The sequence below is a fragment of the Ipomoea nil genome, unplaced genomic scaffold, assembly GCF_001879475.1.
Source record: "Ipomoea nil cultivar Tokyo-kokei standard unplaced genomic scaffold, Asagao_1.1 scaffold2845, whole genome shotgun sequence".
NCBI classification, from domain to species: Eukaryota; Viridiplantae; Streptophyta; class Magnoliopsida; order Solanales; family Convolvulaceae; genus Ipomoea; species Ipomoea nil.
Window position 1 is genome coordinate 8,345,523 of NW_017619273.1, and position 144,179 is coordinate 8,489,701.

At 36.8% G+C, this 144,179-nt stretch overlaps 10 protein-coding genes and 1 long non-coding RNA gene across 19 annotated transcripts; 3 read left to right on the top strand and 8 right to left on the bottom strand.

The window, feature by feature from the left end:
* Positions 1–16,444: 16,444 nt before the first annotated feature.
* On the bottom strand, positions 16,445–17,335 carry LOC109159980 (zinc finger BED domain-containing protein RICESLEEPER 2-like). Its single transcript, XM_019308100.1, has 2 exons — positions 16,740–17,335; positions 16,445–16,615 (listed from the first exon to the last, which is right to left on the bottom strand). The coding sequence occupies exons 1-2, from the start codon at positions 17,328–17,330 to the stop codon at positions 16,577–16,579; spliced, it is 630 nt and encodes a 209-aa protein (XP_019163645.1). The 5' UTR covers positions 17,331–17,335; the 3' UTR covers positions 16,445–16,576.
* Positions 17,330–18,364, bottom strand: LOC109159931 (zinc finger BED domain-containing protein RICESLEEPER 2-like). The gene has a single exon (XM_019308044.1). The coding sequence runs from the start codon at positions 18,362–18,364 to the stop codon at positions 17,330–17,332; it is 1,035 nt and encodes a 344-aa protein (XP_019163589.1).
* A 20,520-nt stretch (positions 18,365–38,884) lies between these two features.
* Positions 38,885–39,364, bottom strand: LOC109159932. Its single transcript, XM_019308045.1, has one exon. The coding sequence runs from the start codon at positions 39,362–39,364 to the stop codon at positions 38,885–38,887; it is 480 nt and encodes a 159-aa protein (XP_019163590.1).
* Positions 39,365–47,652: 8,288 nt separating this feature from the next.
* LOC109160242 (NDR1/HIN1-like protein 12) lies at positions 47,653–48,407 on the bottom strand. Its single transcript, XM_019308504.1, has one exon. It carries the CDS (start codon positions 48,313–48,315, stop codon positions 47,689–47,691), a length of 627 nt encoding a protein of 208 aa, XP_019164049.1. The 5' UTR covers positions 48,316–48,407; the 3' UTR covers positions 47,653–47,688.
* A 4,183-nt stretch (positions 48,408–52,590) lies between these two features.
* Positions 52,591–56,344, bottom strand: LOC109160240 (protein YLS9-like). Of its 4 annotated transcripts, none has more exons than XR_002050719.1 (3): positions 55,421–56,344; positions 54,616–54,759; positions 52,631–52,884 (listed from the first exon to the last, which is right to left on the bottom strand). XR_002050719.1 is itself a non-coding variant. In XM_019308502.1 (2 exons), the coding sequence occupies exon 1, from the start codon at positions 56,196–56,198 to the stop codon at positions 55,443–55,445; it is 756 nt and encodes a 251-aa protein (XP_019164047.1). In that variant the 5' UTR covers positions 56,199–56,344; the 3' UTR covers positions 52,591–52,884; positions 55,421–55,442. The 4 variants fall into 4 exon arrangements, 2 of the variants coding, with proteins under 2 accessions (XP_019164047.1, XP_019164048.1); XR_002050718.1 differs by having other exon boundaries at positions 54,616–54,849; XM_019308502.1 differs by lacking the exon at positions 54,616–54,759 and having other exon boundaries at positions 52,591–52,884.
* A 4,310-nt stretch (positions 56,345–60,654) lies between these two features.
* On the top strand, positions 60,655–61,281 carry LOC109159933. Its single transcript, XM_019308046.1, has 3 exons — positions 60,655–60,877; positions 60,943–60,983; positions 61,087–61,281. The coding sequence occupies exons 1-3, from the start codon at positions 60,700–60,702 to the stop codon at positions 61,279–61,281; spliced, it is 414 nt and encodes a 137-aa protein (XP_019163591.1). The 5' UTR covers positions 60,655–60,699.
* A 1,771-nt stretch (positions 61,282–63,052) lies between these two features.
* LOC109160239 (pentatricopeptide repeat-containing protein At1g05750, chloroplastic) lies at positions 63,053–64,760 on the bottom strand. The gene has a single exon (XM_019308501.1). The coding sequence runs from the start codon at positions 64,688–64,690 to the stop codon at positions 63,185–63,187; it is 1,506 nt and encodes a 501-aa protein (XP_019164046.1). The 5' UTR covers positions 64,691–64,760; the 3' UTR covers positions 63,053–63,184.
* A 5,306-nt stretch (positions 64,761–70,066) lies between these two features.
* On the bottom strand, positions 70,067–70,948 carry LOC109159934 (uncharacterized mitochondrial protein AtMg00310-like). The gene is made up of 2 exons (XM_019308047.1): positions 70,585–70,948; positions 70,067–70,470 (listed from the first exon to the last, which is right to left on the bottom strand). Exons 1-2 carry the CDS (start codon positions 70,946–70,948, stop codon positions 70,067–70,069), a joined length of 768 nt encoding a protein of 255 aa, XP_019163592.1.
* A 24,307-nt stretch (positions 70,949–95,255) lies between these two features.
* Positions 95,256–105,805, top strand: LOC109160355. The gene is made up of 3 exons (XR_002050736.1): positions 95,256–95,284; positions 105,672–105,674; positions 105,711–105,805. It is a non-coding gene; the product is annotated as an uncharacterized LOC109160355 (long non-coding RNA).
* Positions 103,429–108,621, bottom strand: LOC109160354 (transcription factor LHW-like). Of its 2 annotated transcripts, none has more exons than XM_019308688.1 (10): positions 107,779–108,621; positions 106,830–107,021; positions 106,647–106,728; positions 106,513–106,554; positions 106,367–106,426; positions 104,881–106,293; positions 104,695–104,796; positions 104,456–104,596; positions 104,248–104,373; positions 103,429–103,942 (listed from the first exon to the last, which is right to left on the bottom strand). In XM_019308688.1, the coding sequence occupies exons 1-10, from the start codon at positions 107,871–107,873 to the stop codon at positions 103,760–103,762; spliced, it is 2,436 nt and encodes an 811-aa protein (XP_019164233.1). In that variant the 5' UTR covers positions 107,874–108,621; the 3' UTR covers positions 103,429–103,759. The 2 variants fall into 2 exon arrangements, with proteins under 2 accessions (XP_019164233.1, XP_019164234.1); XM_019308689.1 differs by having other exon boundaries at positions 106,830–107,551; positions 107,779–107,862.
* A 31,031-nt stretch (positions 108,622–139,652) lies between these two features.
* On the top strand, positions 139,653–142,961 carry LOC109159774. Of its 5 annotated transcripts, XR_002050652.1 has the most exons (8): positions 139,657–140,156; positions 140,291–140,346; positions 140,470–140,569; positions 140,933–141,218; positions 141,448–141,752; positions 141,956–142,073; positions 142,261–142,335; positions 142,771–142,961. XR_002050652.1 is itself a non-coding variant. In XM_019307887.1 (7 exons), the coding sequence occupies exons 1-4, from the start codon at positions 139,876–139,878 to the stop codon at positions 140,957–140,959; spliced, it is 456 nt and encodes a 151-aa protein (XP_019163432.1). In that variant the 5' UTR covers positions 139,653–139,875; the 3' UTR covers positions 140,960–141,218; positions 141,448–142,073; positions 142,261–142,335; positions 142,771–142,961. The 5 variants fall into 5 exon arrangements, 1 of the variants encoding a protein (XP_019163432.1); XM_019307887.1 differs by having other exon boundaries at positions 139,653–140,156; positions 140,291–140,329; positions 140,924–141,218; positions 141,448–142,073; XR_002050649.1 differs by having other exon boundaries at positions 139,658–140,156; positions 141,448–142,073.
* The last annotated feature ends 1,218 nt before the right edge of the window (positions 142,962–144,179 follow it).

Sequence of the window (144,179 nt, forward strand, 5' to 3'; positions counted from 1 at the left end):
TAACGGAAAAGTTAACGGATAATCATATTCATTAAGGATAAATTAGGAAATCTCAAGGAAAAATTAAAATCTGATCAATCTGAGCCATTTATTTGATTAAAAATTTTGACCGTCATTTATATATATATATATATATATATATATATATATATATATATATATATATATATAGGGAAGGGTTCAGGTGCGTGTATAGCTTCCCGTGCGGTTGTGCGGTTAGATCTGAGCTGTTGATCAAATTTTGATCAACGGCTCAAATCAATGAAAATTTAAAAAAAAAACGCGTGTCTGGAAGAAATGTCTGGAAGAAAGAAGCATAAGCTAAAAATGACGCACCTTAAGTGATAGAAACATGCACCTTAAGTGTTAGATCTTAAGCACAAACTCATGCACATTAAGTACAAAACTCACACACATTAAGCACAACCTCACGCACATTAAGCACAAAACACACGCACTTTAAATATTAACTCACAGACTTTAAGTTTCAACAACTATTGACATTAAGCACAAACTCACGCACATTAAGTACAAAACTCACGCACATTAAGCACAACCTCACGCACATTAAGCACAAAACTCACGCACTTTAATTATTAACTCACAGACTTAAAGTTTTAACAAATACTCACATCAAGCACAACCCCACGCACATTAAGCACAAGCCTCATGCACCTTACGCACAAACCTCACGCACCTTACGCACAAACCTCACACATATTAATCACAGATCCGCTCACCTTAATTTTGACCTAGATGCAAAAATTACAAAATTGCCACCGCGTTTTTTTAAAAAATTTTGGTAATCCTGGACGTTGATTTAAGCGAGATGAATGGCCTAGATTAAACCGCACAACCGCACCTGGGCACCTTAACCGCACCAGAACCTAATTATATATATATATATATATATATATATATATATATATATATATATATATATATATATATATATATATATATAGTAGTAGTAGTAGATATATATGCATAACTACGATTGCCTTAAAGTATACAGCCATGTTTGCAACCTTTGCATTTTTTTTGTAATTATTAATGCTTTAATCATCGGCATCCTTCAATATATTTGAAATCATATCGAAAATAACAAAGAGAATGTTTGAGCAAAAATACCAGGAAGAAGAAAGTAAAATGTAAAATACAAGAGTTTTACTACATGGACTCTCAACCATATTCTATCATATTCATTCTCTAATATGTCAAGCAATAATAAGTTATCTCCATTATCCTGTGGTTCCTAAAAAAATTATCTACATTTAAGGTGTTGGAAAAAAATGTTTGTATTCTGTAATACATTTGAAATACAACAAAAATACAGAATAGATCAGGGAACATAAACCAGATCATTTGATATCTTCAAGCGTGTAATTACTTTCCTATAAGCTTTAAATCTCCCTCTATACAAGCAACAAGGTTCAAGATTTAATCTTATGAGATACAAGAAGATGAATGAAATTCTCAAGTTGCTTTGTTTGAGAATTTCCTGTAGAATTATAAGCCTATAAAATATCTTGTTGTCCTACAGGTTGATTGCATGTGTCAGTTGCATGCCTCTCTTTTTCCAGTACTTTCATATGCCTCTCCAAAATATTTATAGATGCAAATATGGCTGTTGGAGAAGTTACATGGATGTTTCTGCAGTTTTAAAACTCAACTTCCATAAAATATATCTTAAATGATATATTTATCATAGGAGAAAATAAATTATGTAAATCATGTTCAACATGAATATATACGTAATTATGAACATTTGTAAGGCTATGAACCGCATGCAAATAACTGTGCAAGAATAATATATTTATATATACTATAATTGCTAGCACAATTTTGCATGTAAGTTTCGGAAGTTTGAAAGCTCACGAGCAGTATATTCAATCTCCAACTGAAACAATTTCCAATATTGGTGAATGGACAAAGCTCCAACTAAAACATTTTCCAATATTGGAAAATGAACAAAGATCCAACTGAAACATTTTCCAATATTGGAGAATGAAAAAAGCCTTCCGTCAAAGCCCAACAACCTGCATCATTTGATTATATTGGAACATAATCAGGGAACATAAATTGTAATAACTATATTTAATTAAATGTTATGATTAAAAAAAACTTCTATAACGACTTTGTGATGGCAACGTGGGATCCGGGGGCCATTTTATTGAAAAAATCTTGGCCCAAGGGGGTGATATAGAAGAATGGTGGGCCAAGAAGTTGAAAGTGGTGTGAAATGAAGGAAAATATTAACAAAAGTTAATATAACAAGCAAGGTTCAAACCCATAACCTCGAGCATAACAACACAAAACACTTAAGATATCATGTACAAGAAGGTATAATGCTCTATTTATCTGTGTGAATATTGTTGGCATCTAGGTAGTGGGGGAGTGGGGACGTGTGTGGTCAAGAATGAAGACTAGCCGATGCCGGATATTTGTCAACCATTCGAAAGGCCCCTACACTATAAATAGGCACCCGTATTCCCTCCTTAAGACATCATTCCATAGATCATTATAGCACTCCTAGTTTGGTTGCTTGTGATCCTAACCTTTAACTCATACACTAGGGTTTGATTCCCCGTGAATACAATATTATTAATCTTAGTCCTCTACTTGGGCTATAGTTTGTATTATTTGGGCCACTATCTTGGGCTTTGTACGTAATCCCTTGGACCTAGTGCCCTGCTAATAATACTACTATTTTCCTACCTCCCATTCTGAACGTGTCACTTTGTGGTTAATCGTCAGTGTATAGATATTGTACAATGGTGCATTAAATATTAATTCAAAGTATATTGGTTGATTCATCACAAGCTAATTAGATAAATATTGTTATAAAGAAAAGTTTTATGCATTAATCAAATGCAGTTAAAAGAAGAAGAAGAAAAATAAAATGCATGTTAAGTACTTTAAATAAAATTAAACAGTAATAATTTTTTTAAATAATTAAAGTGAAATGTTATCTAAAAACATAATAAATCCCCATGCAAGTTATATTCTTGATTTACACCTGTTTTTTTATATACTCCCTCTGTCCCGAATTGATTGTCTCATTTACTTTTTGCACGCTCTTTAAGGAATTAAAGTAAATGCTATGTATTTTTCAATTATGCACCTCACTTTTTCACTTTTGAAAATAAAAGCAATAAAGAAAGTAAAAGACATAAGAGTAATTTGGAAAAAGTAGAATGATGGTAATGTTCAATTTTGGAAAGAGGACAACATTTTGGGACAAACTAAAAAGGAAAGTTAGAAAAGTAAAATTGGACAGAGGGATATTATTCTATAAGAGTTGTGCTATACATTTTTTTGGACAAAAATATCCTTACCATTATAACTTCTCTTATCCTTTCAATCTCATTATTATTACCATGCACATACATACACAATATTTTTTCTAATATTTTTCAATGGTAATAATGTATGTCGACATTATATATTCGAGTAATATAAGAAATAACTTTAATTTTATTTAGATTTTAATTAAATGTTACTATAATTATATTTAGTAATTTATCATATCTAAAATTCATTCTTTAAAAAAATTAATCATACCATAATTATTACTCAAATAATCTACAATATTTTTTGATGGGGATATGGGACCCTAGGATTAGGAAGACAAGCATGCACGGTTACTCAAAAGACACAAAAGGAGAGAGATAAGAGGTTACCTCAACGGTTGGACATGGCCGCTGCTGGTGGATTTCAAACCCACACCTTCTTACATGACAATGCGCATCCAAAACCATCAAAACACATCATCTCATGTTTACCAAAGCGCGGCCGGCCATTGGCGAAATTCACTAGCAGGCCACGACCGGCCATTGGCGCGGCCGGGCAGGGTGGTGCGCCCTCGGGCTCCTCAGCGGCGCCCCCTGTTCTCACGGGGGTGCGAGGCGGTGCATTGTGGTGTTTGGAATGGTGCGGTATGGTGTGGAGGGGTAAGGTATGACAAGGGGTTGGCAATCGACCCTTCAGGCTAACGCATGGCTAGTAATGTGAGCCCATCGAACTTCCGATGGCATGACGTGACTAGCGGGGACCATGCACCCTCGGCTCACCATCGGCGCCCCTATTGGTTGGGGGTAGTGAGAGGTTGGGAGGGGTGGTAGAGAAGGTGGGAGAGGGGGTGGAGACATAGGTGAAGACATGAGGCATGCATGGGACACGTGGAGGATAGATGCGGAAGGCTAGTTAATGTCGTACACTTGTCAGCAATCCAGAAGGCCCTTCACACTATATAAGGCATCCTTCCCTCCCTTCGATGGGGCCGATCTAAGCACGACAGACATATTGGTCTAGTGGTCTCTGGTCTATACTCTCAACCCAGCCACTTAGACTCGATTCCTACCAGTAGCATAGTTAGTTATAGCCCATTCCCTGGGTCGTCATTTTGGGTTTAGCGCCCTGAGTAATAAACCTATTGTTTTCCTACCCCCATTTTGTATCTCTATACTAAGTTTATGGTAGATCCGGTCCCAATAAAACCATCATTGGCGCCGTGTGTGGGGATCTCTACGATTAGCACGTGTTTGTAATCTCTATTTGCTTTTATGAGAGCATCGAGGTACGCCGAAATGGCCGGCTCACGAGAAGAGCACTTACCCTTTCAACTGCGGAGCGAGGTTGGACGAAACACCAAACATGATATGGAGGAAACACCAGCCTCAATTCATGCGGAAGGAGGGAGGGCGAATGTTATCCACGCCGGTGGTCAGTTCCTCCAACACTCAGGCGCGAGGCCTGACCGCCTTGGAAACGGGAGGAAGGAACTCGTGGTACAGCGGGACCATGGGCCTCCGAGGAGGAATGCCCGCGAAGCAAGTCTAGAGGAAGCCGAAAGAGAGAGTGCATATCGCCCGTTGGAGAGAAGCGCGCATGCCCGGCAAGTCAACCCTCCGATGGACTGGCTCGAGAGGGTGAACGCCAAGATCGAGGAGTTGGTACGGTGGAAGGAGCATCGCGCCCACCCCGTGGTACCCAGGATAGCTGTCACCCCGCCTTTCACCCCCGAGATCATGAATGAGCCCCTCCCTCCTAACTTTAAGGCCCCTAACATCAGGCGGTATGACAGGGCGGGGGACCGCGAAGAGCATGTGCTGACCTATCAGGCCGCCATGATGTTAATGGGGTCATCAGACGCCTTGGTTTGTCGCGCATTTTTCTACACGCTGTCGGGAGATGTGCAGCGATGGTTCACGAACTTTATGGGCGGCTCCATAAGCTCATTCCAAGATCTGGCCACCAGGTTTATTACCCATTTCATGAGAGGGAGGAGGAGAAAGAAGCATTTCACGCACCTTGCTAGTATCAAGCAAGGGAAGGACGAGAGCCTCACCAAATTCCTTGCGCGATAGAGATTAGAAGAGGCTGAGGTAGAGGATATGGATGACCGGTCAGCGACCGTCATGTTCATCGCAGCGCTTCGCGCCGGAGACTTATACAAGAGCATGTGGCGGAAAACCCCGGGGTCGTACGCAGCCTTGATGAAGAAGGCAAATTGATACGCGGATGCTGAAGAAACAAATCACCCGAAATGCTTGGAGGAGGATGGGAGTAAGAGGCAACGGATGGAAGAGCCATCTAAGTCTAAGCAGGGGCGGTTTATCCCTCTGGAAGGAGCGCAGAAGGACCAATTCCCCGTACACACTGTGGAAAAGGATCAGGGGAAGTATGCGACATATGATAAGTAAGAGCCACCAACACGATAAGTTGGAGCTACCCTACGAGGTAACACATTTAGTGCACTGAGACGCTACCCTCATGCGTACATTTTAACACTTAGTTCAATAAAGATTAAGTTTATTTTCCCAAACTATGTGCTATGCTTGCTTGGCCTATTGCCACCTCAACTATGTGCTCTTATGTGCTATGCATGCTGGCCTTACGACCATTCAAGCGGTTGGTACCGGACTTGTAGGGTAGGATAGGCAGTCCGTGTACAATTGGCGGTTGGGGCATGTGAGTTAGCATGGAGACATCCCACATGCGCGTGCCGGACCTGCCAAGCGGGATAGGCAGTCTGCACGCTGTGACAACCCAAAAATATTTTTTTTCTAAATTCTATTTTAATAAATTCCAAAATATTTATTTTCACACTTTCAACTTTTTTTTTCTAAAAATGGTGTATGAATTAAATATTTTAAATCGAGATTTTTAAATCAATTCAACACCAAGAAGTAGCCTATTTTGAAAATCCTAAGTTTCGGGTATATTTATGTACCAAGTTTTGACCCAAAAAATCAATATGAGTGAAACCTGAACCCAATGTTTCAATTAGAGGCTATCTTTTAGAAAATCTATTTTGACCCCAAAGTTGTACACAATTATTTTTAAAGCCTTGGTCCGTGTTATAGAATGGACCCTGATAATTTCTATAAACCAAGGAAGTTGTCTGATTTTTGTGAGCAAGCTAAATTACACTTTTATCCTCATCAACCAATCACTTTCTACCTAGGGTTTTGGACCCCTATATAAACATCACTATTTCGTTCATTCTCCTGATCCTCTCTTTTGCCTCTCCATTCCCAAACTCTAGACTGTGTAGAAGAAGAAGAAGCACAGTAAGTATTTGCTTTCATCTCATCCATCCATTTCATCTCATCTCTTAAGATCACCCACTCTTGTCTCCCAAATCTCTGAGTTCTTCCTTAAGCTTTGTGTGGGTTTGTTTGTTTGAGGAGAATAGGTGGTGAAGGAGGTAGTATCTGAGAAGGAGAGGAAGGGGGATCCACAGAAGAGAAGGCAAAGCACAAGGTATAAACCATGGACTCCCAAACTAAGATTTTACTCTGTTAAATGCTAGAAGCTTGAGTTAGATGTTTAGAAATGCTAGAAAATACTTGTTGATGAGTTATTTGTGTGTTGTTGATGTTCTATGATTGATTTATTGAGGTTTGGAGGTGTATTTTGATGCTTTGTGTTGATTTTTGGTGAATAAGAAGGCTCTGGTGCACACTGTCTGGTGCACTAAATGACCTCACGATCCTAGCCAACAGATCTAGGCAAGGTCCGCTGGCTAGCCCCGTGAAGGAGCGGACCATGGGAATGGATCCCAGCTGGATCCGTTGCCCAGGGCCGCCGCTTGGCGGGGTTTCACAAGCCCCGTCACCAAGCTCCGCCAAGCCAAAAGTTGAACAGGTCGGGCCCTCTATGGCTCAGCCATGTGTTGTTCGGATCAGGACTCGTGGGCCTTTGAGGCTCGGACACTTGAGCTCATTACGACGCGCTAGTAGAAGTTGATTTCGTTTGATTTTGAGTTGGAAAGCATGTTTAGTAGATAGAAGAATTGAAAGATGAATGCTCTCTGTGTTGGGTGTGAACATGGCTCTATGAAGGAAATTTTAGCATTTGAGTATATATAAATGTTGAGTAGCATGTTTAATACTTTGTTGGCTATTGTTGAGAAGATTTGCTAAGTTGTTGAGATTATTAGCATGAAACAGTGTATTTTTCCACCTTCACAGTGATTGAGCATTTTAGCATATTTTAATATTTAAGTGCATTGAAGGCTCTATGTAAAGCCTAAGTTCTATTTCAAAACCTATATCTATTTTGGAAAATCTATATCCTTTGCATGGAGAAGATTGCATGATAATTTGATTTCCAAAATGTGAGAAAGAGAAGTTGTTTGAGATTTATGTGCATTGCAAAGCTTGCATATTAAAGAGTTTATTGCATGAGAAAAGAAGTTGCATGAGATATATGTGTTGTCTATATTGTGAGGAAAACATTGTTTTGGAGGCCCCGTTAGGACTAGGTCCTTTCGGAAGAAAAGAGAAAGAAAGAAGTTTGAGAAAGGAAAGAAACGGTCACATGGGACCGACAGATATTTATGAAGTAACTTGGTCGATATTCCCGAGTTGCTAGGTTGGATACTATCCGCCGGTCTTGGAATCCTAGTTAGGGGGTGTTGATGGACAATTTTAAATGTCCTCGCAAGTGCACGAATAAGTTGTAGTGATAGTGTGCAAAGGCAAGGGTCGAACGCACATGGAATTGATACTAAGCAATATAATAATTTGAAAATAATTGACTTAATAATTTAAAGTGCTCAGAAACAATTGTCAATAATAAGAATGCAAAATAGTTAAAATTGATACTAATACTTCCAATCATTAAAATATCAACCCTTAAAAGTAAATAAAATAAAGCTTAAATATAACATATCAATTAATATAAAGCTTAGCAGATTAAAAGCAAATATAACAAATTAACTAACATAAAGCTAAAATTCTCTCCCTGTCACCTAGGGTTTTCTCCGTCTCCCCCTGCGTTCTAGGGTTTCCCCATACGTGCATGCGACGTTTTCAGCCATTGGAGTTGCTAGTCAAGCTTCGATGGACGTCTAGGAAATAATCACACACACTGCCGACATCTCGCTAGACGAAGAAGAGCAAGGCGTCCGGTTCGAGGATGAGGAGCTCGGCGTCCAGAACCTGCCGGCGTCGAGGCAGACGTGGACCGTGGTTGGCTGGTTTTTGACAGATAGAATTCTCAAGACCGAGGTGATGAAGCGTGTTATGGCTTCGGCTTGGAAGCCTCTCATGGGTATTGAGATAACAGATATGCAGCCTAATTTGTTTTTGTTCACCTTCTTTGATGAGCCGGACATGAGGCGGGTTATGGAGGAGGGACCTTGGGCGTTTGAGAATGCGACGCTGCTATGCCAAGTCTTGAACGATGGTGATGATCCGCTACAGGTAAGTCTGAATTCTGTGGATTTATGGATACAAGTTTCGGACATCCCCCAGGGATACCGCACGGTGAAAGTTTTGGAGAGAATTGGGGACTATGTTGGGGTTTTCTTGCGTTATGATGAACGAAATTTTGAGCGGCAATGGACTTCCTTCTATAGAGTTAGAATCACCCATGATGTTTCAAAACCCTTAAAACGGAGGATGAAGATGATTCTGAGGGATGGATCGTCGACATGGATTAATTTTAAATATGAACGCCTCCACATGTTTTGCTTGCAAGCTCGCCGGTCGTTGTTGAAACCGGAACAGTATCCGTTTGGTGTGTCGATGAAGGCGGGGGGTTCGAGTCCGGCAAAGGAGTTGGGAGAAAAATGGTTTCGACTGGGCCAGGAAAGGAGACGTGAAATTGGCTATGGGGGTGAGGGTGGGAGATTGGCAGTGGGTGTTGGGGTTGGAGGGGATGGGCAGTCTCGGGTGGAGGTTGGCATGGCTACGAGTGAGGTGGTTTCGGGAGGTAGGAGTGTGGATGGGATGGGCGGTGAGGGTGTTGGTGGTGAGGGGGTGGGTGTGCGTGTGGATCCGAAAAGACGGAGGATGGAGGGTGGAGTGGTGAGTGCTTTGAATGGGGATATGGTTGTTGATTCTGATTCTTTATTTATGGCGGAACCTGTGGATCAGGTCCGCCGGTCCCAATGAGTACCTTAAGTTGGAACTGTCGTGGCTTGGGTAATCCACAGACAGTTCGCGAGATTGAGGACATGGTGTCCTCTAAGAAACCCGATTTTGTATTTCTCATAGAAACCAAGGTTGACCGGGGTCATGCGGAGCGGCTTCGGGTTAAACTTGGTTTTGATGGACTCTTTTGTATTGACAGTTCTGGTTTGAGTGGTGGATTGGCCCTGTTGTGGAGGGCGAATAATAAAGCGAGATTGATAAGTTACTCCACAAACTATGTGGATGTTGAAGTGACTATACCGGGCTTTGAAAAGTGGAGAATGACTGGTTTTTATGGCTTTTCACAGAGGGGTCAAAGGAGAGACTCGTGGGACCTTATTCGATCTTTAGCTGGCAGGTCAGATCTACCGTGGGTGATGATTGGAGACTTTAATGATTTACTATTTCAATCTGAGAAGCGAGGTGGAAACCCTCACCCTGAGAGATTGTTGCATGGGTTTGGTGAGACTATAGAGGAGTGTGGCCTAGCGCAGATGCCCATGATGGGATATCCGTTTACTTGGGAAAAAGGAAAACGCACACCAAATTGGATAGAGGAAAGATTAGACAAAGTTTTGGCTAGCCAGAGTTGGCGGGAGAACGTGCCGGATGCTAGTGTGCAGAATATTCTAACCCGAAAGTCCGATCATTCTGCTCTTTTCCTTGGGATTCTGAATCTTCGGGAAAGAACGGGTGGTTTGAGGAGAGGGTTTCGTTATGAGATGGCATGGCTCCACGATGAAGGATGTAGAGGTGTGGTGGAGAAGGCATGGAGTGATGGTGCAGGAAGGGGGTTGCAGGAGTGTATCTCTCTCTGTGGAAATCGTTTGACGCGTTGGGGAGGTGAACGGTTTCATAAGTTTGGTGAGCGGATTAGGAGCCTACGGAAGGAGCAACTTCATCTGAGGGGGTGTAATGATCCGGCCTCATTAGCTGAGTTCCAACGGTTGGAGGAACGCCTATGTCGTATTGAAGCCCAGGAAGATACATACTGGAGGCAGAGGGCCAAACAGCATTGGCTTAAGAACGCGGATGCAAACACGAAGTATTACCACAGGTATGCATCTCATCGCAAGAAAAAGAATTCTATTTTGAAAATTCTGAATGATAGTGGGGATTGGGTGGAGGGTGAGGCCATGAGGAATGTTGTCTACAACTACTATAAGACTATCTTTACCTCCGGCTCTCCAAGTGATAATGGGGAATTCTTTGGAAGTATAGCCTCTCGTGTAACGCACGTGCAGAATGTGTCGCTTCTGCGGCCTTTTGATGTTAGTGAGGTTAGGAGTGCACTGTTTTCTATGTTTCCTGACAAGGCACCAGGACCGGATGGAATGAATCCGGGGTTCTACCAGCATTTTTGGGATGTAGTGGGTGGTGATGTATCGGCCCATATTGTGAATTGTCTTAATACCCGCTCATTCCCTGCTCGTTTGAATGATACAAATATAATATTAATCCCCAAGAAGAAGTCCCCTGAGTTGGTCTCGGATTATAGACCAATAGCGCTGAGTAATGTGGTATACAGGATTATGGCTAAGGTTATAGCTGCCAGGATGAAACCACTTATGGGGGAAATTATATCTGACACCCAGAGTGCTTTTATATCTGACAGGTTAATAACAGATAATATTTTGATTGCTGCTGAAGTTGGGCATTATCTGAACAGAAAGCAATGTGGAATCACAGGATGGGGGGCTTTGAAACTGGATATGGCGAAAGCCTATGATCGGGTGGAGTGGCCCTTCTTGCGTAGTATGATGATAACATAGGGCTTTGATGAGAGATGGGTGGAATTGATAATGCTATGTGTAACCTCAGTTTCGTATAGTATACAGGTTGGTGGAACGCAAAGTGAGCGGATCACGCCGACTCGTGGATTGAGACAGGGTGATCCACTGTCACCTTATCTCTTTATTATTTGTGCTGAGGGTCTTTCATTGCTATTACTGATTGCTGTAATTTGGGGCAAACAAATAATACCCGGAGTATTCGGGTTGTCGAACCACAGAGAGGTGGTGTACTAATCACTAGCTACTAGGTTACTCATATGAAACTAGTCCGAACAAAACTTGAAGGTTGATTGATTGCATAAAATAACAAGCAGAATAAAATAAGTAGCAAGGTTTTGTAGACAATAGAGCAAAATAGGATTCTTGGGATCACAATGTTTAATCACCTAGTGCCAATTAACGTTTGTAATATTTGGTTTGGAATTAAGATTTGTATGGGAATGCAAAGTGGAATCGAATTACTCCCGTAATCTCTATTCCTAGTGAATTTCCACTCCCATGGCTTAAACACCCAATAAGATCAAAGATCAGCATTCAATTATTCCTAATTACTACCATCTCCCGATGAGCAGTAATCTAGAATAAACTTCCCCTAATAAGTTCCCCTTTCCCAAGGACCAACCATTAGGTGCAATCGTGTGTGCCCTAATTTATGCCCCAACTCCCATTGGTGACACAAACATGACTGTGAAGCTAGTAATTTAGGCCTTTAACTACCAACAACAACAGATTAAAACAAGATTGCAACACAAATCATAAAACCAAACATAAATATATTAAGAAATTAACGAACTAGGCACATAGGTTCATAAACAAATTCACCCAAAAATTCCTAAGGAATTTAGCCGAGCATGGCTAAATTATACATAGCAAATATGAATAAAGGATTACAAATCATCAGAAGAGTACAAGAATTAACCAAGCGATTCTCCCAAATCTCCCTGGCTTCCTCCTTGCTTCCAAAGACGACTTGAGCCTCTTGATTTCTCTCTTTCTTGTCTACCAAGAACTCTAAAAATCTCTCGGTCTCCCTTTTTAGGGTTGAGGAAGGAGGGACTTTATAGTAGGTACAAAGTTGAGACGAAATAGGAATCTGGTACAAAATTGGACTCAAATTGGACTCAAATATCTCGCGACTTCGTGCTGCGCCCGACGCGTCGAGCCAATTCTCCACGCGACGAGACCTGCTGGTCTCGATCATAAACCTTTCTGGAAATTCTCGACGCGTCGAGCCTTTGGCTCGACGCGTCGAGTCCTCTGGGTCCCGAACTTGTCCAAAATTGCTCCAAACTCATCCTTGAACTTCCCTTGCTCATAGAATTGACCTACAATGTTTCAAAAACACTAACAAACACCGTAAAACATTCAAAACAAGTGCAAACCATAATTAAATGATAATAGCAAGGAAAACATGTATTAAATAAGCAAAATGAAAGAGCTTAATTACTGTGATGATTCAAAATAACCATAAAAACAAGAACAGATGTGCTAACATCAATTACAACAGGCGCAGTTGAGGGGAGATCTACATGGGTGCAGAGTAGCTAGGGGAGCCCCCCCTATATCCCATTTATTTTTTGCAGATGACAGTTTACTCTTTTTCAGAGCAACTGCGCAGGAGGCCTGGGTGGTTAAACAATGTTTGTCGCTGTATGAGGAAATGTCCGGACAAGTAGTGAATTACTATAAGTCAAGTATTTGCTATAGTAAGAACACGCGGGATGAACACAGAGAGGAGATTGCCAGTATCTTGGGAGTGGTGCAGGCTCCGAATTTTGGGAAGTATTTGGGACTTCCATCGTTTGTGGGCAGGAATAGGAGAGCAGTTTTCTCATATATTGATGATAAGATCAGGCAGCGTATTGGGTCATGGAATAAGAAGTTACTTTCACAGGCAGGTAAGGAGGTCTTGTTGAAAAGTGTGGCATAATCTATGCCCACCTTTTCTATGAGCGTTTTTTTACTACCTATGAATATCTGCACAGCTATTGAGAGATCTATGAGTCGATACTGGTGGAGATCTAAAGATGACCAGGGCATCCATTGGAAGGCATGGGATAAATTATGTATCCCTAAGAAGTATGGGGGATTGGGCTTTAAAGAGTTGCATGCCTTTAATTTAGCTATGTTGGGAAAACAGGCCTGGCGATTGCTCACCAAACCTGAATCGTTGGTTTCCAGAATATTTAAAGCCAGATACTATCCTAAGGGGACATTCTTTGATGCTTGTATAGGGAATAACCCAAGTTTTTGCTGGCGTAGTATTATGGCTGCCCAGGAGTTAATTCGTGGAGGAGTTAGACGCAGGATTGGGGATGGCAGGACGACTTTAATATGGGATCATCCATGGCTACAGGATGAAAATGGCGCGAAAGTAATGACTGAGAAACCACCATACTTGGCTCAGGCAACTGTTATGGGATTAATAGATCAGGAAACGGCGACATGGGATCATGATATTTTAACAGATATTTTCATTCCGGAGGATGTGGCACGAATATTGAAAATACCTGTGGCACCGGATTATGAGGATTTGTGGTATTGGTATGGGGATATAACGGGGGAGTACTCGGTTAAAAGTGGATATAGACAAATAGTGGGAAATTATGTTCAAACGACAGGGATGTTTGATAAATGGCCCAAATTGTGGAAGCTCAAAGTACCCCCGAGATGGAAAACGTTCTTATGGAGAGCCTTGAATGATATTCTTCCCACAACAAGGAACCTCATTATAAAGAGAGTGGAGATTAGCCCAACATGTGCTATGTGTGGGGTTATGCATGAGGATGTTATGCACTCTTTGGTTAGATGTGATTATACAAGGAGCATTTGGGCACAATCTCACCTTCCAATTCCCAATACTATCACAGATATTTTCCATGTTTGGTTTAATGAGATATTAAATATTCTAGATGATGATGGAACTATTTTTGCAGTGGGCCTGTTATATTATATATGGCGGGCGAGAAATGGAGCAGTGTGGGATGCATGCTTGCCCAGACCACGGAAGATAATTGCAGCTGTAATCGCAGCGACCCGGGCATGGCAAGTTGCACACCCGGACCGCATACGACTCCAACAAACTCTGCATGGACCGCCCACACCCGTACAGCGCCAAGGGCCGGTAAGGCAGCCTGCTGCCGTGACTGCCGCAGCACATATGGGCACCTCCCCACGGGTAACTCATGGAGCTATACGGAAGAAGTGTTTTTTTGATGCGGCATATTTCCATACCACAAATAAGGCTGTTGTTGGGGCAATACTCCTAGACGAACAGGGATCGTATATCTCAGCTTTTCAGGCGCCGTTAATAGACTGTTTATCCCCGCTTATGGCAGAAATGATTGCGTGTAAGGAAGTGCTATCTTGGTTATGGGATCGTGGAGAGAGATCGGTAGGCATCCTGACGGATTGTCTGACATTACAACAATATTTATCACTTACCAAGGAATCACCTCGTTCGTACCTCGGCTATGCCATTGATACTTGCAGAAACCGAATGGTTTCCTTTAATTATGTTTCAGTCAGTTTTGTTCCTAGATCGGATAATTATTTAGCACATGTTTTAGCCACTTCGGCCGTTAATTATTCAGCACCTATGTATTCGGACTCTGGTCCGCCAGACTCTATTTCAACGTATTTCCAATAAAATGCCGCGCAGGCTCCTTTCAAAAAAAAACTAACATAAAGCTTAGCATTTGACGGAACTAAAAGGTGAAAAAATAACACAATATTCAAAGGCTTTAAAATCACCAAATTAAACATCATAAAACCCATTCTCCAGGTAGCAAGAAAAATACAGTGCAAACAAGTGAAATAAATAAATAAAGACCAGTGAAGAAACCAGAAATTGATGGAGTTTTATGCTTAGGAATTTGTTGTTGCCACCGTCCTCAAAGAGTTCTGCTGGAGCGAAGAAAAGCTGCTTCGCCAGGAAGAGTCCGGAGCCATCGCTGCTGTTCACGGACTGTCACTGCCGAACAGAACTGCTGTCCGCCAAAGGTCCGTCGCCTCCGAAATTGCTCCGATTTGAACTGATAATCCATTCATCGAATTCATTATCTATTTATAATACTCATTCTTCGATCACTCGACCAATTCCGTCGAAGGAATAGCTGCAAAAAAACTTGAGCCAAGGACAACCACAGAGACCATTTCTTCCGTCAAAAGCCCTCCCCTACACAATCGATCACCAAAATCGCTGAGGCTGCTGGTTCGCTTGTTCGTAGTCGACTGTGCCTCTTCTTTCGTTGATCGGCACAGAGTTGCAAAAGAAAATTATTAAATGAGTTGAAAATGTTAGGCTTAAGATATTGACCTGACCAAAATAATACTATTAAATTGGGGAAAGACCCAAAATATTAAAGATACAAAAAGCTCATTGTTTTAATTATTTAAGAAAAACTAAAAACAATAATTAATAATTAAAATATATACATATTAATTATAAAAAGTTAAACCAAATTAATAACAAAAATAATACTTATCAGGTGTGCACACTGACAAGTACGATTCCTGATTCCATAGAGATTATATAAGAACCAAGAGTAACGGTTCTGTGGGCGAGATGAGTATTAGGCCGGCTAGATGTCGAGCCCGGATAGGTTCATTCCCGATTCGTGAAGTTCCTACCTCGCCCACGAGTACAGAAAGAAAGCAAGAAAGAAGAAAGAAGAGAAAAGTGAGTCAAGAGACTCAACAGAAAACCTCCACAGAAATTGTTCTTTTATATAAAGAGCGAGAGTATATCTAGGGGTGGAAATAGGCCAGGCCGAGCCAGGCTTTTTAAAATTAGGCCTGGGCCTGTTAGGAAAACTTAAAGCCTGGGCCTGGGCCTAGGCCTGTATGTAGGCTTTTTTTTAGGCTCAAGCCTGAGCCTACAGTAGGCCTGGCCTGGCCTGAAGCCTTTTTAAAAGCCTATTTAGTAAAAAGGCTTTTAAAAAGGCTTCAAAATAGGTTCTAAATAGGCTTTTAGTCTATTTAAATAGGATCAAAGCCTATTTAAAGCCTACATTTTAAAGCCTTTTAAATATTATATATATATGAATATACCTATAAAAAATAATTATATTATTAAGTTACAATCAAGTGAATCAACCAATATTCATAAATGACAAAACTAAGTTCATATTTTATAATAAAATGTCAAACAACACCTACAAGTTTAATAAGTACGAGTTCATAATACAAAAACCATACAAGTTTGATAACATCAAGTCTACATGTCCATAATACAAAAGTCCATCACAAATTCACAACTCACAAGTTTAACAACAACAGAAATCATAAGTTCACAATACAAACATGAAACATTAAACATAATAACAACAATAGCATTCAAACATAAAATGAAACAAGTCATGGCTTCAACATAATCTCCTGTTGTCCAGAATCTCCCTACACAATGAAAAAAATTGAGAATAAATAATGAAGTCAATTACAAGTTCAAGTTCTCATAATTAAAGTAACAAGCAGTAATATAAAATAATATAAAATATTAAAGTAACAAGTACATTCTTACCTTTTGTTTTTTCTTCAGCCCGTACTTGTTACGAAGCCAATCCCCACCACAAATAAGAGCTTCAATAGATTCCTCATTTAAGCTAGCACGATATTCATCAATGACTCTTCCCCCGGCACTAAATGTGGATTCAGATGCCACACTTGAAATAGGAACAGCTAGTATATCAGAAGCCATCTTTGATAAAACTTTAAACTTTGGACTATTATTTTTCCACCACGCCAAGGCACAAAAGGATGAAGTAGAAGAAGGAATAAAAAGATTTTTCTCAAGATAAGTCTCCAACTCTGATTTCGTAAGAGGAATTGATTGACTTTGGTAGACCATACTCAATAATTCTTGCATCCCTTTATCCATTTGTTGTCCACCATCAACCAGAGTGCTGCTTTCAACATTGACTTCACTATGTCCACTAGTAGAAGAAGCATCTTGACTATACAAGTTCACATAATCAAGATATAAATCTTCTAATGCCCTTTTCACCTTCTCCACATTCTTTTCAACATCACTTGGTGTTTTATACAATAAGGGAAAAGTTATCTTAATACCATTTAATTTCATCCTTGGATCTAAAACACATGCAATAGACATTAACAAATTACACTCCCCCAATATTTGTCAAATTTTGCTTTCATAGGTTTTGCCATCTCACGCATGAACATGTCAAAACACTCAGCTGCATTATCAATAACCTTTTTCACCCTTTGAATTTCAGCAAGATACAAGTTAGAAGTAGGGTAATCACTACCTGAGATGACATGAGTTGCATCATTAAAAACCTCCAAAAGTTTACAAACCTTCTCAATCTTGTCCCAATCCTCAAATGATGGTGCATACTTATAATGGGGCTCTTTTTCATTGTAATCTGAAAATGCATGCTTAAATTTACTTGCAGTACACAACATCAAGAATGTGGAGTTCCATCTTGTTGGACAATCAAGAATAAGTTTCCTTTCTTTCAATCCTTTTAATTCAACAACTTCATGGAATGACTTTAGCCTTGCATCTGAAGAATTTATAAATTTCACACTTTCACGAACATTATGAATGACATCTTTAATAGTGTTAAGGCCATCTTGCACCAACAAATTCAGAATGTGAGCACAACATCTAACATGAAAAAGTTGACCATCAAGTACTAACTTACTGCTCAATGACATGTTTTCTTTCAAACTTCTAACACAAGAGTCATTGTAAGATGCATTGTCAACAGTTACTGAGAATATTTTATTCTCAATGCCCCATCCTCTCAAACACTTGAAAATAGCATTTGCTATATCTGTTCCTCGTCGAGGAGGAGGCACTTTGACAAAATTCAAAACTCTCTTCTGAAGGTTCCAACTTGCATCAACAAAATAACCTGTCACAACCATGTACTCAACTACTTGGTGACTTGACTTCCACATGTCTGTTGTAATGCTAACCTTACTCACATTATTCAAAATCCTTTTCAAAGTATTCTTTTCAGCTTCATACAATTGCAAACAATCACTTCTTGTTGTTTTACGACTGACTCTTCTAAAATTTGGATTTGCATATTCAAAAGCCCACATGAACATGTCATCCTCTACGATGCTAAATGGTCGCTCATGCACCATAATTCCACTAGCAATAATCTCTCTCATCTTTTCATTGGAGTATTTAGCATTAGGAACAATAAAGGGATTACCACCACATTCACTAGGCGGCCGAAATTGTATCGTTGTTTGTTTATTTTCTCGAGAGATATGCAACTTCCGTTGCAGGCAAATCTCTGAGTGCCTCTTAAGATGGCTAGTGCTTGCACCCTTTCCACCAGTAGAGTATTTTTCCTTACAATACAAACACACTGCTTTCTTTGTACCATTAGCAAGTTCAATTTCTTCAAAATCATTCCATACCGGAGATGTTTTTTTTCCGCTTTTTTGTTAAGATTGAATCATTATCAACCCTATTGACTTCTTCAGAATTGTTACTTTCAATTGGTTGACTTGAAGAAATTGATGGAGTTGTAGTTGTAACTTGCACATTCACTTCTTCAGGAATAGATTCATTTGTATTGTTACTTGTCATCCTATATAATTTTATAATTATTCAGCCATTAAAACACATAAACAAAGTAACATCTAAGTATCTAATATTAATTATTATAAACAACTAAACTATAAACTTTATAGTAATAAACTAATTATAGTAAAAAAAAAAACTAATTATGTTTAGTTGTTTATAATAATTAATATTATAACTAATCAATTTATTAGTCTGCTTAACTAATCAATAAACTGAGTAATAATTGTTTATAGTAATAAACTAATTAAATTGCTCATTGCAGACTTGCAGTTCCTTATTAGTGTATAACTAATCAATTTATTAGTGCATAAGTGCATAACATTATTTATTTAGTTATTTATTTATTTAGTTATTTGAACTAAATAATAACTACTGTCAATTACTTTGTTGACCATATACAATCACTGTGTCCTTTAATTAGCAGATTCATTACTTGATCTTTGCTTTCAATAGGTTTATTACGTGTATGGGTTCATGCTATTGGTTTTTATTATTCTGATAATTGTCAGAGTGTGTGTGATAAATTGATAATCGTGGCCACATATTTCTGCTTAAACAACACTCAGGCCTGTGTATATTAAATAACAGTCAAGGCAGTATGCATATTACTTCAATAAACAGGTGATGAAACGCAGGTCTGAGTGTCTACTTCAATAAACAATTAAACAAACAAACGTATATTAATAAAACTAACCTCCGATCGCCGGTCGCCGGTCGCCACCAAGCAGATAGCAGAAAAGCAGTCTGAGTCGTCCAACTGCGGCGCCGCTTGTCCAACTCCGGTCGCCACCTCGCCACGCCGCCTCACCGCCCGCAGCCTCGCCGAAGTCGCGTTAGTCGATTCGAAGATTTCGATTTTTGGGGAAGAAACGAGTACAGGACAGTTTGTGTCCACAAAGCCACAAACGCAGACAGTCCTAGGGTTATCAGATATTGACTTTATACTTATATATATATATACTGGGTTATATTGTAATTATTACAAAATATTAGTTATAAAATATAATATAAAATAATTAATATTAAATATATATTTTATATATATTATATACATAAACAGGCCAGGCCTGCAGGCTCGTAGGCCAGGCTTTCACATATAAGCCTAAGCCTATTTAACTAAATAGGCTATTAACTAGGCCTAAGCCTGGCCTTTTAACTAAACAGGCCAGGCCAGGCCAGGCCCTAAACAGGCCAGGCCATAGGCCCCTGGTAGGGGCCTGGCCTATTCCCACCCCTAAGTATATCTATATTTAAAGCATCATGTCATATCTTGTTGCATGACTTAGCATGAGTTGCATTTAGAGTATTTTGAGAAGTAAAGTCTTACCGTTGTTAAAGAGTTAGCATGATAGCATCATCTTGCTTGTTGAGTTTCAGTTATCTCTTTATATATCAGTATGAGTATGAGTAATGCATATTATACTATGTTTGGAGATATCTGTTGATAGCATGAGAATGTGTTAAAGTATGAGATATATGTAAAGTATATTTATATGAAGTTTAGGTTGCAAGCATATAGAAGTGTTTATGAGTATTTATTGCGATTGTTGACTAAGTGTAGTAATTGGTTATATTCATACTTGAGATTGCGTGTGAATGCCAAATGTTTTTCAATCTATATCCATAGTACTTTACAGGGTTGAGTGGTTTTATACTTAACATTAATTTTCTAACGAGTTTATTTTTCCTACTTGTTTTATAACCCCTTTCAGGTGGGCCTAGTGATTGAGAGCGCACGTGATAGTTAGTGCGTAGATTTGAGGTGGTAGTTACTAGATTAGTTTTCTACCTAAGTTGTATTGTTGACAGATGTTATTAAACTATCGTTTTGATGGTGCGTCGACACGGGGTTTGTTCCCCACGTTTATGATGTTTGAAGAGCTTGACTCTAGTTTAGTTAACTGTTTTTGTAGCCTGTGCAGTCACCATGAGTGCTGGCTGTGGCGGTGACACCCTTAGTTGATCGTTTGGTTTTGGTTAGCTAAACCTTGCTTATTTACCTTGTTTAAGCTTGATCAATTGGGATTAGATTTTAGAAAAAGGGGGTGTTACACACACGGCGATAGGAATATTAAGGTGTGCAACGCAACCTTCCATATCCATGTGCTGTGAACCTGCGTGGCGGAGCAGGCAGTCTACACGCACCTGGCAGTTGGGGTATGCGGGTTGGCGGCGTACAACCCACATGCGCGTGGTGACCCGGTCTACACGCGACGTTAAGTGCCCGGGGCGTGCATCGAGAAAATCCCCTGGCACCCTATTTCTCTCCAAAAAGAACATATGGCGCTTAGCCAAACAACGAAAAAAATGTATTCCCTCCAAAACACATAGGTGTAGTGCGTAGAGATTAACGAAAAACAAAATATCAAAGCGCTATGTTATGGTAACGATGAAGTCTAGTACAAGAAGTATCCAAGAAGCGTTAATGTAGAAGCTACCGAAGCTAAGTACCGATCTATTGACAAGAAGAAAGCTAAGGGATGGGAGTGGCAGAAGCTGCTGCAAAGGCTGAAAAACCAGATCCTGAAGGCGAGGTGATGAAGCAGGTAATGAGTCGATGGTCGTTAAGGTAAGTTGACAGGTTTTGGCATGATAGCTAGTGACCAGTTCAGATACTAAAGGAAGTGGGGTTGGTTGGAGGTCATGCGACGTACGGTGTGTGCGTCAGCGGCGCGCGGTAATGGCATGACGCGTTGCAATCGCGGGCATGGTAGGTGGAATGGGAATTTGAGTTTGGAAAAGGGAGGAGGTGGTGGTATTAAATCATACTCTCTTATTGGGGGGGGGGGGGGAGGGGGGTGAAGGAAGAGAGAAAAGAGGTTACCGGGGCAGAACCGCCGACGCGGGGGGGTTGAGTCTAAGAGTAAAAGGCAATAATAAAAGAAAGCGCTACCGATGGGCATCAAACCCACACCTTTTCACATAACAACACACATCTAAGACCATCAAACCACATCACCTCATGTTTACCATAGCGCTACAGCTAATATTTATGCCCTACATCCTGGGCGGGCAGATTCACTAGCAGGCCACTACCGACAGGGTGTCTCGCCGGACACCTCAGGCTGTGGCGCGGCCGGGCAGGGTGGTGCGCCCTTGGGCACCTCAGGGGCGCCCCCTGTTCCCGCGGGGGTACGAGGCGGTTCGTTGTGGTGTTCGGAATGGTGCGGTATGGATTGGAGGGGTAAGGTACGATAGGGGGTTGGCAATCGACCCTTCAGGCTAGCGCATGGTTAGTAATGTGGGCCACCGGACATCCCATGACATGACGTGACTAGCGGGGATCATGCACCCTCGGCTCACCATCAGTGCCCCTACTGGCTTGGGAGGGGGGGGGGGGGTAGTGAGAGGTGGGGAGGGGTGGTAGAGAAGGTGGGAGAGAGGGTGGATATGTGGGTGAAGACATGAGGCATGCATGGGACACGTGGAGGATAGATACAGAAGGCTAGTTGATGTCGTACACTTGTCAGCAATCCAGAAGGCCTTTCACACTAATCTAAGCACAACAGGCATACTAGTCTAGTGGTCTCTGGTTGATACTTTCAACCTAGCCACCTGGGTGCTATAGCCCATTCCCTGGGCCGTCCCCCGTTGGTTTATTGTTTTCCTATCACTTTTAATCAGGGGCGGAGCCAGGATTTGAGGGTGCGGGGGGCCAATCACAATTTGAAGAGAGAATAATAAAACATATTAATATTTATTTAACATCTTTCAAAATACATCATTATATTATAAATCTACTAAAATTTGAGATGTCTTTCAGAATTCAATGGCTCAATACTTGTAAATGAATTTACTTGAGATGTTGAATTTCAGAATTCTTTCTTTTAAAGAAACGATCAATTCTTTGTGTCTTTTTCATTTCAACTCAAACTTCCGATGTTCACAGTGTTACTTTTTTTTTTTATGACAAATCAATTGAATTAACTAAAACTGAAAAAAAATAATAAATAGACAAAGATTAAAGTAGTAGAAATTTAAAGATTTTGGTAACAAAATGACAATTTATTATTATTAATATTATAATAAACACAATTACACTGTATTTCATTTGGAAATTTAAAAAAAAAAAAAAAAAAAAAAAAAAAAAAAAAAAAAAAAAAGACAAAGGTTAAAGTAGTAGAAATTTAAAGATTTTGGTAGTAAAATGACAATTTATTATTATAATAAACACAATAGATCAATTATTTGTGGCTTTTTCATTTCAACTCAAACTTCTGATGTTCATAGTGTTAATTTTTTTTTTTTTATGACAAATCAATTGAATTAACTAAAATTGAAAAAAATAAATAAATAAATAGACAAAGATTAAAGTAGTAGAAATTTAAAGATTTTGGTAGAAAAATGACAATTTATTATTATAATAAACACAATTACAATGTATTTCATTTGCAAATTAAAAAAAAAAAAAAAAAAAAAAAAAAAAAAAAAAAAAAAAAAAAAGGAAAAAGAAAAAAAGACAAAGGTTAAAGTAGTAGAAATTTAAAGATTTTGGTAGTAAAATGACAATTTATTATTATAATAAACACAATTGATCAATATTTGTGTCTTTTTCATTTCAACTCAAACTTCCGATGTTCATAGTGTTACTTTTTTTTTTTTTTGACAAATCAATTGAATTAACTAAAACTAAAAAAAAAAAAAAAAAAAAAAAAAAAAAGAATAAATAGACAAAGATTAAAGTAGTAGAAATTTTAAGATTTTGGTAGCAAAATGATAATTTATTATTATAATAAACACAATTGCAATGTATTTCATTTGCAAATTAAAAAAAAAAAAAAAAAAAAAAAAAAAAGGTTAAAGTAGTAGAAATTTAAAGATTTTGGTAGTAAAATGACAATTTATTCTTATAATAAACACAATTGCAATGTATTTTATTTGCAAATTAAAAAGACAGAGATTAAAGTAGCAGAAATTTAAAGATTTTGGTAGCAAAATGACAATTTATTATTATAATAAACACAACTACAATGTATTTCATTTACAAATTACAAAACTAACTTGATAGCAAATTAGCAATCCACAAAGTTATCCTAGAAGCTTGCTTGGAGGGGGACAAAATAACAAATATTTAGTGAGGGGGGCAAAAAAAAAATACAATACTAATTATATTTTTAAAAAAATGGTTGAGGGGGGGAGGGGGCAAGGCCCCCTGCAAGTTTAATGTGGCTACGCCACTGCTTTTAATATAATATGAATTCTACAACTCTGAATTTAATACACACACGCGCGTGTGCGCACACACACACAGATATATATGTTGGTGATAATGAATCAAAATCGATTTAATATCGTAAAATAATATTTATATATACACACACAAGTATATAAAATATTATTTGATATTTATCCGAAATATATATACACACAAATATATATATATATATATATATATATATATATATATATATATATATATATATATATATATATATATATATATATATATATATATATATATATATATATATATATATATATATATATATAACGGATCCAACAGTTATATATATATGTATATCTACGAAAAAGATATACCAATATATATCAACCAAAAATTGGAACGAATAATCTACAGATTGTGAGTCCAATCCAACGGCAAAACAAATATGGAGAACGAATTTTGCTTAGAAGCATAATCCAAAACCAAAAGGAGGAAAGATTGGCTCGTGTTTGGGTATAGGGTTTTTAGCGTGAGTCAAGAGACCACTCTTTCCTTAAAATCTTATTTGCCACCTCCCACAAGTGCTAGGAACGTCGTGGCCTAGGTTTCCCAGGATAAAATGCGCTACTGTTCGACGTTTGAGCACCCAAACGAACGGACCCGGCGAACTAGAGCAACAGCCTTGAACACAGTTAGGCTAAAGAAATGAGTAGAAGCAGAAGGATTTTGGAGCTGAAAAAGAGTATTTTCTGGTTGTTGTGTGCTTGTACACTGTGTCGTTAAAACCTTCTACCCTCTACAACCCTTCTTCTATAGGGATGATAGAATTGATAGCATTCAATTTGGCATTACCTCCACCATGTGTAACATCTGAAACAACAACACCCATTACTAGAGAGTTAAATTCAAATTTAAAATTGGAATTAATTAACAATTAATTCCGTAACCGACGAATTTAATCTCATAGTAATCTGTTGGCCTACAGCCTAGTTTCGGCCTTAAGGCCGAAACATATGTTGTTTGTGTTCAATTCGGCCTTGGCTAAGGCCGAGAGTTCTGTTTGTGTTCTGTTCGGCCTTGGCTAAGGCCGAGAGCATAACTCTCGTGCAGCTCTCTCTCGGCCAAAGCCGAAACCGAGAGTAAACTCTCGTGCGGCTGGGTACTCTCGCCCGCAAGGCCAGCCAATTTCCAGACGACATTCGTGCCCGCAGGTGCCGGCGCACACAAGCTCGGGCTTGAATCAAGCCTTTCCGATCTCGTTTATAGTTGGAATTTGATTTGCACCCCCCTCCCCCTCCCCCGCGCGCGAAAGAGCCTCTATGCTATACAATTCTACAAGCTCCAAAAGAGCTCTTGTATAAAGGGGGGGGGGGGGGGGTCAAATCCTCTTTTCAACCAATGTGGGAAAAAAGCTCACCTTTTCCCTTCATTTTTCCAACTCAATGGGTCTACTTTGAGAATCAATATCTCATTCACCTATTATCCGTTTTGAGCGTACAATATATCAATCTCTTCGTCTCACTACGAAGAACCCGAATCCACTTTGACCCGACCCAAATCGGAAGTGGATCCCACCGATAATTGTACCACAATATAGCCACTTAAAATGCCATTTTAATGCTATTTTTCCAACAATATATATATATATATATATATATATATATATATATATATATATATATATATATATATATATATATATATATATATATGTATATACCATGTCCCATGTGAGAATGTATAGACAAATCTAGACCATTGATCTAGTAGATCTAACGGTTGAAAATAAACAAAACTTTGTAATATTTATGAAAATAACCCTACTCATTTTAAAAATTTGTAATATTTATGAAAATGACCCCTCTCATTTTTACTTGATTTCCCATCCATTAGATCTTAGATTTGGATGATTAAGAATTTATTTACAAAGTTGATAAGGTAATCAGGTATGATGGGGATATACAAAGCATATATGTCGTATACAACTACCCAACCCGACATATTTTAGGTTCTCCCTAACATTGCAAGTTAGGAAACCAACCCTTTTGGGTTTGTATTGTCTATAACCAAGTTAGTGCCTATATGTGTTACCAACTTGATGAGTCACTAACCAAGTAGGTGAGCACCACATAAGTCTTGTTGGTGAGATTTCGTGCTCCCCTTCTTCTTCTCCTTTTTATATTTTTTTTTATTTTATTGTGCATAAAGGTAAATATATAAATTAAATAACCCAAAGAAGTATAAATACATGGGACGTACCCCAGTGCCAAAGGAAAGTCTAGTAATGTGGTAGTGTAAAGAAAAAGTATACGATGAAGCCAATATAGTCACGATGAGAATATAAATTGTGTTGTATTGAATACCAAAGTCTGAGAATACAATATATAGGCACGAAATAGAGTACTAGTCTAATACTAATAATATAGTCCTAATACTCCCCCTCAAGCACAAGGATGTCTAGCCAAAACATTGACCATGCAACCGAGTAAATTAAAACGTAGAGACGAAAGAGGTTTAGTAAAAATATCTGCGATATGATCTTTGGTTGAAATAAAGTGAACTTGTAACTCTTTCTTGGCCACTTTATCGCAAATAAAGTGATAGTCGATCTCAATGCACTTCGTGCGGGCATGGAATATAGGATTAGCACATAAGTAAGTGGCTCCCAGGTTGTCACACCAGAGCTTAGGCGCAGAAGCTGGTGAAAAATCAATTTCCTTCATCAGAGAAACGAGCCAGGTGACCTCAGCAAAGACATCAGCCAGCCCCTTGTTTTCGACATACCCAAGATATAAGATTCCTTACCAAAAACATAGCGAAACCACTAGTTGACTTCCGGTCATCCGGATTGCCAGCCCAGTCCGGGTCAGAGTACGCATGAATGTCAAGACAGGCAGAAGAGGATATATGAAGACCAAGATTAAGTGTCCCATTAACATACCGTAACACCCTTTTCAGTGGCGCCCATTCCGCAATAGTAGGAGAATGCATGTGCTGACACAAACGATTAACAGCATAAGAGAGATCAGGACGAGTTACCGTAAGATATTGCAGAGCACCAGCAAGACTGCGATAATGAGTGGGATCAGCATACAGAACTGCAGCATCATCCACAGCTTTGGCATTCAAAACTAGCGTGGCCACGGGTTTGCAATCCACCATACCTGCTCGTTTGAGAATATCCTTCATGTACTGCTGTTGAGACATAAGCATGCCTCTAGACAACAGAACAGTCTTAATACCCAGAAAAAAAAGGAAGGCACCCCATATCACGAACTTTAAACTCAAGAGCCAACTTAGTAATAAGAGCAGTTACATGATTCAAATCGGAACCCATGACCAAAATGTCATCCACATAAACCAAAAAATATAGACGAATATTGTCATGCAAATAAATAAATAGAGAGACATCAGTCTTGGAAGGCGAGAAACGTACAGAAACCAGAAAATCATGCAACCGTGTAAACCAGGCATGAGGCGCTTGCTTAAGCCCGTATAGAGAACGCTGAAGCAAGCACACATGATCGGGCAGCGTTTTATCCTCACAGCCAGGGGGCTGGCGCATATACACAGTCTCGGCCAAGTTGCCATTTAGAAAAGAATTATAGATGTCCAACTGACGAATGGTCCATCAATGAGAAATTGCTAAGGATAAAAGAAGACGTACCGTAGTTGGCTTAACCACAGGACTGAAAGTCTCAAAGAAGTCCTCCCAGCAACCTGATTAAAACCCTTGGCAACTAACTGAGCCTTGTGATGCTCAATTGAACCATCAGATTTCCTCTTGGTTCTAAACACCCGCTTGCAACCAACCATATTCATACCCGATTTAAAGGGAACAAGCCGCCATGTATTATTGTGCACCAAGGCATTAAACTCCGAGTCCATCGCATCACGCCACTCGGGGTATCTCACCGCCTGAGAGAAACATGTAGGCTCAGTGGTCGCGGTGGTAGTCAACGCAACATGATCATATGGGTCCATGCTCCATGTGGCCATGACATGAGACTGGCCAAGAGAAGTAGATGCGGCACGGCGAGAGCGGCCACGAGGACGCCCACGTTGTCGAGCAATCGGCTGTTCGTGACGGTTCAGTCGCTGGAGACGGACCCGTCAGTGGCAGTAGGTTGGCGAGGCACGGCAGCGGGCACGACAATGAGCTCGGCAGGGGGTTTGGTAGTGGGCTCGGCAATCGATCGGACCACATCATCTCCAGCAAAAATGGGCGCAACAGCCCACGGTTCTGGGTTCGGGGTGGCAACCTGCGAATCAACACAAGCAACAAAAGGGAAAACAGTCTCATCGAATCGCACATGGGGACAGATAAACACCTTGTTAGTGTTAGTGTCCAAACAACGATAGCCACGAAAAGACGGAGGATATCCAAGAAAGACACAAGGAGAAAACCGAAACTGCAATTTGTTGCGATTATAGGGATGCAAGTTTGGAAAGCATAAACACCCAAAAACCCGTAGATAAGAATAAGACGGAGGAGACCGATGCAAAAGAAAATGTGGAGACTTATCAGATAAGACACGAGTAGGTATCTTATTAATTAAGTACACTACAGTCTCAGACGCATAATCCCAGAAACAAGATGGGACAGACGCCTGAGCCATTAAAGCCAGTCCTGTTTCAACAACATGACGATGCTTGCGTTCCACCCTCCCGTTTTGCTCATGAATATACACACAGGATTGCCTGTGACGAATACCTAGAGAAGCGAGAGTGGAGCCAAGCTTTTTATATTCTCCCCCTAAATTAGACTGAAAGGAAAGAATTTTGCGAGAAAATGACCGCTCAACAAGTGACCAAAACTTATCAAAAATGCCAAAACTCAGATTTAGCACGCATAGGATAATACCACATGTAACGTGTATAGTCATCCACAAACAACACAAAATATTTGAAACCATTCGCAAACATTAATGGCGCAGGGCCCCAAATATCAGAATATATCAATTCCAAAGGTTGCGTACTAGTAGTCTCGATACGAGATAAAGAAAAACGAGACGACTTCCCCAATTGACAAGAAGAACAAATATTGGGGAGGTCACTATTATTAAAGGTACTAACAGACGAAGTTTCTAAAATTTGACGAAGTACTCTGGAGTGAGGATGCCCGAGCCGCATGTGCTAAACGAAAGAAGTCCATGCAGCAACAAAGGCAGCTGGAGCTGGACGCAAAGTAGGCCAAGCATAGAGACCACCAGAAGCATGCCCCTTAAAGAGAACTTTCCTTGTTGAAATGTCCTTCACAAAGAAACACGAAGGGTGAAACTCAAAGAAAACATTATTATCTTTAGCAAACCGCTGAACAGACAATAACGAGGCAGATAAACCAGGAACATGCAAGACACCACTCATCCTAAAAGACTTAGAATCAGTAGCTAACGAAGCGGAACCAACATTAACAATAGGCAAACATGTACCACTGCCAACTCGGAGTGTCTTCGGACCATCATAACCTGTCGCAGAAGTCAGTAAGGAAGAGTCAGGAGTGGCATGATTCGTAGCACCAGTGCCAGGGAACCACTGGTGAGGGTCATCCAGAGTATCATCACAACCAGAAACCGCCGCATTCGCCTAAGAATCCGGGGAAGGCGTAAACCGCTGCCAACACGCAACGGCTATATGACCCTGCTTGTTGCAAATCTGACACTGAGGGCCCGAACTAGACCGCCCTCGGCCACGGCCGCGGTTGCCTCTGTCGCGACCACCACCACCTCACGGTTGCGCACCACCACCACGGTCACCGTGACCACCACAGCTTACGGCCGGTGCACCGAGAGGGACGCCATCGTCGGAGCAAATCCATTCCTGTGACACTAAAAAGTCCGCTACCTCCATTAGCGGAACCGGTGCACCCCGAGCCAACGTCGCCACCAACGGACGAAACTCGGGTCGTAGGCCACGAAATACATATAATTTTTGGTCATCTAAATCGACCTGACGATCGGCAAGGGCTAACTCATCAATCAACATATGTGCACGGCCAAGGTAATTTGAGATGGAAGAATCACCTTGACGTAACCCCTGCTGTAACACCCAGTGTTACGATCCCTAAAACCAATTAATCACTTAACCAATTACCCAAAGAAAGAATTAAATTACAATAATTAATTAGGAAAAGGTCCACCATAGTTCGTGGGCCCTCATCTCTAAACCCAACCCCTAGTCCTAAAAGGAATAGAGTTAGCAAGCCTATAGTATTTGGGCCCTAATTAGGACTCTTAAATATATAAATAGGGGAACATAGGAGGCACCTAGAACCCCCACCACAATAATCTCTCACCACACAAGGAGCTCCAAGAATTCCCCTAGGAGAAATCAAGAAAGAAGAAAGACTTAAAGAAAGATCCTTCATAGCCAAGGAAATTAATTAAGGCTAAGAGGTAACCCATGTCTCAACAAAATCTATTTTCCTAGCTATGATCTCCCTCTTAGGCATCCTCCTATATTCTTGTGTATTGATGAATTGTTATGATATGATCTTGATAATTGGTGATATGGTTTTATCTTGATATTCTTGATGATGATAAGGGTTTCTTGATGATTGTGTGATGTTCTTGATGAATCTGGATATTTCTTGATATTAAAAGATGGGTTACGTTCTTGATGATTTAATTGTGATTAGAGCCCTAGGATGTAACGTGGAACTCGTATGATGTTATTCTTGATGTATTGGGTGGGAATTCGCATGTTTGGGGTGTTAATTATGTTTAGAAAGCATGATAGGATATGTGCCTTATGTTTCTCGCTTTTGATCCGTTAATTGTCTACGTGTTGCCATCAATTGCGTTTTAAAGTGTCTAAGCATGGTTTCGGGTTCCACAAAGGTTCCCGGAGCGTTATTGGTGAAAAAGAGTCAGTGGGGGGTAGGTGGAGGTAGGTGACCCGCCACCCACCGGCTACCCGCTAGAAATTCTCCCACTTCGGGATCCCGGCTTCCCCGTTTGATGTTCCCCCGACCCCCGTGGTGTCCCAACGGACTCCGTCTATCGTGCATATGTCTAGTTTGATGTTCGGGTACCATTCGTAGGTTGAATAAGTCTTACATATTACATGCTAGTTGAATTGGTATCCCATTGGCCTAAGGTGTAAGAAGTATGAACCCCTTAGGATTATTCTTAGTATGTGGATGATCACGCATAGGTTTCGTTATACGATTTCTCCCCCTCCGCAATGTGTCAATGTGGGTTGCATGTGTTTGCTATGTGTTATGTGTGCATGATACCCCAATTTGGTTGCAATCAAATTGGTTATTCCTGAGCTGCGGTTCAGAAGCTGGCTGCGGTCAGATTTACACTCTCGGGCTGCGGTCCACCGTTTGGTTGCGATCAAACGTTTTACATGAGCTGCGGTTCATATTCTTGGCTGCGGTCAGATGACTACTCTTGGGCTGCGGTCCACTGTTTGGTTGCGATCAAACATTATGATGAGCTGCGGTTCATCGGTCGGTTGCGATCGACCCCTCCGTGTTGCGATACGGGGCAGGGTGCTGCGGGGCCGTGTCAGAGCTATATGCGCTGACCCTCATGTATGGGCATGCGATTGGTCCTGTGGCGCCAACAAAGTTTGCTATGTGATGAAATATGGATGGTTTGATGATTACGAATGTTATGAAAGTGTGACCATAGGATACATGCTAGAAAACCGTATATGCTTGGTTATGACTATTGGCTGTGCTTATTATCTCTATCTGTCGAGTCCGTTCCCTGTGCTTGTGAATTATGTGACTGTTGACTGTGCTTATCCCTATCTGTCGAGTCTACTCCCTGTTTTGAAAGCTAGAGTCTCTTAGGATATATCTTCATGCTTCGAAATGGTTTTTCTTATATCTATATATATGCCTATATGTATTGTATTTCAACGCGTTGGAGTGGGTTACCCGCATCTCTCGCTGAACAGATATATTTGGTTTTCAGGCACAGAGGAGTAGACACTGGAGCGCGCTAGAGTCTTGGAGCGTAGAAGTAGATAGTTTCCTCTTCTGCCTGCGTGCCACACTTATGCATTTACATTATTAAGGATATTAGTTAGTTAGACTGTGCACCTGAGTTCTCTAGCTCAGGTGTGGCATAGCACCCCGTACTCTTTATATCATGTTTTGGGATTTAATGAGATTCTACCTTTATTTTATAAGTTTCAAAAGTTTTAAAATTTCGGGGTGTTACAGTTGGTATCAGAGCCTAAGTTTGACCCTAGGATAAGACTCTTAAGACTAGACTTTGAGACAATAGGCTTGAACTTTAAGTATTTAGGAACATAGGACTCAGAAACCTTAGGACGCGCGGTGAGACTGTGAAACCTACACATAACCCTCCCTCACTTATTTAAAGAAAACTCCCCCTCCGCTTATCGCATCAAGGTAAGAATGCAAAATAACATCGACCTATGAACACCAGGATGGCGCCAAAAAGGAAACAGGTAGGGACACCGAAACTCCCCACCCAGGAATTCTTGACTCAGAATCTGCAACGCCTGGCCCAAATTGTCCAGGCACTAAGTGCTACCGTTCCCCAGCCATCACCAACAAACGAGAACTTGGAAATCCACGACCAAGTCTCAGCACACCAACCACCCATCTTCTCGGGGAACGAAGACCCCACGACCCTCGAGGAATGGATCGGGACTTTTGACAAGATATTCAGGGCAACCAGATGCCCGGAAAATCACCAAGTAAGAATAGCCTCCTTCTACTTCAGACACGAGGCCGACACCTGGTGGGCTCACGAAAGACCCACATACGAACAAGGCCCCGAATTCGACTGGGAGACCCTAAAAACGCGACTACGAGAACAATTCTACCCCAACCATCTAAAGGCCGCCATATACGAAGAGTTCCTCCACCTAAAATAAGGGGCAGCCCCGATCGCGGAATACTACCAGCAATTCCGCAGACTGGCTCGCCTCACCCCCGAGCTAGTACCCACCAAGGAGATCAAGGTCAAGAAGTTCATAACAGGCCTTGATCCCAAACACCAGAAAGCCCTGGCCACACAAGAACCAAGAACCCTCGAGGAAGCCTATGCCAAGGCATTCCAACTACAACAAGTATCAAACCAATCCCGGGAGACATACCTGGGATATAAAAGGAAACCTGAGGGGAGTCACACAATTCCCCCACGAGGGCCTAAAAACCCCAGGACTGTCTCACCCCACAAGATCGCAACGCCAACCATTCAAGGAAGAATCCTTACCCTAAGCAAAGTCAGGGTCGGAGACAGCAACATAGTCTCCGGAACCTTCCTAGTACACGCCACCCCCGCCACTATACTATTTGATTCGGGGGCTACCAACTCATTTATAGCAACCGAATTCGCCACTCAACTCGGCCTTAACACAGCACTAAAATCCGACTCCAGGTCAAGGTGGCCTCCGGCGAAATCATGAAGTGCGACCGCATGTACGAGAACATAATGATCACCATCCAAGGAGTGGAATTTCCCAGCAACTTAATACAATTCAGATTGGATGGGGTACAAGTGATCTTGGGCATGGACTGGCTAGGGAAATTCCAAGCACAAATCCTATGCGGAGAACAAAAAGTGGTCCTACGGGGACCAAACGGTAAAAGGGTGTCGTACCATGGGACTCGCCAGGGTCCAGAGATCAAACTTGTAAACATGGTGAAGATAAAGAAATACCTAAACCAAGGAAGCGAGGCCTTCCTATGCTCGGTCGAGGACCTCAACACCAAAACACCCGAACCACAAACCATTCCAGTAGTAAACGAATTCGCCGACGTCTTCCCAGACGAGATCCCCGGGGCACCCCCGGCCAGGGAAGTCGAGTTCACAATAGACCTCGTACCTGGCGCTGCCCCGATCTCTAAACCACCATACAGGCTAGCACCAAAGGAAATGAAGGAACTGAAAACACAACTTCAGGAACTACTAGATAAAGGTTACATCCGCCCCAGCACCTCCCCATGGGGAGCACCAATACTATTCGTTAAAAAGAAAGATGGGAGCATGCGCCTGTGCATTGACTACAGGGAACTCAATCAAGTCACAATAAAGAATAGGTACCCCCTTCCCCGAATCGATGACTTGTTCGATCAGCTTAAAGGGGCAGGGGTGTTCTCGAAAATTGACCTAAGATCCGGATATCACCAAATACAAGTGGCCAAACCAGACATTCAGAAAACGGCCTTCCGGACACACTACGGCCACTACGAATTTACAGTAATTCCCTTCGGACTCACCAACGCACCCGCCATATTCATGGACCTCATGAACCGAGTATTCCGACCCCACCTGGATGACTTCGTCATTGTATTCATTGACAACATCCTAGTCTACTCCCGAAACAAGGAAGAACATGAAAGGCACCTCCGCATAACCTTGCAAACTCTAAGAGAACACCAACTATACGCCAAGTTCTCCAAATTCGAATTCTGGAAAGACAGTGTGGCCTTCCTGGGCCACGTGATAACCAAAGAGGGAATTAAGGTGGACCCCGCCAAGGTCCATGCCGTTAAGGAATGGACCACACCAAGCTCACTGTCAGAGGTCCGAAGCTTCCTAGGCTTGGCTGGTTACTACAGGAGGTTTGTACTCGACTTTACTAAAATAGCTCAACCTCTCATCAAACTCATGAAAAAGAAGACCCCCTTCCGATGGGACGACAACTGCATCACGGCCTTTCAGGAATTGAAGGATAAACTAACCACGGCACCCGTACTAGCCATCCCCTCCGGGGTGGAAGGGTTCGAGGTCTTCAGTGACGCGTCCAAAAAGGGGTTGGGGTGCGTGCTAATGCAAAACGGCAAGGTAATAGCATACGCATCTAGGCAACTCAAAACCCACGAAGAAAATTACCCCACCCATGACCTCGAGCTAGCCGCTATCGTATTCGCACTGAAAATTTGGAGGCACTACCTATACGGAGTGCAATGCAAGATTTACACAGACCATAAAAGCCTAAAGTAGATCTTCACCCAGAAAGACCTAAACATGAGACAACGAAGGTGGCTAGAACTCATAAAAGACTACGACCTAGACATCCAGTACCACGAGGGAAAAGCTAACATTGTAGCAGACGCCCTAAGCAGGAAGGCTAACCACTCCCTCAACGCCACCTGGATCCTACCCGACCAGCTGTACAAAGACTTGCAGAAGCTGAACTTGGAAATAATAGAGCAAAATCAAACCCACCCCGAGATCCACCTATTCAACACACAAATCATACCCACACTCTTCGAAGAAATCAAAATAGGACAACAGCAGGATCCGGAACTAGATAAAATCTGCCTCGACCTAACCCAAGGGAAAGAAGGACCCTTCGAAATACACGAAGATGGCAGTCTCCGCTACCAAGGTAGGTGGTCCGTGCCCACAACGCATCCCCACTTAAAACAACAAATCTTGGAGAAAGGACACAACACCCCATACTCGGTTCACCCAGGGGGGTGACAAACTATACCAAGAGGTGAAGAGGTCGTTTTGGTGGCCCAACATGAAAAAGGAAGTCGCGGATTTCGTGGCCAAATGCCTGAACTGCCAAAGGGTGAAGGCCGAACGATGCAAACCCAAGGGGCTCGTACAACCCCTTGAGATACCACAAGGAAAGTGGGATTCCATATCCATGGACTTCGTTGGAGGGTTACCCCCAACAAAAACCGGCAAGGATAAAATCTGGGTCATAGTGGACCGACTAACCAAAACGGCGCGATTCATTGCCATGAAGGAAACATGGACGATGACACAACTGGCCTAAGCCTACCTAAACCGAGTGGTGAAATACCACGGAATTCCCCGAAACATTGTGTCTGATAGAGACTCCAGGTTCCTCTCACAATTCTGGAAATCACTTGCAATCGGCCTTGGGGACACAATTAAAACTAAGCACTGCATTCCACCCCACCACCGACGGCCAAACCGAGAGAACCATTCAGACTCTCAAACACATGCTAAGAGCCTGTGTGTTAGACTTTCAAGGGACATGGGAAGAACACCTAGACCTTATTGAATTCTCGTACAACAACAGCTACCACGCAAGCATTCGTATGGCACCCTACGAAGCCCTATACGAACAAAAATGTAGAACCCCCCTATGTTGGGAGGACATGGTCGACTCGGTGACACTAGGGCCCCAATACCTACAAGACACCATAACCAAGGTCAAACACATCCAAGAAAGGATGAAGGCTGCCCAGGACCGCCAGAAATCCTACGCCGACCTAAAGAGAAAACAAGCCGAATTCAACCCGGGGACAAGGTCTGGTTGAGAATCTCACTCACGCGAGGGGTAATGAGATTTGGAAGAAAAGGAAAACTCAGCCCTCGATTTATCGGCCCCTATGGAATCGTCGAAAGAGTCGGGAATCTGGCCTACCGCCTCGCTCTACCCATTGAACTAGAACGAGTACACAACGTATTCCACATATCCCAGCTAAAGAAATACGTGCACGACCCAAGCCACGTGCTACAACCCGAGGTCGTGGACCTCGACGAGTCACTAGCATACGTAGAAAGACCCGTAAGAATCCTGGACACCAAGACAAGAACTACCCGTCGTCGAGCCATAGAAATGGTAAAAGTCCTCTGGACCAACCATGGGACCGAAGAAGCAACATGGGAACTCAAGGACACGATGAAGGAACGCTACCCCAAACTCTTCACACCAGGTAACCAAGAGGAAGTCGCTCGGCAAGACCAAGCTTCGGGGACGAAGCTTCCCGTTAAGGGGGGGAGAGTGTAACACCCAGTGTTACGATCCCTAAAACCAATTAATCACTTAACCAATTACCCAAAGAAAGAATTAAATTACAATAATTAATTAGGAAAAGGTCCACCATAGTCCGTGGGCCCTCATCTCTAAACCCAACCCCTAGTCCTAAAAGGAATAGAGTTAGCAAGCCTATAGTATTTGGGCCCTAATTAGGACTCTTAAATATATAAATAGGGGAACATAGGAGGCACCTAGAACCCCCACCACAATAATCTCTCACCACACAAGGAGCTCCAAGAATTCCCCTAGGAGAAATCAAGAAAGAAGAAAGACTTAAAGAAAGATCCTTCATAGCCAAGGAAATTAATTAAGGCTAAGAGGTAACCCATGTCTCAACAAAACCTATTTTCCTAGCTATGATCTCCCTCTTAGGCATCCTCCTATATTCTTGTGTCTTGATGAATTGTTATGATATGATCTTGATAATTGGTGATATGGTTTTATCTTGATATTCTTGATGATGATAAGGGTTTCTTGATGATTGTGTGATGTTCTTGATGAATCTGGATATTTCTTGATATTAAAAGATGGGTTACGTTCTTGATGATTTAATTGTGATTAGAGCCCTAGGATGTAACGTGGAACTCGTATGATGTTATTCTTGATGTATTGGGTGGGAATTCGCATGTTTGGGGTGTTAATTATGTTTAGAAAGCATGATAGGATATGTGCCGTATGTTTCTCGCTTTTGATCCGTTAATTGTTTACGTGTTTCCATCAATTGCGTTTTAAAGTGTCTAAGCATGGTTTCGGGTTCCACAAAGGTTCCCGGGGCGTTATTGGTGAAAAAGAGTCAGTGGGGGGTAGGTGGGGGTAGGGGACCCGCCACCTACCCGCGGCCAGGATGGACGTCGCCGGCAGCGGGCAAGCGACTACCCGGAAGTTTGCCACCGGCGGGCAGCCGGCGGGTGACCCCTCACCCACCAGCTACCCGCTGGAAATTCTCCCACTTTGGGATCCCGGCTTCCCCGTTTGATGTTCCCCCGACCCCCGTGGTGTCCCAACGGACTCCGTCTATCGTGCCTATGTCTAGTTTGATGTTCGGGTACCATTCGTAGGTTTAATAAGTCTTATATATTACATGCTAGTTGAATTGGTATCCCATTGGCCTAAGGTGTAAGAAGTATGAACCCCTTAGGATTATTCTTAGTATGTGGATGATCACGCATAGGTTTCGTTATACGATTTCTCCCCCTTCCCAATGTGTCAATGTGGGTTGCATGTGTTTGCTATGTGTTATGTCACTATGTGTGCATGATACCCCAATTTGGTTGCGATCAAATTGGTTATTCCTGAGCTGCGGTTCAGAAGCTGGCTGCGGTCAGATTTACACTCTCGGGCTGCGGTCCACCGTTTGGTTGCGATCAAACGTTTTACATGAGCTGCGGTTCATATTCCTGGCTGCGGTCAGATGACTACTCTTGGGCTGCGGTCCACTGTTTGATTGCGATCAAACATTATGATGAGATGCGGTTCATCGGTCGGTTGCGATCGACCCCTCCGTGTTGCGATACGGGGCAGGGTGCTGCGGGGCCGTGTCAGAGCTATATGCGCTGACCCTCATGTATGGGCATGCGATTGGTCCTGTGACACCAACAAAGTGTACTATGTGATGAGATATGGATGGTTTGATGATTACGAATGTTATGAAAGTGTGACCATAGGATACATGCTAGAAAACCGTATATGCTTGGTTATGACTATTGGTTGTGCTTATCTCTATCTGTCGAGTCCGTTCCCTGTGCTTGTAAATTATGTTACTGTTGACTGTGTTTATCCCTATCTGTCGAGTTTATTCCCTGTTTTGAAAGCTAGAGTCTCTTAGGATATATCTTCATGCTTCGAAATGGTTTTTCTTATATCTATATATATGCCTATATGTATTGTATTTCAACGCGTTGGAGTGGGTTACCAGCATCTCTCGCTGAACAGATATATTTGGCTTTTAGGCACAGAGGAGTAGACACTGGAGCGCGCTAGAGTCTTGGAGCGTAGAAGTAGATAGTTTCCTCTTCGGCCTGCGTGCCACACTTATGCATTTACATTATTAAGGATATTAGTTAGTTAGCCTGTGCACCTGAGTTCTCTAGCTCAGGTGTGGCATAGCACCCCGTACTCTTTATATCATGTTTTGGGATTTAATGAGATTCTACCTTTATTATATAAGTTTCAAAAGTTTTAAAATTTCGGGGTGTTACACCTGCAACTCGCCGAGCAGCGGTAAAGCGCGAGACCGAGTCGACGAGCCGAGGGTTTGCTCGATGACCTGCCAAAGTTGTCGGGAAGTTCCACGGCCGACGGCGAGACGGAGGGTTTCCTCGGACAAGGATGAGATAATCATTGACAGTATTGCCTTATCCTGTCGTCGCCACGAGATCTTTCGCGCCGAGAGATCCGAAGCCGCCGCCGCGTCGCTGTAGACGGTCGAAGAAGTCGCCGGTGAAGCCGTCGGGAACGGCACAGTGCCGTCAATAAAACCAAGGAGTCCTTGGCCCTCGAGGAACGGGAGCATCTGCGTCCTCCAGAATAGATCATTCCGGGAGGTTAACTTCAAGGAGACAAAGTGATGTGCCGACGAAAGGCTATTACCAGTGGGCATCGAAGGAACCTCGGTAACGGTCCGCTCAGAAGATCCAAGAACAGAGCCGTCATCATTAACACCGAGGGTTTCCATGAGAGAAAACCTGGATAACTGATACCAGATGAGAATATAGATTGTGTTGTATTGAATATCAAAGTCTAAGAATACAATATATAGGCACGAAATAGAGTTCTAGTCTAATACTAATAATATAGTCCTAATAGTCACAACTATAACTATGAATGCATAACAAACCAATTAACTCCATGCATGCATCATGCATGTAATTGTAGAGAAATCTAGCTTCTAGCATTATAAAAGCTTGCTAGGCACGTACTAACGTCTTGGGAGAGACTTTTTGTAAAACAAAACTTTAGTATACTTTCCAACCTTAGAAGAGTGTTCCAAGTTCCAACCTCAATTGCTTGTAACCAGTATACGTACTAAGACTGGATATTAATAAAATCAACTTTGTCTAGCCATTTTCATAGTATCTACTCTACACATTACATAGTGCATAATTCCTAAATTAGAGTTAATTCCACCAGAGGTCCCTTGTCTTTGTTAGCAATTCTAAATGCAATCCCAGACTATCGTTTGTCATTTAACATCCTAGCTAGACTATTATTTTTTGGATACTTTTATTCCTTCTCATGACTTTTCCTACTTTTAATAAGGGCATTTTGGTCTTTTCATATTTTTATTTTGTTAATTTCACAATTTCAACCAATTTAAATGAATTGGTTTAAAACTTTCGGTAACCTCTGATTTTTAGTAACCATATTTTTCAACCGGTTTTTAGTAAAATCCTAAACCAATTAATCCGGTTGAAACCGGAAAAATAACAAAAGAAAAATATGAATAGACAAAAATGCCTTTACTAAAAGTAAGAAAAGTCATGAGAAGAATTAAAAGTGTTCAAAAAATAATATTTTAAGATGTTAAATGTCAAAAATATAGTCTGAAATTAAATTTAAAATTGTCATAAAAAATAATGGACCTCTGGTGGAATTAAATCTCCTAAGTTATGTACGCCATCAAGGCATAATTCAATATTCGTGTCAGTTGGTAAACTAGAAAATATGTTATCTAAAATATAATTTTGGGGGGAGAACTTTGCTATTTTTTTTCTTTTTTTTTTTCCTAAGAATAGGCGCTTGAAAATAGGGGACAGATAAGTGTGGTGCTGTGGGTGACTTCAATTATTTGTTGAGTAGTGTTTCTATGAGCAGAAAAGAACAAAAACTTGGTGTAGATACAAGAGACTTCAATTCATTTAAGATGCTGTTTTCATCAGAATGGTTAAAAGTGAGCCAGTATGGTACATTGTCTTTCTATGCATTGTTCATTAAATTGTGAGATCTGTATTGTCATAATATGATCTCTTTTTTATTTTTATTTATTGGAAAAGTTAGTCAGAGGGTTTAATCATTTTTCTCTTTGAAAAACAAAAATTCTATAGTACATGATGTGCAATATTAATGATGCAAAAGTAAGAACGGATTTAATTCATTCATTTGGATAATATATATATATATATATATATATATATATAATCGCATTCAGGTGTGAATGCTTCGCCCAGGCGCGAAATAGGAATGGATTCTGTCCGTCCACGTGTCCAGATCTAATAGATGAGAAACACTGATTTTTTTTTTAAAAGCACGGTGGCATTTTCTTAAATAATTGAACATCGAAGTGCAAGTAAAATGTATTACAAGTGCATGTAAAATGTATTATAGGTGCAAGTAAAACTTTACACCGAGTATCAATACTAAGTGCACCTATAGTTATAAGTAGTTGCACCTATAGTTCTAAGTAGTTGCACACATAGTTATAAGTAGTTGCAACTAGGTGCATGAATGTTTGCGGGTGGTTTTCAGGGGTATTACTACGCGCTGAACTCATATCAATGAATGTTAACAAGGCAAAATTACATACACTTATAGGTGAAAGTAGGTGCACCAATAGTTATAAATAGTTGCATCTATAGTAATAAATAGTTGCACCTATAGTTATAAATAGTTGCACCTATAGTTATAAGCACACCCAGGTGCATGAATGTTTGCGGGAAGTGAATGCTAACAAGGCAAAATTACATGCACTTATAGGTGAAAGTAGGTGCACTTGTAAGTAATTTTACTTGCACTTTGATGTTCAATTATTTACGAAAATGCCACCGCATTTTTTTTTAATTATTAGATTTGGACACGTGTCACGCGCTGATTCGTTCGCATATTCCTTCCTGGGCACTTATTCGCACCTGAGTGCATCCCTATATATATATATATATATATATATCAATGATTAAGTTTGTTATAAAATAAATTGGAAAAATATGAGTTGTTTTTATAAATATTGAAAACTTAAAATTTTACAATAAGTCAATAATTATAAAATTAATTTCATATTTATTTTAGTAAAACTCTCCATCATTATGAACCTTGATGGATGCCTATGATCAATCCCGACTGAGATCACACACACACGGTTCAAGTGTGGCAATGTCCTTAGGTGTTGCGGTGCGGCGTTACCAATAGTTCAACAAATATACACCATCAACGTTAGGAAAATGCACCACAAAAATACATAGAAATTAGGTACACATCAGGGCCGGATTTTAGACTGTGCAAGCTGGGCGACCGCACAGAGCCCCAAATTTTAGAGGGGCCCCAAATTTTAGAGGTCCAGTATTTAATTTTTACATAGTTTAAAAATAAAAATTAAAAGTTTTCAATTAAATTTAAAAGGTTTAATTTTGTGAAGAGATGGTGAGAATGTGTATTTATTGTATTTTAACTTGGAGGTCAAAGGTTCGAAACTTGCATGTATTGGTTTTCAAAATTGTAATTTTGTAGGGCCACATTTATTTACTAGAACAGGGCCACAAAAACTTAAAATACGGCCCTGGTACACATCACCAAAAACACACCATTAGGTGTGAGTAAAAACACAATACATTGTTCGGAAATACACCATTGAGGTGTGGTGAGTTATATGGTGTATTTTTTGGGTCTGTTGTGTATTTTTTGAAATTTTTTTGCATTTCATTGTGGTGTGTTTCCCTTACACTGTTGGTGCATGTTATTAACACTGTTGGTGTATTCTGAAATTCCGCCGCACCTAAGGACATCGCCGCATTGGAACGTTTTCATATATATATATATATATATATATATATATATATATATATATATATATATATATATATATATATATATATATATATATATATAGAGAGAGAGAGAGAGAGAGAGAGAGAGAGAGAGAGAGAATCATGATCAAATGAGAATCGGTCTTCTTGTGCGAACTATCTACTTTGTGGTGCAACTTGTAATGACTTATTGTGCATATTAAAAACTTCTATCAAAACACATTATAAAGTATTTTTTTTTAAAATGCATTGGTATTTTCGTAATTAATTTGAACTTACGATTGTGCAACTTGCATTGTAATACCTGGTTATGCAATTCACACGTTTGCACAGAATAACCGGTTTTCATCATTTGATCATCCCCTACACGCACACAGACGTAGACTTTCAATTTCTATTTCTAGTTTTCATTCTCATACTTAATAAACTCATAACATAGGCACTTTTTTTAGACTCACATGATAAAAGAATACTTTATCATTACTTGCTACATCAGAGAATAAAGAAATAGATGTATGTACATTTAAAAAAAAAAAAAACTATAATTGTCATAAAAATGTATCAAATTGACCCTTAAGTCCAGTGAATTATAGGATTAGGTCTCCTAACTCAAAGAAGGGGGAAAACTCCAATAAGGTCATTTAAACCAGTGAAATTAAGTTATGGCATTACTTATTTAGTACGTTACCGTTGAGTCCTAATGCTTATGTGGAACTTAAGTGTACAATTTTTTATTTTTAAAATTGTAAATTAAAAAAAAAAAAAAACCACCGGTCATTGCTTATTTTAAAAAATTTAACAATTTAGGCTTGGTTTTTTTAAATAAAAATTATAAACTTAAAATCCACATAAGCACCAAGATCTTGCACGTTAGTCTAGTCACTACTGTTCCGATAGTAACTTACTGAATATATAATGGTAGGACGTAATTGCATAATTTTGTCAATTTAAAAAAAAAAAAAAAAAAAAAAAAAAAAAAAAAAAAAAAAAACTTCATTATTAGAGGGGTTTTATTTAGTTAGAAGGTACCATTTCATTATTATTATTATTATTATTATTATTATTATTATTATTATTATTATTATTTTATTTTATTTTATTTTATTTAGTTAGATTTGAAAGTTATATATAACCCGCTTTTCAGTGTATTAAAAGTGATAGAAAAAAATTTCATCCACCCATAGTACATATAATAAATATTCACATTTAAAATTCTGCATTAGATCAGATATTGTTGTTTTCACTTTTTTTTTTAAACATGAATTTTTTTTTTTTTTTTTTGAAGAGAATAAACATGAATTATTGAAAAAAATGAATGGTACATGATTAACATTCAGAACAAAGTTGATGGTACATGCATGTATAGAGTTAATACTCAAAATCGTCTACGACTAATCGATTATAGTGGTTTTTCTCAATTTTGTCTTAAACGATTTTGGTGACTTAATGTAGTCCCAGAGTTTTGTGTTTTTACTCAATTTTGTCCCAGACTTTTGTATTTCTACTCAATTTAGTCCCACATTTGTTATTCCGTCCATTTGTTGTTAAATAAATAGACAATTCAGTAATTTTAATATTGGCATCTCTTTATTCATGAGCAAATACCAATTTTGGTCCCACGAGTATTAGCAAAATGACGGTTTTAGTCCACATGTTTAATTCCTACCAATTTTCATCCACGACTATTGTTTTAGTACCAATTTTAATCCATGACTATTGTTTTAGTACCAAAATTCATCACGTCGGTCACCCATCAATTTAAGACATCCCGAAATCTAAAAATTTTAAGGGTATTTTCGCTATTTTCAACTTAATATTCCAATTTGAGCATAAATAAATGAATTTAAGCCCTAAGATTTATCCCAATTCGTTGTTCTCCTCCCCATCCTACCTTAATTTGAGGAGGAAAACTGCAAATTGGGATAGATCTTAAGGCTTAAATTTCTTTATTCATGCTCAAATATGGATCCTAATTTGAAAATTACGAAACTACCCTTAATAATTTCATATTCCGGCATGTCTTAAACGAAGGAGTGACCGACGTGATGAATTTTGGCACTAAAACAATAGTTGTGGATGAAAATTGGTACTAAAACAATAGTCGTGGATGAAAATTGGTAGGAATTAAACATGTGGACCAAAATTGTCATTTTGCTAATACTCGTGGGACCAAAATTGGTATTTACTCCTTTATTCATAGACATGTGAAGTGCGAAATCCATCTTTTTTTACGAATTACTCCCAGAATCACTTCTAAAGCTGCGAATATAAAATTTGATTCGTAGGTCTGAGAGTAACTCTAGTTGTAATTCGTGTAAGAAAGAGATATTTCTCACTTCGCAGGTTGAAAGTAAAGAGAGGTCAATATTGATATTATTGAATTGTCCCTTTATTTAACACCAATTTGACGGAATAACAAACGGAGGACTAAATTGAGCGAAACACAAAAGCCTGGAACTATATTAGGTCACCAAAGTCGTTTAGGACGAAATTGAGAAAAACCACTATATTCGAGGACAATTTTGGGTATTAACTCTGCATGTATAGGTATAACTGTACAAGTAAATGGAATATCTCGCTTAAAGTGATACAATTTTAAATGAGAAATAATATCAATAAATATTTTATTAGAACCACGCATGTCAATCAAAATGCATGTATTATGAAGAGTGCAATAATCATTTTTTTTAAATAATAAAGTTAGTTTAAAATAAAATATTATAAAAAAAATAATAGTGTGTTTGAATTGGAGATACATACTATGGAAAGTGCCGGCGGTGTCTTCCATATATTGTTAGGAACATGATCCAAAACTCATGCTAATACTTAATTATTAGTCAAACAAGGAGCCAATTTATTATTGTATATGTACTTCATGGAAACCCTAATATTAAATCAACACCCAACTAGCTAAGTAACTAAGCCTAAGGAACCCTTTTTTTTTTTGGGAAAAAAAAAATGAGAGAGGGGAATTAATAATTAATAATTAATAATCAAATATGCCATCTAATTATATACTAAAATGCAATCAAATCATCAAACTAAAAAAATTCTAATTCAATCCTTAAACTTGTTAAAATTGTGCAATTAATCCATTTTGACATATAATAACATGTTACCTCTAAGTCACATGTCATGTAGGATGACACATAGATTACTATTTTTTAAAAATTACTTTTTTAAAAACAAATCAAAATAATTGTAAATAAAAAATGAAAAATAAAAATTGCATGGCTTCTTCATCCAGATTTGACGAAGGAGCTCGCTAGTTTTTTTTTTTAATGTTACTGAGATGTCATACAAGCAAAATTAATTTTTTTTTTTTTTGATATCACAAGTAAAATTAATTGGTTACCTTTTGATAACCTAATAACAATGTTTTTGTTTTTTAAATAACCTATTGTTATGTTAATTGCACAATTTTTACAAATTTAAGGGGTTAATTATAGTTGTTTTTTTTTTTTTTTTTGTAGTTGCATTTTTTGTATTGGATGCATGACATATTTAACCCTTTATCTCATTATTATATTTCAGCTAGCTATACATGTCTTTATATACATATGTGTGGTTATCTCTATGACATTGGAGTCAATAATATTCAATTAATACAATTATATATAATAATAGTCAAAATGGTTCCTTAATTATTTCATTATTTTTAAATGAGTTTTTAACTCTCAATTCGTTCAAAATGGTTCCTCAACTATGTAAAAGTTTACTCATTTTAGTCATATGTTAGTTACACGAAACACTAAAGAGTAACACTTGTGTGAGACCGTCTCACGAGTCTCAATCCGTGAGACGTGTCTAATCTTTGATTAATGGTCGGATCTTTGACTTCATTAATCAAAGATCCAAACCTGTCTCACGAATTGAGATCCGTGAAACGATCTCACACAAGTTTTTGCAAAGACGAAATTGAAAAAAAAAAATTTCATATACAGTCGAGAGATCATTTTGGGTGAATAGGTAATTGATGACCAATTTGAGAATTATAACATAGTCAAATGACTATTTTGAGTAGAGTTAATTCTCAAATTGGTCCTCCGACTATGGCCTTTTCTCAAATTGGTTCAATGACTTTTAATTGCACCCAAAGTGATCCTCCGACTATTGAATTTTAAGCCAAAATGGTCATCCGTTAGTTTTGGTGTTAAGTGGGTGTTAAAATGAAAGGTAAAACTGGTAATTCAGGTTTTACATTTCAATTTAAAGCAATTTGTCACCCCCCTTTTCTCTGTAAAGTGTTTCCAGGTCTTCCGATTTTCCTTGCTTACGAACGGCCCTGCTTTATAAACTATAGTCGAAGGACCATTTTGGGCATTTTCTCTTTTGAGTATTATCACCTAAATTAGGTCAAAGTACCTGCTAAGTCCCTGTACTTTAGCATTTTGTTCAATTTAATCCTTGTACCTTAATTTTGTTTAATTTAATCCCTGTACTTTAAGATTTAGAACAATTAAGGACAACACTTAACACCGTTGACTTTTTCAGTTAAGTTTGTCCACATGGCGTTGGATTTGCCATGTCAGATTGTGTGATGTGGCATAAAATAATAGTAATTCGTCTAGGCTAAAGAATGAAACAATATATTTTTCGAACACCATGTGGACAAACTTAACAGAAAAAGTTAACAGTGTTAAGTATTGTCCTTAATTGTTCTAAATCTTAAAATACAGGGATTAAATTAAACAAAATTAAGGTATAGGGACTAAATTGAACAAAATGCTACAGTACAGAGACCTAGCAAGTACTTTGTCCCCTAAATTAAATTAGGATTAATTACTATTCTGGTCCCTCAATTGTTTCCCAACTATCAATATAGTATTTAGTTTTCAATTTCATCATCGAATTATTTAAAATTTCGTTAATTAATTAAACCCTTCAAGGATCAAATTGACGAAATTTTAAAAAATAAGGAAATCACCATATTGGTCCATCGGAATGGTTTAATTGACAAACTTTTAAACAATTTAATTAAAAATCAAATAAGTTGAAATTGAAAATTATGGACTACATTAACAGTTGGGGAACAATTGAGCAACCACAATAAATTATATCTATATACACTAAATTTATTTTTTTATTTAAAATATATAAAAAAAAAATCAATTGGAGGGAGAGACCGTCAAAAAAAAAAAAAAAATTCTAGTAACAGAAACATTGATTAACTGAAAAAAAAATTAACAAAGAAACTAAAATTAATAATTAAAAACTACCCAAAAAAAAATGACAAAATTATCAATGCATGCATTAACTTAGCTCAGACATTAACATGACAATTTAGGATCAATCGATACTTGATGGTTGAGCCGACCACTACAGTATTTGGGATATATCCTCCAAAGCTTATATACGCCGGGCAGTCAACGTTCAAATGGTACCTGCCGGAAACGAAGCTCCCCACTCGCCATCTGATCCGTCCATTTACCCTGATGTTAATCATGGCCGTTCCCACGTTCCGGTCGAGGCTGAGCGCGGCCGCGTGGTACGGCGCCACCGGGACGGAGTTACCGTAGACGAAGGGGGACCAGAGGGCGACTTCCTTGTGGGCTTGGTAGGTGGGCGGGAGGTGGGTGGGGAGGGTGATCTGCTGGCCGCGGTAGGCGGCGTAGATGCGGAGGCGGTCGTAGTAGACGCCGATGCGGCCGTTGGGGTTGCGGGCGGAGAGGGTTAGCTGAATGCTGGTGGTGAGGTGGGCGGGGACGGCGGCGGTGAAGTTGAAGGCGTAGATGGTGGCGTCTTGGAGGACGAAGCGGGGTTTGGAAGGGCGGAGGACGGCCCAGGCGAGGAGGACGACTAGGAGGATTAGGATTGCGACGCCGACTACGGCGGCGAGGAGGCGGCGGTGGAGCTTCTGGCTGTGGTGCGGGCACTCTTGGGCCGCCATGGGTGGGATTATTGCTAAATGGGTGATCTCAGCTCTTTTATTATTTACAGTTCAACTGTAAAGTAAAGGCGGGTGAAGGAGAAGAGGATGAGAACAATAATTCCAGGAAGAGAAAATGACATTTTTTCTCTGAGTTATATACTTATACTATTTTTTTCTCTAAATTATTCAAGTGATTGTTTTTTTTCATGAAATGTTAAATGAACATATTTACCTTTAAAATAAATATTTCATTTGTTTTTCTTCTCCAACAAATTATTATTATAATTTGGTTCAAACCAAACAGACACTATATCAACCAAACCAAAATAGTTCAATTACAATATAGAATCGAAACGCGATATTTAGAGTTTATTAAAATCGCGAACCGGAACCGATGGTTCATGCTCCGAACTGAAAAAATAAAATAAAATACATTTATTGTTGAATTTAGACTATTTTAAAATAAAGACGGTTCAAAATCGCGAACCGGATCAGAACCGCCGGTTCACGATTCAGGATCCAATTTTTTTATTCATAATTTTAATAAATTAAAATCCAAATATTGGGTTCTAGATCTAAATCATAACCGGAAACTTTTAAATCGATTGCTATAGTGTCCGGTTCAGTTTGAACCGAACCGTAGTCATCGCTACATATACGCAATAATTTGTTGGAGAAGTAAAACAAATAAATTTGAAAGTAGAAAATGAAACATAAAGTAATATATTTAATTTGTAAAGTAAAATGCATGGTAATAACTAATAAATGGTTCTGATCACAGCATGTGCTGTACTGCCATCAACAACAACCTCATCAAACAAGTCTTGGATATTGGATCACTCTACCACTAGTAGGCAGATCCACACTACATTAAATTACTCCATCAATCTCATTTTATCAGTCCTACCTATTATTCGGTTAAATCAACTCTTTCTTTTTTGTTTATTTCTTTAATATCTTTTACTTATTTTTAAATTTTATTTTTTGTATTTAATAGTATTTTTAGTGTAATTTCTAAATATATAAATTTTGTATATTAATACTAAACTTTATATTATGAAAAATTAGATTAAAAATACCTTCAGTCAAACCTCGTTAACCGAATCAGACACATAAAATGAGACGGAGGAGTACTACCGTATTCAAATAGGATCAAATTTGGTTTTGACCCTAGGTGCCTACATTCTTCTATCTTCGTTTCATTATTCTTGTATCTTCGTTTCATTATTATTTGACCAAAAAAAAATTATTTGTATTAAGACTCTATCAGTCCGAAGTTCTATTATAATTCTTCTTTGTGTATATAATTGTTGTATCTTGTGACTTTTGTAGTTATTCTAAAAATATAGTTCTCATTTAATATCAGTAGTTGAGATTTCTATGACTACTCAATCTCCGACCAATGACAACTTTATCAATTTTTACAAATAGATTGTCTTAAATATAACTACTATTTCTGAATGAACTCTCTTAAATATAACTGCTATTTCCGTGTTGCCTGTGGCTACGAACTCCTTGTCCACGACTTATCATTTTGTTAGTATTAAATTAATTATAAGATAGTTTTTATTCTGAAGAACGCAATTGGTTTCTTTTTATGTGGTCAAAATTTGATAGATTTTATCGATGGAACAGTGACCATTGATTGAACAAAACATAGAAGTGAATTGAATTGAGTTTTACTATTCTCCATCTTTAAACTAATGATAATTATCTTTATTTTGTAGATTGTAAAAAAAAAATTGTCTACATTAAAAAATTATATAATAACATTACCAATAGAAATTCTTAAGAAAGTTCTTTCAAAACAAAAAATTTGGAGTGAAGTTTATAATTTTTTGAATTTTTTTACTGTAAAATAAATTTTTTGTAAGACTTATTAATTAAAGAAATGAAAAAAGCTACGGCATAGCTTGTGCATAAGAGCATCCTTATCAGTTGAGGTTATTTCTCAGGTATTTGTGGGTCCCAGCATCCACCTCATCCTCTATCATCTCATTCAATTACAAAAAATCCCTCTCCACATCAATTTTGAGTTATTTCTCAATCTTTTATGCACCCACCATTTAACCCACTATATTTTAATTATTTCTCTTACATATTGGGACCACAAATATACCATACTTTGCAGGAGAAATATTTTAGAAAGAGTTAATTCCAACAATGGTCCTCCGACTATGTTGATTTTCCACAATTGGTCCCCAACTTTTAATTTGGACAATTTAAACCCTTGACTATCGAATTCTTTCCAATGTTAGTCCTTCCGTCAAATGAAGGTTAAGTGGATGTTAATTTGAGGGGTAAAATAGTCATTTTAGTACTTAATGTCTTCCTCCCTTCCTTGTATACGACATTACAACATACAGAATAACAAAATTCCCTAAATCCCTAAACAATGCGCCGGAATATCTCGACGGCTGAGCTGATCCATGTCCGGTGGGCCATGTTGGCCACTCTCGCCGCCTTGACCGTCGAGTGTCTCACTGACATTACATGGCAAGACGCCGGAAGGGTACATATAGCTCAGAGCGACGACAACGAGGAGCCCGAGAAGGGTCACACTCCAACGACCCAAAAAACAGGGGAGTTGGTGACGGTGGATGGCGAGAGCGGCCTGCATCGCCTTGGACGACGGCACCGCCTTGACCGTCCGCCGGGAATTCGAGAACCAGATCTGGGTTATCGGCAAGGTGGTTCACCGAGTCTGATTTGAATTTGTTGTTGTTGTTGAAAGCTGCTAACATGCCCAGGTTACCGTCCGAGGAAATCGAGGTTCGTCGGGTGATTGAAGCGTGGTGTGAACTATAAGTGGGACTGGAGAGTTTGGTTTGAATTCGAAAGTCAAGGCGTGGCCGCCATTTGACGAGAATGAGTCCTTGTTTGTTTCAAATCGAGTCCTTGTTTGTTTCTATTTGGTGTTGTAAAAAATGGTTATTGTTCAGACAAAATACACGCACTGGATGTCTCCTTGAATCAGGGGCACAAATTAGAGGCAGAAATACTCAGAGATAGGTTTCTGTTCTCTGTTGCCGGTGTCCGAGATGATGTATACATTGTCAGAGGTTGCACTAGTCTTTCTAACTTTGGCAAGGTTGACAATAGCTCCTATAAGACACACAAAAGTGTTCTGGTGTTTAGCCCTTTAACAAAATCATGGCATAAAGCAGCATCCATGAAATATGCAAGATCATCACCTATACTTGGAATTTATGAGGTCAGCTCTGATTATCTAATTATCAGGAACCAACAAATTCGTTCAGAAAGATGATTCCACAGGTCAAGATTCAGGGGAAATTTACAATTTATGAGTTTGGTATTGCTTGTTCATGTGTCGTTTGTAACAGAGAGAGAGGGGCTTTTGGTATCTGCTCATGGTTTCGTGTTTTTACCCATTGGCGGTGATAGAGAGACACTTTTTCCGACGACAGGCTCGACGGCGGCGACTGAAGGCAGTAACCAGAAAACCCGAAGACATCTGGCCTTTGCTCCCTTGCAATTTTTTCTAATTGATTAAAGGGAAAATACACTCAAAGGACATTTTTACCCCTCAATTTGACATCCACTTAACCTTCATCTAACGGAAGGACTAACATTGGAAAGAATTCGATAGTTAAGGGTCTAAATTGTCCAAATTAAAAGCCAGGGACCAATTGTGGAAAATCAATATAGTTGGAGGACCATTGCTGGAATTAACTCTTTTAGAAATAACTCCTCCCCACATCCGCTATTAACTTTGAGTAGAGAGAATTCATGTAGAAATAACTCCTAAATAACTACTAGTGTGGATGCTCTAAAAGGCACTGTCACAACCAATATGACGCACGTAGTGTATTTCAATTTTTTTTTTAAATTTTTACTTCTTGTCATAATTTTTTTCTCCTTTTTCCTCTTCTCCCTTCCCTCGCTCTCCTACATGATCTAAAAAACCATCAAAAATTTTCCATTGTTAAATTTGCTCTGAGTAAATTTTGAGAATCCAAGTAATATTTTTCAGAGTTAATACCTCTAATGGTCCTCCGAGTATTAAAGGTTTAGCAGCTATAGTCCTTCAATAGTCCTCTATGTTTTAAAAAATAACCACTCGTGGTCCTAATTCTTAAAATAACCCGAATTTAAAATTACCACGAGACGTCCTAAAAGGACCACGGGTGGTTATTTTTTAAAACATGGAGGATCATTGGAGGTCATTTAAAACTTGGGAGGACCACAGCTAGGAGGACCATTGGAGGTATTAGTTAGGTGAATGTTTTTTTTTTTTTTTTAAATGCATATGGTTCTTACATGTATGATCCCTTTAGCAATGATTAAACAAGTTATACATGAGAAGAACAGGGGTTCAAAATAGCAGCTGTCACAAGCAATATGTATAAATGTTCAGTTAGAAGAATGAAAAAGCTGTTCATAACCTGCTAGTGGCTGAATAACTTATGTGTAATATACTCCTACTATTACTATCTACGGCACAGCAGACTGGAGTTGGGAGGAATATCAAAAATGCATTGAACACAAGCGGGAGGGGAGCAGCAAGAATCCACGGTGGAGGAGAAGGAATATGTTGAAGAAGACTCCGGGCGGGGCAGTGTGTAACTGAAAATCACAAACATAATTAGCCAAGACACATATCTCAAGTGTAAGAATGTTTGTGGAAGAAGATTACAAGCATCCCTGCTGCCCTGCATAATACAATCACTCTATCACTGCGTTTACTTCAATTCAATTCTTCAGTTTTCATTCCTCCAATTTCTGTTTTCGAATTAGAGACATGTACAAGTAAACATATTTTCTGTTTTCATTTCTCCGGTTAGTAAAGACACAAGACACCCCCCTTATTATTTTCAAAATGCTATATATACTATGATGATAGCCTTACACTATATACATCAAACAAAAACTTAGCAATAATCTTTTGTCCATATCTATAACAGAGTATCCCTTCTAAAGCTAGTTATTATAAACCAGCTTTGACACTAATTGTTTATTATAGCTATAGGTGCCAGAGGACCACAATTAAATTTCTTCTTTCACTACTTCACACTAGCCTTAACTCTAGATCACTTTATATCTAAAGCTAGTTATTATACAACATCTTTTCCCAATAATTTGTACATCCGCCTAAGTGGTGACTAGGTGCTAGGAACCCCTAGCCAAAGGGAAGAATGGGAAAGTTGCCACATTATGCCCTTGGACAACTAGTCAGTTTTTCCTTGTTTGCTTCACTCAAAATGACCTAGTTTTGAGCGAAACGAACCTAATCTTGCCCATCATTGGGCTTCATTTGGAGAATTGCAGTAACACATCACAGCAGCACCACTCGATTGCAACTCTCACCCAGCCCCCAGCACCACAAGCCAACGGCAGTCTCGGTCTCCAGACTCCAGCCCAGGCGCCCATCGGCTCTAAATCTTCTTTGACTTCAGGTTTTAGACGATAAGGTTAATAGGAGGAATACTTGCTAGAATCCTACAAGTCTAAAAAATTCAGATTCATTTTTTTAGTTAGGCACCCATCAAACACTTGATGAGTGCTTTGTGATTTTTGCAACACTGCAAACAATCAAGTAGACTCATCAGAGATGGTATAGATTGGTTTAGCTGAGCTTTTAAAATCAAAATGGAAATTGCATTAGCAATAGCTATTGTTTGTTAACAGAAAATACTATACAAACAAAGGTTAATATTGATAATTATAAAACCAAACAATAACTCCACCATCCTCTACCAAGGTGTACAGCTCTGTTTCAAATCCCTAATGGTAACATGCTTACTTGCATTCTAAATAGTAGGATCAATAGGACCTATAAATTTTCTATAAACATCAAAGTACAACTAACCAAAAGCTTCAGGAGGTTTGATGATTTGTTTAATGAAACTAGGAAAGATTAATATACATTGATAAATTAAAAAATGGTTCAAGCAAAATCCTTAAGAAAAGAATCATAAACAATCTTAATAAAGCAAGGTTTTTATGTTTCTTAAAACAAATATCTAACTGCCCTTGTAAAAGTTCCACATAAATAAACAACATGATTTCCTGGCTCAAATAGATTAAACCATTCAATTGAAGCGACTCAGAGAGCATGTAAATCCAAAAAGTTAAACAAGAAAGGAGAGAGAGACCTGTTCCAAGTAAATCTCATGCAATGAAGGGGGCCAAAATCACAACCAATTTTGTGAGTACAATAATAACTTTCTTGGAAACAAAGAACTGAGCTGTGAAACAATTCTTTTGCAAACAGTTGAAAAGTTCAATTTCAAAGAACAAACTCAATGTTCTGTACACAGCCACACCAAAAATCAAAATAAGGAGCTAAATACCAACCTGAAAATGATGTCATACTGTTTCAGTTTATATATTACAGCAAAGAAGCAAAAAGTTAGTTCTTCATTCCAAGTGCCAAAGTGCCAAAGTGCCAAACTCAAACCACGGTGCAATAATATGATCCCAATGTTCAAACTGTTTCCCCTGCCTGAAGAAAATATCTCTACTTGTGTTCATTTGTGTGATAACTCACTAAAGCACATACCAAATTAGAACTTGCATGTGCTGTTAGAGCTGAACGTGACAATTAAATCTGAAACACGAGAAAGTGGCTCTACTAGGTGTGGATGTACTAACCAATTCATCAATTACTAATGTCAAACGAGAAATAAAATGTGTCACGGATCCCAGTCTGTTTTAACAAGCTTAACATGAGTGTGTACTTATTTAAGTATGTTAAGTTTATAAAATAGATAATCAAATACAGGAGTAACTTTCGGAGTTTGGACATTCAAAAACACGGCTGCAAAAACTTAGGATACTAGGAGGACAAAGAGGCTTCCTAGGTGGATTCAAGTAGAATTAGTCTTTCTTCTCAATATCATAATTTACAGCAAATTACCAGTTTATCAGTGTAACACCAACACTTCATACAGAAGTCACTGTCAAAAGAAGGCCCAATCAGAATTAAATTCTTAGAATTCAACAACTCATGATATCATCATTTGTTGCATGTAACAATCAGAATTTCCCCAAATTAAAGGAACATAAAATGACATCATATTTGCCGTCCTAAACATAATGGCAACCAATACATTTTTGCAAAATCAAATTCAAAAGGCAGAGTTATCCAAAGAAAATTCACCTGAAAGTGCAGTTAGTCACCATCAAAGCCGCACCACACACTGCCTTGGACCTCCGACCAAGTTGCCAGAAGATTTGTTTTGGACAAGTCCGACCTTCAACTCCCCACAATAAACTCTCAGAAACCTACTCCTCGCCTTCCACGATCCCGCCTTGAACCTAACCCTAGCCAGCATAAGCACATCGAATTCAATGTTGGGCGTCTCCTTCTTGATCCCTTCCACAACCCTATTATCCACAAACGTTCTAGTAGCAGCGAATGTAGCCTTGGAGGCGGTCTCGCTCCTCTTATCCTGAAAGAAAGGCGCCACACTGGTCTCAGCAAGCTGCTTCGAGTCGTAGTAAATCGAGGCCTGAATGTCATCGTAGTCGATAGTCATCTTCTTGTTAGGGTTCCGAGCCGTGAACTGGAAGTCCCAATTCCCCGATAGAAAGTTATCCGAGAGGTTGAAGCTGGAAACCGACAACGAATCCACGCGGACCTCGGGGAGGCGGGGACGGAGGATGAGCCAGACGATGAAGATAACCGTGCCGGCGATGACGAAGCAGGCGATGAATATGGCGAGCACGCGCCGGAGGAAGGTGGCGCGTTGCACGGCGTAAGCATCGGGCTGCTGGTAGTAAGGGTTATTGTTGTTGTAGTAATTATAGTTGTAGGCAGCGGGAGGCGGAGCGGCATAAGGATAGGCAGTGCCGGAGGAGGGTGGAGGATAACCGTTTTGATTAGCCGGTCCGGCGGGGTAGCTGGTGACAGGCTGTGGCCTAGTCTGATCGGCCATGGCCGGCGACGGGGAGAGTATCGTGCAGGTGAAGACTTAAGGTTGGACTGGGGGAAGTGGGTGTTTTAGTACTTTCAAGGTAGGACTGTTTTCGAGTCGGCGAAGAATACGGTGTGAACACACTATACGCGTAGACGTAGAGAAGAAACTTGCGTCTAAGTTTTACAACTCAATAGCATATTAGCATCTTACCATTTCTAAATCTTTCGATTACTTAGAGAGTTATAACATGTTTGGTTTACGTGAATAAAGTAATATTTTTGGGGATAAGTCTATTATTTTGTTTGATAATTCATTTTAGAAAAGTAAGATGAATTTTGGGAGGCATCTAACTGATGCAAGTAATTAACTTGAAAGAATTGGTGGTAGAAGTCTAGGGTAGCATTTAGTTTGTAGTCGTGACAAAGGTGGGGAAATAGGTAATTAGCCTGTAAAAGTTAGGGGCAAGTTGGCCGGGCACCAAGTCGTAATATTGACAGGTTTGGCTGAGTAGGGGAAGCGGAGGGATAAGGAGGCCGTAGCGAATGGAAAGGTAGTGAATGCTAAGGTAGCTCATTGGTGGAGGTTCATCAATGAATCGCTCGCCAGAGGAGACTACATCAACTGAGGGGCCAATAAGGTTTTATATGAACTCGAGTTTGGAGGACTTAGTCATAGTAGATTAAAGAAATGGTGGAGGAGCAAGATCTTCAAAAAAATTGGAACCATGAGCAATAACACTGGTAAGGAAGATATATGGCTTAGAGGGGTAAGGGGGCAAGGGGAGCAGAAGATGAAGGAGGGAATGTTTTATGACCTCCATTCATCAAATGGGCGCGAGATAAGTGGAGGGAGAGGCCACTAAAGAAGAAGAAGACATTTAAAAATGGGAAGTGAAAAGAATATAGAGAGAGTCAAACCTAGAGGTGTTTGAGAATTTGAGGAAGAGAATAGACGATAGTTAGGACCGCAGAATTGAGGAAAAAAAGGACTTGAGAGCTTGAGGCTATGAAATAGAAAGAATGTGAAAGTAAAATGGGTGAAAAGAGTCGGTATTTTTTGGGAAAGAGGTTGTGCCAAGGTTGTGCCACATGACGGAGATCGCAAGGGTTGTCAGTCGAAAAAATATTGACTTGTGTCGTTAACTCCTTGAGCCATAAGAAAATAGGGGACTAACTGATGGATTTGGTACCAGCGGTCTGGTGTTCGATCTCAACCCAAGTTGTCGACCTTGACTCATTTTGGTATGCAATTCTAGAACATGCTACTAGCCTATTTTTGGAAGTCATAACCTAGATGATTTAGTCTCAAAGTTTATGAGATTATTTTCCTATTTTACAAGAAATCAATTAATTTGTAATTAAGGTGCAAGATTTGAGGGATTTACTTTTTTAATTTAAGTTGAGTACTCGATAGGGAATATTCCCTCAGTATACCTCCCTCTACGTACTGTATACATGCTCGGTATTAGGTCAGGTCATCGAGAGGAATGATTCCCGACTTTGACTGACCACTAGCTTGATGTGCCCGACCTAAACACGACGACCGAGAGAACGCTTCGTCAACATTAGACTTTGTTCCACCTTAGGGTCGACCCCGACATTCTTAGGTTGGGAAGTTCGCCCCGAGCAAGACTACTTAAAGATTGAGACCCAGATTCCTGACTTTGTACCGAGCATATCACTTAGTGGATGATCCGAAATATTGCAACACATCGACATTGTGGCATTGTTCCCAAGCTAGCCGATTGCATGCGTGACACGTGTTAGGCATCCGAGAGCTCGACATGTGTCTCTTATCATCCCCTATAAATACCACATTTAATGCTGGAAGGGAAGACTTTTTTGCATTTTCACTTACTATATTATAGCTCGAAACTCTCTGACCTTGCATTGTCACCTGAACCTAATAGCTTAAACCAGCAAATAGACCAGTAGTTAATGATCTTCATACGATCCAATCCTAGTACTTGTACGTGTTTGTGAATACCTCCGTATTTACTACATCAGTACCATAATTAAGTTTGAGCTGTATAAATACCTTAAAAAAGACCTTGTAAAGGGTTCAAAATTCTTTTTATAAAAGCAATAACCACTTGTCCACACTTATTATAATCTTTCTTGGCAATTTTCTTGTTCCCCGATCAGTTGAGATTGTCAGTCGTCGACTGCATAAGTTGTAAAACTAACACACGTGTGTGTGGAGGGTAATTTTGTCTTTTTAATATTTATTACATTTCTAGTCTATAGTCCAACCAAACATTAGAATACAATTTTTAAAGTGTTTTTATTCCAGGAACAAAATAATAGAATGTAATTCCTATTCTATTCTATTGCCAAATAAGATTCTTATTCCTCCAAAATTCATTTCCTAACCTAAATGCATTGTTAGTGATAAGTGTAAAATAAATCTTTGGGTTGTCAAATTAAAAAGATACATAATTAGATAATTTATGATAAAAAAAATTGTATAATCTAGATAACTACAACATTATTTTTGATAAATATGTTAATTGATTAGACACACCCATAGCGTGACATTTTGTTTAATTTGGGTTGGATATGGAGATGTATCGTTGGCCATGTTTGATAAGCCCATTAGTTAGGTCAAGAGGTGTATGGAGAAGTAGGTGGGTTGAGGGGTGAGATGAATCAACCCAGGAAGAATGCAAGCAGGGGTTGGTCGACGGTTGGCTGGCATCTGGAGCCGTCGAAAAGCGCACTGGCCCCCAGTGGGAAGTGCGCCTCGGCCACGTGGCTCGTTAAGCTATGGTTGTGCCACAGTTGTGGGGGCCCGTGGCCAGGCAGGGAGGTCGGTGCATGTTCGCCTCCGCTTGCCATGACGTGATCGGCGAGAGTGGTGCGCGCCTCGTTGTGTCGCTAGCACCCAACCGGCACTCGTGGTGTTGGATGGATCATGTATGTGAGGTTGGTGAGCATGGCACACGTGGTTGGTGCAGGGAAGATCCGTTTGGATCACCGTACACGTGGATGGCGTTGTGGCGTTGTGAGCATCAAAACTAAGTGCACCTGACGTTATAACTAGGTGCACCTATAGTTATATAAATAGTTGCATCTAGATGCATGAATGTTAACAAGACAAAATTACATGCACTTGTAGGTGAAAGTAGGTGCACTTATAAGTGATTTTACCTGAACTTTTTACTTGCAAAGGTGCACCAACTACTTGCACTTATAACACATTTACATGCACCAAAGTTCGAGTAATGTCACCGTGTCGTTTTTAAAATTACATCTGATTCATTCATCTGGACACATGGACAAAGTTGAATGATTTTCCTTCCTCCCCTAGGCAGGCAGTATATATATATATATATATATATATATATATATATATATATATATATATATATATATATATATATATATATATATATATATATATATATCATCGGCTGGAGGACATCCTGCAGTTTGAATACTGAAGCAGGTGATAAAAAGAGCATTCATCGGAAAGTCGTTATATCGTGGACCGCGGTGTACATGCACCGCAGTCAAAACGACGTCGTTTCTGTTAACGCAGCGCGCATTTTTTGGTGTGTTAATTACCCACTGAAACTACAGTGTATCTAAACTGACACTATAGTGTATCTAAACCGACAATGCATCACGTATTATTTTATATATTATCAAATGAAAATGCAGTTATATCAAAATGATACTGTAGTTGTGGTGAAATGAAACTGCAGTGTATATAAAAAGAAACTGAATACCATTTCACACATTTGAGTATATATTGTGCAATGAAGCTGTAATTATATCAAAATGATCATGTAGTTGTGTTTTAATGAAACTATAGTGTATATAAAATAAAATTAAATAACATTTTCACATATTTGAGTATATAAATATCGAATGAAAGTGTAGTTATATCGAAATGAAACTATAATTGTGTTGAACTGAAACTGCAGTGTATACAAAATGAAACTGAATAACAGAGTTACTTTTTGCGGAACGACGCAAAACGGGTGACATTTCTTTTCATTAAACAAAACGACGTTGTTTTGAATCTCAGTGCATAATCGATTATGCACTGCGGTGCACGATATAATTTGCACCCATCGGATCTACCTTAACAGAGCTAATCAAAGACCTCAATCATTTCATCGTATGATTCGCATCTTCTACTTATTACGGAGTATTAATTAATTTTTTTTTTTTAGAAATTTTTTAAAATATTTAAGAAAAAATTGCATTTTTATCTTTAGTTATATCCGTGTTACGTATCTAGTCCTCAAGTATATGCGTGACCATATTAATCCTTAAGTTATGCACAGAATCACAGAGTGACAATTTTATTCTCTAAATGTTTACTTGTGTAATAGTTATATGCATGACTATCTTTAACCCCTAAGTTATGTGTGAATTGATAATTTTAGTACATCGAGAATTATATCTGTCACTGGTATGTTACTAAATAAAGTGACTGATTTGAGGACCAAAAATGCAATTTTCTCAATATTTAACAATGAACACTACGTACAGCCTCTATAAATTGGGACATGGTCCATTGTTGCAACTTCCCACAAGACAATACTAAATTAGTTTGGTCTACTGGTTTAAGATTGTTGTTGGAAAGCCATAGTATCATTAACATGGGATTGAGCACCGAAGCCAAAGTTGTGTGTGTAGTGTTCATGACAACCCTCCTCTTGGCAATGCTGCAGCATTCACTTGCAGGTATCACATGTTTGGTTTGGTTTATATTCTTAGCATTTCTTTGATTGCTTTTGTTTTCTGGGCAGATATGAAGATGGAGTGGGGAGGGAAAACCAAGTTCAGAAAGGTTCCTCTTTTGTTTCAAGACTATATATATATGTGTGTGTGTGTGTGTGTGTGTGTGTGTATTAGTTCTTGTGTTTATACTATCATATCATACATATCTGCAGGTACTTTATACCTTGAAGGACGAGAAACAGAAATCGATATTCAATGGGAATGGGAATGGGAATGGAGATGAGAATGGGAATATGAAGAAGAAGAAGAGTGCAGTGGAATGGGAATTAAGGGCTGCACCATTAGGACCAGACCCTCTGCACCACAATGGGGGTAGTCCCAGGAAGAAGCCCACCACAATGCCTTAGGACTTAGCACTGTAACTTTGGCAAATTAAAATCAAGGCAATTAATGGATGCATATAAGGTTTGCAGTTTATAAGCAATCCCAGAATGTTTGGAGGACTACTGTGTATTATGTTTGTGATGTAATATACAATGTTTTGTTCCTGAGATTTTTTTTTTTTTTTTTTTGGTCACTATCCGAAGGTTTGCACCTTGTGACCCTAATCAACAAAGGATCACAAACCTAGATTGATCATAACTGACCGGCTCAAATCAAGAAGGTCAATAGGCCACTCTTGCTGGAAGTCCAAGTTGTAACCATGGTTGCAGTAGGCGCTAGACACTAGTCGGGCGGCTAACTAAAAAAAAGAAAGCAGTGCACGTGTGTGGGTGTATATATGTCATATCACACACACACACACACATATATATATATATATATATATATATATATATATATATATATATATATATATATATATGTATATAATGAATAAAATTAGCAAGGTTGAGTTGACCAGGTTAACTCGGCTAACTCGATCGAAATGGACGAGTTAACTCGGCCGAATTCAGTCGAGTTAGGCGTTAGGCGGGCGCCTAGGGGGAAATCGCCACGGTCTACGGACACCTGCGCCTAAGCGGTGCCTAGACGGGCGCCTAGACCTATTTTTACAATAATACTTGTAATCTTGTGGTTACCAAGTCAACACCAACTTGGCTTGAGTTGCCTCTAATATATATGAGAAATTTAATGTTTGGTTTTCGGGCTTCTTAAATCTTAGGGGCTGCTGGTTAAGAAATGAAGGTAACAGTAACAGTACTATTATTCATAAGTATTTTGGTTAACTAAATGTTTTGCTTCTAATTGGATTTTCCATGAAAGAATCATCTTTAGTTTTAATCATTAACCTTCAATTCCTATCTGTACACTTGGACACTTTCTATCATATTTTCCTTTGTCTTACACAGAGATTGTCTAGAAAGAATAATGACAGATGGAGATCTATCAAATCAGTCATATTGTAGCTTACTTAACTGGCCTTTCCTTATTCATTTGAAAAATACTTCGACTCCCAAGTTCTATTCCCTATATATACACAAATATATAGGAAAAGAACTCTTTTTTTTTTTTTTTTTTTTTTTTTTTTTTTCATTTCTGACAAAAACCTTGAATTAGCAAAAGAACTCATTTTACCTCTCCTTTTTCTCTTCCAAACCAGTAATTTTTTCTCAAAAACTGTGAAAAATCTCCCATTGGATGCCCTTAGGATGGTGTTATATGCATTCAAGATTTGCAATACCTTATCATATCAAACTGAACAACACATGCATTGAGTGCAAAATAGTAGTAAATGGTATTTTAATCATTTTCCCATTTCCCCAATTTGTTTTGTCAAGGGCCAGCTGTTATCTATATCTGATCTATACCAGTTTATGTCAACACCCCAGGTGACCTTTTTCTTGCAGAAATGGCAGTAAAAAAGCATATTCCAAAGATTTCACTTTCTCAGGATATATATACTCAGATGGACAGTGCCGCCACTTAAAGAATCTTTGCAAAAACTGCAGAAAAGGTGACAGTGGCTCTGTCCATGGTATCAACAATGATAAGAATGTAAACATAACAGAAACTGGCAGTTCCAAAGGCATTATATGCAGCATTAGCCTAGTACTACACTACAATATTAGGTCCCCCAAATTATTAAAAATGTCTCAACAAATAGTTAGTCCTTGTTGGGGGCATTTCATTTGGATGTGGGCAATGGAACTAGAACCAGACATATCAGAAACTAAGAAATGAGAATGAATGAATTTTCTTGAAACTCTCTTTGTGGTTTGATTTGTATTTAACATGAAATGATAACTAAGTATTCACACTTACAAAACAGTGGAGGATAATTTTAAATGAAACATCATAAATACCTGTTTACCAAGATTCATATGGTTGATTTGCATCCCCATCTGGAACATAGCCCGATACCCGAATTTGTTGCGATAAAAGATCCAGCATTTCATATATGAACTCTGAATCTTCATGTGATTTGTCACCAGCCACAAACTCAGTGATGGCACCACTGACCTCGATTGAGCTGATTCCTGGCCTCTTTTGTATCCCGAGCTCCTTCATTCTCCTCCTCACTTTGCTCGCCCCTCTCCAACTTCCAAACGCAGCGTATATGTTAGAAAGCAGGACGTGGTTTGAATCTCCACCTGGATCCAACTCAGAGATGTAATTCATCAGCTTCTCAGCCAATCTGACATCCCCGAGGCTCCTGCAGGCCGCCATCACAGATCCTAATATGACTTCATTTGGCTTCATGGGCATGGTCTTTATCATGCTCAAAGCGTCTTCTAATCTCCCAGCACGACTATAAAGGTCAACAATGCATCCATAATGCTCAATTCTTGGTGAAATTCTATGAAGTTCAACCATCATTTTAAAGAAATTTAGCCCCTGCTTCACTAAACCAGCATGGCTGCAGGCTGTGAGAGCTCCAGTATAGCTCACTCCATCTGGCTTAAACCCTTTCTTTTGCATCAAATCAAAATACTCAAGTGCTTCTTCTCCATGCCCATTCGCGGCTAAACCTACAATGATTGAGTTCCATGAAACTATACTTTTCTCGGGCATTCGCTTAAATACTTGGAGTGCCAATTCAACACACCCACACCTACAATACATGTCTATCAATGTGTTATTCACCCGAACATTGTTATTAAACTTGTGCTGCAAAATATAGCAGTGTAGCCATAGGCCTAAACTGAGAGTCCCCAAATTAGCACAAGCAGAAAGTGCAGAGATCATGGTCACATGATCGGGCTCCACTCCAGATAACAGCATTTCCTGAAACCATTCTAGAGCCTCTTGAAAACGGCTATTTTTCACAAACCCACCAATCAAAGCCGTCCAAGACACAGCATCTCTCTCCGGCATTTCATCAAACAACTCAACTGCATCGTCAAACTTGCCATTTCTCATGTACCCATCAATCATGGTGTTCCAAGTCACTCTATTCCTGACACTCGTGTGATCAAAACTCAACCTTGCAAGGCCCACTTGTCCGAACTTGGAATACATATCAACAACGACAGTGCCCACTTTTACGTTTTGAGTATCTAAGCTGAGTTTCCGAGCATACGCATGCATAGCAGCCCCAAAGGACCGGGACTGCGATGGGAAATGAGCGCAGCAGGAGAGAAGAGTTACGAAGGTGGCGTGGTTTGGCTCCACGCCGGAGAGTCTCATGCGGGTGAACTCATGAGCTGCCTCCGCTAACCGTCCATTGCGGCAGTACCGGGATATTGAGGAGGTCCACGAGACAGTGGACTCAAGATTTGGTTGTGCGTGAAACGAAGGTGTAGGCTGCGGCTGCGGCGGCGGTGGAGGTTGTAGCGTTGTGGTCGGAGAGGATGAGAACGCGGGAACGTTCATTGTTCAAATTACCGTTGAGGTTCAACACTTGAGATTTTAATTCTCTGCCACCCACATGCGAAATTTGTTCGGCCTGGATCTCTTTATTATTTTTTTTTTTTTGAAAATAAAGACAAATGCATTAATTCAAATCCGAAATAAGAGTGTTACAAATGATAGAGGAGGGTTCGTAAACCACTCTGAACAATCAGACAAAGAAACAAACTGCCTAGCTAGTAGATGGGCCGCCTGATCCACTGATCGCTTTACAAAGACTAAGGGGTTGTTTACTTCATTTCTCTGTTTTTCCATTTCCATTTTTTCATTTTTCCATTTTTCCAGTTTTCTATCTCCATTTCTCCAATTTTCCATTTCTCTAATTTTCTAATTTTCATTCCCTATTTCCAATTTTTCATTTCTATAATAATAATAATAATAATAATAATAATAATAATAATAATAATAATAATAATAATAAATAAATGAAATGGAAAAAAGAGGAAGACGTGGGGGTGGGGGGGGGGGAATAATAATAATAATAATAATAATAATAATAATAATAATAATAATAATAAGAAAGAAAGAAGGACGAAATGGAAAAAAAAAAAAAGAGAAATAAATGAAATGGAAAAAAGAGGAAGACGTGGGGGGGGGGGTGGGGAAATAATAATAATAATAATAATAATAATAATAAGAAAGAAAGAAAGAAAGAAGGACGAAATGAAAAAAAAAAAAAAAGAGGAAGACGTAGCCACGTAGGGGAAAAGAAAGGGAAGAACAAAACACAGACAAAGCGCCACACGCAAGATTCGATCCCAGGACCTCGTGCACTGTTCACGCGATTTACTGTTCACCCGTGTCCACTCTTCCATTTGGAGGAAGCTTTTTATCTATTCTCCAAATTTGTATTAAAAGAGGAAGAATGGAGATAGAGATTGAATTTGGAAGAAGAAATTTAGTAAACAACTTCTCTAATTTTCCATTTCTCTACTTCTCAATTTCTCCATTTTTTGGAAAATCCTCCATTTTTCCAAGTTAGTAAACGACCCCTAAACTACTATGAGCAAATAAACGCATAGAGTTTTTAATATCTGCCAAGATCAAATGGAAAGATGACTCCCCAGAATCTGAGTTATAGCTTTGGACTACTTGTTGGGAATTAGTCTCAATAACAATGTTACCATCAGTGTGGGATCTGAGCCAGATTAGAGATTCTCGAATAGCCACGGCTTCTGCCTCTCTAGATGAGAAATTGCCTCTCCAGTGAGCTCCCCATGCAGCGATGAAGTGCCCTTGGTCATCTCTTAATACGCAGTCAAAACCCATACATCCTCCTTCCTCATTGATGGCTGCATCAACATTCATCTTCAGAGAACCCTGTTATGGTTTTTCCCATTTATCTTTAGATAGTGCAGCATTATGGATATGATGTTCCTTAGATATCGCAGCTAACCAAGCAGAGTAGTAGGATTTAGTCTTGATGATCAAGCTTCTCGCTGACTCGATAGTCTGATCCTTCCAAACAATGTTATTCCTTAAATTCCAGAGATTCCAACAAACCATAGAGAGGATACAAAATTGATCTTTGGAGAGAGAATCCATTGCACTGGTCAACCATGATTCAAAATTATCTGCATCACTCTGGAGGTGGTAAAAATGTAGATAGTTCCAGCAAGTCTTAGCATAATCGCAGTCCACAAAGAGGTGTAGGATAGATTCATTACCACTTCTGCAAAGGCAACAATTCTCATCACAGTTGACATGTTTCTGCATTAGAATGTCCTTGGTGGGAAGGCAAGAGTTACAAGCCTGCCAAAGAAAGGTTTTAACTTTAGGAGGGATTTTGCACTGCCAAATATTGCTCCACTTCTTGGAATCCGCCTCATTCAGAACACCACCGATGACTTTGTAGCAGCTTTTCACCGAGAAGTTTCCATTTTCTTCTGGACCCCATACGATCTTATCCTGCACAGAAAGGTTAGGAAGGGGTATCTTCATAATAAGATTGGCATCTCTAGGTGTGAACATGTCCCTAATAATGGATTCATCCCAGCAATGAGTATTGGGATCAATGAGATCTTCCACCTTAGCATTCTCCATAAGAGGGAAGGGAAAAGACAAGATTTTTGGGCAGGTGTTGTCTGGTAGCCAGTTGTAACACCCCCATTTTTGAAACTACATAAACTGTCAAAAATACATACAATTTTTTTTTATTGAAAACAAATATAATTGCGGAAGCAAAAATAAAACTAAATGAAACGGAGTGTGCTACCGCCACGTTCAGGAATGGGGGTGTTACAAGTTGGTATCAGAGCGGTACGAACCTTTGGGAGCATAGGTTTACGAGACCTTAGGAATAAAATTGGATAGAAATCTAAAATTTTAAAAATGGTGGTGAGGATGTGAGACTTGCATATTGTGCATAAGTATTTGATTATTGTGCATTATTTTGATATTCGTGATTCGTGATTTGATAAAATATTGTTGAAGTTGGTGATTTTATTTGGCTATCTATTTGCTTACTTTTCCTTAATGGTGATCGTTGGATTATTTTGATAGTTAATTTGTATATAGCCTGGGTAAGCACTTGCATGAAAGTTACGGGGACGTAACTTTATTTCTTAGTAGGGGGGAATGTGATATCTGATCTTTGTGGTGTATTGAAGTTAAGTTTGAGTCTCTTCAGTTCCATATTGGTCAAGTCTCAGTTATTCCTTGTTGCCTTATGGTTATGCTTCGGGGAAGAAGCATCTTTTAAGGGGGTAAGATTGTAATACCCGGTATTTTCTTATGGTTGTGCTTCGGGGGCGAAACATCTTTTAAGGAAGGTAGAGTGTGATACCCCGATTATTTTTGTACGTTAATATTAGATTGATATTAATATCCTTTAGAATAGTTTACTATTATTATTTCATGGCTTTAGTTTAGTTCTAAACTTAATATATAAATAACTAATTTCCTAATTTATTAAACTAATATACATATATTTATGTAGATATGTTACAGATTGGTATAAGAATATACATACCTACGTACGTAAATAAGTTATAATGTATATATATATATATATATATATATATATATATATATATATATATATATATATATATATTTATATTGGTTTGTTAATAAACGCACACACACCACCTGGGGAAAAGAAATAAAAAGAAACCTAATTGCTCTTCATCTTCATCAGTAGTAGACTTCTAAAAAAAACCCTCTCATCCTTCTCTATCCGACACCATACTCTTCTCTTCTCTTTTCTCAATTCGGCATCAGTAGATCTCTTTTCTCAATTCGGCATCAGTAGCAAGTCACTTTTCGTTTCTACCCTTCAGTGTCATTGGAATCCAGGTAAGATTTATGTTCACTAAAATTTCTTTTGCCCCAAATCAAAAATCACTTTTCCTATGTGTTTATGTGATTCATGATTTTAATGAATATGTGATATTTAACGTGAAAAGTTATTTGATTATATTATGCGAATAGATATATGCGTTTGGATGTTTTGAAAACTCTGCATATGTAATATGGTGATTTTGTGGTGATTAAGAAGGATAAATTTTACACAATTTGATCATTGCCTGAGAAAATTCTGACTGGCGCATCTGGAAAGAAAATTTCGTGAAAAATGCTTACTAAACTTATTTTTGCTTGAACATTTTTCTGGAGAATCTAGACTTGAAAGTTTTGATTAAAAATATGTTTAGGTTTTTCCAGAATAATTTCGTAAAGTTGAGGCAGTGTTCTGCCAGTTAAATTACAGTCTGGCGCTGTGTTGGGAAATATTTTGGAAAAAATACTTCTAGGCCTTGGATTGTCTTGAAACTTTTTGTGTGTAATCTAGACTCTTTTTACTACTTATCTGGAAAATTTCATATGAAAATAGGCTACCGATTTTTCTCAGTAAATTCTGCAATTCAGGTCATAGTTTCTGAAAATTTTTGTCAGTTTCTTATTTGAGATATTGAGAAGTTGCTTGCTTGTGAAATATCATTACTGTTATCATTCTTATAAATATGGAGATTTGTGTTCATAATAATTAGGTGTGGAATACGCTAAACTGTGTTATATCTATGAGGTTAATATGATGTTTGGAAATAAATTTTTGGAAATATTGGTACAAAGGTTATAGATTCAGGTGTAAAGTTGAAAGTATTATTTGGGTGGAAAGATTTTGCTTTAAGTGGTGAACTTTTGAGGATTTAGATATATATATTTTGTCAATGGAAAGTGGTGTCATCTGGTGTTTTTGTGAAGTGAGCGGTTGGAATATACCGACTCACTAAGGAGCCTAAAAACTCTCTGTTTTGTGGAGTGAGCAGTTGAGATATACTGACTCACTAGGGGGTTTTATATTAACTTCCCTGTTGTTTTGAGGAGTGAGTAGTGATGTAAAAGCTGACTCACTAGGGAGCTGTGAAAACTCCCTGTTTATGAAAATATATTTTTTGAGAATTTGAAAATCCTCCATTTGGTACCCATTTCTTCTTGGCAATTTATATATATCAAGTGTGATTGATTTTGAGAAATTTAAATGTATTATTGGAAGATGTTCTCTTGGAAAGAGATAAATTGAGAGATTGGAATTCTCTCTTTGGTAATACTATTTTGAGGTTATGTTGAGAGATTGAAATTATCTCTTTGGTTATTATTTTGAGAGTTTGGAAACTCTATTTGGTTATTATTGGAAATTATTTTGGTGATTATATTATGATTATGATTTAAAGAAATTGAGTAATGAGGATGCTATGAAATATTTAGAGGTTATGGGTGTATGGAAATGTTGATAAAGGTTATATGGGAATCTTGAGGAAAGAATAATGGTTGAATGATTTTGGGATTATGGATAGGCAATGCCTTAATTGATTCTCTAGAAGTTTTTGTGGATATTTGGTTTTATGGACTTATGTGTGATTTCCTCAATATATATTTGTAAATTATTAATGATTATTGGCATTGTTGAGAATATGAATCTTTTAAGGGGTTTATGTGCAAATTACCTGCTCCTGTGTGTTATGTGCTATGTGCAAAATATTTTACGGGGTGAAGTAGATCTTACAAGCTTAATGTTGAATTTGTGTGTTTCTTTGTTTTCTATTCTTTAATTGTTTTGTAGGAACTCTTGCATGAGCATTGGACATGATAATGAGTGAACCACCTAGAGATATCATTTATTAGTTAGACATTTAAATTGTTAGTTGTTTTTGTACTAATACATATTTTGAGTTGTTTATTGTAAATTGTAAATTTAGCCTTAGCGTTTGGGTATAGAGAAATACCTGAGCGTGGCGGTAGCACTCTCCTTTTCTTTTAGTTTTATTTTCTCTTCGGCAGTTACATTCGTTTTCAAAAAAAAAAAAAAAAATTGTATGTATTTTTGACAGTTTATGTATTTTAAGAAATGGGGGTGTTACACCAGTTGTCACCCCAAATGCGAGTAAGCGAGCCATTCCCAATTCTCCATCTAGAGTGTTTACGGATGATATCCTGAGTTGCCATTAAACTGCTCCAGATAAAAGACGGATTGGCACCTAGTTTGGCATCAAGAAAAGAGGAATTTGGATAGTATCTTGCTCTCAAAACTCTAGAGGCCAAGGAGTTAGGATCATTGGCTAGTATCCATGCTTGTTTGCTAAGGAGAGCAAGGTTAAAACCATGTAGATCCCGGAAGCCGAGTCCTCCCCATTTCTTGCGCTTGCAAAGAAAGCTCCATTTTTTCCAGATTATTCCTTTACTGTTGCTGCCACCCCCTTTCCACCAATAGGAGTTCATGGTAGATTCAATAGATTTAATAAGGCCTTTAGGCAAAAGAAAGACCCCCATGGCATATGTCGGAAGAGCTTAGAAGATCGTTTTCAACAAAATCTCTCGTCCGACTTTAGAAATAAATCCGTGATTCCACCCGTGAATACGATTGACTATGCGATGTTTGATGAACTTGAGAATCGATGTCCTGTTACGACCAATTAGCATAGGGAGACCCAGATAGTTCCCATTGCTACTGGAGTGTTGTATGCCCAAGATGTTGCTTAACTGATCTCTCACGTAGATAGAGGTATTTCTGCTAAACGCCATGGTGGATTTGGAGAGGTTTATGCATTGACCCGATGCCTTCTCATAGTCTCTAAGAAGAGTATGCAGACTGTTTGCCTCCTCCATGGTAGCTTTGAAGAAGATAAAGCTATCATTGGCAAAAAATAAATGGCTGATAGACGGAGTGATCCTTGATATAGAGAAACCATGGATACTGCCTTTCCTCTCGTAGTCCCTGATCATCGCACTGAAACCTTCTGCCACTAGGATGAACAAATAAGGAGATAATGGATCTCCCTACCTTAAGCCCCGTTGAGGTAAAATGGGTCCAATTTCCTGGCCCTTGTTCAACACGAAGTAGCTCAATGATGATACACACTCCATTATTAAATTGATCCACTTTGCATCGAAGCCCATCTTAGACATGATATTCCTCAACAGTGACCATTCTAGCCTGTCATAAGCCTTGCTAATGTCCAACTTGAGGGCTGCTAGACCATTTTTCCCCTGGGTTTTCCTCTTCATATGATGTTGCATTTCAAAAGCAACAATTATGTTGTCGGTGATAAACCTACCCGGGACAAAAGCACCTTGATTTGAGGACACTAAATCATTTAACAAAACCTTCATTATATTAGCCAACACTTTTGCTAGAATCTTGTAAGCAACAGAGCATAAAGAGATAGGCCTAAGGTCTGCCATAGATTCCGGGATGGGTTTCTTAGGTATCAACACAATGTGGGTGGTGTTAATGTCCTTCGGCAGTTTACCAGACTCCATAAAAGTATTGCAGAAATCAACCAGGCTCTAACTGAGAATATCCCAATAGGATTGGAAAAACCCCGGGTTGAAACCATCAAAACCCGGGCTCTTATCAGGGTGCATACTAAAAACCGCTTTCCTAACCTCAGAGGCCGTAATGTTTCTCAACAGCAAAATATTTTGGGAACTGGTAATTCTAGAGTTGATAAAATTAAGCACATGATTACAGTTACCAGCATCTGAAGAGAAAATATTTGAAAAGTAGTCTCTTACCAAGGAGTTTAGCTCAGGTCCTTGAGGAACCCAAACGCCATTTTGATCACAAAGCCTGAGAAGCTCATTGTTCCTCTTTCTTTGTTTGACAACATTGTGAAAGAACCTCGTATTGTTGTCACCACCCTTGAACCAGAAAAATTTGGCCCTTTGCTTCCAAAATTGGTTCTGCCTATCGAGAAAGCATAGGAATTGAGCTTGTGCAGCAGAAAAATCATTGATGCTTTGGGAATCAGTTTTGGGTCTAAGAAAAGTCATCTGTCGACGAAGGTTGTCAATTTGTGGCTGCAAATTCTTGTTTAGATCTTTTCCCCACTTCCACAGCTCACTGCTGCAGAGCTCGAATCTGGAGCAAAGTTGGAGTCCTTCCGAATTAGACCAACTTTGGTGGACTATCTCCCGGCATTCTGTTTCCTTTAACCAATAATTTTTGAACTTAAAGCTTTTCCTCTTCCTTGAATGTGTCGACGGTGAAGGCCAAATAGCTAGAGGAATGTGATCGCTAGTTGGAGCTTCGAAGGATTTGGCTTTAGCACCATCAAACTTGTCGAGCCAAGCACTGTTGACTAAGATGCGATCGAGTTTCTCCATTAACCAGTGAGGATAGCCCCTTCCTTTTTCCCAAGTATATTGATTACCCATGAACTGGTAATCTCTCAGACCACAAAAATCAATCGCCTCCCTAAAACCTTGCATGAGCCATTGAGGTTGTCGAGCTCCACCGATTTTCTCTTCTGGGCAGAGAACATCATTGAAATCACCCATAATCAGCCACGGTAGAGGGGAGATAAGAGAAAGATGCTTGAGAAGGTCCCAGGTAATTCTTCTTCTATGTTGTTCTGGGTTCCCATAGAAGCCAGAAAAACGCCAGGTGTTAAAGGGAGAAGTGGTTGTAACAATGATGTCAATGTGATTGAGCGAGCTGTCAGAAACATTAAGCTGAAGCGATTTTTTCCAAAACAGGGCCAGTCCACCACTTTGGCCTACAATGTTCACAGTAAAAATATTATCAAAGCCCAAAGACTTGCGTATGTCTTCCATTTGAATCACACCTAACTTAGTTTCCATTAAAAACAAAAGAGTCGTCCTCTTGGAGTGGACCATGTCCACAAGAACTTGAACCGTCGTAGGGTTGCCAAGCCCCCGACAGTTCCAAGATATAAAACTCATTGGTTTAGGCGGGCCTGTGACGCAGGTCCCGCCTCTAGCAAGTGTTTTGAGAGGCTCGGGTCAATAGCAGTGAAAAAATCCATAGCTTGAATCTGTTGTGAGGGCTCCGGGCCCTTCCTCTTCTTTCTCGTGTCAAGCCCAATAAGGAAATTATTTTGGAGGCCCAAAGGCAGAGTGTTAGTTGTGGTGGGCTGAAACATTGGGCCAATATTAGCCGAAGCATCTGAGATGGGAGCCTTCAAAGATCCAACATTAACTGAGAGATATGTAGGCGTCTGACATGACTCAAAGGCAATAGGTTGGGTTTCAATAATGGCTCCTGCTGTGATTGAGGGAGAATTAAATGCGTGATGCTTTTCATGACTATCCCCAACTGCCATCTGAGAATGCAAATCCTTAGACTGAGCATTAACCGTTGGATAAAGATTCTGCACAAATTCCTTTTGTCCAACGGGTACCTCGTACCCCGGGTTTCCCGACGGATGATGATTTAAATCGGCGGTGGTGGACTCCTTTCTCTTCGGTAAGGTGTTTCGATTTGGACGCTGCGCAAATAACCATCTGTTTGCTTGGGAGTTTTGCCTCCTACCCACTACTCTGAGATCTGACCCATATGCCCTAGGCGTGTCCATATCAGTGGAATCAAAATGTTTGATACATGAACTTTCACTATAGCCGATTACACCACAGTAGAAACAAAAGGTGGGAAGCCTTTTGTATTTGCATTCCAAGGTTATTACCTCCCCGGAAGCACTCTTTATCTTGATTCTTTGGCGAAGAGGTTTTGTAACATCCATTAGGACTCTTATCCTTATCCTTATAAACTCGATCCATGTTCCATCATAATGTGACAAGTCAGCCTTGATGAAGCTCCCAAGTTAGGATCCGATGAACTCTGCCATTTTGAGGTTTATGAGCCTTTTTGGTATCTTATGAACTTGCACCCAAAGCTCAGCTTTGGAAAGATCAACATCAAAGGGGGAAGTGTTTTCCTGGAGTTGTTGCAGATTGAGTAGATGTTGATCAAAAGACCAGGGGCCTTCCTCCATGACCCTGCGAATATCCTTCTCATGAAAGAACTGGAAGATGAACAGATTTGATGCTAACTCCTTTGCCACCATTCCCTTGACAGGACGCCATGTGGTGGCCATAGTTTCCTTCAGAAAGTTGAATTTCACAGCTTTGTCTGTCACTATTGTACCCACCAGAGTGAATACCCCGTCATCATGGTCATTCCATGCTTCGTCCTCGCCGAACGACATATCAACTTCAACTTCGTCCTGGATGTTCAGCGCCTCATACTGTGACTCTAATAGCTCCTTTCCATGACCGCTTGACGCCATAAGGTTGGGAAGCTGGGGTAGGAAACGGTTTGGAGCAAGCAGAACCAAAGAGAGACAGAAGCAGGGTCTCTTTTTCGTGTTGTAGCTTAGGCTTATTGTTCGCCAGCACATTGAGTTTTGGTATGAGTGCAGTGAAGGTCAACTATTTTCATTAAATGCCATGAAAGAAGTAGGTAGAATATCTCATAAATGAAGATCAATCAATGCAGGTAAACAACCGGAAAGGACCGGAGCGGCTTGTAAGAGTACAAGATAGAGGAGGCTTGTCAACAAAGAAGAAGAGGGAAGGAAACCTGGAAAACCAGAGATATAGAAAGTTAAACCCTGGATCTCTCTTAATTCTTTGAATTCCCTCTAGAGGGGCTCTAGCCATGATATAGAAAGTTAAACCCTGGATCTCTCTTAATTCTTTGAATTCCCTCTAGAGGGGCTCTAGCCATACTTTTTGAGGATATGGTTGATATGATATTTTTACATTTTATGTAAATTTTTAACAGGGTTATTGCAAGTAACATTCATGTTAATGTTGTTACATCAATATGTTTTGATTACTTGAATGTTAATTCACACAACGATGGCAACGATGACGACAACAACGACGACGACGACGACAACAACAACAACAATAATAATAAGGGAAAGGTTAAAATACACTCCTAACTTTTACTTGAAAACTTAATTAGGTCGTTAAATTTTTTAAAAGTGCAATTAAGCACATCAGTATGGTATGGAGGGTACACGGCTAGGAGAGGGTAGAAGGGTCATTTTGTGGGTTAAAGCCAAGGGTTATAATTTTGGGTCAAAAGTTGGATCAAGTTCGGGTAAAAATATAATTTGTTTATTATGGAAATAAGTTAGGTTCGTTTTGAATTCAAGTTTGGGCTAACAACATTGTTATTAGGTTCACAGGTTTGTCTCATATAGACCTTTGGGTCAAGACTTTGAATAATAAATGTATCATTTAAATAATGCTTTTAAAATCATAAATAATTATATAAATATTTTATACTAAATCATTCAAAATAAAAAGTATAAAAATTTTATTTATATACTTATTTGGGGCAAAAATGTTGTAGGAATAAAATCATATAAATAACTTTATTTCGAGAATTTTGGTAAAAGAGAAACTTTATTGAAAAGTATTTTGGATTATCACAATCCACCCCCACGTACAGCTGTCAGGCCCATGCCTTTTAGGCGTCCGCTGTGTCTCCTCCTTTCGGGCCGCCTACAACTAGATTTGACTGGTTTATGCTTCCAGTTATGATCACTCTCTTCCTCTCAAACCAGATGCTTGACCTTGTCAACCGATTTGCTAGCCGGGTGTGGTGTTGTGTCTGAGTGCTAAGGCAATCCAGGTTGGCGCCGTTGGTTTGGAGGTACCGGCTGACAATGTTGAAAAAATCTCTAGGCGCTTGGAGACCGCCTAGGGCGCCTAGAGCGCCTAGAACGCCTAGGCGGCCGACCGCCTAGCGCCTATGCACGATTTTTTCAACACTGCCGCCCGGCCACGCTGGATGAGCTTCTCGATCTCAATGTTTAAAGCGCCGCACTCCTCTATGGTATGTGTGCTCGTGCGGTGATACTGGCAGTAGGGAGTCGCACTTGGATCTATAACTTGCGGGTTATCTCCTAGCCGAACCAGGGCTAGCGGTGGGAGCAAGTCATGAACCTCATAAATAGGCTGCTTGGGCGACCTATACACAGGCGCACCCAATCGGTCCTTCAGTCAGCGTGTCTTTAATCGGGTACCGACAATCACCTCCGGGCTGGTTACTGCGAGAGTCGTCCGGTCGAGATCGCCTAGTCGGTAGTGACCCTTCCCGCTGCCATTTCTGCTTGACTGCCTCCTCGGTGTCGTCTATCTGATTGGCCCGCTGGATGGCTTGGGCATATGTTTGAGGGTTTTCGTCTCGCAGATTGCTATACTGACCATCTGTGCGCAAGGATCCGACGAACAAAGTTAGGGTCGTTTTGTCATCCAATCCCTTGACTGCCTGAACCTCTTCCTGCCAACGCACAATGTAGTTGTGCATGAACCTCTTCCTTCTTTATGCCATACGCAGGTAAAATTTGAGAAATACTTCTTGGGATTTATGCTTCCCGCAAAGTGCGTGAAAAACCAGTCGTCCAAAGCTTCAAAACTCGTGACTGTCTTCGGGGGTAGAGATAGGAACATCGGTGCGCGAAGCTGGACAACGTAGGGAAAAATGCTTGGCAAAACATAGGATACTTAGCCCCGACCACCTACATCTTTGCCTAGAAGTTGATCAGATGGTTGCGCGGGTCCCCTGATCCGTCATAGGACGGGTACAATTTAAAATCTATTGGGGCCTTAGAAGCCAAAAATCTCAAGCACGAAGGGCGAGGAGGTTAGTAAGGTCTAAACGGTCGGCTTTTCAATTCCCTCTTGTTTCTATCATAGATCTTTCATTTCTTCAGCCAAGTCGGCCACACTAGGTTGCACCCGCGCCTATCTGGTTGGTGCTTCCCCACTACTCTCCAGGTCTACAACAATGGCTTCTCGCCTACGCCTAGAGGTTTCACACATTCGTACATTCCCCTACCTGGGTTCTTGCCCTATCTGTTCCCCAACCCCACCCCCCCCCCCCCCTTCAAGTCGAGTGGGTGAGCGGCAAACGGCTCGACCACCCAACCGATCCAACACTGAGCGTGTTGGTCTGGCGTGCCCCAGTGTGCGCCCTTCCGAGCGGAAAAAGTGCTCAGATGAGTGAGTAGTGGTACGCCCCTCCTGCCCCGCGGGTACTGACTAATTAGCTCGATGTTGGCTAGTAAGGGTGGCCAGCCCTTCCGTCTCGCGCTCATACATGTCTGACACGCGATTCATAACGTCTGCGATGGTCGGTGTGACTGGCACCAATGGCGGGTCAGGAATCGCAAGGGGAGCTCCATTGTGCAACGAGTCAGGTTGTCCAGGGTTTGCTGTGCAAGCCACCGAATGCTCACCGGAATTTGGACGGCTCAAGCGTTCTCGGAGATCGCCGGCAGAGCCGCGACTAGCATGGTTGCGGGCATTGCTGGTTTATGGAACTTTAATGATGTAAGCACAATTTTTTTTCGATAAAAAAATAATAGTACAATATTTGTAAAGTAATGTACAACTGTATCATTATAGAAATACAGACGAAAAATATTAATACCATAATGACCTAAATCATTTTCAATAATGCAAAAGCATAATTAAAATATTGAGTCTTGTTCTAAATAATCAAAAGAAGATTAATTAAACGAAAAAAAATAACCTAGATTTGTTGTAAAGAATGCAAGAAAATTATTTTCAATATTCCTTAATTGTAATATTTGATGCTCAAATTTGAATGTTATGTATATAGTCGTAATTAATTGACCAAAATTCATGTTAAATTTTATATTGTATTTTTTTATTACATTCTAACATATCCATAATATATGTTCAACAATTATGCCAACTCTGATTGGGATGGGTTCGAACCTAAGGCCTTCTTAAGGAAATCAATGAGTAAGTAAGAATAATAAATAGTTAACGAAATATTCCGTTACTAAAATTCACATTGACGGAATGCTGGTGTATTTAGGAAAAATAAATGATACGGAGCATAATAGAGGGTAAAGTAGGGAAAATAACTAAAAAATACTAAAATCAAAATAATATGAACCATTCATTTCAATAAACAATTGGACTAACATTTTTTAATTTCCGTTATAGGTATAACTTTATTGGCTCTTATTAGATTTGCTAGTTTTTCACGCGCATTGCGCAAATGAGATAATGCCCAATGATGATTTTTTAAATAAGTATTTCAAAGTATATCAATGCAAGAGTATATAAGAGATGTTCATGCATATATAGCTAATTGAATGTTGAATTTGTTTATTTAAATCAGTAATTCAAAATATATGAATGCAAGATAATATATGAGAGATTGATTATAATTGTGACTAAAATAAATGTTTGCAACTTTGTAATAACGCTAGTCTAAAAACGATAGTCTAAATAAATACTACTTTTGGTTTGAATTTCTCTAAGTCGTCTTAATTCTCTTTTGGGTAGCATTGACGTCATTGTCTTCATCTTCAGTACTTGTCGTCTTCTTTTTTATTGGTAGTGTGTCATGTGCAAATAAGTTACTCTTGATAACATAGAGGGTAGCTTCATGCAATGCGATTATGGTGTAGGAAGTTGTAGATTTGCCTTGTTGTGTATATGACTGGGATCTTAGTTGTACGATGAACTCTTTATCTTGCAAGCGTCTGTTGATATTTTGGTAGTGGTAGTTTTTCCCCTACATGTTTCATGTGTTGTGAAATGTGTGTCGTAGATTCTCATGTGATTATTTGACCAAAGTTTATGTTAAATTTTATATTGTATTTTGTTAATAAATTCTAACATATTCGTAGTATACGTTTAACAATTATATATGCCAACTCTGATTGGGATGAGGTTCGAAACTAAGACCTTTCTTATAGAAATCAATGAGTAAGTTAAAAATAATAAATAGTTAACGGAATATACCGTTACTAAAGTTTACACTAACGAAATACGGAGTTATTTAAGTGAAGAAAATAATATAATATAGGAGGGTAAAGAAGGAAAATCATAAAAAATACTAAAAGCAAAACAATATAAACTATTCATTTCATCAAAAAATTTGACCGCCATTTTTTGACGGTCAAATTCTTTAATCAAATGAATGGCTCAGATTGATCAGATTTTAATTTTTCATTGAGATTTCCTAATTTATCCTTAATTATATGATTATTCGTTAACTTTTCCGTTAAATATTATATTTTTTGTTAATTTTTGTTAGTTCACCGTTAACTTACTCATTGGTTTCAATAAGAAAATTCTTAGGTTCGAACTCCATCTCAATCAAAGTTGGCATAATTAGTACTCTATTTTACTCTTATTAAATTACTAGTTCTTTTACGCGCTTTGCGCGAATGAAATAATGCACAATGATTATTTTTCAATAAGTATTTCAAAGTATATCAATGCAATATTATATGAGAGATGTTCATGCTAGGTAAACAAATATTGAATTTGTTTATTTAAATCGGTAATTTAAAGTATATAATTGCAAGATAATATATGAGAGATTGATTTTATTCTCACTAAAATAAATTTTTGCAACTTTGTAATAACGCTAGTCTAAATACTTAGTTTAAAAACGATAGTTTAAATAAATATTACTTTTGGTTTATATTTCTCTAATTCTTCGTAATTCTCTTTTGTGCAGCATTGTCATTGTCTTCATCTTCAGTACATGTCCTCTTTTTTTTTTTTAGGAATAAGGGTCAAATTGACCACTGAAAGTTACGCAAAAGTGTAATCAGGCCACCGAATCAAAAAAAAAAAATGCAATTAGATCATTCACCAAATTAAATCTGTGCAATTTTACCTAAGAGCCGGTTTTCTCCAATTCCATCCAGTTACCTATTGATGTGGAGGTTCACATGGCAATATTTATTCTTTTCATTTATTTTCCTCTGTTTTGCTTTCTTCCAGCGTGTAAGAAACCCAAATCGCTTCAATTAGAAATCACTAAACACTTGTTTACGCTTGCTTCACTCAGAACAAGGAACGGACGCGCAGATCAGTTGTCTTAGATTTACCTCCCAGCTCAGTCGCGTTCCTCATCAATAGCTTCATCTCTATCGTCCGCACCGCCAATCACGACCTCCAATTCCGTCGCACCGAGAGCGGAGTCCCAGGTGTATCCCGTAATTTTGGTGTTTTTTACGGTCTCCGTGCTTCTGCTAGTCTTTGAGCTAATTGCTTAGCTCAAAGGATGGCATTTTTAGTCCGCCTACGGTGGAATCGACGTCGGCTGAGGTTGTGGACTTGGTGGAGTACGTCAACACTCACTAGCTAGAGATTAGGGCTAACTACTTGGTCCCACCATTATAGAGCTTGACGAATATGTGCATTGTTTTGTAGGTTTTGGGGATTATGGGTTGAGGGTGGATTTGGGTGAAACTCTTTTGGTACCTGTTCTTTGTATTTTTTTGTGGGTTTTGGGATTATGGGTTGAGGGTGGATTTGGGTGAAACTTTTTTGGAACCAGGTCCATGAGATTGGAAAGGGGATTCTTGTGACAAGGTTGTGGTCAAGAATTCTTGAAAGTAATTTCTTCACCTCCGGAGGGAACCACCAGGGCCGGTTTTTAGATTTTTGTGGCCCTGTTCGGGTAAATAAATAATGTCCTACCAAAATTAAAATCTTTAAAATTAATACCGTAATTTTATTATCTAAATATATAACAAAAAAAAAAAATTATCCATGCATCACACACACATTGCACGCGCACTGTACGGATAATTGAGTAATTATTTGCTCGAATTCAAGCAAGGATAATATAAAAAAAAAACATAATCGATACAACCCATTTCATCAATTGTACTATATAATATTCGTTGTTATAATTTAAACATAATAACAAATCTTTTTCGTGCAACGCACAGGTAAAAATAGACATATCCTACTATATATTAAAGCCATAAGATTTCAACCAATCACATTGCTCTATTTTCCCGCTCAAACTTTTAGAATTTTTTTTTTCATTTTTCGATTTTTTTTAATTAAAAAGCTAGATATCTTGGCCTACAAAATTTGTCTCAATTAAATCAAAATCTAATGGCTGAGATTTTAAGTTGCAAAAGTTGAGTAATTCAGTTGTCTTTTCGACTTCCAAGGCAACGCAGGTAATTATGGTTTGCAGCTAATTGCCTAATTATGGTTTCATTGTATATCCAACCGATGGTAATCGGAATTGATTTACAAATTTGAAATGCTAAGGCACAACATTATAAATATATGCACTATCAGCCATTCATTAGTTCATCTCCTTTACAACTTTTGAAAATAGACTTTCAATACAATACAAACACCACAAGATATGGCTCCAATGTGGATCCTTCCCAAGCGACATATCTCCATGGAAAACAACTTCAGCTATTAAACTCAGATTGGTTCGTACATACCAAGTAGCAGAAAGGAGGGGCAGTGAGTCTATCAAATCAAAAGAGTGCATATTTTACAAGTTAAGGTAGAAGTTAAAAGTAAGTGTTTCTAACTAGGCTTTGCCCGTGCATTGGGTGTGTTGGGTGAGCATCAAAGAAGAGGAAGAATACAGTCGTTGAAAACACCTTCAAAGAGCTGTGATGAATCTTTGACAATGGGCTGCTGCAAATTTGGTAAAGCTATGTATCCTTTCACAAAATCTACCAAAAAAAGAAGAAATTTTTTTAGTTTCGCACTAACCTTAGTTTTATTCAGCATTTGGTTCAAGCTTGACTATAAGCAAGAGGAAGAATACATTATGCAAGAGTCACATAGGGAGGAAGATCTGTATTTGAGCAATCACAAGAATATAATAGTTGCAAATGAGAAGTGTCAATAACAAAGCAAAACTGCAAACTGCCAAATAGAGGTCGTCCAAGAAGAGGAAGAATTCATTCAGATGTTCGTGAACTAAGAAAACAATATGGAGTTTAAGGTTTAGTCATTTCCAGTATAATGGTTTAGATTATTTTCTGACTTCCTTTGAGTGAAACAAGGAAAGAGTAAACACCAAAAACAGATTATTACTAAATAATGAATTAAACACCAGTGATTCAAAAACTATAATCTGTTTATATGAAATCTGAGTATAACTTTTCCATACCAATAAGATCATATACATAAACAGTTTTCCTACGATAAATTCAAATAAAAAGCAAATTTTGTGCTTAGAAATGAATCTGGAAGTTCTCAAGATTAGGTCGTCCGCCAGAGATGGTGAAGGAGACAGGGAGAGGAGTGAGGGCGTTGGCTTCGGAGGACGGAGAAGCAGAAACCGAAGGACTAAGAAGTGAGAGGCGGGAGGGCGGAGGTGGCGAGACGCAGAGGACAGAGAACTGTGAAAGTGAGCCAATGAGGACTGAGGAGTGGAGAAGGCGACTAGGCGAGAAACAACGGATTAGAGTTTAAGGGGTAATTTGGTAAAACAATTAAACCACATTATAAACTATATTATTTGAGAAAAAAGAAATATAAGAGGTTATTTGGCCAACATTAGAAAAAAAATATTTTTAAACTAAAGAATTTGAGAAAAAAATATAAGGGATAATTTGATCAAAATAAAAAAAAAAAAATTAACCACTAAATTAATGGTACGCATTATGGACATAATTAAAGAAAATTAATTATACACATATTACGGCTTAAACAAACGTCATAATTAGCATAATCTTTATCTATACTATAATTAAAAAAAATCATATTTATTTTATTTTCCGCCCAGACAATAGTAAATAGTAGAGGAATGGAACAAAAATATTTCACAATAATATTCTTTCATCATCAAATAAAAATGCAATAGAAATTAGGTAAATTGAGAAAATAAATGAATATTAATAATTGTCTGAAAATGAAAAATAAAAAAATGATCAGAAATTAGATTAATTAAAAAAGAAAAAGAATATGAATAATTAACTGAAAATAAAAAATGATCCTTAATTGACTAAAAAATTGAAAAGAAATGGTTAGATCATTGCATTTTTATTTTTCACAATAATATTACACAGTATAATACATTAAATTGCAATTATGTCATAAATCTTTCACAATTTTAAACAATTGAACGAAAATTAAAAATGGAATAGAAATATTTCAATAATAATATTTTACTTCATTAAATAACGGTAAATTAAAAATGAAAAAGAAATATTTCAATAATAATATTCTACATCATTAATAATAAAGACATATTTAAAATTTAAAATAATAGTAAAGGTAAATTAAAAATTTATCAAAAATTAAAAATAAACGAAAATAGTTGACTACAAATAAAAATGATCAGTACTCTAAAAATTCAGATATGAGCCTTTAATCGACAGAAATTACAAACAAAGAAGTACGAAACCTAGGGTTGATGTTCAGAGATAAATCGTAATTCGCATCGTGATTACGTCTCTAAAATACAACATTAGATGATCTAAGAACCAAAACATAAACAATAGCAGTTGGATTTAGGGTTCATTGCAGATTGGAGGACGAAGATAGATAGAATTGGGAGTGAAGCGAGAGAGACACGGTGACCGTAGAGAGAAGCAGTGATGGGAATGAATACGAATCGTCGGCTGAGTTTTAGATTATTATTATTATTATTATTATTATTATTATTATTATTATTATTATTATTTTGTTTTTATATTTTGTTAAATGGGTTGGGTTCTTGGACTGGGTTTGAGTTTGGGTTTTATTTTTATTTTTATTGAGCTGAATGTAATATTAATGCATTAAGATTTTGGGCCTAATTTAGGTATAAACATATTTAGAGGTCGGGTTATGTATGTTGTTTATATTGTTACTAGTTTTTTACGCGCATTGCGCGATTGGGATAATGCCCAATGCTTTTTTGTTAAATAAGTACTTTAAAGTATATTAAGGCAGGATTATATTGAAATTGTTCATGCATAGATAATTGAAGGTTGAATTTGCGTATTTAAATAGAGAATTCTTCTCCCAAAGGTTGAGTCCCAACCTCCCACACTTTGACCCGACAGAGCATTGTGGGAAGTTGTAAATCACGGTGACTTCATGGTTCAGCAGACAGGGCCAAATGCTAATACGTGGTTCAGCAGACAGGGCCAAATGCTAATACGCACAAGGAATCTGCCCACTTTGGACATAATTCCCGCACTGCCGCCGCCGAGGTTCAAACCTTGGTCTCTTCTCCCAAATACTACCCACTAAACCATTGAGCTAAGCCCGTGCGAGTTAAATAGGTAATTCTAAGTTTACAAATGCAAGATAATATAGTCAAGATTGATTATAATTGTCAATAAAATAATTGTATAGGTATAGTTGAAACCAAATACGGGACATAAGGGAGAACAAATAAAAATTAGGGCATAAAATATTAAATATATACTAATATTGTTTGAGGAGATTCCGACATTAGGATTTGTGGTTAAGTTTTATTAAGACTTTAATATTAGAATTAGATTAATGGTGTAGTTATAATTCTATATTAGACTTTAATATTAGAATTAGACTAACGGTGAATTAACGAAAAAGTTAAATGGATAATCATATATATAATTAAGGATAAATTAGAAAATCTTTAAAAAAAAATTAAAACCTGAACAATATGAACCATTCATTTGATTTAATAATTTGGCGGTCATTTTTTCTACCCAATGTTAATAATTGAATAAATTCGCTGGTCAAATCCGCTAGTATAATCCGCTAACGCTAACCGCTGATTGTCAAACAAGGACATTGCGAGGTAGTTTTCACTTCAATTTGTTGTGTGATTTGAATACTCTCTTTGTCACAAAATCTCTCAAGTAGTTAATATGGTTGACTTTATTAATTATATTTTTTTAATTTTTTCATGGTATTAATAAAATAGTTGGTAAATAAATATATAGCATTATTTTGTATTATAACTTTGATATTTAATTAGAAAAATAGTGCACAACAAAGATAATAGATAATGTAGTGAATATAACTAATTGATGAATTTGAATGTAAAAATTTTTACATTTGAGAAAAATAAAGACAATATAACTAATGAAAATATTTCTTTTAATTAATTTATTGATAATTAATAATTTTTTTTTTCACTGAATAAAGACATTGTAAGGACAATGTAGCGAATATAAAGAATATTTTTATATAAATTAATAAATTTGAATATAAAGAATTTTTATATTGAAGAAAAATAAAGACAATATAACTAATAAAATTATTTCTCTTATTTAATTTATTGATAATGAATTTTTTTTTTTTTTTGAATAAAGGCATTGTGGACACATAATTTTAAATTAAAGAAATGCATATGTATTATTTTTTGTTGTAACTACTAAATTATTATTTATATAATTTAATAAGAGTAAAATAGAGTATTAATTATGCCAACTTTGATTGGGATGAGGTCCGAACCTAAGACTTTTTTTTATTGAAATCAATAAGTAAGTTAACGGTGAAGTAACGGCAATTCTTAAAATTTTAACGGAATTAGTAACGGTGTGTGGGTATTTTAGGAAATTTTAGTGTAAAATTTAAATCTGATCAATCTTTTAATCAATCTGAGCTATTCTTTTGGTTAAAATCTGTGACCGCCATTTTTTATAGCCATTATAGGCCTAATTCTCTTGGGCTCAACCATGGAGGGAGAGTTATTTCCAATTTACGCAAAGCATCACAGCGTAAGAGGTCACGTTAGACAGCAGTTGGGACTGAACGCGCGAGCAAAAGGGATTAAAATGCTGATACGCACAAGGAATCTGTCCACTTTGGACATAATTCCCGCACTATCGCCGCCGAGGTTCAAACCTTGGTCTCTTCTCCCAAATACTACCCACTAAACCATTGAGCTAAGCCCGTGCGAGTTAAATAGGTAATTCTAAGTTTACAAATGCAAGATAATATAGTCAAGATTAATTATAATTGTCAATAAAATAATTGTATAGGTATAGTCGAAAACAAATACGGGACATAAGGGAGAACAAATAAAAATTAGGGCATAAAATATTAAATATATACTAATATTGTTTGAGGAGATTCCGACATTAGGATTTGTGGTTAAGTTCTATTAAGACTTTAATATTAGAATTAGATTAATGGTGTAGTTATAATTCTATATTAGACTTTAATATTAGAATTAGACTAACGGTGAATTAACGAAAAAGTTAAATGGATAATCATATATATAATTAAGGATAAATTAGAAAATCTTTAAAAAAAAATTAAAACCTGAACAATATGAACCATTCATTTGATTTAATAATTTGGCGGTCATTTTTTCTACCCAATGTTAATAATTGAATAAATTCGCTGGTCAAATCCGCTAGTATAATCCGCTAACGCTAACCGCTGATTGTCAAACAAGGACATTGCGAGGTAGTTTTCACTTCAATTTGTTGTGTGATTTGAATACTCTCTTTGTCACAAAATCTCTCAAGTAGTTAATATGGTTGGCTTTATTAATTATATTTTTTTTAATTTTTTCATGGTATTAATAAAATAGTTGGTAAATAAAATATAGCATTATTTTGTATTATAACTTTGATATTTAATTAGAAAAGTAGTGCACAAAAAAGATAATAGATAATGTAGTGAATATAATCAATTGATGAATTTGAATGTAAAAATTTTTACATTTGAGAAAAATAAAGACAATATAACTAATGAAAATATTTCTTTTAATTAATTTATTGATAATTAATAAATTTTTTTTCACTGAATAAAGACATTGTAAGGACAATGTAGCGAATATAATCAATTAATAAATTTGAATATAAAGAATTTTTATATTGAAGAAAAATAAAGACAATATAACTAATAAAATTATTTCTCTTATTTAATTTATTGATAATGAATATTTTTTTTTTTGAATAAAGGCCTTGTGGACACATAATTCTAAATTAAAGAAATGCATATGTATTATTTTTTGTTGTAACTACTAAATTATTATTATTTATATAATTTAATAAGAGTAAAATAGAGTACTAATTATGCCAACTTTGATTGGGATGAGGTTCGAACCTAAGACTTTTTTTTTTTTTTTTTTTATTGAAATCAATGAGTAAGTTAACGGTGAAGTAACGGCAATTCTTAAAATTTTAACGGAATTAGTAACGGTGTGTGGGTATTTTAGGAAATTTTAGTGTAAAATTTAAATCTGATCAATCTTTTAATTAATCTGAGCCATTCATTTGATTAAAATATGTGACCGCCATTTTTTCTACCCATTATAGGCCTAACTCTCTTGGGCTCTTATTAGTATAGTAGATATTTTGTGGTCTTATAATATTTATTTTGCTACTATATATTATACATATCATCATACTATAAGATGATAAATTATTATTATAAAAGATGTATTTTTTTTTATTTGTTCAAAGGCAAACACTCTCAAATGTCGAGTTGTTTTTGAAGAGGTTGATTTTTAATCATTGTCAATTGTATGTAGCAGTCTCAATAGTTAGTAATTTTAGGGTTTAAAATTTTTGATTTGTGACGAAAATGTACCATTTCAGAGTACCACTAAAAATGTTGTATACAAAGAAATTTTCAATAACGTGTAATCAATTTGCAATCTTTATCGTTTCAAAATTATTAGATTTTTAGTCATTATATTCTGTTCTTATTATATTATATTGTATATTATATATACTACATATATGGCCGTGCATCGCACGGGTGTAAATACTAGTTATGGAATAATAATAATAGTGTGCACAAGTTTTGAACCTTAGACCTCAAAGTTAAAATACAATAAATATATGTTTTTGCCATTTCTTTATAAAACCTTTTAAGTTTAATTAAAAACTTTTAATTTTTATTTCTAAACTAATTAGGTAAAAATAAAATATTGAGCTTCTAAAATTTGGAGCCCCTCTAAAATTTGGGGCCCTGTGCGGTAGCCCAACTTGCACAGCCCAAAATCCGGGCATGCCAGTGTACAACAACTATCCGTTGCTGCAATGGCAGCATAGTTATTTATTTTTTCTCCATAAATGGACAACAACTATCCGACTTCCCTCATCCCTCCGTCTCTTCTCTGCGATTCGCGAACCCAGAAGGCCAAAACACTGAACACCGCCTACCGCCATTCACCCATCACTGGTCGACCGTCCCCGCCGATCGCCACCGTCCACCACTGATTTGATTTCTTCATCTTCTCCGAGTCCGTCTTCAGGTAAGTTGTCCTGGGATTTGTCGATAATTTTTTCGATTTTTCGACTTGGTATGTGCATTAGCTTCTTGTGCATTTTGTTAAATCTGATTTTAACTGAGATTTGTCTGAATATCCGAGTCAGTCTTTGTGAGTCGTGACCCTAACCACCAACGTCCACCACTGTCAGATAATTTAGTTTCTTGTGCATTCTGTCTGTCTCTTGGTGCAAGTTCATCTCAGAGTTTTGCATCGCAGGATCTCGTTTCAAATAATTACTCGTGCATCGCACACACATTGCACGCGCACTGCATGGATAATTGGGCAATTATTTGCTCAAATTCATGCAAAGATAACATAAAAAAACATAATCGATACAACCCTACATGTTCCTACCATTTCTTTATAAAGCCTTTTAAGTTTAATTAAAAACTTTTAATTTTTATTTCTAAACTAACTAGGTAAAAATAAAATATTGAGCTTCTAAAGTTTGGGGCCCCTCTAAAATTTGGGAACCTGTGCGGTAGCCCAGCTTGCACAGCCCAAAATCCGGGCCTGCTAGACACACTACTGAGCCGTATCGACCTTTCATGGTGTTGATGCATTCACATCAGTCTGTCTTCCTACATAGGATTAGTTCCTCTATGTTTCCCCAGTTTCTAGGGTTAGGGCCACTAGTCTTTGTCCCTTTTTCCTTTGAATCTATAGGGGCGGGCTCCCTGCCATTCTCCTTGCCATTTCTTTCTTTTCTAGTAGGGGGCATAGTTGTACTTGTTACTACTATTATTTGTACTTTTTATCTCATCCACGTTTTGGGAGAAGGATGATGGTCGCTCTATCTTGCCTGACTTTGTCTGTTTGTCAGGTATTTTATTATTTTAAATATTATTCTATATTGCTTATTATATTTAATTAATTAATTTCAAAACGTATGAAACTATAATTAATATATATATATATATATATATATATATATATATATATATATATATATTTTCTTGTATTGCAGCTAGGGTTGACTATAGTTTTGAGACTTGTCGGTAATGCTGAGACCGACATATTGAAGCATACATACAAAATAATAGTTTTTGTTCTTATAATACTCAGCTATGTCTCTCTTGCTATAGTAGGAAGTCCTCATGGTTGGAGTGCTTGCACATATCCTTTTGAGGTGGCGAGAGTAGGACGTAGTATGGAGTACATTTGTAGTCAATTTGTTCTTATGATGTTGATTCCCATAATTCCTAGCCTAGTATGTAAATTGAATGAATGGATATTTTTATGTTTTAGTATTATTCTGACATTAGTATATGTCGTATTCTCTTGGCTTGTTGTAAGATAGATTAGGATAAACGAATTTGTAAGAATATTTTTATTATGAATGAATGAATATTAATTGAAAAGTTGTGATTTCTGAGTTGAGGCGTATGAATGACGATGTTATGTTTTGGCGGGGCCAGTTTTTAGATTTTTGTGGCCCTGTTCGGGTAAATAAATAAGGTTCTACCAAAATTAAAATCTTTAAAACTAATACCGTAATTTTATTATCTAAATATATAACAAAAAAAAAATTATCTGTGCATCGCACACACATTGCACGCGCACTGCACGGATAATTGGGCAATTATTTGCTCGAATTCAAGCAAGATAACATAAAAAAAAAAAAACATAATCGATACAACTCATTTCATCAATTGCACTATATAATATTCGTTGTTATAATTTAAAGATTATAATAGATCTTTTTCGTGCAATGCACAGGTAAACATAGACATATTATGGAATAATAATAATAGTGTGCACAAGTTTGAACCTTAGACCTCAAAGTTAAAATACAATAAATACATGTTCCTACCATTTCTTTATAAAGTCTTTTAAATTTAATTAAAAACTTTTAATTTTTATTTCTAAACTAACTAGGTAAAAATAAAATATTGAGCTTCTAAAATTTGGGGCCCTGTGCGGTAGCCCAGCTTGCACAGCCCAAAATCCGGACCTGAGAACCACTGGGAACACTTGAAATCTCCTCTGCTAAATTTCTTGTACATTTCTATGATTTTTTTATTTTTATTTGTTGTTTTAGATTTGGTGTTGTGCTGTCTGGATCAATTTCAGGTGTTGAAACCGGTGGCGCAGATGGAGTACTCGACTGGTCATTATGATTAATGAAGGAGGAAGCTGAAGAAGACACGCTTCAAGAACAAAGAGAAAAGGAAGAAATAAAATATGAAAAAAAAATGTCACGTTAACCTCCACGTTAGTAGGTAACCGGAAAGAAAGGGAGAAAATCGGTTGTTAGGTAAAATTGCACAGATTTAATTTGTTGAATGGTCTAATTGCACTTTTTGTTTCGGTGGCTTGATTGCACTTTAGCGTTACGTTCAGTGGCCAATTTGGCCCTTATTCCTTTTTTTTATTGCTAGTGTGTCACGTGCAATTGGGTTACTGGTGGTAGCATAGATGGATTCATCGTGCATGAGACTGTGGTGAAGGAAGCTTTAGATTTTCCTTGTTGTGTATAGGATGAGATCTTAGTTTTACTATTAACTCTTTATCTTACAAGCACCTATTGATATTTGGTAGTGGTAGTTTTTCCCCTACATGTTTCATGCATTGTGAGATGTGTGTCGTAGGTTATTATCATGTGAAAGTATTGAACAAAATATTAATATTTATTATATTTGTATACAATACTTATGTATATATATATATATATATATATATATATATATATATATATATATATATATATAAACATATTTTGTATTATAACTTTGATATTTAATTACAAGATAATGTAAAAAGAAGACAATGGATAATGTAGTGAATATAATAAATTAATAAATTTGAAGGCAATGAATCTTTGAATTGTAGAAAATAAATATAATATAATTAATGAAATTATATATCTTTTTAAATTTTGTATAATGAATAATTTTTTTAAATAAAGGCATTATAAACATCTAATTCTAAATTAATTAAATGCATATGTATTATTTTTTGTTATAGCTACTACATTATTTAATTTAATAAGAGTAATAAAGTGGTGTACATACTTTTCATCAACAATAATGAAATCATTGATTTTTTTTTTTAATTTACATTCGTTGTTGAGACAAATTGTTTTGAAAGTTTGTCAATGACAATTGTTACAATTCCTGTCAATAAAGGATGATAATATATATTCAAAATATATAGTTACAATAGATATTGTTATAATGATATAGTAAAAATTAACTTATAAATTTCTTTAGAAGTTTTCATGCATTGATAAAATTCTGATATATAAACTTGTTCAATTGGAGCTAGTGGAATGTCAACATTGTCAATTCGTTAAAAAAAATGGTCCTACCGTTTTCGAGTCCATGTGCAATTGTATTTATGATCAACAAATTTGTTGTTAGGTCGCGTAGGCCTGATAATGATGTAAGAACAATTTTGTTCAATAAAAAAATAATAGTATAATATTTGTAAAGTAATATACAATTGTACAATTATAAAATACATACAAAATATATTAATACCATAACGACCTAAATCATACCAATAATGCAAAAGTATAATTGAAATATTAAGTTTTGTTGTGATCTAAATAATCAACAGAAGATTAATTAAACGAAAAAAAAAAAAAAAAAAAACTTAACCTAACTTTGTTTTTCTTTTTTAATGCATAAAAATCAAATGATTTTTAAAGTGATTGATTTATAATCTTTGATGCTTAACTTTGAATGTTATGTATTTGGCCGGACTAATTATTTAAACAAAGTTTATGTTAAATTTTATATTATATATTTTTAAAATATATTTTAACATATTCGTAGTATATGTTTAACAATTATGCCAACTCTAATTGGGATGAGATTCGAACCTAAGACCTTTCTTATAGAAATTAATAAGTTAAAAATAATAAATAGTTAATAGAATATTTCGTTACTAAATTTAGTATACTAACGGAATTTAGGTTATTTAAGGAAAGAAAATAATATAATAGAGGATAAATAAGGAAAATCATTAAAAATATTAAAATCAAAATAATATGAACCATTCATTTTAAAAAACAATACTACAGATATTTTTTTTTTTGTTTCAGTTAAGGGCCTAACATTATTGGCTCTTATTAAAATTGTAGAAATAATAATTTAGTAGCTACAAAAAAAAAATTGCACTTCTTTTTTTTTTAGAATTATGTGTCTACAATGCGTTTATTCAAAAAAAAAAAATTATTCATTATCAATAAATTAAATAAGAGAAATAATTTCATTAGTTTTATTGTCTTTATTTTTCTCCAATATAAAAATTCTTTTCATTCAAATTCATCAATTGATTATATTCGCTACATTGTCCCTACAATGTCTTTATTCAAAAAAATTATTCATTATCAATAAATTAATTAAGAGAAATAATTTCATTAGTTATATTGTCTTTATTTTTCTCCAAATTGTAAAAATTCTTTACATTCAAATTCATTAATTGATTACATTCACTACATTGTCTATTATTGTTTTTTGTGCACTATTTTTAATTAAATATCAAAGTTATAATACAAAATAATGATATATATTTATTTACCAAGTATTTTATTAATACCATGAAAAAATTAAAATATATATATAATTAAGCCAATCATATTAACTACTTGAGGGATTTGTTGACAAAGAGAGTATTTAAATCGCACAACAAATTGAAGTCAGAAACTATCTCGCAATGTCCTTGTTTGACAATCAGCAACTAGCGGTTAGCGTTAGCGAATTATATTAGCGGATTTGACCAGCGAATTATATCAACGGTTGATAAAAAGATATTTGAAAAAATTAGTTGTTTAGATTAACATGTAAAATGATATTAAAGAGCCTCCCTGTGACCACCGGAACGGTAAGGAAGAAGGGTCAGACTCAGCCCTTATTCCGTAAGCAAAAAGTGAACTTTAGGTAAGTAAGTAGTACCCACCAGCCTGCAGATCTAAATCTAGCCGGAGCTGCTACAATTGCTTCAAACCCTAGTTTTAAGCAGCGCAGCACCAGAAAGAGTCAAAGGTACCACACGAACCATCTTTCTGAACGGACTCCTTTGGTTGCGCTATTTCAGCATTTATCTTGAATCGAGATCTTATGGCTCAATCCCAGAGCAATCCCATTTTTCACCTCACATCCCGTTTGTTTTAGCAACTTCTCAAAAGATCTAGAGGAGTGGCTTTCGAAAGAGGAGGACAAACCCAATGAATAGTCGAACAGGGTAATAATAATAATAATAATAATAATAATAATAATAATAATAATAATTGTTTTTTTATAATAATAATAATAATAATTTAATAAAAGAAACAAAATTAAAAAAAAAAAAAACATATAGGGAGCCGAACGTTCGGTTCCTCTTAGTTTTGTCATTTTTCCTACATCGATGAGAAAAGTAGCATGGAAACCTTGAGGCTCCTATAATTCCTATAAAAGGGACCTTAAGGCTCCAATTTAAAAATAAGCTTGCCCATCCATTGATGGGCAAGCAAGAGAGTCAACGAAACTGGCTCTTGTTATTGAAGGAGTTGAAATGGCTCTACAGTTTTAATTTAATTTTTTTTTTTTTAAATATAGAGGTGTTTTGGGGAAATCATTCTAAAAAACGCTATGTGAAAAATATTGTAAATTGCAATGTTTGTATTTTTAGTGACATAAGTAGGTGGCCCCGAGATTGTCACACCATAGGGTGGGTGGTACGCCGGAGTGGAGGCCCAGCTCACGTAGAAGAGAGGCAATCCACGTGACTTCTGCAGCAACATCGGCGAGACCCTTGTATTCTGCCTCTGTTGACGAGCGCGCCACCGTCCGTTGCTTGTGCGAGACCCAAGAGACCAGGTTGGTCCCTAGAAACACTGCATACCCGCTGGTGGACTTGCGATCTATAGGACAACCCGCCCAGTCTGAATCTGAGTAGGCGTGAATATCTGCTGAGACCGAGGTAGTCAGGCGAAGACCATGTGTAGCCGTACCCTTGACATACCGGAGGACACGTTTCAGAAGGGCCCAATGGTCAGCAGTTGATGTATGCATGAATTGACACAGGCGATTGACAGCGTAGGAGAGATCCGGACGTGTTATTGTCAGGTACTGGAGCGCTCCAACTAGGCGGCGATACTGAGTGGGGTTGTCAAAGTCCTCTGTGGACGGTGTTACAGGCTGTGTAAGAGCAGCTGGAGTAGCCAGAGGCTTGCAGTCAGTCATGCCTGCGCGTTTCAGGAGATCACTCATATAACGCCGTTGAGACAGCAGAAGCCCGCCTTCTATCGGAATGGTCTCAATGCCCAAAAAGAAGCTTGGTACGTCGAGATCTCGGATCTTGAACGTGGTACTCAAGCGGTGTAACACTGTGTTGATGAGAGCAGCGTCATCGCCCATAAGGATGATATCATCCACGTAGACAAGTAAGAAGACCCGTGACGTCGCAGTGGTGTAGTGGAACAGAGATACGTCTGTCTTTGACGACTTGAATCCTGTAGAGATTAGAAAATCATACAGACGCTTGAACCAGGCTCGTGGTGCCTGTTTCAAGCCATACAGAGATCGCCGCAGGTGGCACACATGATCCGGATGTAGAGGATCTTCATAGCCCGGTAGCTGCCGCATGTACACGGTTTCAGCCAAGCGCTCATTTAAAAAGGCGTTATGGACGTCGAGTTGGCGGAGGGTCCAGTTGCGTGAAACGGCGCAGGACAGAAGCAAGCGTACTGTAGTCGGTTTGACCACAGGACTGTATGTATCAAAAAAGTCTTCTCCGGCGACTTGATTGAAACCTTTGGCTACCAAGCGCGCCTTGTAGCGTTCTATGGTGCCGTCTGCCTTGCGTTTGGTGCGATACACCCACTTACACCCGATTACATTCATGTCTGGTCGAGCCCGGACAAGTTGCCAGGTCTCGTTGTGAATCAGGGCGTTGAACTCTTGGTCCATTGCCTCTCGCCATTGTGAGTGCCCCACGGCCTGCGAATAGCAAGTTGGATCCACAGACGCCGTGAGGGCTTGAAACTGTTCATCTGCACCCCTTCTCATACGCCGTAGCCGCATGACATGGCCATGCTCTTGCGGTTGCTGTGGTTGTTGTGGTTGCGGGGGGTTCTTCCTTGGGCGACCACGGCCGCGCTTGGGTGCAGCTGGTGGTGCCTCAATGGCTAAGGGAGGATGATCAACATCCAAGGGTGCAGCTGGCGGTGTGGAAGGTCCAGCTTGTGACACAATAGGACCAGAAGCCCATGGTATATTGGCTTGGTGCACAACTTCTGGATTACCTGTACTTGTGGCAAAAGGAAATATATTTTCATCAAAACGGACATGCCTACAGATAAAGGTTTTTCCTGTGCTGAGGTCCATGCATCTGTAACCTCTAAAGGACGGGGGGTATCCTAGGAAGACACATGGGGTTGACCGAAACTCAATTTTGTGTTTGTTGTATGGGCGTAGGTAGGGAAAGCAACGACACCCATAGACTCTTAGGAAAGTGTATGAAGGTGTGGTTTTGTATAGTCGGTAGTGAGGGCTTTCAAACTTGAGTGCGGAGCATGGTAGCCGATTGATTAGATAAGTGGCTGTTTCAAAGGCTGAGTCCCAGTGTTTAGTAGGAACAGACCCTTCGGCTAATAAAGCGAGACCCGTCTCGACAATGTGCCGATTGCGACGTTCTACGCGCCCATTTTGCTCGTGGGTATAGGCACACGATTGGCGATGTACTATACCCAACGACTCAAAGACATTGTGCAGACGGCGATATTCACCGCCTAAATCTGACTGTATTGCCTTGATAGAACATGAGAACTGACGTTCTACCATGACACGAAAAGAATGAAAAACAGTATAAATATCTGATTTTAGCCGAAGTGGGTAAAACCAGCAGAATCGTGAATAATCATCCACGAATAAAACGAAATACTTGAAGCCGTTCACCGAAATAACAGGTGACGGCCCCCAAATGTCCGTGTATACAAGGTCCAGTACATTATTTGAAATAAAAGAAACCCTATCTAATGGGAATCGGGAAGATTTGCCGAGTTGGCAAGCGGAACATAATTCAGACGAACTGGAACGACTTGTGGTGACTGGACATTGTGGTAGTATTTTCTGGAGCACTTTTGAGTGTGGATGGCCCAACCGCCGATGCCAAACATTGGGAGATGCCCGGGAACTCAGGAAAGCAACGTGAGACCGCGGAATTGACAGTTTGTACAGGCCATCCGTACTGGGACCCTTAAGAAGTACTTCCTTGGTAATTGAATCCTTAACAACAAAATAAGTATTGTGAAATTCAAAGAACACTGCATTATCACTTGTAAAACGATGAACAGAAAGAAGGGGAACAGACAGTTTCGGGACATGCAGAATATTTGAGAGTTTTAAATTTTTAGAAACCGACGGAATAGATGCATGTCCAACAGAGGAAATTCCCAAACCTGTACCGTTTCCAACCCGAAGGACATCGCCTCCGGTGTACTCCTCGGCCTGGCCGATCATCCTGGAATCCGGTGTGGCGTGTGCAGTTGCACCGGTGTCCGGGAACCACGTCTCCGACGCAGAACCTGCCCCGTCGTCTCCAGTAGTCGCAACGTGGGCCTGCGGTGGTGCCGGCGGCTGAGTGTTGTATCTCTTGGAGCAATACACGGCGGTATGCCCATGACACCTGCATATTTGACAACGAGGGGAACCACCACCACCGCCGCGATTCTGCCCCCGGCCGCCGCGTCCTCTGTTCTGCCCGCGGCCGCGATGCTGCCCACGGCCACCGCCATTGCTGTTCTGCCGGCGGTTCTGGCCCTGCCCGGCATACATGGCGACTGGAGAGGAGTTCTGATGCTGATCGACCGGGAGGAACTCATCTGCGTAGATGAACTCCTGCGTCTGGAGGAAGTCCGCGAGTTGAGGGATGGTCACCGGCGATCCCGAAACCGTGAGAGACGCCGCCACCGCTCTGAATTCCGGCCTCAATCCCCTGAACACATATAAATTTTGTTCATCGAGGGACATAGGCCTACCTGCTTGCGAAAGTTGTTCGACGAGAAGCTGCGCACGACCCAAGTACTCGGCCGCCGAACTGTCTCCTTGTCGGAGAGATTGGAATTGACCGAGAAGGTTTAGACACCGGGCACGCGTCGATGAGCCAAGCGCGGCAGTGATGGACAGCCACACGTCCCTGGAAGTCGCACGGCCAACCGCCAAATGCATGCATTCATCCGAGAGAGAGGAGACGAGGAGACTGAGGATCGATTGATCCTGTTGTGTCCATTGTGCGTGAGCCGGATTCGGGAGCGGTGATGGAGACGTGCTGCCGGAGCCATCACCGGAGGGGGCCGCTGCAATGGTGGCGGGTGGACATGGAATGTCACCCTCAACGTAACTGATGAGCCCTTGCCCACGTAGGAACGGTATGATTTGTGTGCGCCAAAACAAAAAATTTCGGTTTGTAAGTTTTAGGGAGATGAAGTGGTGAGCGGATGTTAAGTGGTTTGTGGTGATCGGGGAGGGAAGATTGGCAGCACTGTTCGTACGTTCTGATGAATGTGTCGACATGGCTTTAGGATCGGTAAGAATTAGGCTGATACCAGATGAAGTTACGAGGAAAGAATTGATTGATTGAAACTGTAAAACCAAAAGTCCTAAAACAAGAGAACTCTAAAGAGCTTCCTAAACTCTAGGCTATGTACAAGCAAGACTCAGCACAACCACATAATAATATTAAGACTCTAACACTTGGAACAAATTGTTGCTTCAAACTGTTGAATAACCAAACACTTTCTTTAGCATTTTGATCTTTGGGTTACATCATATTTACCAATCGTCCAATATCTTTGGGTTACATTATAATTAAAAAATTTAAATTTTTACTACTTCATCTAAATTCCTTAAATTAAGAATTTCTTTATCCATAATAATTTATTCAACAATAATGGTTGAACTAAATAAACACTGAGTAAAACACCTAAAGACTGGTGCCGTTGATTCATTCATTGATCTTGTATATATGTGCATTCATTAAATATATTAGAACCATTTGCAACAAAAATACTTGATTACTATTTTAAAGAAAAAATTAGTAACAATTATAATGAATCTCTTATATTACATTGTATTCATATATTATGAGTTACATATTTAAATAAATAAATTTGACATTTAATTACTTATGTATGAACTTTTCATATATATTCTTCCGTTGATATACTTTCAAATATTTATTTAATTATAAACATTGAGCATTAACTCATTCGCGCAATGTGCGTGTAAAACTAGTATATATATAAAGTTTGTAGATATAATATAATATAATAATAATATAGATATTATATAGTAATATACTTAGTAGATATTAGATTATTTTAAAATATTATGACTTGTAATTGTTTTGTATAAGATTAATCTTAAAGACTTGTGTATATAATGAAAAGAGCAAATATCAATTTTGGTCCCACGAGTATTAGCAAAATGACAGTTTTGGTCCATATGTTTAATTTTCACCAATTTTCATCCATAGCTATTGTTTTAGTACTAATTTTCATCCATGACTATTATTTTAGTACCAAAATTCATCACGTTGGTCACTCATTCATTTAAAACATGCTAAAATTTGAAAATTTTAAAGGTATTTTCGTCATTTTCAAATTAAGATCTCAATTTGAGCATGGATAAAAGAATTTAAGCCCTAAGATCGATCTTAATTCGCAGTTCTCTTCCTCAAATTAAGGTAGTATGAGGATGAGAACTGTGAATTGGGATCGATCTTAGCTCTTAATCTCTTTATTCATGCTCAAATTGAGATCTTAAGTCGAAAAGGACGAAAATACCTATAAAATTTTTATATTTCGGTATGTCTTAAACGAATGAGTGACCGATGTGATGAATTTTGGTACTAAAACAATAGTCGTGAATGAAAATTGGTACTAAAACAATAGTCATGAATGAAAATTGATAGAAATGAAACATATGGATCAAAACTGTCATTTTGTTAATACTTGTGGGACCAAAATTGATATTTGCTTATAATGAAAATTGAGCTTGTTTAGGGTATAAACTTGGGAATACCTGTATAACCATCGAAGGCTGTTGAAGTGACTAATTCTCGAAAATTAGGAGGCGTTGAAAACAAAGTGGTGGAGAATATAATTCAAATCTATACTTTGGCTACTTTTTGTTTTTTGAAAACTACTTTGGCTACTTTAATATGGACTGGTTTAGGTTTATGGTTTTCTGCCTCTAATGACTATTTCTAATAGGGGTGGGCACTTCGGTTCGGTTTATTCGAACCGAACCAAATCGAACCAAACTAGTAATAGAAAATTGAACGGTTCGGGATTTTGTAACCCGAACGGTTTAATACCGAAACCGAACGGTTTGACAAAAAACGAACCGAATCGAATGTTATATAATTTTTTTAATAAATAATAATAATAATAATAACAATAATAACAATAATAACAATAATAACAATAATAACAATAATAATGATGATGATGATGATGATGATGATGATGATGATATGATGATGATGATAGATGATGATGATGATGATGATGATGATGATATGATGATGATGATGATGATGATGATGATGATGATGATGATGATGATGATGATGATGATGATATGATGATGATGATGATGATGATGATGATGATGATGATGATGATGATGATGATGATGATGATGATTGATGATGATGATGATGATGGATGATGATGATGATGATGATGATGATGATGATGATGATGATGATGATGATGATGATGATGATGATGATGATGATGATGATGATGAATGATGATGATGATGATGATGATGATGAATGATGATGATGATGATGATGAATGATGATGAATGATGATGATGATGATGATGATGATGATGATGATGATGAGATGATGATGATGATGATGATGATGATGATGATGATGATATGATGATGATGATGATGATGATGATGATTGATGATGATGATGATGATGATGATGATGATGATGATGAATGATGATGATGATGATGATGATGATGATGATGATGATGATGATGATGATGATGATGATGATATGATGATGATGATGATGATGATGATGATGATGATGATGATGATGATGATGATGATGATGATGATGATGATGATGATGATGATGATATGATGATGATGATGATGATGATGATGATGATGATGATGATGATGATGATGATGATGATGATGATGATGATGATGATGATGATGATGATGATGATGATGATGATGATGATGATGATGATGATGATGATGATGATGATGATGATGATGATGATGATGATGATGATGATTTGATGATATTTTTTTTTTTATGATGATGATGATGATGATGATGATGATGATGATGATGATTGATGATGATGATGATTGATGATGATGATGATGATGATGATGATGATGATTGATGATGATGATGATGATGATGATGATGATGATGATGATGATGATGATGATTGATGATGATGATTTTTTTTTTTTTTTTTTTTTTTTTTTTTTTTTTTTTTTTTGATGATGATGATGATGATGATGATGATGATGATGATGATGATGATGATGATGATGATGATATGATGATGATTGATTGATGATGATGATGATGATGATGATGATGATGATGATGATGATGTAAATCCAAGTTCCTTGATACCCGCTCCCCGTTCAGTTCTCATTCTTACTAGTACCGAACTTTACATTTTTTATTTGATTTCTTTATAGCTTGTTTTCTACATTGCACTTTTGTTGTTTGTCGCAATTGTTCTTTACCTCGCAATTATATATAACTTGAGTTATATTTACAATATTCAGTATTTTCCTTAGTTTCATGTTTTTCTATAAATTTAATGTGCTTTACAGTCATTCTAATTTTGATTTCCAGTGCACTATAATTATTTTATAGTACTGGAATATATTTCGAGTGCACTAGCAATGATAGATTGTCCAAAAATTAACTATATAGTAATTGACACTAGTTCTGTTAATATCAACTATACAGATAGATGATTATTCATAAAAATATTCGAACTGAACCAACTGAAGAGTCGGTTGTGCAAAAACGTTAACTGATGTTTGGTAATTAGTACTTAGTATTGTGTTTGAACTTTGGATTGCTATTTTGTTATATAATGTTTAGAGTTTGAATTTGGATTATGTGAATATGTATTGTTTGGTAATATGTTCGAAAAATTAGGAAATGTTGAAATTTGGGGATCTTAAATTGAACTGAAACCGAACCGTTTCAAACCGAACCGAAACTGAACCGAACCCTAATGTTAAACCGAATGGTTTAACTTTTTTAAAACCGAGAAACCGAAACAAAAAAAAAAAAAAAACGAACCGAAACCCGAAGCGCCCACCCCTAATTTCTAACATATAACTAGTTTTACTGCGTATGTATTTGCAACAACTCCCTTACATATAACTATTTGGCAAATTATTGTGTGGATTACGGTCCAAAATATCGTCGTAAATATTATAAGTAAAAATAATATACATTACGTGTTAGAATAATTTACATTACGTGTTAGAATAATGTACATTACGTGTTTAGAATAATAAAACATCTGGGATAAGTTTTCAAAAAAAAAAAAAAAAAAAAAAAAACATCTGGGATAACTTAATGTACATTATGTTTTAGAGTTTTTTGCACTTTTAGTCCTACGACTATAGTGGCACTATCAAGATTGATCCGTGACTTTCAAACGTTGCAATTTCGGTTCACGACTATTGTTTTTGTTGCAAAAATGGTCCTTCTGGCCAATTTTTCGTCAATTTTTAATCGGAGAAACAAATTCTCATTTTAAGCAAGGATAAAATAGACATTTGCATTGCCCTTGCAATCTCGGATCACTGTTAGCCTCTTATTCTGATCCGCTGTCTTGGGATGAAGATGATCCCTACGTCTGCCTCTTCGAACAGGGAGAAACCTCACCAACGATTCCCGTCGGAGTGTTGCCGTTTCCTGATCGATCACTGTTCAAGTGTGAATATCCGAGAAGCTCTCGTCGAAAAAGCTGACGAAGCAATCGATTTTGACTCTCTCGTCTTCTCACTTCTATCCCGAAAAATTCGCAACCGCCTCTGCTCCAGTGGAATTTTCTGTCGTACGACTCTATAACGAGTTAACGACGGAGGACAACGTCGTTTTGTTTGTGAAGGGCGTCAACAACTGTTAAGGTATCAACCGGAACCCAACGGAATTCCGTTGTGTTTTCTTCCCGGGAGATGAAACAATCAACGCCGTCAAAATGGACGTCACTAGCTCAATACAAGAGGTCTTTCGCTATAACTGTCCGGAATTCCCCACTAAAAAACAGCTTATCGTCTCCCTGAAAATCGTGGGACCCAATCCAATCATCATTCCGACCATGGCATTTTACAACTCGCCGCTCCACCTAGCTAAACCGGGGAACCAGAAATCCAAGCTCTGCGCCGCCACCATCGTCATCCCAAGACAGCGGATCGGAGTAAGAGTTCAACAGTGGTCTGAGATTACAATAGCAATGTAAATGCCTATTTTATCCCTACTTAAAATGGAGAATTTTTTCGCTGGTGAAAAATTGACAAAAAATTGGCCGAAATGACCATTTTTGCAACAAAAACAATAGTCGTGGACCGAAATTGCAAGGTTTGAAAGTCGCGGATCAATCCTGACAGTCAGTGGCGGACCCAGAAAATTTTGTCAATGGGGGCAACATTAAAACAAAGACGTGAAAAAAATGAAACAAGTACACTTAAAGAAGTATAACCATAAATATTGTTGGATATAGCAAAAAATAAACATATCAAAACTTTATAAAAAGATTCATAACAAAATATGAAACATAATTAATTTGATAAAATAATTCAAATATAAAACACATTATAATTTACACACCCCACTATTAATATAAAAGAAAGTCATATATATACCAAAATTTAACTGTGTTTTTTTTGAAAGATTCAAACCCAGCCCATTTTAAGATACAAACGCACATCCTACCATCTCATCTAACACGAATTTTGTTTACATTATCTGTTTCCTTATTCTTATATACTATATATACCTATATATATATATTTATATAGGCTATATAGGGGGTGGGGGTGAGTGGGGGCAGGTGCCCCCACTGCCCCCACTGTAGGTCCGCCTATGCTGATAGTGCCACTATATCATGGGACCAAAAATACAAAAAACTCTTATGTTTTAATATAATGTACATATTTTCAAAAAAAAAAAATAATATAATGTACATTATGCTTTAGAATAATGTACACTATTTTTAAATAATGTACATTATAAGTTAAAAAAATATATGTGTTACAGCTAGACACGCGAAAAAATAAAATTAAACAAAATGATGTCGTTTTTAGACCATGATCTACGCAATAACTATTGTAACCATTGACGGTCTATTTGTACGCAACAACACCCTTAGAAGAGTTGCTTTTAACTACGGCACAATCAAAGTAGAACTAGTGTAATCTATCCGGACGTTAAGAGAGTTGATTTAAATAAGACCCAACCAAAGTTCAACTGGATTATTATATACCGCAGGATGCAGATACGAGTACAGATCACACAAACAAAAACTAAAAATAAAAAAGACAGAAAAGGAAAGAGACATTGGAGATGCATGTTGATGAACATTAGATTGAAATGAACAAATATGTTCCTATGCCATTTGATTGCTACAATAATATATTTACTTGGTAAAAGGGGAAAGGAAAAAACACACATTCATCTCCTCAATTGGATCACCAGTAGTATCTGCCTGGACAAGTTAGTCATAGCTAGCAACACATTTTGAGCTGGCTCTCAACATATCCAGACACCATGCACAAGCTCACTGCAACATTCGAGCCTGACCCGTCGTCGTTGGTATTGGCGCGCCATGGTTGAACTGATGATCCTTAACGGGTTCGATTTCGTTCGCGTTGGATGGTTCTGCTCCGTTTGTTGCTGTCGTTTGCTCCAAGAGGCGAACAAGCGACACGAATATCTCCATCCTTGTTACATCTCTGTTAGCCTGAATCAGGAAACGGGCAACTCCGTTAGTTCCTGAGTGGTAGATTGTGGGCAAGAACACAAGATCGACAGTCGCAATGTAAGAGTTACATCCAATATAGTGCATACTGGTCCTCCCACCTAATGGGTCGCTGAGTCACCATGATTTACCAGTCTACTATCCTGTCGCCCTAGGGGCAAGAGAATTTCGCCTTTTTGTGGGCAAGGAAATGTAAGCAAGAATCTAGAGGTTTTTCGTCTTACCAAGATCAAGAACCAAACAATACTCTTTTTCCATAATAATGCTTAATGGGGATAGTGTGTTACCTCAACAGCAAATCGTGCCCATATCTTCTGGTTCCTTGTTTCAATGACTCCTATCAAGATAGTTAATCCTAATCCTCGAATAACATCAGCGATTTCCAAGAATAAGCCTCGTTCTTCACAAAGCATCTGCATAAGTGCATTCAGACGACAATGAGAAATAAGTTTCTAATCACCTAAGACGACTAAAGAAGATGCAACAAACATCAACCTTTACGAGCATTTGACGAGGCTGGTTCAGATCCTCGATAATGATAGGGCAGACCATAGACTGAGAGCCAACCTCGTATGCCCATGTAGCCCCTCCATCAAAATTATCTTTCAAGCATAGCCCGCCATCTGTACTAATGATCTGCAGCAGCAGCTCGAGAAAATAAGACTGGTTATTCGAAACCTCAAACATATAGGCATTAGATTTCCAGGAAACACTAAAGGAGTAAGTGCCCACACCTTCAACTCTCCAATCTGTTTTAGTTTGTCTGCGTGTTTCGCGATGCTCTGCAAGAAAAGCATATGCTTGATAGCCCGTTCCAGAAGTGAATCAATGCTACACTGTTAAACGCATTGGAACATAACATTAGTGCCAAAAACAATATTGAATAGCAAAGAAAACACAACCCAAAAGCATATACCTACCTTTGCTCCATTAGGCACAATTTCTCGCAACTCCTTCAAACGATCTTGAATCATTTGGCGATCTTTTGGCCGAGGTCTAGGATTCTCTCCTGGTTTCAGCCTTTTCCGACTTGTTTTGCTCGTTTCATCATGCTTCTTAGATTGTGCTGTCGAAACACTAGTACTCATCTGTGATCCATAGATCGAGCTACTGTGCAAAAACGCTCCAGCAGTTTCCTTGGAAGACTCCGATCCAAACGAGCAAGAGCCCATAATAGCAGAGTCCGTAAGAGACCTGGGGAAACCAACTAATCCCCCGTGTATTTCAACAGGCATTGATACTTGACCATAGGAGCCCGAAGCAGTGGGGCCTGAGGAGCTACTCATATTCGTCACCGTGGTCCAGCAAGAAACATTATCGTCCACGCTTTTCTTGGCAGCCAAAGAATCGAAGAGATGATCAACTGACTTCCCTTGGTTGACGGTTGAAGAGGCGTCCTTACTAATCATAGATGTAGAAGGGTTCTTGCTCATATCCATTGTTATCGTGTCCTGCCCACTACTTTGGAAATCGTTCCAGTTACCATTTAGTAGTTTATTCTTAAAATCGGCTCCCAGAATATCGAAAAGGTCATCCCCCGAGTGATCTTGGAAAAACGTATTATCATATTCGTGTTTAACATCATAACTAAAATCGGGAATGCACTTGGGGGGTGAAGAACTCAGATTCTCGTTATGAATGCCAAGTGCTTGGAATAAATCATTTTCTTCCATTCCCCTAATCCCATCCAGCTCAAACCCCGCACTTGAAGGATGTGTTGCAAGCAGCAAATCGTTCACCGCACCCGAAGAAGACGAATCAAGAACTGGACTCGATTTCGGATGCATTTCTACTCCATTACATACTTGGTTTGCTCCAACAGATGGGGGAACCACAGAATTTTCGATACGGTCCGGAACCATCATCGATTCGAAAGGAGATTGCTGACGGGAAGGAGGTCCGGGGACATAAAAATAAGCGTGTTGATTCGACCAGTGATTGGGATTTGATGGAGGAAAGTTTGGACGAGCTTTTGATTGACAGTGATCATCATCATGGTACTCGACAAAGCTCGGGGAATAACGGGCGTCCCCAAAAGTAGCATCGCTAGAACATAGATCCCCCGTGTTTTGTCTGACAAACGAGGAACAAGTCTGATGGCCTACATGCATCTCAGACAGGACCAAATTAGTCTCGGAGTTTCTATATGCAATAGGCACCGAGTCCAATACTTTTGATCCCCCAACAAAATCTTCGCAAATCGAATTTCCTACATGGATTGGGACCCCGGGTTCTCTCATTGCATCTTCACCGGATAGCAAGACGCCAGGAATACATCCTAGTTCACAAATCGCCATCCTCACATTGTTCACAAAAACCATATTCTCCATTACCTGAGTCACGACATAATAAAGATTTGATGCATAAATAAAACCTAGAGATATGAACATATATAAACGAACTTACCACATTGTAGGAACCAAGTTGAACGACACCGTGAGGAAGAACAGGAATAACGGCAATTGTCTGTAAACAAGAAAAAAGAAACAATAATTATCCACAAAGTTAGAAGAATAAAATAAACATATACCAGAAGAACCTGAAATCTATACCTCAATGCCAGCCGAAAATTGTTGAGAAAGTTCTTTCAAAACCTAAAAGAGCCAGACAATATACAAAACTCGTGAGCACCAAATGAAACACACCCAACACTCGAATACACTCGTATATATATAATTATATATACCTCTAGTGGGTACGCCTCTCTGCTATTACCCTGTGATAAAATCCAGTGATGATGCCCGGTAACTGCAGCTCGTCCAGCAAGTCTGAGATGCAACGTTGAACACAAGATTGAGGTCAATCTTCCTCGTAACAACTATACAGAGGAGCAAAATCACAATTCTTTAAAAAAAAAATTTGGTCGTACCCTTCTCCCACTACTTTGAACTGATTTTCCATCATCATCTTATTTACAAGCGCTTGAACTCCCTCCCCTGCTTGCACAGGTCGAGAATTAAGAACTTCATCCGAAGCCCAGCAAGCACCCCAATTATTGAAAGCTAGTTTTGAACTCGAGACTTCGGGGGGTTCATAATAACATTCTTCCCAAATCAAAAGCCTAGAGAATCAGAAAAAGCAAAGCACATTTAAAACGCTTCTTGGAATGACATCAAGAAACCACCTAGTAAAACAAGATCTAGTACCAAAGAAACACAACAAGGATTTAATTGAGAGAAAAGTAAGAAAGATAGAACAAAAGACAAGAACTTTGTCTGAAACAAACAAGAATGACAAAACCAGAAACAGGATACCATCACAGTATAAAGGGCTTCATCAGATTAAAATAAAATTAGCTTTTCCTCTCTCTAGCAAAAATCAAACAGGACCAACCACAATATTCCAAAGGCCGAAAACGATAGCTATCAAATTACTTGAAAGAAAAAAAACAAGACAAGAATCTATAAGATGTCAAATCAAAATCAGCAATAATTTCCCAGGAACTTTCAATTAGTAGATCCATTATGCCATAAATTTATTTCAAATTTGGATTGAAATTAAATCTTCTGGTCAACAGGGAAAGAAGGATAGAAATAGCCACTAAAAAACATACAACCATCACTTTTTTCCTGTTTTTCCCTTTCATTTGCCCTACATTTCCACAACACCAACATTAGTCAGCACAAAATCCCAAAAACATTACTACATGCAAAAGGAAAAAAAAACACAAAAAACAAAAAACAAAAACATGTACAGGAAAACCAAAAACGGAAAGGAATCAATTCATTCATACTATTCAAGCAAAATAGGCTCTTGGACTAATTGAAAAGAGGCCCAAAACGCAGGAAAAGATAGAGATAAAAGATGGAAAAGCTCACTTGGGATTTTGGCAACCGATCTTCCAGAAAACAGCATAAGACCAACGGTTGACTCCACAGAGAGTCTTCAAAGCTTGCTTCAGCAAATAGCCCATAGCTATAATATGTATAAAGAATAAAACTTTCTTTCCTTGTTTGTTGCAGAGAGATTATAGGGAAGGGGGGGAAGAAGAAATTGAAGAGTTATCAGCTACGAAGAGGAATTATCAATCATTGCTGTCTTTGTTCCTAACTTCCTCTACAAGACCCACGACCCGCCTGCTTGGTTCTCAACCCGCCACTCCTCTTTCTCACCGGATCCAACCTCCCAGCTATCTTGCTCTTGCAAGCCATTCCAGAGAGAGAGAGGGAGAGACGAGAGAGAAAAGCTCCCAAAGGAGAGATTTTTATTGTTTATTTTTAGCTCCGGAGGGTGTAACTGAGGGGAGAAAGAAGAGAAAGCAATCCAAGAACAGCACAAGCCGGGCGGTCGCAGTTGAGAACAAAAACAAATTCGTCCATTTGAAGAAGAGAAAAGAATGAAGAAGTAGTATTTGTTGCATATATGGGGTCAGTATGAGTGGAAGAGTGGTAACATCAGAGCTTTTTCCAGGGAGACAAAGAATCTCTGGGTGTATCTGAATTCTAATGTAATGTCACTATGCAATTCTTTGGGTTGGAGGCTTTCAGTGTTTACTGCTGACCCCTGTGCTCTCTGATTCGAGAGAGAGAGAGAGAGAGAGAGAGAGAGAGAGATTGATTCCCTTTTTCTTTGCTCCCCTTTCTCCTGTATTTAGAAGAAGAGATGGTGGGAGGGAGGGAGGGAGTGTGCTAAAATGCGCCCTGTCATAGCTCATAAAATGACGAGAGTGTTGGCATCGAATTTCTTTGAATTGCGGTTTTGCCACTTCTGTTGTTTGTCGCCTTTTTCTCACTTCTTTCATTTTTTTTCCCGTTGAGAATTTCTTCCATCATTTCTTTTCCATGTTTTTTGCCTTTTTGCTCTTTTTTTCCTCTAAATATAAAATAAACAATTTATTATTTTTATATTGAGCAAATACCAATTTTAATTCGAGTATTAGTAAAATGATAATTTTAATCTACATGTTTAATTACTAACAATTTGTATTCATGATTATTGTTTTCGTGTTAAAATTTATCACGTCGATCACCCCTCCGACTAAAACAGGTCAGATTGTGTAATTCGAAGGGTATTTTCGTCCATTCACGTATAATATGCAAATTTCATTAATTTATGAACTCTCATTCAAAATATGCCAAGACCTTTGTACTACATTATTATATATGAATGGACAAAAATATCCTTATAAATACACATTTCTACATGTTTTAGCTAGAGAAGTGACCGCCATGAATCCCGTGATCAATCTTAGAAAGAAAACAATGGTTATTAATTGTAATTAAACATATTGATCAAAACTGTCATTTTGTTAATACTCGTGAGATCAAAATTACTATTTGCTCTAGATACAAAGGAATGAGAAAAGAAAAGAAAAACAAAAAAACATTCCCCATAATAATATTAATAATAAATTACATCGAATATGGCAGCTTCAAAGTTATATTACTCCTCCAATAAAGAATCCATATAATTGAAATGTGAGGGCAAAACATTTTTGCACAATTGCTGCTGCCTGACGAAAGAAGGAAAACACTGATTTGTCCGTCTCCCATGTCTAGAGGTTAAAATATATGTTCACATTTTTGTGAGACTGTCTTACAGATTTTTATTTGTGAAATAAATTGAATCAGGTCGAATAAATATAAAAATGTAATCTTTATATTGAAAAATATAATACTAATTAGAAATACAAAAATGTAATCATTACTTTTACATTTTGATATAAAAATATTATATTTTCATCAAAAGTATTACAGTTTCTCATATAAGTAATGTTGGCAAGTGTTTGTTACTTATAAGAAAAAATACAATATTTTTAATGACAAATGTAATACTTGTAAATCAAAATGTAAAAGTAATATATTTTTCTTCAAAAGTATTATATTTTTCATATAAGTAATAAACATTTTATTTCTTATTAGTATTATATTTTTCAGTATAAATATTAAATTTTATATTGACTCAACCCGTCTCACGAACAAGAAGCCGTGAGATGGTCTCACACAATTTTTTGTCAACATCTTTTTAATTGAGCTTATTGTATATTGTTTTTATAATGCAATGCGGCTTATATTTTTGTACTCTATAACAAGACAGCTCTTATTCTGTGTCAATTTATCTATTATGTTATTTAGGAAAAATGATAGAGATATTCTCATAATTGAAAATGCTTAGGGCAACCTCAATATGAGTAGTTTTTTCTGGTTTTTGATGTGCCAATTAGGAATTTAGGAGAGAGGTGAGGGAGAGAAGAATGAAAAAGATGAAAAAAAAAAAAAAAAAAAAAAACAAGTCTGACACAAAAAGAAAAACAAAACAAAACAAAGCATTTAACGCGCCAGCTGGCGCGTGCAGTGCGGGGCGTTGTATGTGTGCAAAGCGCGCAGCACTGTGCCTTTCTTCTCCACTTTCTCTTTCCTGCAGGAGAGTTGGTCCTTCAACAGCCAAAATCACCGGCCACTTCGACACACAATTGTGATACTAAATTTACACTGCAATTGCAATCGAGGTCCCCAATTAACAAAATAAACAAAATGCAGACCCTAGATATTGGTTTAGTGGATAAAAAACCTCACTACTTAAGATTTGCTTCTAACAGTATGGTGGGGATTTGATTCCTATCACAATCATTTAGGGGTTGAGTTTTGGATGAGCTTCTTGGCCACTAAAGTATACAGATTGGTGTTGAGTTTTGAAACTATATTAGCTCAATTTACCTCTATATGAATCTAGATTTGGGTTCATAAAGTTCAGAATATAGTTCGATGAAGATGAAAAAGAAAACAAAAACAAAAAACAAAAAACAAAACAAAATGAAATTCAAGTGCCAACTAATATGTAATGTGATGACACTTCTATTAACATTCTAAATAGGTAATCAAAAAAGTCTAGAACAGATATTACCATGTACTCCTTAAAAATTATAAGCACTTTAAAAAAAAAAAAAAATAGAACTCTTCAAAAAAAAAATGGAACTCAAGTGGGATACACTATCCTACGTGTCCGACAGAAATTGCAGAATAGCCCAATGTAGAGGTCCTGATTTGTGAAGGGTAGAGGTGGATTAATTGTAAAGCAACCCCCTTTTGTGTAGTGTTAGGGACCCCAACATTTGTACTTTCTCTCTTTTTCCACCCTGCCCTTTTGCAACCTATCCCAGTAGTTGTCCCCCTGGTGGGGTTGCTGTCTCTGATTACGTCTTTTCTAAATGCCCTCCAAATTTCACTTAATTACACAAACCCTCACCTATCTTTTTATTTCACAAAAACAGTCAAATGCGTTTCCCTAATGTGTTTCGCAAAGGATCAATAATGCTTACTTTAACCATTGAAAAACAAAAATCATCATTTCATGTAAATATATAAACAATTTTTTTTCTTTTATTTAAATATATACTAATAGGTTTCCTTTTGTCAATACTAAAAATAAATATATTTAAGTGCATTATTATCATTCTATTGTAATGAAATCTTAATTGTATGAAATTTAATTTGTTAAGATTGGAATCTAATATCTTAATCATTAAACTAGATAATTAAAATTAACTTTATGAAAAAGCCTGTTGCCGATAAATTAGCCTACCTTCTACGTGAAATCAATCTTGAAATCTTGTAGTTGACAAGTTAACTGTTGGATTAACAAAACACCCTTAATTACAATGTGACTAAAACACAATTTTCAAATATTATGTAATGGGTAAATTATTCTGTGGACCCGTGTCCAAAATACATAATTTATATACTGAATGTTCATAAGTTTGTAAAAGGTAAATTGTAAACATTAAATATGTAAATTGTGTATTTTAGACCTGAGTCCATTGTATAACAACGGTATATAATGAGAGAAGGCTCAAATGTTAAATAATCTCTCTTTAGTCCATTAAGTTAAGAGGTTATTAGTGTGTTGCTAAGTGCCCTATCTCACCTAGTCTCTTGAATTTCCCTCACCATATATACAAATAATTCTTCCTCATACTTAACACAACAAAATTTTTCTTATTCTTTTCATTCATTGACGACCGATCAATTATACATATATTACATTACTACAAATTATTACTATACTTTAATCTTATTTTTCTTCATTAAATGTCAACTAATGGATTATGGATAAAATATCATATTATAAATGAAAAGCACATTGTTAAACATTGTTTGGCATTAAAAACATAAGTGTATATATACTATGGTTAACTAATAGGAAACGCCATGTGGTTTAGATTTGCATCTTCATGCTTAGTTTATAGAAGTCAACTAAAATTTCCATACCTTTCTTGAGTTAACTTTTTATTTGTTTGAACACTATAAGGTTATGTTGTGTATAGAGATAGTCCAAATGGTAATAGAGTTTGCATTACAAGCACGCTATCTAAACTTAATTAGTTATGTTACTATCTAAATCTAATTCATATCCTATTAAATAAAATGAAAACTAAAGTAAACCTAAAGTATAAATACTAATTAAAAAGCTACCTCTTAGTATAATTTATAACAATTATACACTAGTTATAATACAAATAATATAAATTTCACACACACACACACACACACCATGTTTCAAGTTCAACTCTCGGTGAGAGCGGTATATTGGCCTTCTCGGTTTGAACTTATCAATTATGAGCAACCTAAGTTTACCTTCGTGTGGTCCTTTGCCGACTAAGATCACAATGCAGACTTCACCCATAACGTACTTTCAAATAGAGGCTATAGGTTTTCCCTTAAATCAAAGGTATGGGTATAGTTTATGAAGGTTTGAATTAGAATGTATATTGAAAGAGAACAATACACCAGAATATATAGAGCTATACACCAGGATTCTAAGGGAAGTTATAACAGACTACATGCTCAGACTAACAAATAGAGAAAGAGTAGGACAACAGTAGATAAATAATGGCAAATTATGATGTGCATCCATATGCACCCTGCATGGTGCATATGGATGCAAAAACGACGTCGTTTTGCATAAAACACGCGCCCTACTTAAAAAAAAAAAAAATCAGTTTCGATTCCCAGCAACAACATTATGTTATTCATTTTTTAGTTCATTCATTTTGGATTTTTTAGTTATGAAATTCTAGAAGTGTAGTTATGCAATTCTGGAAGTGTAGTTATGCAATTCTGGATGTGTAGTTATGAAGTTATGGATGTGTAGTTATGCAATTCTGGAATTATAGTTATGCAATTCTGGAAGTGTAGTTATGCAATTCTAGAAGTGTAGTCATACAATTCTGAAAGTATACTTATGAAATTATGGATGTGTAGTTATGCAATTCTGATTTTTTTTTTTTTTTTAAAGTTAGACGCCAAAACGACGCCGTTTTGCATCCGTATGCACCATGCATAATGGTGCATACGGATACACAGCATAACGCTCCATAAATAAAACAATTATAACTAGTCTTTAATATAGTTCAAGAACCCGAATATGACTTGGGTAATCTTTTGAATACCCAATCCCATTTTATTTGGATTTGAGCATGGTAGGTACCGATTTTACATACCCATTGTCATCCCTAGTTTCATATATTAAAAAATAATAATAATAAACTAGAAAACAATGATGATTCACACATAATTACCATTAATCAGTGATTATTTAAAGTGTTGATTTGGTAGGTTAGGAAATGTATAGACTTAAAATAATGATGGACTGACTAGCAGAAGCATGCGTATGCAGTGATAACAATATACTATGTCTTAGGTAGGGGAGTTGTACTTTTATACGTATTCTTAATTTGCGCAAGCTTATGTATTCAATACGTATTAGTTATTTCTTTGGTTTACCTTCAAATAGTAATCATATCTTTTTAATTAGTATGTGTTACAAACCAAATCTGGATATATACTTACCCAACAACTAACCTTATATTGTGTAAACCATCTAGCTATTGGACAATGCATAGATTCCCGCCACTTTATATATAATAAACACTATAATTAATATTGAGAAGAATAAAAGCATTATTTATTGATGGATCTGAACGTGGCACTATGTTTACTTTTCAGGGGTTACTCATCCTGTGACTGTTGTTAGTCAAACACGCTTAATCACAGAATTCTATGGCTATCTATTTATCATATCCTATTTAAAATTGATTGGTGTTCAGTAGGTGGGTATTAACCATTTAACTACACCCCTCCATGATAAGCCACAACGTCACATCTCGAATCGAGCAGGGACTGGACTCGGCTAACCCGACCGACGCCCAACATTTATCATAATAAAAATGTCATTGAGTTATGGTCGAGTTAGGTTTAGGTTGGAAATATAGTGTGCTTATTGGGCGTGTGATATCATAATTTGAGATCTTCTTTTTATGTTAATTCAAAAGATAAAAATAAAAGAAAAGAAAAGAAAACTAATAGGACAATGGGAGATCAGAGTGTCACATGTCTACAAGGAACATAATAAGGCTACAAAATTTTTAACGATATTACATTATGAGAGAGGATCGTTATGTCATGTGTGTTTACCAAGCCTCCCCATGACCTCGTGAAGATTTTGTTTGAAGACCAGTTTGGTGATCGTAGGCTTCAGAGGGTGGTAGATAGATTTAGTTACTGGTTCGATGTCAATCAACTAAGATCACACACCGAGACTAATCTTGTAACTGAATTTACCGGGCTCATACCCTTAACATCTAGTTAAACAAGAAGAGATACACATCATTTTATCCATGCTTTATGGGTGTGCATCCCCCCCCCCCCTCCCAAAAAAAAAAAAAAAGTAGGCCTAAGTAGGTGTTCTCCTAATATTTGTGAACTGAGTCCTACGGTTTTGGACATTCGTAAAGTTTGTATAGATCAATTTTAAATAATAATAATAATAATAAGAATTTAGTTCTTGAGATGATCTCACCAAGCACACCATATCATTAATTTATTCAAAGTGAATATTGTTGAAACAAAACAAGTAAATATGTACATTCAATTATATATCTTTATCTTATAAATATAGCAAAGAATCAAATATTTATGTAGATTGAATAACGATAAACCATTATCACCCTCACTCTAGCTTGCATGATTTCGAATGCCCCGGGAGCCCTAAGCCTGCTTCTCTTTACTATGTTGTGAGGATTATATATTTTGTCCAAATCTTTGCAATCTCTTTTATTTATTAATTTTTTTCTTTTCCATCATTTAAAAAAAAAAAAAAGTGATATCTCACTAATGCTCTAATTATATAGGAATCAAAACTATAACCTAACGAGATTTCATGTTAAGTAGATGTTCGAATGGTTAAGTCCAACATCCTACAATTGAAACGTGGTGTTGATTGCTATGTCAAGTATAAAGACATGCATAAAGTTATGTCTCCACTATTAGCTATAACTTTTGACGTAGTGATAAGATCTTGATTTCATGTTGTGCAGTTGAGGATGACAAATGCTGAGAGGGGGATTGTTGGGAGGCCTGGAGAGCCAAGTCCAGCATCCTACTATCAAAACGTGGTGTTGACTGCTACAGAAGTATAATAAAATAAAGTTGCGCATCCACTACTATCCTACTAGCTATAACTTTTGACTTAGCGATAAGATCTTGATTTCATGTTGTGCAGTTGAGGATGGCAAGTGCTGAGAGGGGGATTGTTGGGAGGCCTGGAGAGCCAAGTCCAGCATCCTACTATCAAAACGTGGTGTTGACTGCTACACAAGTATAATAAAATAAAGTTGCGCATCCACTACTATCCTACTAGCTATAACTTTTGACTTAGCGATAAGATCTTGATTTCATGTTGTGCAGTTGAGGATGGCAAGTGCTGAGAGGGGAATTGTTGGGAGGCCTGGAGAGCCAAGTCCACCATCCTACTATCAAAACGTGGTGTTGATTGCTAAACAAGTATAATAAAATAAAATTGTGCATCCACTACTAGCCTACTAGCTATAACTTTTAGCGTAGTAATAAGCGTTTGATCTTGACATTACACTTCTTACTTGGCCAAATTAAAATTGCCATGAGCCCCCCAAACCCCTGCTACCAAGTACCAATCCGGCCTCTTGAAGGGCAATGCTATAATTGCACTTTATTCCATTGGTTTTGTGGTCCACATACTGCCCCACACTATTAGGGGCATCCTCAAATTTTCATTCCAAGGCTATTTCAATTTTCATGATCCCTTTTGGGGGAATTTTCGACATATTTACATGTATGTGTTTATATATAGCCTAGCTATGCTCTAAACTAGCTGTCTCAATCTTTGTAATAATCTTTTAAAAGAAATAAACTTTTGTTTTGAATGTGCAAATCCTTCAAAGAGATAATAACATTTAATTTGTGCTTTATTTACTGTTTCAAATTAATCAAATTCAGTTCAAATTTTTTAAATATTTTCATTTTGGCAAACCTTCACTCTTCTTCACGAGAGCATTGTATTTCATACATTTTGAATTGTTAATTTGAAGAAGTCGAGGGACTACAAATGATTGAATTGATAGTCGAGAACTAAAAATAAAATTTACACTATAAATGAGAAATCAAATTAATGTGAAATTTACTCTTCATCAAAATTATAGACACAATGGGATGAGACGATGGGTCAGGTTTGACAATCATTCTCTGTAATATATAAGAGATAGATGCCATTCAAAATTTACAAATTTGCCCATGGAGTTAATAGTAGGCAGACTTATTAGGTGACAAAGTCGATAACAAAATATGATGAAATAATTTGTCAATGACTAAATTTTTTTTTAAAAAAATCACTAAAGTTGATTGACTAAATCTGGTATTAACTCAATTATATAATTATTTATAAGTTAACTTTCTAATTTTGTTAATTAATTAACAACTACTGTCTTAATCATATATTATATATATATCAACGTAATTTGACTAATACTTTTCAATCCAAATTAAAAATGTTTTACCTTTTTAAAGGATAGATGTAATTGTTTCTGTTTACCAACCATTAGATACAACAGTAAGAATATACAAGAAATGGCCATGTTTCACAATCTTTCTGCATGGCCAACTAGAAGAAGCTCCACTGCAAGAAATTTTGTATTTGATTAATTTGCTTTTCTGCCTTTTTCCCTTTTGCTTTTTATTTTTTCCCCTTTTCACTTTTGGGTTTTATGATTGTCATTTTGGCTACAAACAAAAGACATTCTCTTTGAATCTCTAACCCTATTTCTTGAGGACTGTTTGGGAATAGTTCTCTAATCATAATATTGTTTAATATTGTCCTCTCTACACACACACTCACACACTTGCATAGACACAAATTTATATGCATGTGGGAAAATGATCTTCTTTAACAAATAATGTGATATGTGACAAGCACACATGACTTTGTGTGACCACTTCAACAAATAAATTAAAATATTAACAAGAACCGGACATGTAATCTTTATAACGCTGTCCTAAAAGGGTACTCGAGTGGGTGGAGCATGATCAACAAATAAATTAAAATATTAACAAGAACCGGACATGTAATCTTTAGATACGAGATCATGCTCTACTCACTCGACTACCCCTTTTAGGGCAGCGTTATAACTTTTTATATTTATTGAATATCATAAATTAATTGACATCATTAATTGCATGATATGTCTATTTCAACTAAAAGCGTACACAAATAGTTGGATTGCATATTTGTGTTTTTATATATTATGCTCATCACTACCAAAGTTATTCTGAAGTAACATAAGATATCATAATATTTGCTACAAAAAATTTAGTACATACATGAAATTTCTTTTGTGTCACACTGCACTGTATTGTAATGTTGAATTAATTAGAAATACTCGTTTGAGACTGTCTTACGTGAAACGTATAATATTTTTTTTTTAATAAAATGTAATATTTTACTATAAAATTTATATAAAAGGATTATATTTTTGCAAAAAAGTGTTATATGTCTTATGCATGTGAGACAATTTCATATAAGATTATTTGTTAATTAATTCTTGAAATTTGGTGATGTTGAATATAAATTAAACATGTTTACATTTCCAAAAATATAACTTAGAAATTAAATGTAGAAAATTTAACCCAACATTTAACTATTTGATCATTAAAACAATAAAGTGACAAATAATCTGAAAATGAGGGAGTGTTGTAAGTCTACAAGTTATTAAATATTTGGATATGACTGGTTTGGCTGACAATGCAGTCATTGTCTAACTCCTTTTTCATTAATTTAGATTTTTTTTTAAAAAAAAAACAAAGAATAAAAAGATTCTTTAGTTAAAATAAATAAAAAAAATTATGTAAAATAAAAGGACTGCATCTCTTAGGAGGTTGTGAGACAGTGATGCTTCTATTCTATTATTCTTTATCTTTCAATAATTAAAAATTGTTACCATTGATTAAACTACACCCAACTCACATGGCTGGGAGATTAATTAATTTGAAGGCTCATAAATCTACCACCATTGGATCAAGGGTTTTGTTACCCCCACCCCACTAAATGAATGGCTTGGATGAATCAAAGGGAGGGGGTGCATAGGTGATATATTTATGGAAAATGATAAATTTACCCCAAATGTACCCAAAGGTTAGAGAGTAATACTTCGTCTCATGCCCTGATTCTATAAGAGAAAGAAAAAAAATTATAATACACTTTTTAATAGATCAATCAAAATATGTCGCGTCAACAAAAAATAACAGAGTAATATTTGAATAAGTGAAGTATTACTACATATGTTAATATATGAAACTTTTACCGTATTGAACGGCATCAATATCATTTGTTCATATAATTTACTACACTTGCGTACTTATACCATATATACAATAATACAGTACTGTCCGCATGGACAGTTCAGTTGGTTACATTGGTGAAGTTTGTGAACAATGACTCGGAATTGAATTTCAGCAGCGACAATGTAGGAGTAATCTCTCAAAGTGAGAGTGGCTCCTTATACGCAATAAACAAAACTCTAGTCTTTGTGTAATCCTCTCTCTGTATTTAGCTGCGTTACTATGATGGGGGACCCTTGGGGTGAAGATTATATTCAACTTTTGGGAACAATAATAATATACTACCGATGATAATTAATACCTTAAAATTTCTCATAAATGTGGGTGTGATTTCTTGAAATATATGATTAATTCACTGGGAAAGTATTGTAATTAATAATTTTCACACCATTGAAGAAAGGGCATGAAAAGATGGAGCCCTAGTTGGAAGCACATGAGTTGTTACTTTATTTTATTTTTTCTTTGATATGTTAAGAACCATAGCTTTAATCTTTTTACCACGTACCAAAGTGATTGCATAGTAATTTTTGTGGGGAAATGAGCAAAAGATTCCTTAACAAAGGTTTGTGTGAATATGTCCTATGCGTAACATGTCACATTGAGGTTTCCAATTTTTATTCCTTTATACCACCCAATAAACAATAACTTCTTTTTTTTTTCTTTTTTTTTTTTTTCAAAATTTCCAAGTGATGAGATTTAGTATATTTGTACAATTGCACGTTACAACTAGTATTTATCTAGCTATTTAGTACGGACTAATTCTTTGTAATCCCAATAATCAAAATTAGGAGGTCGTAGAGCATTATTTTCATATCAGAAGATTACAATTGAGTATGTAGCACAATAATTTTTTGAGTGTAATTTATTTTTAATGTGTAGTAGTTTGTGAGTTATTATACAAGAACGAAGTTTATCCAATGCGCACCACTAAATTAGATAGTAGTTACGAATTTTTCTCGTCATCCAAAAACTAATAAAAAATTAGAAATGATAATAGGCTAGATACAATTGTATATTTACCATAATCAAATTTTAATAGGGATCTGTCCACTTTAGGCATAATCTCCACACTATGGCTGTCGAGATTCGAACCTTTCTCTTCTCTCAAATACTACCTACTGAACTATTGAGCTAAGTTCAGTATACTCTATATACGAGTTCGGAACGCATTAATATATATAGTACCAGCCTACTCTATTGCCATCCATAGTTGCATTTTTGGAATCACTTAGCTTGTTTCTACTCACCCTTCATAAGTCATTTCATAACATTAACATAAATCTTGAACATAAAGGTTCAATAACAGTACCCATATTTCTACAATAATTCCACCTTTTGGAGCTTCAATTCCACAAGAATTCTTAAAGCTGAAATCTGACTTTAAAAAGCTAATAGAGCAAGAACTTTTGTACGTGGTACTAAACTAAGTTTAAAATTGTAACGGTGAGAATAGTTTGTTGCTCTGATCTCACTAAAGTACTAATAAACAACTAAACCATGCCTTTGATTTACAGAAAAATTCGTAATCGTTACTCAAAGGTATACTCTGGGTGAATCTCGACATGCGATCGTAACCAACAAAAGACCCTGTCTGGGTGAAAACTGACAAAAGACCATATGAGGTAAATCAACTTAGGTTGTCCATAGCTGACTAGCTCAAACCACTGGTACCCGATTGCTCCCCTATGTGGGAGGTGGATGATTCGAGCTTCAGTGGAGACGATTATAGTATCATTTGATGTAATAGGTTGTATATGTGGGTATCCTCCTTCCCTTATAAATAAAAAAGTAATGAACCACTGGAAACACACTTTAATTACCAAGCCCTCCCAAACATGACCAATTGAAAGATGTGTGTTTTATCTTGACTAAATGTATAAGATAATAATTAGACTGCATATTTATGTTTTATATATTATATGTGACGAAGCCAAATGCAAAAAAAAAAAAAAAAAAAAAAAAAAAAAAAAAAAAAAGATTAATATGGTTTGAATGTATTATTGCCAACTTAGTGAAACATATCTTTTCTTTCTTTCTTTCTTTAATTTGCACCAAAACATACCTAATTTCTATATATAGCTAAATTCACTAATTAAAAGTAAATGACAAAAAATTGAGTTAATTAAAAACTTAATTACGTTCACACTTGTCCCCCTATGAAGACAGGAAATGTCCCAATTGCAATAATTTTTAAGTGAGTCACACTTTAAATACCCATTACAAATTTAATTTATTTTAATTTTTTTTTTTTGATGTACGTGACTAATTAATATTGGTATTAGAGAAAAAAAAATAGTAATAAGTGTATATATTTCAATGAAATGAAAAACAAAAATAAAGTGTATCCATACGTAAATCATTATACAAACATTGATCTGATTGATTAATTGTCGGCACTTATGTGATCGAGTTGACATTCAAGTTTGTATTTCTTGGATTGTTTGAGTTAATATATCAACTTTAAGTCTCATCTTAATTATATATCATACATTCTTCCCAAAAGGTTGAATCCTGAATTCTCAAGCCTAACAGAACATCTGAGAGGATGTAAATCATGATAACCAATAGTTATGCTGTGGAACCGTGTTCACCATGCGCATGGTGAACACGGGATAGATCCATAATTTCTAAGCTGTAGATTCATAATTTCTATACTGAAGATTCATAACATCTATACTGTAGATTCATAATTACTATGTTGTAGATTCATAATTTCTGTATTGTAGATTCATAATTTCTATACTGTAGATTCATAATTTCTATACTGTAGATTCATAATTTCTGTACTGCGAAGACGAAATAATGCGATTGCGAAGAGAGAAACGTCGTTAACAACAAATGAAAAACAAAATTATGAATCTACCGCATAGAAATTATGGATCTACCCCTGTGTTCACCATGCGCATGGTGAACACGTTTCCACAGCATAATTTGCGCATGGTAATTCAGCTGAACACAAAGGCTATGCTTACTGTGCATCTCTTCTCAAACTTCATTCATGTGACCAACTGAGCTGCCCATGCGGGCAATTATATATCATACATGTTTACATTATTGTTAGCTTTTCCAAATTAGATTATATGATCAACAGAGTCGAAAATTTTGTGAATAAACAATGAATATAATAAGTGATTAAAGGAGAAAAACTTTGTTGATTAGGTCAAAAGAGGAATAAAGATGGACGATGAAGCTTTATGGATGGCATGGAAAGGTGATGGGAGGTTCGACGAAAAGTGAAGAAAATGAGTGTTAATAAGATGAGATTATGAGTATGTAAGAACATATATAATCATGATTAGCACGTAACAATAATGTTTGACTTCACAAATGACAATGGGAGCAGTACGTACTAGGAATATATTTTCATTGAAAAAACAAAGAAAAAGAAAGAAACTCATGATGTCTATCATAATTATGAGACCCTGATCGGCATCCATCTTGTGCATTGACAATTTTCACCACCTTTTTTCATCTATCACTTTTTTCCTTTATTTTTTTTAACAACATTTTTATATTTGGTTAAATTTTAAAAAATATTGTGATTCTCAAATTAAATTTTACGAAAATAAGAAGGAATTAATAATAACGGACTAATGTAAATTTGGAGCTGATATAAAAATTAGGTCTAATATATCATTAGATTATTAATTGATAATTAAATTTAAGGAAAGTTGTAATTTTCATGTTATTGAGTAATTATAGGATTCGTCCCTACTTGATGCTTGTGCTCACTTCTTATCCTGTGTTGTAACTGACTTTGCACTTTTCATCTTTTTACTAAGAACGAGTCAAGGATATGACCCTACAATCTGTTATGCGAATTAGCATCAAACACACCCAGATTCTTTAACCCTTTGAGGGATGATGGGATCTCGATATCTAGATATGCCAAAACCAATACTTGTTAAGCTATCACTCGCTAGAGAGTTTTTAAATCTTTGCTGATCGTGGACGTTGATTTTGACAAGTTCAATGGCTCTCATATGATCTCTAACACACACACACACACACACACACACACATACACACACACACACACACATATATATATATATATATATATATTAAGCAATGTAATGCAAACTAGACAAGGGTCTTCTTGTAATTCTTCTTCTTGATGATCTGTTGTAACAACCCCATAATCGCCACCCTCCTCCTTATATACTCTGTATCCCTTGCAGAGTAGTTTGGTAACCAGAATATACACTCTTACAATGAATACACTTACAGTTTCTCCCTTTCATACCTTCTTCCACTATTTCGACTAAGTCTTCCTTTCCATAGCTCAACATGGTATCAGAGCTGCGCAAAGATGGCCACAGCTACGCAGCTGCCGTCACCGGAGGTGGAGAAACTAGCCAGCGAACTCTGCCGTCGACGCCGGTTGACCGATCTCCTATCCAAACCTCTCCTCAGAGAATCGCGACTCCGCAGAGAAGTCGCATCTTCGAAGACATCGAGAATCCGTTTTTTCTGAGCAGCAATGAAAGCGCCAATGCAACGCTCGTTAGCCCCCCTCTCACAGGAAGCGCCAATTATGGCATTTGGAGCATATCTATGCGAATGGCACTGGAAGTGAAAAACAAATGGAGCCTTGTGGATGGGAGCGTAGCCGCACCAGAGAGAACGCATGCTCAATATTCAGCGTGGAGAAGATGCAACATTATGATCTGTGCGTGAATCTACAAGTCTGTCCATCCTTCCATCGCACATAGTATAATGCATATCCAAAACGCGAAAGAGGTGTGGAGCGATCTAAAGAAACGGTTCTCACAGCGAGATCCTCAGCGGATTTCCGCATTGCAAACGGAGATCTATGCTTTTCGACAGGGAAGCCTGTTCGTTAATGATTACTATACTCGTTGCAGGATCCTATGGGAGCATATGAACGAACTGAGACCACTGCCGATATGCAAATGTGATTCACAAAGTTCATGCAAACTCCTTGAAGAGATCAGAAACGAACGCGAAGTTGATCAAATTATCAGGTTCCTGTAAGGTTTGAATGACGATTTCAGTTCGTTGAAGTCCGGAGTATTGATCCTTGATCCCCTGCCAGACATACACAAGGTGTTTGTCATGGCTGAGAAGTTGGAAAGGCAGCTAAACATCGACAATCTGACTGTGAACACTTTGTATCTAAGCTGGGAACACAAAATCTGCATGCTCCAGCTTACCGGGGGGGAGGGGGGGGGGGGGGGGGGGGGGAATTAAGCAATGTAATGCAAACTAGACAAGGGTCTTCTTGTAATTCTTCTTCTTGATGATCTGTTGTAACAACCCCATAACCGCCACCCTCCTCCTTATATACTCTGTATCCCTTGCAGAGTAGTTTGGTAACCAGAATATACACTCTTACAATGAATACACTTACAGTTTCTCCCTTTCATACCTTCTTCCACTATTTCGACTAAGTCTTCCTTTCCATAACTCAACAATTTATTATTTATTTATTTATTTATATATTTCTTGTGTTCTTCTCTATGCCACAAACTTTATTAGAAATATAATGTAATCAAATTGAATCTAACCCTCTTTATCATCGAATTCGATGGATCAATCAATTCCTTGGCACCACTGCAAATTGAAGGAATAACTTAGCTAGATTTTGTGTCCATTGACCCTACCTTGACAAAACTTTACATTGTACGTAAATCTACGGCAACCTTCATTATTTGTTTCGGAACACTTAGAACAAATTAAAATTGAAGATATGGAGGGAGTTACGGATGTTTAATTTGTAACCATGAATATTGGTATGTAGGGCATGAGCATGGGTTGCATGCCTCTGGACCAAATCATGTCATGTTACACTCCACTGCTAGCTTCTTCACATTTAATCATACGTATCCCTTTTAGGCTTTTATTATGTTTTGCCATTATTAGTCTTGCCCAATAAGCACATACAAGTTTGGACACTTTAGTGGCATTAGTCACAATTTCACACTTATATTATAAAATAAGATTAATAGAATTGGTTTCAGATGTATCAATGCACTTCAATTCCTTTAGAGTGAATTTCATTTTTGATCCTACTGTTAAAGGGGCGTTTCCAATTTTAGTCCACCTTAATTTTTTTTGTCACTTTATAACCACTATTATTGAATGTGTTCCACTTTTAGTCCCACCGTTAGTATTTTCATCAAGAGGCCGTGTAATCTAGGGGTATTTTGACCTTTCTTCTCATCCAAGACTATGTTTGACTAAAGAAATGAGAACATTAAACCTAAAACCTAAGAAACCTCGCCGGCCCATGTTGGAACGAACAAAACGATGTAACTTTGGCTTCCCATTCTCGTTGTTCGAAGAGCCATCTTCGAATATCGGAGGGGGAGGACGAATCACCTGAATTAAAAGAGAAGAGACAAACATAAAAAGACCAAAATACCCATTGATTATACGGCCTCTTGACGGAAATATTAACGGTGGACTAAAAGTGGAATACATTCAATAACAGTGGTTGTAAAGTGGCAAAAAAAATTAAAGTGGACTGAAATTGGAAACGCCCTATAACAGTAGGACCAAAAATGGAATTCACTCATTCCTTTATTTATCTTACGTTTATAGTGGTAATCAAACTAAGATTCTAAGTTCGATTTCTTGTGAGAGTTGTCTATTGAATGACCTTCTCAATTTGGGTCGATCAGGGATAACATAGGCTGGTTTACCTCATCTTGGTGCTTTAATTTGCTAACTAGAGTCACAATAGAAATTTAAAAACCTAGAATACATATTATATTCTAGCAGCAGCTACGAGCTTTCCTCGATAAATCAAAGGTTCTCAATTCCTTAATAAACAACACGTATGTATATATTTACAATTAGCATATGCCCTAATAATATGGGTCTTCGGATGAAATACAACCACTTTTCATGGCTGATTGTGTAGAGGAATAGGTATGGTTTGGCCCTAATTTTGTTAAAGAGTTAATACCCAAAATCGTCCTTGACTATAGTGGTTTTTCTCAATTTCGTCCTAAACGATTTTGGTGACCTAATATCGTCCCAGACTTTTGTGTTTCGCTCAATTTAGTCCTCCATTTGTTATTCGTCAAATTGGTGTTAAATAAAGGGACAATTCAGTAATGTCAATATTGATCTCTCTTTACTTTCAACTTGTGAAGTGCGAAATTCCTCTTTCTTGTACGAATTACACCTAGAATTACTCCCGGACCTGCAAATCAAATTTTATATTCGCAGTTTTAGGAGTAATTCTGGGGGTAATTCGTAAAAAAAAAAAAAAAGGATTTCGTAGTTCACATGTCTATGAGTAAAGAGATGCCAATATTAAAATTACTGAATTGTCTATTTATTTAACACCAAATGGACAGAATAATAAATGAGGGACTAAATTGAGAAAAATACAAAAGTCTGGGACTAAATTGAGCGAAACACAAAAGTCTGGGACGATATTAGGTCACCAAAGTCGTTTAGGACGAAATTGAGAAAAATCACTATAGTCGAGGACCATTTTGGGTATTAACTCTTTTGCTAAATGTGTGGTTATGCATTGGTCATGAATTCATGATTTATATAGTTTTGTTTATGCATTGATTTTTTTCCGGTCGTGTCTAGAAAAAAATGGTGATATGCCCTAATATAAGTTTCAACAATTGACGCACCTTAAGCACATAAACCAGGCACCTTAAATACAAAAATCATGTACCTTAAGAAGGAAAACCACGCAACTTAAATTTGACCTAGATACAAAAAGACCAAATTGTCATATTATTTTTTTTAATCATTGTTAATCTTAGATGTTGATTTAGGCAAGATCAATGGCTCTCATCTCACCGTACCTACATGCCTAGGCGCACCATCGGCATTTGAACCATATATATATATAGTTTTACTAGGAAGAAGAAAAACAAAGAAGAAAATATAGTGTGCTTAATTGCATTCCCCATAATCAGATGGGTGACGCACCAAAAATAGGAGATGATTTCGCTTTGACAAGACAGACATGGCTTTTGCCATCATTTCCATTTTCCACTGTGCTATCTGACCAAAAGAAAATGTTTTCTAAAAATTGAAGAAAATGTGTATTTTTTTTATGTTTAGTTCATAGAATTTAGTTTTATTAGAAAATGAACTCCTCACTTTTAAATAAAATAAAATCTGAGGTGCGTCAAGTAGCTTGTAGTTTAATGACACCTCTGTGACTCTTTCAAATGGGAGGTCACAGATCTTAGTGGGGTATTGACTATTTGTGATTCAATATGTCGAGAAAGTAGTTTTTCATGGTAGTTGACAATCTCGCAATTCCCAGTAAGTTATTTCTTCTTCTACCATCTTACCTCAATTCGCCTCCCGTTAAGTTATTTCTTCCCACATCTTAGTTTGTTTTATTTTACTTATTTTTGTACAATTTGTAATTGATTTTTCCAAATGGTGGTGGTGTAGCAGAGTGTAAATAGAACTATTGGAAGTTAATAAAATCAATGACAAATTGCAGAGTAATTGTTGGTCAAAGAAATTTGTGTCTTCTTTGATTTATTCACGCATCTTACGGTTCTTACCTTGTCAAAATATTGTTAATTTTATTTTCTTTGCTTTCTTTCTTCTTCCTTTAGTCTGACTAGAGACAATGCACTTATCCTAATTAGTATCCTTTTAGAATTTGCATGACACCTTCAAATTAAGGACTCTCATACAATATCAAACTTTTTACCTAGCTTAGGATTCTTGCATTATATTTTTTGACAAATTAATTAATGTTATTTTTATTTGTTGTCCTGCAATTTTATTTTCTTGGGGACTTTCATACATTATCAAATACTTGAATCCAATATGCTTCGTATAGATAAATTTTCAGAGTATATGTCATAGTGCTATTTTCACCATAGATTGCTTGCGTGATTAAAAGATGTCAGTGGCTATCTCATTTTGATGATTGAGATGCATATGCCCAGGTGCAATGGTTTTCCACTTCTCCTTACACTGCTAGAAGTTAATAAAATTAATGACAAATTGTAGAGTAACTGTTGGCCAAAGAAATCTGTGCCTTCTTTGATTTATTCTCACATCTTACCCTGCATATTTTTGTGTAATTTGTGTTGGACAAATAAATGTGTCTTATTTTACTTTTTTTTTTTTTTTTTTTTTTTTTTTTTTTTTGTGCCAAAGAATTGTAATTGTCTTATTCAAAGTGCAAAAAAAAAAAAAAAAAAAAAAAAGTAAAATACGAGAAAAAAATTGAAGTAGTTACTCTCCCTATAAGAAAAATGCACAAAGACAACATTTTTTTACAAAAGTGTTGTCTTTTTATGTAAAAGATAACAGTTTTGTCCAAAACAGTTGTTTTTGACGCAACACTTTTGTCAAAGACAACGATTTTTACCGAATCATTGTCTTTAGTGTGTTGTTCATGTGCATTTTGTAAAAAGACATCACTACAAAGATAATGATTTTTTAAAATCGTTGTCTTTGTGTGTTTTCTTGAGAACACTACAAGAAAAATGCACATAGACAACGGTTATTAACCGTTGTCGTAGGGGTATACTTTCTGTTGTTGAAGCCGGTGTTGTTGTAAGTCCCGCACATAGACAACGGTTTTTTAACCGTTGTCTTTTCTAGAAACAACAACGGTTTTTTAACCATTGTCTATTATTAAGTGTTGTTGAAGCCGGTGTTGTTGTAAGTCACGCACATAGACAACGGTTAATAACCGTTGTCTTTTCTAGAAACGACAACGATTTTTTAACCGTTGTCTATTAAGTGTTGTTGAAACCGGTGTTGTTAAAACTCACGCAATAGACAACGGTTAATAACCGTTGTCTTTTCTAGAAACGACAACGGTTGTCTATTAAGTGTTGTTGAAACCGGTGTTGTTAAAAGTCACGCAATAGACAACGGTTATTAACCGTTGTCTTTTCTACCAACGACAACGGTTTTTTAACCGTTGTCTATTAAGTGTTGTTGAAACCGGTGTTGTTAAAACTCACACAATAGACAACGGTTAATAACCGTTGTCTTTTCTACCAACGACAACGGTTTTTTAACCGTTGTCTATTTAGTGTTGTTGAAACCGGTGTTGTTAAAAGTCACGCAATAGAATAACCGTTGTCTTTTCTACCAACAACAACGGTTTTTTAACCGTTGTCTATTAAGCGTTGTTGAAACAAGTGTTGTTAAAAGTCACGTACATAGACAACGGTTTTTAACTGTTGTCTTTTCTTTAAAAGACAACAGTTATAAACCGTTGTCTATTGTGTGTTGTTGAAATCGCTTTTGTCACACCCATAGACTGTTGTCTTTTGTAGAAAAGTCAACGGTTTCTAACTGTTGTCTATTGTAAAATAGACAACGGTTTTTAACCGTTTTTCACCTGCTTAAATTATAATCGTATAAAAAAAAAATAATTTATCCATTCACCATATGTTGCAAAGTGTAGTTACATAATTGTGCACAAGCTAATAAGGTTCAAAATAACAAGTCAAAAGACTTCCATGACCAATTCTAATTATCATCCAAGTCATAATACTACTACACAAAAAACAATTCCCCGAATCAATTCAAGTCCAAATGATCACAATGTTCGAATGACCAAATCATACCTACTCTATATGACTTGATAGAATATCGGCCCATTCAGATCGCACCAGATCAATAACCGCTTTGTCATAATCAACTTGTTGAAACTACATGTAAAAGTAAGAAAATAAATTAGTATAGATATAAATAATTTGCAATGAAATGAGAAATAAGTTAGCCATGGACAACATATTAAAGAGATTCACATGCGAAATAAGTTAGCCATGCAAAATAAATGCCATATAATATATTAACTTGCTGGAAAGAGATTCCCAGATTAAAGAAGTTGTTCCATATTTCCATGAACGACATAAGTACAGAACAACAGCAAATTAACTGCTTTTTCAGATAATCTATCAATAGAACCCCACATGTTCCTTTAGAGAATCCCTCACAAAGACTAATCTTTTCCCCTCAACATATTTCCAGCATTTTTAGGCCATCAAATCTTCTCATTTCAGCAGAAAAAACCAAGAAACAAAAAGCAGGAAAATTACCAAATGCATAGAATTAAACTTTAGAGTATAACAAGATTCAAGAAAAAGTTTCAATCTTGGGACGAGAACTCATTGTAATATTCTTCCTTTTTATACCTAAATCCGGTCATCTTATCCGTCAGAGTGGGCGTATATTGAAACCCCACTCTGCACCTGTTCACAAGTTGTCATGTATCCATTGTATGACATTTTTCATTAAAAAAAAATTAAATTAAATAAATGAATCAAAACCACAAATTTACAATACCTTTATCTTGAGTTAAAGGCAGGCCCCCCATATGCAAAGCCTGTGTAGAGCTGCACAAGTGTAGCATCAGCTCGTATTTTCTTGTATGCATCTTTGCTACTGAAATTGTATTTTCCATCCAAGAATCAAATGACTAATAAATAGATTCACAATCAACAAATATATGAAAACTCAGGTACAGGAATTAAATGAAATAACCCACAGTAACAGTCCGAACTACGCCACCACTGGCACCATCCCGCGCAATGGCAAGAGACACTGCCTTAACCACAAATTTCTGCATCAAAAAAAAATTAAAATAAAAAATACAAAATACAAAATTACAAACATCTCCAAAATAAATTAACAGATATCTGCGTAAATTATTATGATGGAAAAATTTTAACAGAGCCCAGATCCTTTTATTGGAGGATCAAAGAAATATTTTCCACAGCAAGAGGCATGCACATGCCACATGAAAAGCTGTATATAACATCCACACTTCCTAAACTTTTGAAACTTTTGCACCCAAAAAATAATAAATTATAATAACAGGAAAAAAAAAAGTAAACAAACTAAAGAAAACCAAACTATACCAAGCCAGGGTGTCATCTTAAATAATAATATAAATAAAATTTCAGTACTTTTCCTCCACTAAATTGGAGTTTAAGTTGATGAATTAAACTTTGTCCGAACAGGAAAAAACTCTATTCACAAAGTTTCTATTCCGAGCTCCAGATTAATAGTAAATCCCCTGATAATCTTAGTGCCCTTGTGGCCGGTATGGGTATAGCCAGGTAGGTAAAGACAGAATCAGGTAGCCTTGGCATATCTAATTTGTGGAATAGAAGAAAAAAGTGCATGCATGATTGGATGATAATGTAGTTCATTCTATACCCACTCCTTGCAAATTAGTAATGTTCATGAACTAACCTCAGCTTCTTCTTGGGTCATTCCTTCCTTCCATGCTTGGTCAAAGAAACCATATAAATAAGAAGAGCCTGATCCTGTATGTAGATAAAGGGACAATCAAATATTGTCTCAGCAAGTTAGACTATCATACAATTGGAGCATCAGAGGCATCTAGCACCATGACTCTATTCGAAGCAATACAATTGTGTTGAAAATGATAAAAATAATAATAACAATAACAATAATTACATTGAATTGATAGATTAAATCTGCTATGACATGTGAACACCAGAAACAATAATTACAGAGATGATCTAAGAGAGCTGATACCTAAAGTAAAATAAATTAGTATTTGCATACCTGCTTAACAAAATAGCTAAACTTCCTTTTAAATTCTTCCAGTACATGCTTCACAACCAAATAATGATCTGCTTGATGTGATCTGGTGCTCTATGAAGCTGCAAATGTCAGGCAAATAGAGATATGGATCTGATCTATACATTGATAGCTTCTTATCAAGCTGATACCTAAAGGAGTTGGAACCCATCTCCTTCCAGCCTGTACCTGCAGTTAAAGACACCTACAATTTCAAAATATATTTCACTGCATGGTACTTTCGTCCCCATTCAGGCTGCATGGAAGTGACTGAATTCACAAAAAAAAAAAAAAAAAAAAGAAAGAAAGGAGAAACTGCAAACCTGGACATAATTGCGTTCACATATATTGTTGATATGGACAGGAATGGATGCATCAGTTCCTATACCTTAAATCTGAATAAACTAAAACAAAAAGCACTCCTACAATTTAAGCTACCATACCACATGCTAATTCTCACTAGTTATCATACTTATGAGCTGCCTTACATCATTCTCATATTTTCCAACAACTATACGATTTCCATCATCTTGAATTATCTTTGCCAGGGCAGATGCTAGCAGAGGATGGTGACAAGAAGAAAAGCGGAATATGAGAGAAAAAAAGGTACTGAGTTTATGTCGAGAACCAACAAAGTAAGAAGTATTTTCCATCTGCAATGAATTCAAACAAATTATATTGCCAATTCATAAAGCCAAAGCGATGAAGGAACGAAAATAATTAAGCAGCATAGTACGCAACACAACACTAAAATATATTACAAATAATTGTAGGAGTGAAGAACTAATATATTAAGCAGCACAGCACCTACGCAGCACATCACTGTAATATTCTTTCCTTCGATTCATGAAGCCTCTGCTTACTGCCTAAAATGTATTGCTTGTGAATATGAAGGTAGATTGGCCCTACTTATTGGTGAATCTGGTGTCGTTCCTTCGATATTGAAATTACTATTGCATTCTGAAGGGAGTTTGCAGAAAACGTTATCACTGTAATATTAAACACAGGAGTGGTGGACCTATGCAGCCAAATACTTTCCTATCCACAAATAACCTAGGGTTTAAGAACATTCATAGCTTTAACATATGAAAAATTCAACAATACAATTAAGAAATTTGGGATTAGGGTTAAAAAATTGAGGACTAACCTGTAGGAGCCTAATGGCGGGAAAGAGGACGACGGCGGTAGAGGAGGCCGGAAAGAGGACGACGGCGGGAATACGCACTGTTGGAGGTTGGAGCCACGGCGGAAGAGGAGGGATGAGGCAGCGATGGCGGCAGAGGTTGGAGCGACGGCAACGACTTTGCACTGTGGATCTTATTTAGCAAAATGAAATGGCGGAAGAAATTTTGTTTTTGTTTTGTCTCTTCTTAACGAAAATAATTGAGAGGGAATTTATTTTTTGAGAGGGAAGAAGATTATTTTTTACAGAGTGTGTGAGGAATTTTTTTTTTTTTTTTTGAGAGGGAAGGAGATTTTTACAAAGTGTGATAGTTTTGAAAGTCAAATTTTAAAAAATAGTGAATTTCATTTTTTATCTTTGATTTATAGGTAACTGTCTATTTGTAATTTTTTTTTATCAAAGTATTCAATTTTGGTCCTAGTATTATTTCGGCATGATCAATTTTGGTCATCTATCAATAAAATTGTTGAAATTAAATTAAATTGAATGACATTTTGATATTTTTAATACAAAGTGTGTTGACCAGTTATATTTTTTATGTTTATTTTTATGAAAAAAAAAATCTTAATTGAAGAGCAAAATGTCATGTATTTAACGAAATTTCAACAATTTTTTTTTTTATAAAGGACCAAAATTGGTCATGTCACAATAATATTAGGACCAAAAACGAATGTTTTGATAACAAAAAAAAAAAAAAAACTAAAAGTGAACTGTCACCTATATTGGGACCGGTTCCATCATAACTCGGGTATATAGGTACAGAACATGGGGTAAGAAAATAATCAAACATTATTGTGTGGACCATGGTCCACACAACTTGTGTGGACCATATTTTGTATACTGTAAAATAATGTACATTCAATACAAAAAATAATGTACATTTAGTACAAAAATAATGTACATTATATTCAGGGGATGTACATTATTTTTGTACTGAGTGTACATTATATTGTATAATGTACACTCAGTACAAAAATAATGTACATTCAGTACAAAAATAATGTACTTTTTGTTATGGTCCACACAATAATTTGCCAAAAATAATAGCTTTATTACTTGGGCCAATAGGCCCAAAATAGTAACGGGTATATAGGTACAGAACGAGGGTTAGAAAATAGTAACTTTATTATCCGGGGCGCTAAGCCTAAAATAGTACTTATAAAGTCCCAAGTACAGGCCTAGGCTGGCGGCCCAAATATTAAAAAAAAAAAAAAAAACAACAACAATTTTATTTAATCGTTGTTGTTAGTGTGTTGTCTTTAAGCGCACTTGAATACACAACACTTCAAAGATGTCTTTATGCTTTTCTTTTTGAAAAAAAAAAGATAATGATTTTATTTATCAGTTGTCGTTGATGTATTGTTTTAAGTGCACTTTGAATACACAACATTTCTACGACAACAGTTTTAAAAGTCTGTAGTCTTTGTGCATTTTTTTTTATAGTGTAGGGACAATATATCGAATATAATCAATTGATGAATTTGAATGTAAATAATTTTTATATTGGAGAAAAATAAATACATATAACTAATGAAATTATTTCTCTTATTTGATTTATTGATAATGAACAATTTTTTTTTTTTTGAATAAAGACATTGTAGACACATAATTCAAAATTAAAGAAATGCATATGTATTTTTTTTGTTGTAGCTACTAAATTATTATTTTCTACAATATATATACATATATACAATTTTAATAAGAGCCAATAATGTTAGGCCCTTAATTGGAACAAAAACAATGTCGGTAGTATTGTTTCTTAAAATGAATGGTTCATATCATTTTGATTTTAGAATTTTTTTAATGATTTTCTTTATTTACCCTCTATTATATTATTTTCTTCCCTTAAATAACCTAAATTCCGTTAGTATAAACTTTAGTAACAGAATATTCCGTTAAATATTTTTTTTTTTAACTTACTCATTAATTTCTATAAGAAAGGTCTTAGGTTCGAACCTCATCCCAATTAGAGTTGGTATAATTGTTAAACATATACTACGAATATGTTAAAATGTATTTAAAAAAATATATAATATAAAATTTAATATAAACTTTGGTCAAATAATTAGTCCGACTAAATTAATAACATTCAAAGTTAAGCATATACAATTTTAATAAGAGCCAATAATGTTAAGCCCTTAACTGGAACAAAAAAAATGTCGGTAGTATTGTTTCTTAAAATGAATGGTTCATATTATTTTGATTTTAGTATTTTTTTAATGATTTTCCTTATTTATCCTCTATTATATTATTTTCTTCCCTTAAATAACCCAAATTCCGTTAGTATAAACTTTAGTAACAGAATATTCCGTTAACTATTTAATTTTTTTAACTTACTCATTAATTTCTATAAAAAAGGTCTTAGGTTCGAACCTCATCCCAATTAGAGTTAGCATAATTGTTAAACATATACTACGAATATGTTAAAATGTATTTAAAAAAATATATAATATAAAATTTAATATAAACTTTGGTCCAATAATTAGTCCGACTAAATAAATAACATTCAAAGTTAAGCATCAAAGATTATAAATCAAGAACTTTAAAAATCATTTGATTTTTATGCATTAAAACAAAAACAAATTTAGGTTAAGTTTTTTTTTTTTTTTTTTTTCGTTTAATTAATCTTCTTTTGATTATTTAGATCAGAACAAAACTTAATATTTCAATTATACTTTTGCATTATTGGTATGATTTAGGTCTTTATGGTATTAATATTTTTTGTATGTATTTCTATAGTGATACAATTGTACATTACTTTACAAATATTATACTATTATTTTGTTTATCGGACAAAATTGTTCTTACATCATTGTTAGACCTACGCGACCTAACTACACACTTGTTGATCATAAATACAATTACACATGGACTCTAAAATGGTAGGACCATTTTCCAAAGAATTGACAATGTTAACATCCCACTGGTTCCAATTGAACAAGTTTACACATCAGAATTTTATCAATGCATGAATATTTCTAAAGAAATCTGTAAGTTAATTTTTACTATACCATTATAACAATATCTATTGTAGCTATATATTTTGAATTATTTATTATCATCCTCTATTGATAGAAATTGTAACAATTGTCATTGACAAACTCTCAAAACAATGTCTCAACAACGTAAATTTTTTTAAAAAAATCAATAATTTCATTATTGTTGATGAAAAGTATGTACACCACTTTATTACTCTTATTAAATTAAATAAATTAGTAGTTACAAAAAAAAATAATACATATGCATTTAATTAATTTATAATTAGATGTCTATAATACCTTTATTTAAAAAAAATCCCAATTAGAGTTAGCATAATTGTTAAACATATACTACGAATATGTTAAAATGTATTTAAAAAAATATATAATATAAAATTTAATATAAACTTTGGTCAAATAATTAGTCCGACTAAATAAATAACATTCAAAGTTAAGCATCAAAGATTATAAATCAAGAACTTTAAAAATCATTTGATATTTATGCATTAAAAAAAACAATTTTAAGTTAATTCTTTTTTGTTTAATTAATCTTCTTTTGATTATTTAGATCAGAACAAAACTTAATATTTCAATTATACTTTTGCATTATTGGTATGATTTAGGTCTTTATGGTATTAATATTTTTTGTATGTATTTTTATAGTGGTACAATTGTACATTACTTTACAAATATTATACTATTATTTTTTTATGGGACAAAATTGTTCTTACATCATTGTTAGACCTGCGCGACCCAACTATAAAGTTGTTGATCATAAATACAATTACATATGGACTCTAAAACGGTTGGACCATTTTCCAAAGAATTGACAATGTTGACATCCCACTGGTTCCAATTGAACAAGTTTACACATCAGAATTTTATCAATGCATGAAAACTTCTAAAGAAATTTGTAAGTTAATTTTTACTATACCATTATAACAATATCTATTGTAACTATATATTTTAAATTATTTATTATCATCCTCTATTGATAGAAATTGTAACAATTGTCATTGACAAACTCTCAAAACAATGTCTCAACAACGTAAATTTTAAAAAAAAAAATTCAATAATTTCATTATTGTTGATGAAAAGTATGTACACCACTTTATTACTCTTATTAAATTAAATAAATAGTAGCTACAACAAAAAATAATACATATGCATTTAATTAATTTATAATTATATGTCTATAATGCCTTTATTTAAAAAAAAATATTCATTATAAAAAATTTAAAAAGAGATGTTATATTATCTTTATTTTCTACAATTCAAAGATTCATTACCTTCAAATTTATTAATTTATTATATTTACTACATTGTCCATTGTCTTCTTTTTACATTATCTTGTAATTAAATATCAAAGTTATAATACAAAATATGTTATATATATTTATTTACCAAGTATTTTATACAAATATAATAAATATTAATATTTTAATTTGTTCAATACTTTCACATGATAACCTACGACACACATCTCACAACGCATGAAACATGCATGTAGGGGAAAAACTACCACTACCAAATATCAATAGGTGCTTGTAAGATAAAGAGTTAATAGTACAACTAAGATCCCATCATATATACAACAAGGTAAATCTAAAGCTTCCTACATCATAATCTCATTGCACGATGAATCCATCTATGCTACCACCAGTAACCCAATTGCACATGACACACTACAAAAAAAAAAAAAAAGATGACATGTACCGAAGATGAAGACAATGATAATGCTATCCAAAAAAAAAAATTAAGAAGAATTAGAGAAATTTTAACAAAAAAATAGTATTTATTTCGACTATCGTTTTTAGACTAAGTATTTAGACTAGCATTATTACAAAGTTGCAAACATTTATTTTAGTGACAATATAATCAATCTCTCATATATTATCTTGCATTTATATATTTTAAATTACAGATTTAAATAAACAAATTCAATATTTATTTACCTATGCATGAACATCTCCGATAGAATATTGCATTGATCACTACAAGAAAAATGCACATAGACAACACTAGAAAGACAACAGTTTTTAAGAAAAGTGTTGCCTTTTGTATAAAAGACAACAGTTTGGTCCAAAACCGTTGTCTTTGATGCAACACTTTTGTCAAAGACAACGGTTTTTAATTAACCGTTGTTATAAGTGTGTTGTCTTTGTGCATTTTATGAACAGACAACACCACAACGACAACGGTTTTATAAAACCGTTGTCTATGTGCATATTTTTTTTTTTAGAAAGACAACGGTTTTTTTAACCGTTGTCGTTGGTGTGTTGTCTTTAAGCGCACTGGAATACACAACACTAGAAAGACAACGGTTGTTTAAAACCGTTGTCTTTGTGCGATCTTTAAAAAAAAAAAAAAAGACAACGGTTTTATTTAACCGTTGTCGTTGGTGTGTTTTCTTTAAGCGCACTAGAATACACAACACTACAAAGACAACGGTTTTTTAAAACCGTTGTCTTTGCGCATTATTATTTTTTAAAAGACAACGGTTTTATTTAACCGTTGTCATTTATGTGTTGTCTTTAATAGCACTTGAATACACAACACTACAACGACAACGGTTTTTTATAACCGTTGTCGTTGCGCGTTCTTTATTTGTTTAAGACAACGGTTTTATTTAACCGTTGTATTTGGTATGTTGTCTTTAAGCGTATTTGAATACACAAGACTACAAAGACAACAGTTATAAAAAACCGTTGTCTTTGCGCAATATTATTTTATAAAAGACAACGGTTTTATTTAACCGTTGTCTTTAATAGCACTTGAATACACAACACTACAACGACAACGGTTTTATATAACCGTTGTCGTTGCGCGTTCTTTATTTGTTTAAGACAACGGTTTTATTTAACCGTTGTCTTTGGTATGTTGTCTTTAAGCGTATTTGAATAAAAAACCGTTGTCTTTGCGCATCATTATTTTATAAAAGACAACAGTTGTATAAAATAAAAACAATGACATTAACAACAAGAGTCGAACCTATGACCTCAAACATAACAAATAAAGTTTTACCAACTAACCAACACAAACTCTTATGTAGCAAAGTGCAACATCTGGTATATTATATATAATTGGGTTGCTTATATATAAAATAAGCGAAGGATGCCCTTAGGAAGAATAGAACCCAAGACTTCTAACATAACAAACTAAGCTAAACCCACCAAGCTACACCAACACTTATTTTTTGCATAAAATATAGGTTAATGATGCCACCAAGAAGGATAGAACCCAAGACCTCTAACATAACAAACAAAGCTAAACCCACCAAACCACACCAACTCTTGTTTATTATGTTGGTGATAATGAACCACAATCGATTTAATATCCCAAAAATAATATTTATATATACACACACAAGTATATAAAATATTATTGGATATTTATCCGAAATATATATATACACACAAATATATATAAAACGGACCCAACGGTTATATATACATGTATATCTACGAAAAAGATATATCAATATATATCAACCAAAAGAAAATATAATCCTTAGATTATAATTCCAAAACAACAAGAAAGAACGGATTTTTGCTTAGAGCATAATCCAAAACAAGAAAGAAGGAGAAGGAAGAAAGATTCGTACGAGTTAGGCAAAGTGTCTGTCTTTCCTTAAAACCTTATTTGCCACCTCCCAGAAGTGCTAGGAGCGTTGTGGCCTAGGTTTCCCAGGATAAAACGTACAACGGTTCGACGTTTGAGCACCCAAACGAACGAACCCGGCAAACTAGAGCACGGGCAAAACACAGTAGCAAGAAAGGTGTAGGAGCATAGTTTTGGAGCTGGGAAAAACAGAATTTTCTGTGTTGTGTGTGTTGTTCTCCCGTGTAGAAACACTGCTGCTACACCCCTTCTTATATAGGAGGTGAGGAATCAATAGCATTTAGTTTAGCATTTAATCCACGATTTGTAACACCTGAAACAGCCACCATTATTGAGATTTAACTCAAAAATTCAAAAGGTGGAATTAATACAAGATTAATCCTGTAACAGTCCAGAACCAACAAATGGTCCGCGCTGTTTCAGCTCAGTTACTTTCGGGATGCACGAAAGTTCGTGCTTCAGTGCACACGAGACTGAACTCTCACGGCTGGAAATCACCATTTTTCTGACCTCCTTTCCGACCACCCAAAAAAGTGGTCGCAAAAAATTAAATTTTTTTCATTTTTCGTCCGAAACTTGCACTAGTCGGAAAATGGTCAGAAATACCGACACTATTTAAATGTGGTCGGAAATGTTTTCAACCATTTTAAATTTTTAAAATTAACTTTATAATAATAATATATAAAAAGCTCAGCTCCACCGCCGCATACGAATACTAGTCTTTTAGGACACAAAAGTTTTTCAAGTGTTACGCTATTTCCGCGACACCTCAACGGAAATTTTTAAAATAAAAACAGATATGCTCGTCATATCCTCATTTCCTCTCCTTCATCGCTAATAGTCAAGGGTTCAGCCTGAGACCACAGCCTCCAAGCCTAGGACTCGGAGTTGAACGAGCTTGCGGCGGCCGAGGAGGAATCGGACGATGTTGCTGGTGGAAACCTCATGCGGAGCAAGGCTTCACCGACTAACTCCCATTTCTACCTCTTTGCTATGGAAACCGGTTCGAATTCCACTAAGAAATCGACCAGAGGAAGGCTGAAGAAGGTTATCGATCTGGCGGAGGATGTTACTGAGGTTTCGGAGTTGAACGAGGTTGTGGCGGCCAAGGAGGAATTGGACAATGTTGCTGGTGGAAACCTCATGTGGAGCAAGGCTTCACTGCCTGAGCGGAAACGGATCTGGAAGAGGAAGCGAAGCAGCGTTGGCCTCACCGCTACCAGAAGGTTTGAGCTTGGAATTGCATTTATTCTCTTCTTATTTATTGGCTTGATGCGGTTTAAATTGAGTTACTTCATTTTTTTTGTTTATTCTGTTGTGTTTTGCTATGCATTTCTTGATTAAATGTTTCTGGTTATAGGGCACAGAAATCAAATGGTGGAATTAGGAGTATAACTAAGTAAATTTCCTCTGCTGGTGAATGCCTCATTTATGTTTTGTTTTAATGCATATATTCAATCAAAGATTTAGATTTTTGTAGAGTTTTGTGTATGTTCTGATTAGATAATATATTAAATTTGTAATTAATTGGTGGTGCAGCCAAGATGAATCTGGTGGGGTACTTCAGGCTAAGAGACATTTTACAGCAGCAAAAGTTGATGGCCTGGTTTATAAGCTTGGGGGTGATGCTTATGTTAAGGTAAGGTTCTGATTTTTCTTTTACTTTTGTCATTAGGATGGGATACTTAGGCATTTTTTGAGAGGTTATGTAATCTTTCAGCTGAATGAGTATGCACTATTATTTGGTAACTTCTAGTTTTTAGTAAATATTCATTGAACATGGTTGGATAATTCCTTCTGTGGTATTATCTCAATTCTAGGACATGTTGTACTGTTCTGTTTCAAACAATAGGAACCAAGGTTAAATAAAGAAATTTATTGAAAAATGACCTTTTGGTGAATGAATTTACCACAGCTTCTCTAGGTTTCTATATATGAATTTCTATATATACATTTCTATATATGAATTATTTATTGTGATGGCATTCTTGAGATGTTCCAGATGGCCCTCCCCGGATCCTCCCAATGATGGCGCTTAGAGGAGATGAATTATTGTTGCACCAATTGTTGAAATGGGGCCTTCACCCAAATGAATCTGACAACAATGGGAGAACAGCTCTTGAATGTGAACTCCACTGCTGAATTTTTTTAAACTGTGTGGCTGAGTGCCACATTTCAATCAATTTCTTTTGCTTTTCCATTTTCCACCCTTCAGCATAAAGCAGTATCTAAAGGACATGAGAATTGTGTACTTCTGCTGGACTTTGGGGCCGTTCCCAACATTAGAGGTATATAATATTTTGATACAAATCCAGTAGCCAAATTTAGAAGATACATGATTTAAATTTTACTAACTTGTGAAGGACAGTCATATTCCACATTTACTGATCATCATCAAATAATATGCTACAGATTATTTCTTCTTGTTTGTTCATCATTTTTTACACCCACAGAACACATAAGCTTTCAAGAAGTATCTGTTTCTTTCATTATTGATGATTTGCCACTTTTTCTTAGGAATACAAATACATCACGAGAATGAGGTTGACTTACATTAGTTCATCTGTGGCATCCCATCTTAGGAATACAAATACAAATACTTGTTCGTGATATCCCATGGTCTCAAGAAGAATCATAAGCTGGTGGCAAAATTCTTTACAAGTTATTATGCATAAAGCTATTTATCTCATCAGATCATATACCGGTCAGGTGATGTTCAGAGACTGGTGGTAAGTATCTGATAGACCTTTTTGTGATTCGTGAAAGATAAATATGCCAAACTAAAGCAAGCGAGTAAAACAGATCATCCCGTTGGACTCAGTGTAAGAACTCTCCCCCTCACTCATTCCCTTTTTCTTTATCTTTATATGTATTCCCTTCCAAAGTAAGTTTCTGCTCCACGAATACTGTTTTTATTTTGTAATTAATTAAATATGGAAAGGGTTGCTTGCTCTAGTTTGTTGTCTTTTGCGTTAGCTTGTCCGCCACTATTACCTCACACTGTCCTTTTCAATATTATTGCCAGGTGAATGCTGTAAAGTTTAATGATTAATGATTATGCTACTGTAGTTGTATCTGCCGGATATGATAAATCTTTGCGCATTTGGGACTGCAAATCTCACAGTACTGATGAGCCAATTCAGGTTCGTAACTTTCCCTTTCTTATACTGTAGGTTATTAGTCACATTGAAACTATATTTTTTAAAAACCTCTGAGGTTATAAACATAATGACTTTTGATTTTGTGGCTATGGGTTATGTCGACCTCTTGAACAATGTTACTTTTACATGTGTTTTTTCTAAGATTGAATTAGTGTGTACTATTTGCCAGGTTTTGATTTGTCAAAATGAAGGTGAAAGGTGCATGAAAGAAACATCTATTAATTCACTGAGGATAAGCCTCAAGGTACTGATAGCAATGTGCATATTCCTATTTTTGTTTCTCTATACAAATGTTCTATAGCATATTTACACTGTGGTGATCATCTGAGGCATTCTAAGCACCAGCTTCACATCATGATGGCTCATTTTGGCTGCAGTATGCAACTGTGTATCTTCTTCAATATCCCAGAGGCCAATGGGTTCAGTATACATCCAAATTCCATTTATTGGTTTCCTTGACATTTTAAGTAGTTGTGTACATGGTGTTTGCATGCATTATGTATAGCTCGAGATTTTGATTCCCAAAAAGAAGAAAAGAAAATACAAGTAAAAGCTTATGTTTGTCACTCTCTGTTGCTTTTCCTTCTATAAACATTATAGGAACATAAGAAAATTGAATCAGATGCTTGTTTAGGCTCCAAGAGAAGTTTTTCATTCTGTATTTTTTTTCCATGTTTAGATCCCAAGTACAGTGCAGGCAAATGCTGAAGTTCCCGAGGATGAAGAAGACATTGATGAAGAAGCTGTAAGAACTGCATCCATGTATCATAGTTTTTGTCTTTTCTTTTTAGATTAGATTGACTTGTGTTAAATTTTTAACTGTATACTCATGATGGATTCTTTTCAAGTATATGAAATGTCTATTTTGTATGTGTTTTTCAACAAATATCTTACCAGCTTGGAACTATATATATATATATATATATATATATTCATTTCATTACAGAGGATTCCTCTGTAGTGAAATGAATTTTTTTTATTGACCGCGTCCAGTTTTCCGACCACCAAATTGGTCGAAATTTTCGACCACTAGTGGTCGAAAAAGCTGGACCCGCCTAACTATTCTCTTGGCCATTTTTCCCGACGGCCTTAGAAAAGTGGTTACTCTTTCCGACCACTCTCTCGGGTGGTTGAAAATAGCTAGAGGGATTTTTCCGGATACTCAAATTGGTCGGAAAAGAGGTCGGAACAGGCATTTCCGACCTAATTAAGGTCATTTCCGACCACTTTTCGGTGGTCGGAAAATGGCAAATTTCCAGCAGTGTCTCGTGTGTGCTCACAACACGAGATTCAAACTCTCGTGTAACCTCATGACAGCGCACGAGAGATCAAGTCTTGATCTCGTGTAACCTCATGACAGCGCACGAGAGATCAAGTCTTGATCTCGGGTGATCTCTCGTGGTGTGGCCATATAGTGTTGGAAAACTGTACAGAAATTGGCATAACTTAGCCCGCAAGGCCAGCCAATTTTCGGACGACATTCGTGCCCCCAGGTGCCGGCGCACACGAGCTCGGGCTTGAATCAAGCCTTTTTCAATCTCGTTCAATTTAATTTGATTCAAACTCTCGTGTAACCTCATGACAGCGCACGAGAGATCAAGTCTTGATCTCGTGTAACCTCATGACAGCGCACGAGAGATCAAGTCTTGATCTCGGGTGATCTCTCGTGGTGTGGCCATATAGTGTTGGAAAACTGTACAGAAATTGGCATAACTTAGCCCGCAAGGCCAGCCAATTTTCGGACGACATTCGTGCCCCCAGGTGCCGGCGCACACGAGCTCGGGCTTGAATCAAGCCTTTTTCAATCTCGTTTAATTGGAATTTGATTTGCCACCCCCCCCCCCCCCGCGAGAGAGCCTCTATGCTATACAATTCTACAAGCTCCAAAAGAGCTCTTGTATAAAAGGGGGGTGAAATCCTCTTTCCAAATCAATGTGGGACAAAGCTCACTTTTCCCTTACATTTTTCCAACTCAATGGGTCTACTTTGAGAATCAATATCTCATTCACCCATTATCCGTTTTGAGCGTGCAATATATCAATCTCTTCGTCTCACTACGAAGAACCCGAATCCACTTTGACCCGACCC

Excerpts from the sequence above, each read along its gene's own strand:
- LOC109159931 (XM_019308044.1), bottom strand. The coding sequence starts at position 18,364 with ATGAGAGAGATTATTGCTAGTGGAATTATGGTGCATGAGCGACCATTT.
- LOC109159932 (XM_019308045.1), bottom strand. The coding sequence starts at position 39,364 with ATGGAAACCCTCGGTGTTAATGATGACGGCTCTGTTCTTGGATCTTCT.
- LOC109159980 (XM_019308100.1), bottom strand. The coding sequence starts at position 17,330 with ATGTCTATTGCATGTGTTTTAGATCCAAGGATGAAATTAAATGGTATT. Across the intron at positions 16,616-16,739 it reads GGCTGAAGAAAAAACAAAAG|GGAGATTCTGGACAACAGGA; the intron begins GTAAGAATGTAC and ends TTCATTGTGTAG.
- LOC109159933 (XM_019308046.1), top strand. The coding sequence starts at position 60,700 with ATGGTCCATTGTTGCAACTTCCCACAAGACAATACTAAATTAGTTTGG. Across the intron at positions 60,878-60,942 it reads GCTGCAGCATTCACTTGCAG|ATATGAAGATGGAGTGGGGA; the intron begins GTATCACATGTT and ends TTTTCTGGGCAG. Across the intron at positions 60,984-61,086 it reads GGAAAACCAAGTTCAGAAAG|GTACTTTATACCTTGAAGGA; the intron begins GTTCCTCTTTTG and ends ACATATCTGCAG.
- LOC109160242 (XM_019308504.1), bottom strand. The coding sequence starts at position 48,315 with ATGGCGGCCCAAGAGTGCCCGCACCACAGCCAGAAGCTCCACCGCCGC.
- LOC109159934 (XM_019308047.1), bottom strand. The coding sequence starts at position 70,948 with ATGATCAGGGACTACGAGAGGAAAGGCAGTATCCATGGTTTCTCTATA. Across the intron at positions 70,471-70,584 it reads CAAACATCGCATAGTCAATC|GCCTTATTAAATCTATTGAA; the intron begins GTATTCACGGGT and ends TTTTGCCTAAAG.
- LOC109160240 (XM_019308502.1), bottom strand. The coding sequence starts at position 56,198 with ATGGCCGATCAGACTAGGCCACAGCCTGTCACCAGCTACCCCGCCGGA.
- LOC109159774 (XM_019307887.1), top strand. The coding sequence starts at position 139,876 with ATGCGGAGCAAGGCTTCACCGACTAACTCCCATTTCTACCTCTTTGCT. Across the intron at positions 140,157-140,290 it reads GGCCTCACCGCTACCAGAAG|GGCACAGAAATCAAATGGTG; the intron begins GTTTGAGCTTGG and ends TTCTGGTTATAG. Across the intron at positions 140,570-140,923 it reads GGGGTGATGCTTATGTTAAG|ATGTTCCAGATGGCCCTCCC; the intron begins GTAAGGTTCTGA and ends GGCATTCTTGAG.
- LOC109160354 (XM_019308688.1), bottom strand. The coding sequence starts at position 107,873 with ATGGGCTATTTGCTGAAGCAAGCTTTGAAGACTCTCTGTGGAGTCAAC. Across the intron at positions 106,729-106,829 it reads TTCAAAGTAGTGGGAGAAGG|ACTTGCTGGACGAGCTGCAG; the intron begins GTACGACCAAAT and ends GTTGCATCTCAG. Across the intron at positions 103,943-104,247 it reads GGGCACGATTTGCTGTTGAG|GCTAACAGAGATGTAACAAG; the intron begins GTAACACACTAT and ends TTCCTGATTCAG.
- LOC109160239 (XM_019308501.1), bottom strand. The coding sequence starts at position 64,690 with ATGAACGTTCCCGCGTTCTCATCCTCTCCGACCACAACGCTACAACCT.